The following is a 122,438-nucleotide window of genomic DNA, read 5'->3' as shown; positions in this document are numbered from 1 at the left end:
ACAAAGCACACTCTCGTCCTCCGTCCTCCGGTGACTGAGCAGTGCTGGGCTGACAGGAGGGAAGATCCGTGGCCGAGCTGTCGCCCCGGTGTGGGCAATCTGTCGGCTCCCAGGACCCTGGCCAGGCGGATGTATTTTACTGCAGGCGCGGAAGACAAACACACGCATTTATACGTCACTTGTTGCCATATAAATGCGAACCTGTACTCCTTTCACAACTTCTAATGGATTGTACACATTGCGGGAGATTTAAAGGGTAAATGCAATGGCTCAAAATGTTACTTTTAACATATTTGTCACTTTGATAACAGCACCAAAAAAAAAAAAAAATCTGGAAGACATTGCCCTCGGAAATGAATTATAAATAGATGCATCTTAAAAGAGGTTTATTTTGGTCATTAATGGTTGATGGGCCCCCAGCGCAGGATTTAAAGTTAAATTATGCAAAATCCAAAACCAACCTTATAATATGTAATCAAACATGCATAAAACTGTCAGGCCCAAATAAATTCTCTCAATTAACTTGCTTCAGACCGTGATTGCATCCGCTAATCTAATCAGCCCAAAGTGATCTGAAGGTGGGGAGATGGATGACAGGTGGATAGATGGCCATGAGGGCGAACCCCATGGGGAGCAGGCGCCGCACACCCCACCCCACCCCACCCCAGCGAGTGTGGGGCAGGACCTTGGAGGGTGGAGGTTGGGCCATGTTTACTGGGTGGGCATGGAGGCAGCGTCTATCAGCCAGGCACCAGCTCCAAGCCACGTAGGTCAGCTATCCTGGGCACACCCGGCCTCGCCTGCGACACCTGGATGAGCCAGGCCTGGAGTCACCTGGTCTGCTGGGCTCCGGAAGCCCCGGTGCTCACGTCAGCTGTGAGCTCTGGCTCCCTCTGTCTTTTCCAGAACAATGAGAACAAAATGTGCTGGGATAGTCCATTCTCACCCAATCTCCCCACAGAGCCCCCCAGTTCCTGACTTAGAGTCTTTTACAAAAAATAGATAGGTAGGTAGATAGATAAATTTCAGAGAGGAAGGGAGAAGGAAAGAGAGATAGAAACATCAATGATGAGAGAGAATCATGGATCGGCTGCCTCCTGCACATCCCCTCCCATCCATCCCCCCATCCCCTCTGGAGATCAAGCCTGAAACCCAGGCATGTGCCCTGACCAGGAATCCAACCGTGACCTCCTGGTTCATAGGTCAACGCTCAACCACTGAGCCACGCCGGCCTGGCCCTGCCTTAGATTCTTGATTAAATGAGGGTCTTGACATAAGCTGCATTTTGTCCTTTTTGGGGTGGGGTGGGGTAGGGTGGTGACAGGCAGACAGACAGGTCAGGGATGCACCCATGCCCGGCACCTGGGCTGTGGGGAGAAGAGGTCCCTGTGGTGGGGACCCAGGCATTGTGCTTCCTGGCTGACTCGACTGCACACCAGCTGAAGACCCAAACAGACCGCTGAGACCCAAACAAGGCTTCATGCTTTAAAGGCCCCTCTTTACCTGCTCCCTCATTTGGCTGTTGTGCACACACTCTGCCTCCTCTGCATCCACTCCGTCCTCTGTGCTCAGCGGGATGGCCCGGAGGACAGGCTGGCTCAGCCCTGGGACCCTGGACGGCAAGGCGGCTCAGGTGAAGGGCTGTGCTTAGGTAATTGTCAGAACAGGCCCCGTGCTGCACACCAGGTTCCCGTGGACTTGGAATGAGCCTTTCCCCGACAGGGAACACTTCGTGGACCTGCCAGTTAAGGGCCGCGTGCACCCGGTGTCTGATGTTCTGTCACTTCGTCCTCCCTCTCCGACAGGACACGAGCATTGGTGCCAGTTCCTGTTCTTGTAAATCACACCGTTCGCAATCACGGTTTGTGTCCCTCCGGTTGGACGGTTGACGTGGGCTAACTTTCTCATTCTCCCGACACTGGCCGAGGCAAGCCCCCCGCTGTCCCTGTGCAGCAGGCGATCCAGGGGTGAGGTGCCAGCCTGGGTGCTTCCAGCCTAAGGTCTGCCACCTCCGTCCTCACCTGCTTTCTCCGGGGAGCACACCGTCTCCTGGGAGCCAGCTAGCGAGTCGGGCCTCCTGTCATTTCCAGAACAAGCCACAGAGCACCCAGGTCTCGGAGAGAGAGCCCCCCCCCCCCCCCGTCATCACTCCACAGGTAACCACCCAGGCCTATGGGGTGTCACGCTCATTCTGGGGCTCACGGGTGTGTCTGGAAGGAAGTCCTGTCACATATAAATGGTCTCCCTCTGCAGAGGGGGATGGTCTGTGGTGGCCAAAGGGGCAACTCCCCGCCCAGGGCAGCATGACCCAGCCAGCAGTGCACCGAGGCCCACCCCGTGAAGGAGCAGCTGCTCCTGGGGGATTAGCCCAGCGGAGCCAGGTTATTGAAAACAAAATAAAAGGTGCCTCAGGAGACGAGCCAGACAGAATTCCTGTAGGTTCCCACTCACTTGAGGTCCCTGGAGGGGAGTCACAAGGACAGGTGGATGGTGTTTGGGGGAGGGAGGGAGTGTGGAGTGGGGGTTGAATGTCTGGGACGATGGAGAGTCCTGGAGAGGACGGTGGTGGCTGCACTACAGTGTGAGTGTCCCCAGTGCTAACGAGCTGTGCCCTTAGGAACTCTCCCGGAAGCGGCGGAAGTGACCCTAAACATGGCTCCCTAGTCTCTTGACCCAGAACCCCCCCCCCCCATATCATGCAAATCAACAAGATCGAACCTTACTGTCCACCGTAAGCGCACTCATGGGACGGCCCAGGCCACAGGGCACGCCTCTCCCCACAGCCAACGAGTGTCTGGATGACGTCACTTGACAGAAGCAAAGTCGTCTCAGCAGTGGAGTCGGCAGGCGTGCCCGGTCGGAGGCTGAGTTTTCTGCAAACGGCTAACAATGCAGAGTCTGGCTGAACTTACGGGGGTAGGTGTAGGCCGTCCCGGTGAACCCACGCTCAGATGTGCTGGGATGACATCGGGGCTCGAGGCGGCCCGCCCTCCATCCCTCCTGCCGCTGCCGGCCCTTGGGAGCGCCAGGACCTGCAGGTGCGGGACTCAGGGGCCATGGAGCCTGCCCAGCGGCGCCTGCACACCGCCCTGTGCGTGTTGTGCTGTGCGGCTCCCTCTCCCGGGGTTGGGTCTGGAGGGAGGCCTCCGCCCCGCACAGGCCGCGTCCGGGCAGGTTCTCTATCACACACGACGCTCTCTCGGGCTGCCCCTCCGTAGACCAAAGGCCACGTGGACGGACCACAGGCCCAGCATCAATGTAGATGCCAAACGAGTGCCTCACGCCGCTCCCTCCCCCGGAGCTGTCAGCACCCACAGGTGTGCGTCTCCCAGGAGCAGGTGCACAGTGTTCGCGCCTGCGCAGTGTGGCGCAGCGCTCACCTCGTCAACCGAACGCCAGGGCTGTGGGGGCGGCGCCGCGACACGGGGGCACCCCGCTGAGGGCCGAGGGGGGGCCACCAGGGTCCCGCCCAGCACCCCCCCCCCCGCTCCGCCTGCTGTGCGCGCAGCAGCCGGCAGGGGCGCCCCCGGCCAGAGCGCTCGCTCCAGCCGCGGTCACCGAGGCGTCCCGCAGCTCCCAGGGGTGCGTGGCGGCAGGCGGCCAGCACCCCGGGCACCGACTCCCCTTCCCCGCCCTGGGGTTCCCGCGCGGTCGCTCCCTTTCTCTGTGTCTGTTTCCTCCTGGAACCGGCGAAGCTGTGATGGGCCCTGGCTCAGGGGCGTCAGCAAAACGGGGTGCGTGGGCAGCACCAGGGGGCTGGGCTCCCCGCCACTCCCGGGCCGCAGGAGCTGGCGTGCAGGCCTGTCCCTGGAGCAGTGTCTGCCTCCCCCGTGGGCTCGGCAACCCCAGCGTGTGTGCGCGCGCGCGTGGAGGGGGGCGCGCGCACATGGGGCCTCGAGCAGCTCCGCCCACGGGCGCTAGGGGGCGACCAAGCCCTTTCCCGCGGGTTCCTCGGACCCGTGGAGGTGTGGGACAGGCCTTCCTCTGCAGCCCCTGCTCCCAGCGCTGAGACACCCCCCCCCCCCGCCCCCCGCTACCTCCCCAGGGAAACAGGGGTGCCATCAGGCGGCCAGGAGGACCAGGACGCACCTGTGTGGACCAGGAGATGCAGGCTTGGGGTGAAGGACCCGCACCCTCGCCCAGGCAGGCAGCCAGGCTCCATGCAGGGGACACACCTGGGACCCACACACACCTGGGCAGTGGGGCTGAGCCACGTCCTGCAGGTGGCCCTCGGCTCCCGGGGATTGCTCAGATGCTCAGGTGAAGGCCAGGGCAGCGGAAGCCGGGCCCTGAGGGCAGCGTCCAGGGGAGTCCGTCAGTGCTGAGCGGGCAGCTCTGAGGTCAGAGATCACTGGCAGGGCCCCCTGCTCCTGGGTCTGGAGGCTCCCCTGGGACCCCTGCCAGCGCCCCGCTTGCTGCTGTACCCCACACTCTGGGTGGCCCGTGGACATCTGTGGATGAATGAATGGTTGCATGAAGGAAGCAGTTTCTCCTCCCACGACCCGCTTCTGCCCTGGAAGGCAGGACCAGAGGCCCCCCCTCCGGCTGTCAGAGCTGAAGGGAGACCCCGTGGCTCCCTGGTGTCCAGCGCCCCCCACCCCAGGGCCATTTATCTGCAGACCCTGTCCCCAGAGGGATTGAGCTCTGCAAGGGCCCCTTGGACCAGCACAGAGTGCTCACCCACCTGGCACCATCTCGGGGTCACAGTTGGGGGTCTGCCACCTCTGGGGGGCTGGTTCTGGCCAGGACAGGGTGTGGGGTACCCCCTGCATTAGCATTGAGCAGGGTCCCTGGGCTGTTGATATCAGCACTTCAGGATTATTTATGAATTCATCTATTTGCTGGGACAAGCCTTTCTGCATTCCGTTGCCATGGTTTCCTTAAAGCCAGTATCTTATTAATTCTGCATGTTCTGAAATAAATATACATCAGACAATCACAGTGAAGGTTTGGGTTCCCAGCACCAGGTAGGACACTTCCACACACAGTGTCACGTGGACACACACTCATCAGATTCAGGGCCGGTGGGGGGTGCAGGGGCTGCTCAGGAGCCTGAGGACAGGGAGGGGGCAGTGAGGCGTTGCCAGGGGCAGGGGCAGCGACAGGGGCAGCGGCAGGACCCCAGGGTCTCAGCAGTTCCCGATGGAGGGACACCCACAGCTGGAGGGACGTGCCCACGGGAGGAGCTGGTTCCTCTGGCGCTCCAGCCGGGGTTGTGAGCTCAGTGGGTTGGAATTGGCCGACCTGCCGGGCGGCCCTGCCCAGCCGAGGGTGCGGAGTGAGCGGCCGGTGCTGCCCGGGGCCGCCTGAGGCCACCGGTCCTGCTGAGTCTGCCCGAGCAGCGGTGACATTCATGGGAAACAGCACAAGTGCCCCGATGTCCAGGGTGTCAGCCCGGCTCTGGAGCCGGGGCAGGAGGACCTGTGAGAAGCCCGTGCGCTGGGATGGCTTTTGGTCAAGCTGCCTGCGTGGACTCAAGCTCTGTTCCTTCCGCCGCTGGGCACCTGCGAAGGGCCTCACGTGCCCGGGACGGCCCTGGGCCCTGTCTCCTCCTCCGACTCACAGAAGCTCCCCATGTGAAGTCAGGACTTGGATGTGGTCCATCCACTCCCCATGCAAGGCACCTGCTGGTGCCTCCCTCACGCACCCCTGAGCTCTCAGCCCCCCAAAAGCCACCCCTGGGCTGTGCCTGGCCAGTAGGTCACCCTCACCCCTTCCCCCCTCCCAGCAGCCCGCTGAGCACCTAGGGCTGGGCAGCAGATGGTGGGAGGCCCAGCCCAGCGCAGGTGGCATCTATGGAAACACCCGCTTGGACCAGGCCAGGCCTTTGCATCCACCAGCCACTGGGTCCCAGGGGTCAGAGCCGGGGGAGCTTGAAGAGCCCAGGGGAGGGCCTGCAGCAGCACCAGGGCCCCACATAGAGCTCCGGGCAGAGGTCGGGCTGGATGCCAAGCCCAGGCTGAGCTCCGAGGCTGCCACTGTGCCAATGACACCCCTAGAGAGAGGGCACCGGCTGCCCCAGGCGAAGGACGGGAGGCCCGGCAGCAGCCGGCTGTGTGGCTTGTCAGACCCAGGCTGCCTGCAGGGTTGTCCAGCTGGGCTGGAGTTGCTGACCCGCTGCGGGGCCTGGGGCTTTGGGACAGGAACGTGGGTGCGGTGCCCGCTGCCCAGTGACACCCGCCACACCTGCTGCCGCCTCCGGGTGTGGGACCCCTCGGCCCCCTCCCGCCAGGGCAGACGTGGTCTCCTCTGAGGCTCCCACCCCCGCAGGACCTGATCAGGGCATTGACAGAGCCTCGCTCGCCATGTAATTAAGCCCAATTTAATTAAAACCTGGGGTTCTTCATTACACTCGGTAATTGATTTAATTTTCTGTGGAATTCAAGTGCCAAACACCTCTATCGAGTGAACTCCCAAATTCTGGGGGTGGGGCGGTGGGCTCCCTCAGCTCTGGTGACCTGGGTCCCCCCAGCTGCCCCCTCAGCACTGCCCCCACCCCCTCCGCCCACCCCTCCACACACTTTAGGATTTGTCAGTTTCAGGTCCCCGTGAGCTGCGGGCTCCCCTCAACCAGGCGGCTCCCCTGGGGAAAGCGGGCCTGGCAGGAGGTGTCCCGGCTGCAGCAGGGTTTCTGGAAACCTCACAGTACAAGTTGCTGCAGCAGCTCAGGCCTCTGTGGGTGCCCCCAGCTGGGGGGCAGGGGTCTCCTCAAGTGTCCCCAGAAGACAGTGGCACATGTTCCGACTGGATGGCCTCTGGGTGGGGTGGTCGCAGGGGGGGCCATGAGGAACCCTCTTTCTTCTTGCCCAGCTGTTCTGAGCTGGGAGGCATCCTGGTCGGTCCCATAAAGTGCTGAACGCCCTGCCGGGACCCCCTTGTGGGCGGCGTGCCTGGCAGTGGCTGCCTGGGGCTTGATGGCCGCAGGAAGCAGGGGCACCAGGAAAGTGGCCAGTGTTTGCATGAAGAGAATGGCTTTCTGAGGCAGCAGCTGCGTGGTCACAGCTGGTCTCTGAAGCCTCATCCTGGCCAAGTGCTCATGCAGCCCAGGGGTACCCGCCTCCCCGGGGCCACAGCCCAGGGGCGCCATCCCCTCACAGCAGGGGGGGCAGGTGACCAGTGGGTGAAAGTCTGGGCATGGCTGGCGCCCAGAGGAGGCTGGAGGGACCAGCATGGAGCAGGCCTCCTGCCACGTCCATGCGGGCGCTCCGTCTGCAGGCAGAGGCAGACCGGGGCTGTGTGGTCGGCACTGTCTGCCAAGCTGGCTGTCATCGGCGGAGCTGAGAGGCACCTGTGGCCCCTCCCCCAGCTCACCACACCTGCGGTTGAGATTGAAGAGGCCCCGGTGCGGGAGGCCTGAGGGCACCGGCTCTGGGGCTCACCCCACCCACCAGTCCCCAGGTTCCCCCTGAGGCTGGAGGACACCCCCCCCCACAGATGTGCACTGTCCACCGTGTGCCCAGCCCTCCCCCAGGCCGCAATCTGTTCTGTCTGCTTTACATCGTAACAGACTGGCTGTGCTATGTCCTATGGGCATTGATTTTGCTGTATTTTACTGGTTTTAACCTAATGACTAGAAACCCCAACAAATAAAATTTCCTTTAAAAACTCCGGGAGATCAATGACTGAGGCCAGAGTCACTATTCTCAAAGCCAAAGGGTCCGTCCCCTGGGCTGCCCGGCACCGTCGGTCATGGAGAGGCTCCGGGGTTGGGAGAGCGTCCTGGGGTGGGGGCGGCATGCGTGTCTGGACCCCCACCTCCCTCATAAAGCGAGACCCCCACCCTCACCTCTGCTGAGGCCGTTTAAAAGCTGCCTCCAGGTTGTAAAGCCGGGAATCCTCAAACGTGATTCATGTCCCCACTCGTCCCAGGCGGCCTCTGCCCTCAGTGACCTCGGGGCTGACCAGGGCGCCCAGGATGCTGATGTCCAGGGAGGAGGGGTTTGGCCATAGACAAGGGGACGGGGCTGTTGCACCCAGAAGGGCCTGGGATGTTGCCCTCGGGGACATGCGCAGGCCGCCCTGTGGCAGGAACTGTGGGTACCTCTGCTGGACCCTGGCACCCAGCTCCCCAGGCCCCCTGTGTGGCGTGGACGCCCTGGGCCCAGGTTGCTATGAGGGTCCTGCCTTCCTCACCGATGGGCTGGGGCCCTCCCACTGCCCCTCCCCTCAGAGGGTCAGGAAAGACGCCAGCCCAGCTCTGCCAGCTGCAGCTCCAGCTGAGGTGCAGGCCCAGATGAACGGGAGGACAAGGAAGGAGGTCCTCAGAGTCAGGGCGGAGGTGGCAGGGCCCTCACGGAGGGAATGTGCACGTGTGTGTGCTATGTGCATGGGCGTGTGTCATGGGGGTGCCTGTGCGAGTACGCACGTGTGTGGGCATGTGCACGCAGACCCGTGTGATGCGTGTGACCTGCGCGTCTGCACGAGGGTGTGTGCCTGTGTGAGTTGTGGGAGCCAGCCCAGCAGCCGGAGCTGAGAACACCTGCCCCGGCGCCCTCACCTCCACCGGCACCACCCCCCCCCCCCCCCCCCCCTCCGCTGCAGTCCGTTTCACCCGAGGCTGCGGGCGGGCGCGAGTGCTCCACCTGCCAGGTGTTCTCTGGGTCGATTGTTAAAGCCCGTCATCAATTATTTAAGGGTCTGGTCCCCCTTTCCTTCAAAAAGCAGCAGAGTCGCGGGCTCAGGTTACCGGCCTGCAGGTGCCCACAGAGGGTCCGGGTCAGAGCAGCCACCCACGCGAGGCAGCCTGGGAGACTCCCGGGCCCTTGGTGAGCCCTCCCCACCCTGATCCCACGGAGCCCGGACTTCCAGGGACGCACCGGCCCCGGGACACAGGCCGCAGCAGGAGGTCCCGGGGAGATCGCGGCCGTGGGTGGTTGTGGATCTGGGTGCTGAGACCTGGGCCTGGGGCGTTGTCTGGGAGCCACATGTACGAGGCAGGGCCGCCTCTCCAGTCTCCCAGGGTGGAGGCCATGGCGTGAGGAGGGCAGGTGGTGCCACGGGCCAGCCAGGCTCCAGGACTCCAGCCTCGAACTGACCGCCGTCCTCACACCTCCCAGCCCTGAGCAGGGGCTGCCCTGGGTTCTTTTCACAGACGAGGAAACTGAGGCCCAAGGGCTGAGCGTGCGGTCAGGGGCCGGGGTCCTCGCCGCTGCCACGCACCCTCTGAGCCACCTGATCACAGGCTGTGTCCCGGCCCCGAGCCCCGTTCCCCGGGGAGGAGCCCACCCACGCTGCTCCCTGCCCGGCCGTCCCGTGGCCAGGACAGGGCAACAGGACACGTGTCCTGTTCGTCGCGTGTCCAATGTCACGACACCCGATCAGGCCAGTCAGGCCTCGTCAATACCGCTTGCTGGGGCCTCTCCAGGCACTTGAATTATGCAGGAGGCCCCGCCCGCAGTGGCAGATGGCAGCGCCCACAGTAACCGGAGCCCGGGGTGGGCGGGCGGTCAGGGGGGCCCCACCGCCCCCAGATCCCGCCGAGAGGAATGTGACTGCAGAGCTGGGCCTGGGGCCGCCCTCCTCCATCTCTGGCTGTGCTTCTAGTCACCGCTGAGAGGGTTGTGGTGGCGGCCTGGCCCCCACGGCTCAGATGGGGACATGGGCACCCGGAAGGGCAGGCTCCTGGCCCCACCCGGGAAGGGTGGGGGAGGGGGGCAGGGCATGCTAGCTGGAGCCCTGGGTGCCCTGGGGCCGGGCTAGCAGTGAACTTGGGGCCTGGATGAGGCTGGGACAGGGGGCTGGCATCCAGCTGTCCCTGGAGCTGGTGCTGTCTGCCCCCAGGTGCCCCCAGGTGCCCCCTCGCCCCCTGCCACCAGGAGAGCCGGCAGCACCTGCCTCTCGTGGAAACGCCAAGGTCTCCAAGTCCCTCTGGCATCACTGGGTCGAGGGCCTGTCCCAGCGAGCGAGCGGCCGCAACACCAGGTTCTCGTGGGTCAGGACCTGAGCCTGTAGAGGGGGTGGCTTTGCCTTTCAGGCCTTGAGGGCAGCAGTGACCCCCCCCCCAGGTCCAGGCCAGAGTCCTCAGTGGGGGTGCCAGGCACAATGCGAGGAGACTCCTGCCACCAGCACCCCCAGGTACCCCTAAATCACTGGCCTCTCCACACCCGGAAGGACATACTCCTGGGAAGGGCCGACCACTCCCGCCGGGCGGGGGGCACGATGCCAGTGCCTCCCCGGGGAGGGCTGGGCCAGCGTGTGTCTCCCCAAACAATGATTCATTCCAGAATTAAGTGTATTACATCGAGAACATGCCAGTTCCTCCCGCCAATCTGCGCGGGAAGTCTGGCTAATTGTTACGCAGCGTAGCCTTGGTTGTTGGGAATGAGTCAGTTCAATTACGGGCGAGACTCACGCATCATAATTAACGGTTATGGCTCTAACGCCCACCCTGGCCCGGGGACACAGGGGTCCCGTGAGACGTCGGACGCAGGCCGGCGAGAACAGGTCTCTGGACACCACCCACTCCTGGTCGGCCGGTTCCCTGCTGGAGGGACCCCTCTGCTTCCTGGGGGCAGTGAGCAAAGCTTGGGTTCAGTTCTGTCCGTAAAACAGGGTAATGACCGAACCGAGCCCGAGGGGGGCCGCTGGGAGGATCGGATGGGCGCACGCAGGGGCCAGGGTCCGCCAGGGGCGGCGCCAAGAGCCAGTCCTGCTCACCATGAGGGCGCGGCTAAGTCGACAGCCTGGAAAGCAAGGGTGTCGGGAAGAGGGCACAGGCCACTGCTGGGCGGCCCCCAGGGTGGTGACCTGTGAGTGAGTGACCCCTGAGTTCTGAGTGGCTAAGGAGCTGCCACTCGAGGGCCAGGGAGGGAGTGGGGGGCGCAGAGCCCCGGAGCGGGATGGAGGGTGCATGGGGGGTGGGGGAAGCGGCCATCCACCTGGGCTCTGCTGTCACCTGCCTCCCTCCCAGTGGGGACCCCTCACCTCGTCTGCTTGCTCTGCCCCTCATCACCATGCCAGTGCCCGCGCCCCCCCCCCCCCCCAGCGCCTCTGCTGGATGCGGGGAGTCCGTCCACACCCCATCGCCCAGCCCAGCGGGTGGGTCTGGCCTGACCTGTGTGGCTACTGGGGTACCCAAGTGAAGATACAGCCCCAAGTGGCTCCAAAAGGTGCCTGTGTCTTTGCAGCCCCCTCCCCCCCCCCACACACACACACACAGGCGCTGCCTCCAGGCTTGGTGGCCACCTAGGGGGAGGTGGGGCCATGGCCCCAAAAGACAAATGGCCAGGGGTTTGGACTTTCCTCTGCCAGAGGCCTGAGGCCAGGAGACTCCCCTGACAAGTGCCCGCCCCTGCCCCCAGCCTGGAATCCCACCCACAGAGCCACCCGGGGAGGGGGCGGCTCTTGGGAAGCAGCTGTCTGGTCAGCTCTGTGGGGGGATGTCTTTCCTGTGTCTTCAGGGTCTGGCGCCAGGCCCAGGGCAGGGCAGCATGCTGGCTGCCTGTGGAATGAGTGAGTGGGCACATGGGTGGGCAGTGCCACAAGGAACAGTGGTGCTGTGTTGACCCCGGGAGAGGGAAGGGGGTGCCCCCAGCAGTCCACACCCCATTCCCAGGCTTCATGGGTCCCGCCCGGGGCTTGAACTCTTCTTCTGCTCACAGGCCAGTCTGGTCAGGGGGTCACGGCCATGCCAGGGGAGCAGATCAGGGGGCCCCTCACTTTAGGGACCCGCCTCCCCAGCCAGGAACCACGGTGCTGCTCCAGGGACCTGACCCATAGGGTCCTGCAGCAGGCACCCCCACATCCTGCACCCTAAGTTCTCAAGGTCAGGGCCGTGGCTGACAGGCTCAGGCCCTGGGGGGTGCGGGGGGAGGGAGGGGAGGTCTGGGGGGCCAGGCGGGCAGGGAGAGCCGTGTGGGAAAAACCAAAGCAGCTGAAGGGCAAACCGAGAGGGGCAGCCAGGGCTCCATTCCCATTTCATTCCCTGATGAAACAGCAGAATCAATCGCCTGCCACCAGCAAGGTGTCCCCATTTGCATACTTAAGAGATGCTGGTGGGAGGGGCGGCTGGGGACCAGGGCCCACTTCCTGCTGATTGAAGCCGGGCCTCTGTGGCTAAAGGGAATGTAATTTCCAAGTCGCACTGGGAATAGACTGGGGCCACCCTCAGGATGCCCGCCTGCCGGCCCCGGAGGAGCTCAGCTCGGAACAAGTGTCGCTGGGGAGCCGATGAGCCGGCTCTGTGCACTTCCCTTCAGCGTCTCTGTCCCCACCGGCCCCAGCCGGGTTATCATCGATCTTTAGATGCTAAAGGTTTCCCAGCCTCTAGAGAAAGCGCTTTCGTCCCCATGAGGGGGCAGGTGGACTGTCCATGGCTTCCCTGTGTCCCCAAGACCCCAGTGCAGGGCCCCCATCCTACATCCAGCCCGAGCCTCACAGCACATGGCCCCACACCAGGGCCAGGGAGGGCCTGTCCCTGAGAAGGAGCAGGCCTGCCCCCAGGACTGCCCTTGGCCACCGCCCACCCTCCATGTAGCAGAGCCAAGGAGACCCCTGCTTTGGGCTCAGAAACTGGGTGAGAAGAGGTGGGGCTAGTGGGGGGTTGGGGGGCTGGGCATGGGGGCGTGGTCACACACAGAAGCGGGAGGGGGGCGGGGGGGGCCATCCAGGAGACACCCTGGACACTGATCACCTGGGTCACCCTCCAAACCCTGCAGACACGGGCCTGCTGTCCTTCAACCCTGAGGGCCTGCTCAGCCCTCTGCTCAGCACAGGAGCCAGCAGCACGTGGCCTTTCCGACTGCGAAGACACGTAAGGTTCCCCAGGCCTTGATGTTCATTGCAGCAGCAGCAGCAGCAGCAGCAGCGCTATTATTTTGTTAATCCTCATCCAAGGACATGGTTCTACTGGTTTTTAGAGAGAGTGGAAGAGAGGGAGAGACAGAGAGAAAAAAACTGATGTGAGAGAGACACACTGATTGGTTACCTCCTGCAGACCCGGGTTGGGAGAGAGCCTGCAACTGAGGTACATGCCCTTGACTGGAATCAAACCTGGGACCCTTCAGTTCTCGGCCGATGCTCTATCCACTGGGCCACACCAGCCAGGGCCATTGCAGCATTATGCACAGTGGTCAAGACATGGAGACAACCTACGTGTCCATCAACGCACGAGTGACACAGAGTGTGTGGTACCTGAGTGCAATGGGCTATTTCTCAGCTGTTAAAGGAAGGGAGCCCACCATGGTGACAACACGCCTCTCAGTTCATTTCTTTTCAGCGGCAAATGCTATTCCCCCGTCTGGATGGACCCCAGCTCACTGATCTGCACGTGCTGACGGGCGTCTGTTGCTTCCACAGGCTGCTGTGCACACCCGTGAGCAGGTCTCCTGTGGATGTGCCTCTGGGTACGTGCTGGGTCGCAGGGACAGTGTGTGTCGTCCTGAAGGAAGCCCCGAACGGTCCCAGGGCCTCCTTGTGGGGATGGAAATGTTCTGGGGCCGACGGGGCCTTGCAGGGCCTGGGAGTCCGTGCAGTGTGCACCCCCCATGGCGCAGTCCCTGGCAGGTGAATTCCATCTCAATGAAGCTGTTTTCTTTCAAAACAGCCGCAGCCCTGGTGGACGGGGAGTCGGCAGCAGGGGATGGAGCCCTCTCCTGGTCCTCACCCTCGTCCTCGGGGAAGGGCACCCGTCAGCGGGCAGATGGCGAGGCCGGCCAGGCCCTGTCCCCCGGGGCCAGAGTGGTCCGGCCGTAATCAGTGCTGGTGACAGGCTGAGATGCCAGATTAAAAGCGCGGAAGGGACCTCCTCGGGTCGAGGTCAATAAATCTTGCCGGCCGCCAGGCCCCCCTCCCGTTCTGCCCGGCAATCTGTCCGGCCGCCTCCTACGGGCCCAGTTGCTCCCCATTACCTCGGGGGAAGAGCCACAAATCACTGTGACAGACCAATCAACAGGCCGGGAAATTTTTATACACGCTGCCTCTTGAAGGATGACCCTCCCTCCGCAGCACATCAGAATAAATCTCTTCAAAACTTTCCCCCCCCCAGCTGCCTCCCCGCCCCCCGTGGCTGGTGGCCTCGTCCGCCTGTCCCCCCAGCGCCCCCTCCTGCCTGGCTGGGGCCTGTGTCCACCTGCGTTTCTGCTCGATGCCAGCCACCTGGACCAGGGCTGACCAAGAACAGGGGCCCCTCTGACCCGGAAGTCTGTCCGCACCCCATCGCCCAGCCCGGCTGGCGGCACCTCCGGCCCTCGGCCCGCAGCCTAATGACGCCCCCGGCAGGGCCGGGACACCCCCTTTCAGCAGGAAGGAAGAAAGCTTTATAAAATAATTCATAGGAAACTTAAAACACTCAGACACAGAGAAATTGCAAATGGGGAAATATGATGGATTGTGGGTTGAAAGAAGGCGACTTCTACAGGCAAAATTGATCCCTTGGAAAATGCTTTTGTCTGCTATGAAAAATGGGCACCATCTTGCCAGGGCTCTGGAGCTATAATCCCGAAAATAATTTGCTTTTGGTTTCCTTTCCGTCTCGGCCGTGCCCCCCTCCCCAGCGGTGGAGCCCGGGGCCAGGTGGGCCAGGGGAGGCCCCGTCATGGCTGTGGGGCACCACCCGGGCTCTGTGCCTGGCGACCACTCAGAGAGGGTCAGCGCCCAGCCGGCCACCTGCTGTGGCCCCTCCAGCCCTTCCCATCGCATTTCTCTATCAGCTTGTCCTGTGCTGGGGGCTTTAAAAACAAAGCAACACCATGTCCAAGCCAGTCTTTCTCTCCAGGGGGAGCTTGTCCAGCTTCGCCTCGAGGGTGCACTCAGCGTGCTAGAGCCAGATGGGCCGCCCCAACCCTGCCCTGCAGAAGGGGAAACCGAGGCCGAGGGGAGGGTTGTCAGCGGTCAGACACGGAGCTGCCCCTGGGGGGCCTGGCTTTGGGAAGGAAGGGTGGACGCCATGGCGCCCGGGCTCCAGCCAGGTGGGGTCGGCCTATAGCTGGTGGAGCCAGCAGCACACGGGCCTGCTTTCCAGACAACCCGCGAGTCCCCAGCGACTTCTGGGCAGCACATCCGCTGCTGCCGTGACCTCCCCTCCTCCCCCCAACGCTCCTCACCTGGGTGGGAGCAGGGAGCCTCCCTGAGACCGATTCTCAGTTCAGAGGGCGTGGAAGTCGGGTCACCACTGGGCAGTAGGAAGCTGGGGCCCCGGGGATTCCAGCTGGCGCCCAGGTGACTGACCCCTGTCACCCAGACCTTTCCAAGGGACGCCCAGAACCGTGAGCGCCGTTCCTCCATCCTCCGTCCTCCGTCCTCCCGACTCGGGAGGAGGCAGTACCCGGGAAGCGGCAGCAGGTTTGGGATCCTGGTCCCTCGCGAGGACTCTGAGTTTTGCATGGCCTGGACACAAGCCGGTGGCCCAGGAGCCAGATCTGCTGTCCCCGCCCCCAGGACAGGGCCCCCCCACCCGCTTGGGGGGCGGGGCGACCTTCCCAGGGTGGTCAGTCTCCAGGGAAAGGTCTGGTGGGCCTACTGTGCTCAGTGGGCTGAGACCCTGCCCAGCTTGTGGGTCCTTTATTTCTTTTTCTTTTTTAAATATATTTTTATTGATCTCAGAGAGATGGAAGCATCAATGATGAGAGAGAATCATCGATTGGCTGCCTCCTGCACGCCCCCTACTGGGGATGGAGCCCACAGCCCGGGCCTCTGCCATGACCCGGAATCGAATGATGACCTCCTGGTTCATAGGTCGACGCTCAACCACTGAGCCACACTGGCTGGGCTGGGTCCTTCATTTAAAAGGGAACGGCTTCCAGGAGCCAGGCATGAGCTGTGGGTCCGCCCAATGGGCTCGTGTGTGGGACTCCCAGACCAGGTCACGGAGCCCTGGGCTAAGGGGCCAGTGACTCGGAGCCGGGGCGGGGGTGGGGGGTGTCACTCCCTGGGTGGGCTGTGATGGGGGGGCAGGCTGGGAAATGCTGCTGGCGTTCACCGCACATGCCTCAGTCCGAGCCAGCTGGCGTGCGAGCGTGGGGGAGCAGCACGCAGTGTGGCCACAGGCCAGGCTGGCTGGGAGCTGCAGAGGCCAGAGGGCCAGGTGGGAGCCAGGAGGGCTGGGGTCAGCCGGGAGCTGGGAGACCGCGGCCCCACTGACGTCCACAGAGGGACGCACTGCTGCCCTGGGGGGGCAGGCTGGGGGCCGGCAGACTTCCTGGCCGACTTCCTGGCCTCCCTCCCGCTGTCACCTGGACAGAGGGGCGGCGGGCGGGGCGGGCAGGGGCTGGCCTCTCACTGATTGTATTAGACAGACCATCATCGATCTGGCTCCCGTTTATCCCTGGTGCCTCATTTCAATAAACAGCAGTTGGAAGGAATTAGCGAGGGACGTCGCTCTCCCTCCCCCACCCCCTTTCTTCCCCGGGTTTGTCAGGAGCGGAAGATTTATGAGGATTCCAGGAACATTCTCATTTGTTCTGGGGACGCAGCCTGGTGCACAGAGGGCACGCCAGAGCCCTGTCCACATGCCCTCATGCTGGCCGTGGCAGGGCTGTGTGCACGGGGAGGTGTCAACACACCGAGGTTGGGGTCACCTTGGGAGGAACTGTGGGGGCAGCTGGGACAGGAGGGAGGAACCCAGCGGCCACTTCAAGGTGGGCCATCTGTGGGCCTGCACCGGCCACAGCCCTCATTCTCAGTTCCTCCTCGAAAAGGACAGGGAGATGCCAGATGTGCAGTGTGTTGGGTGTGTGTCTGTTTGCATCGGTGTGTGCATCTGTGTGTGTGTGTGTGTATTTATGTGCACAGCTGTTCATCTCTTATGTGTATGTGTGCGCATCTGTGTACATGTTTGTGCATATGTGCATGCATCTCTGTATATCTGTGTGCATCTGAGTGTGTGCACATGCACAGCCTGTGCTGTGTTATGATTTAATCATGGCCAGTTTTATTTCCTGCTTTTGCCCATTGCAACAGACAATTTCCCAAGTTATTCAATATTATTTTTGAAAAGCATTTTTTAACTAGAGGCCTGATGCACGAAATTCGTGCAAGGGCCTTGGACCCAGCCCCCGCCTGCTGTGGCTTTGTCTGGAAGGAAGGCCGTCCGGCCTAATTAGCACACTATGCTTTTATTATAGATGACGGCAAAATCCTCAATGATGGGTGGCAGCATAAAACCCTTCCTGGTTTCCCTGAGGTGGAGACATTGGGAGGACGCTGTTTCTTTGCTGTTGTCAGTGATGTGGCCAACACTGGCCGCGAGGGGTGGGCCCAGCGGCTTTCTTAGCCTGAAGCCCTCTCCCCAGCGCCTGTAGGCCCCGGCCCAGCCCCTCCTGGAAGCCCTGCCCCACTCCCACCCCCTCTTCCCGTTACTGTCCTAGCGACTCCTCACGTGGGCGCGGGCCTGGTGGGTTTGTGCTGGTCCCTCTCCAGTGTCCAGGCGGTGCCTGGCAGACAGGCTGCCGGATGGGTTTTAACTGATTCTACCAGCAGAGCCTCTTTCTTTTAAACAGTGTTTTTGAGGCATAGTTCACACGTCATGCAATTACCCACTGAAATCGTACAATTCAATGGGTCTTGTCATATTACATTATTAATTTTTAAAATTGTGGTAAAATACATACAACATAAAATTTGCCATTTTAACCATCTTAAGTGCACAGCTCAGTGGCATAAATTACATTCCTCATGTCGGGCCGGGCAGTGAGCACAGGTGGGGCCTCCGGCTCTTGGGGATCACTGTCCTGTGCTCCCCCTCCCAGGGGTGGACGGCGTTCCCCATCTTTTATAGACTTTGCTGTTGTTTTGAGCAGGAGGGAAAGGCCAGCCTGCCATTCCATCCTGGTGGGAAGCAGATGCCGTCTGATGGCGCAGTCGGTCCTTCCAGGTGAGTAGGTGAGCACATGAGAGAGTGATGGTCCCCAGGCTCATGGCCTCAGCCCCACCTGGTGCGCGGTGGGTGGGCAGGGGTGGCTGGCTAGGGATCGACCCCCCAGAAGTACAACTCGGAAGTCAGCAGAGGTCAACATCTGTAAGGCCCTGGACCATGTGGCCCGATGTGTCCCAGGTCCTCATGGCCTGTCCCCCATCTGCAGGCAGAACCCTGTGCCGGGCAGGGAAGCGAGGGTGGGAGACCTGGGAGGGTCTTGCCAGTTTCCACCTCGAAGCCCAGGATAAGGGTGGGGGCTCTCTCCACCACCGGCTCAAGTGTCCAGCGGGGACACCTCGATGCCCGAGGCCCCTCCCCCACAGGCACCACTGGCTTGCAGGGCAGAGTGTACAGCCTCCCATGCTGAGCGGCTGTGGCCACAGTCCCCTGTTCAGCCTGGACGCCTCGGCTCCCGGTGGGGGCGGTGCGGGCTGTTTGCAGGTGATGGAGATGGTGCGTTTCCTCCTGATGTGGGAATGACAGCCTGAGGCTGTACTAGAAAGAAAGTCCGTCCGACCCTGGCCAGTGTCCCCAGTGGTTAGAGCGTTGGTCCTCAGACTGAAGGGTCCTGAGTTCGAGCCCGGTCAAGGGCATGTGCCTCCGTTGCAGGCTCATGCGTGTGTGGGAGGCAACCAATCCATGGGTCTCTCTCACATCAGATGCTTCTCTCTCTGTCTCTCCCCCTCCCTTCTACTCTCTCTGAAGATCAATGGAAAAATATCCTCAGGTGAGGATTTAAAAAAAAAATTCCAAAGAGCCAGGTGTTCTGGGGCCTGCAGGTCTCCCAGAAGAGTGGGGGGGGGGGGGGGGCGGCGTGGAGGAGTCGCGTGATCTCTGGTGAACCCCAGCCTGCTGCTTGGGGCTGACCCCACGATGGGGCCCTCACGGGACTTTGTCCCTGCAGCTGGGGGGAGGGGTGGCTGGAGCTCAGCTGGTGCATTTAGGTGCTGCCCAGGCCACAGCCCCGTGCTGAGGGCGGGCGATGGTCGGGAGCACAGAAGCCAGGGTGCCCTTGGAGAAAGGTCAGGGGAGGCTGAGGGTAGGTGGGAGCAGGGAAGGGTGAGAGGGTGGGGCCAGGCTGTGGGTGCTGAGGGGGGAGGTGAGCCTCCTGGGCTGGGCAGAGGGCCCTGTGCCACCCCCTCCGCCCTCCCGGGCAGCTCGACCCCATGGCACGTGGCCGTTGGGATGATGGATCGCCGAGGCCGCCCGGTACAGCAGCCGGGGCCGCACTTGGCCTCAATCGCTCCCTGGGGCCCGATCGATGGCGGCCCCGGCGGCCCAGCAGCCTGTGATGAACGACTCGGCATTGATTTTCACTTAATTGACAATTTGGTGAACCTGTTTGCAAAACCCCAGGTTGGGCCAGAAGGAGCCTCGAAGTGACATGTGGTGTGGGTCGCTGCCCCTGGCCAGGGTGGCAGCCAGGGGGCGGCAGAGGCCAGCCAGCCTTGGAAAGGGGGAGGGGGGGCCAAGGTGGAGCCCCTCTGCGCCCCAGTGAACTGCTGCCCTGGGAGAGGGATATAGAGGCTGGGAGCACAGCTGTGATGGAGACACGCTCAGGTCAGCGACCCTGGGAGAGTGGGGGGCGGGGCCGCAGTGGTCAGGAAAGCAGGTTGAAATCCCCGGCTGGGATTCGATCCGGGTCAGCCTGTCAGCTCCATCACAGGGCACTGTCTCTGGGCCTCCCTGACCCTCAGTCTCCTCTTCTGTAAAATGGAGCAGGGAGGCCTGCCATCCCCTGCAGAGCCCATCTCATTGCCGCCATCTCTTACCGCACCACCCCCCGGTCCCCCCCCCCTCCCAGCTCCCTGCTCCCTCATGTTCTCCATCCGGGAACTTCCCTGCTGCTCCTGGGCACCCCCGGCCCTCCCCCCAGGTCCTTCCCCCGGCCCTCCCCCCCCCCCCCCCCGGCCCTTCCCCCAGGACCTTTGCCCTTGCTGTTCTGCAGCCGGGATGCCCCTCCCCTGACCACATGCAGGTGGCTCCACCGGGTCATGAACTGGTTAGTGTGAAGCACGTATCTCGACTTCCTGGTGTGTGTGTGTGGGGGTCTCCTGGTCTGTCCCTCCTCCCGCTGGACGCCAGCCCCACAGGCACAGGGCACTGCCCCTCTGAGCTCACGCCTGAGGGCTCACCCTCCTCCCTGCTCAGGGCACAGGGAGGCCTCACGGAGCCTGGGAGCCAGGCAGGTTGTTGCCAGGGCGATGCGAGCACAGGCCTCCCCCTCACCTCACCACCCGCCCCTGAACTCATTAGGGGGTGAGACGGGAAGTGTAACAGTGCCCCTGGGTAATCCCCTCCAGGGCCACCCAGACAAAAGCCAAATTAAGTTGACAGGATTGCAGTACCCAGGCCCAGGCTGGAATTCACCCCCCAGAGCAAACAATGCCTGTGCCCTTCTCAGATGCAAGTTTCGGGCGTAGGGTTACCGTCCTGTGCAACTCAATGCCACCAGGAACCAGAGGGTGTCCCCCCCCCTGGCTGGCCAGGGGCTGGCAGGAGAGGTCCCTGGCAGAGCCGCCGCAGCTGGGACATGGCCCTTCTGCCCCGACTCTGCACCGCACCTGCCCCCCTCTCCCCTTCTCTCCCTCGCCCCCTGTGCTAACTGGGCAGGCGCAGGGCAGGGTGCCTGGGGGGGCACTGAGGGGGATCTCTGGCTGTGGAGGGTGCCAGGGTGCTCGGGGGAATCTGGAATCTGGTCCCCAGGCTGAGCCCTGGAGCCTGACCCCCACCCCAGCTCAGAGCCTGTTCTGGGGAGGCTGGTGGGGGACTCTGGGAGGTGCTGGCTACCCTGGGGGCTCCCTCTGCTCGAACCTCATCAGGTAGGTAGGGGAGATAGCGTGGACCTGGCTGCCCCAGGCCCGGAAGCTATTTGTGAACTTGAGCAAGCGGCCTCTCTGCTGGGAGGCTCAGTTTACTCATCTGTAAATGGGGCTGATGCTCCCCACTGCACAGACCCGCCAAGATGTCCAGGCTTCTGAACTTGCCAAGTCTGTGAGTGTGGGCCGTGCCCAGGGCCTGGGGTCCTGGGTCCGAGGATGGACCCTCCCTTGCTGGGCAGCTCTGGGCAGGTGGGACTCTAAGGCTCTCCTGACCCTTGGCCAGGCCACTCCTCCCTGAGCTCAGCACAGACAGGGACAAAGGAAGCTTTTGTTTAGATCGGCGAGAATTGTGGGCTTTCCAATCAGCCTCGGTTCTGCACGGCCAAGGCCTCCCCTCACCAGCTGGGTGACCAGGGATGGCTCCCCACCTCCTCTCAACGAAAAACTGAATAAAGTAAATAGATGGGACTTCCGTGGGCAGGGGCGCGGGAGCCGGGAGCTCTCCAAAAGCAATCAGCCAAAAGGCCTGAGTGCGTCCCAGCCCTCGGATTCATCAGCATAATGGCTCGGCCGCCCACCGGGTGCTTTTGTCTTGAGTGCCAGCGCCTAAGCCCCGAGGGCAGGAATGTGGCCCCACCCAGCCTCCCAGCCTGACCGACACCGGACACCGGACACCAGCCTGGAGCTGGGCCTGTGCTGCCTTTGGCGCCAGCCCCCTGGGTCCTGCGGGCTTTCCAGTGCTGAGCAACTTCTGCAGCCCTTTCCCAGGGACCCACTCCTCACCGCGGCCATAACTCCTTTCCTTCCGAAACCCGGACCTCCTTCCTTCGGTTTGAGACACAGATTCACAGTTTAAAGACTGGCTTTAAAGACTGAGGTGACTTGGTGAGTCCCTTTTGTGGCAACGTCACCCACTCGCTCGACGGCACCACGGCTGAGGCACCTGCACGGACCCGCCTGGGCTCAGAGGCTGTCTCTGCCCTCCTGGCGGAAGAGGGCAAGGCCGCCCCTGCCCAGGGCCAGGCTGTCCTGGTGCTGCCTTCCACGCTGGCCCGGGCGGGTAGGACAGCCTTCCTCCTGTCTCTGCAGCCTCTGCGCACGCAGTCCAATCTTTTCTGTTCTGAAAAAGTTCGGCAGTTTAAGTCCCAGCCAAATTGCAGGTTCACTGCTGAGCGCTCACCTCAGCGCGGCCCGTGCCTGCCTGTTGGACGGCTGTGTCTTCCTTCCAGATTAGGACCCGGGGCTTGGAGAGCAGCCGGGAGGCTGAGGGAGGGATGCAGAAGGTCCCGTTCCACCACCACAACCCCAAGGACACGCCACAGTCAGGGCCTGGGCAGCACCCTCGCGGCTCCCGCCCTGCCATCGGGGAAGGGCCAGCTCCGCTTCCTTCTTTATTGCTGCAGAGATTTCTAGAAATTTTAGACCAAGAGCCAAAATGCCCACTGATGGTGGTGGAGGCAGGGGGACCGCCCTATGTCTGGGGCCAGGACATTCCAAAATGTAGACCTCGCTCCTGTGGTTTCTGACACAGACGTGCAGTTAATTCAACGGACAGGCCTGACGCTGGGTTTACAGCCCTAGAAGCTGGAGCCAAAGTCAACACGGGGCCAGGCCCCTCCACGCAGCCCCTGGTCCCCGGCCCCCGGCCCCCGGCCTGGGCCGCACTCCTCTCCGCTCCGACTGTGGGAGCCACGGGGCCAGGCCCCTCCACGCAGCCCCTGGTCCCCGGCCCCCGGCCCCCGGCCCCCGGCCTGGGCCGCACTCCTCTCCGCTCCGACTGTGGGAGCCACGGGGCCAGGCCCTCTCCTCCTTCGCAGCCACTTGCTTTGGACAAACACAGGGACCTAAGAGCGTCAGGAGCACCAGCCTTTTCATCAGGAGAGATTTCATTTATCGGCAGTGCAGAGCCACAAATCACGGCCTGCAGATTTATCGCCTCCCAGCGCGGAAGGGACCGTGGGGGGAGGCAGCGTTCCCACGCTCAACTCCCTCCTTAATAAAGTTGAAAACGTAGCATATGCCCCTCCCGCTCGGCTGTGGGAAGTAACAGGACTGCCGGTCATCGGCTCCGGGCACCTCCGGGCCGGGTCGGCCTTGATGATTGAGTGGTAACGCTCGAGAGCCCTGGCGGGGAAGGTGGCAGGCCTGACTGGGGGCTGGGGCCAGGCCAGGTTCCCCAGCCTCATCCACGCGGGCTGCTCCCCCCCCACATTCACCCCTGGAAATAATATCTCCAGCTCAGTGAGGAGCCCAGACCTGGCGGGTCCGCCCAGGCCTCCGTCTGGGGAAGACGATACCCTCAGGAGAAGAGCTAATCCTGCCCGTCCGGCCTTAATCCCCTCAGGAAAGGCCAGCCCCCCAGCCAGGCCTCCGGGGAGCCTGTGCCTCAGCCGCTCCCAGGGCCAGGCACGGCCTCGGCGGTGTGTCCTGTAGGGACTGTGGGACCGACTGGGGTCTGACCCTTCTGGATACAGAGGCGTCTCAGACTGTCAGCACAGAAACTCCCCAGTGATGCTGGGGAAACTGAGGCCTGTGGGGAAGGGATTCACTTGAGAGACAAGGTGACCCCGTCTCCTACAGGCACATAGACCCTGGGAGGTGACCTGCAGGCCGGATGGGCCCAGCGCCCCCAGAGACCCGGGGTGGCTCCACCTGGCCTCCTGGCCCCCCCACCCCATGCACGCGGGGCCTGCTTGTGGCCTCTGCCGCCCAGGCAGCGAGTCCTTGTTGCCATGGAGTCAGGCCTCAAGGTGAAGCGCAGCCCTTGGCCTGAGCCCTCCTCCCGCCCCCGACACCCAGCAGAGTTTATCTAAATAACAACCTTCAGGGTATCCCTTTGGCCTCCATGCAGCCTGGACACATGTGACTTCAAGGGCCTCTGAGGATGGGATGCTGGGGGGGGGGGGCGGGGGCAAGAACTTTCTCCAGCAGAGGAATCGGAGAAGTGGCTTTATGTATAGATATATGATTGGTTCCAGAGAGGGAGAGATAGAGAAACATCAACGATGAGAGAATCACTGATCAGCTGCCTCCTGCACGCCCCCTACTGGGGATGGAGCCCACAACCCAGGTGTGTGCCCTGACGGGAAATCAAACTGTGGCCTCCTGGTTCATAGGTCGATGCTCAACCACTGAGCCACACTGGTTGGGCCAGAGAAGTGTCTTTTAAAGCAGGTCCAGGAAAGGCTGGGGCGGGGGGCGGGGGGGGGGAGAGGCGTGTGTGCATGCGCATTCATGTGAATGTGTGTGTACGTGTGTGCGTATGTGTGCATGTGGTCACCTGCCCGGCCTCACGGGGCCAAGGGAGGGGCCTGGATACCTGCTGGAGGCTCCCCGCCTGGGGACGTCCCTTCATTCCGGGGGGATTTCAGAGTTCTGAGACCCTGGGACGGGGAACCCTTGGTAGCCCCTACCCAGGCTCGCCAGCTGGGCCCCGGCCGGCTACTCCTCTCCTGCCCGCTGCCTCCCCCAGAGGCCCAGCTACTTGGGCCCTGCAGGGCGGCCCCCTGGCCCCGGGCCCTCCTCCCCATGCTCCCGCCCTCAGCAGGGGCTTCTCCCCCTCCTGCCCGGGGACCACCCCTGTCTGGCCCTGCCTCGCCACCCAGCACTTTGCTTAATGTCTTTCTCATAAGGACTTTTAAATTATAAGCCTCCACGAGGCCTATAAATTTGACTTCATAAAACCCCTCGCACATCATTTCCAGCTGAAAAGGCTCTCTGAGAAATATTTCCCGAGACCCCCGCGTCCCCCCTGCCATATAACATCTATTCTGATATTAAAATGGCAGGTGTTCTATAAATCGTGCGTCATTAGCGGGCTTCATCGATTCTCCGCAGCCTCGGCCTGGGAGGCACCTTGTGTGATATCAGTCTATTCGATTGAGATTCATACCCTATTTGGGGGTCAAAGAGCGGGACCCCGCGAGCTTGGGCTCCTATCAGTCTAACGCTGATCAATACTTGGGGCTACGTTGGGGCTGGCTGCACACAGATTAAGTGGCCGTACGTGCTGGTGAGGGAGGCAGGAGACGGCCACGTGCCTCGCCCACCGGGTCTGAGCTGCTCCGGGGGCCCAGTGACAGGGCAGTCACCCAGGTGCTGGGCCTGGTGCAGGGAGAGTTGGGTGCGGGGCCAAGATGCAGCCAGTGAAGTGTCACCTGGCTCACCTTGACCCCTTGGGAAGTGGGGGGTGGGGCTGGGGAGCCTAGAAACAGCCGAGATCCTGGTCCTGCCCAGAGAGGCCACCTATGAGCCAGAGGGGCCCAGTGAGCCTGACAGGCGGGGGGGGGGGGGGGGGGGGGGGGGGGGGGGGGCGGGGGGGGGCCTGTCTCTTTAATCCCAACCAGAGCTCAGCGCCTGGTTGAAGGGCCTCCGAGGCTGTCCTGGTGGGGCTGGTGCTTCCTCCCCTGCGCTGCCTGGAGTGGGGCCACCTCCCCACGCTCGCCCTTCAAGGCCCGTGAGCCACTAGGGCCCCCAGTCCTGCCTGAAATTTCAGCTCCTTCTGGCTGGACCCTGGTGCCCTCGAGTAGCCCGGGGCCTCGCTTCCCCCATTACTGTCATGGCCCCGGGCTGGGGACCTGGTGCACCCACGTTTCCAAGTGCCCACTGTGTCCCAGGCCATGGAACAGTGTGCAGAGGGGACAGCACCCGGGATGTGCCCGTCCCCGGCCTGCGTCGTGTGGACAGCGCTTGGGGTCACCTCACGGAGCCCTCCCCCTGGACGGGGGTCCCCAGCTCCATGAACAGTCCCAAGGAGAGTGTCCTTGCTGTGTCCTTGTGGCGGGGTCACTGCTGCAAAGATCCCACGCCTCCCACCCGCCCCTCATACCTCACCGCCCGCCCAGCACCAGGCCTCCCACCCGCCCCTCATACCTCACCGCCCGCCCAGCACCAGGCCTCCCACCCGCCCCCTCATACATCACCGCCCGCCCAGCACCAGGCCCCGCACGTAATGCATGCGGTCTGCTAAGTTATTAGGGAGATAAATAATTTGAACTCCGGCCTTTTACCTTTTCCCCTGTGGGCGAGCCGCCCCCCTCCTGCCGCTCCCAGAGGAACAATTTCATTAGGGCGCCCGCAGCAGGCAGGGCCACTATGAGGCTTGCAGATAGGGTTTTCCTATGGAGATGAGAAGTAGGAATATGAACATTTAAGCTGGAGTGGATGTAATTTAACTTTGCATTATTTATCGGGGGTACGAATCCTTTCTAATATTGGTGGATTTGGGAGATGGGGCAGGGTTGCCAGGACCTTTGGGGATGGAGGGGGCTGGCTGGTAGCTTGGTCCCACCCCTCAGCTGCTGGCAGAACCAGGGGCAGGCTGGGCAGGGGGTCGAAGCTGCAGCTGTTACCCAGGACAGCCCTGTGGGAAGGGCAGGCCCGGCTGGTGTGGGCAGAGGTGGGCATCGCAGCCAGAGCGGGGCATGGACACGCCAGGTGGCGCCGGAACCCTTGCCCTTGACTGTAGAAGCACCGGCCCAGCTCTGCCTCCACCATCACGTGGTGTCTCCCTGGTCTCCGAGTCCGAATCTCCTTCTCAGGAGGACGCCAGCCACAGGGTCAGGGTCCACCCTGACCGAGTGCGCCCTCATCTTCACGTCTGCAAAGACCCTCATTCCAATAAGGTCCCGTTCACGGGTACGGGTGTCAGGACTTACACAGCTTTTCTTTCTTATTAAAGATCTTTTAATTTATTGATGAGAGAGAGAGAGAGAGAGAGAGAGAGAGAGGCTGATTTGTTGTTCCACTTATTTATTTCATTGGTTGCTTCTTACGTGTGGCCTGACCGGGAATCAAACCCACAACCCTGGTGCATTGGACAACACTCTAACCAATGAGCTACCTGGCCAGGGCCTTGAACATCTTTGGGGGACACAATTCACCCCTCAACAGCAGAGGAGGGGTGAGGCCAGGAGGGGGCCTGTCATCCCACACCCAGAGGACACAGAGCCGGAGTATAAAATTGGGCAACAAAAATTTAATTTGATGAATATGAATATTCAGGACTCTTGACATGTAGTTTGCAGAGAAAAGATTGTTCAGCATAATTATTTTGGTTTCTCAAATAATTAACTCAAAACTAACTTGTTTGCTAAGCTTTAAGTTTAGTTTGTAAATGTGATTCTATTATGGAGCTCACAAAATTCTGAAAACAATGTTAGGGAACTTTTACCGCTTAATAAAATTTCCTTAAACGTTTAAACTTCACTCATCACCTTAATATTTTGTTTCCTTATCGATCATGTCAGCTGTCAGGCCTAACGAAGGAGAATTCCCAGGAGAGCAGCCATTGTTCATCTTAAAGGTCCAGCAAATGCCGCCTGCGACACCAGGTCCTCTCCTTACAAAGCTCACCAGAGATTCCCCCAAAGTTCCCGTTGGTTTTTAAATGAATTGTTGTCGTTGGAATCACAAGCCGGCCGGCTCCTGACTGGCCAAGTTCTTTTCACCAAAGCAAACCCGGAGGCAGCATCTGGAAGCTCCAAGCCCAGCATGAGGCTTCAGTCCCCACTCCAGGGCCAGGACGAAGGCCAGGAGCCGTGAGCAGCGCCTGGAGGGAGGGGGGTGGGGGGCCGACTTTTCCACAGGGTCACCGGCAGGGGCTCTCTCTGCCCTGTGGGCAGCGAGTCTCCTTGCTCAGCCCCTGCCCACTGTCACCATCTCCCCTGTCCCATCTGCAGGTCCCCTGACCACTGTCACCGTCTCCCCTGTCCCATCTGCAGGTCCCCTGACCACTGTCACCGCCGTCTCCCCCGTCCCATCTGCAGGTCCCCTGGCCACTGTCACCGCCGTCTCCCCCGTCCCATCTGCAGGTCCCCTGACCACGGGTGGACCTTAGAGGTGCCCCCACTCCAGGCACAGGCACGTGAGGGACTGGGACAGTCAGAGTTTTACCGTGCAGCAGGGTGCGGGGGACCTGCTGAGGGTGGGAGCAGGAAGAAAGGGACAGAGGGCCCCTCTGGCAGTGCAGTTCCCGCCCCCTTTCCCCCTACAGCCACCCCTCAGCCGGGCCTAGGACCCCTCTGGTGCCTGGTGACTAGGGGAGTCAGAAGGAGCAGGTTCCGTTGACACATTCCTCAGAGGTTTTGTTAAAGGAGGGTGACAGGAGGCGGGTCTGTCCAGGCCTCTTGGGGGAGGTGCTGGACCCTGTTGGAGGGCCTGCCCCGCCCCCTTCGGCCCACGCACAAAGGGCCAGATGGACGAGCCAGCAGCCAGATGCAGGGGTGGGGACGCGGCCCGGCTGTGTGCCTGCCTTAGCCTTCGGGAATCCTGGCCTCGGACCTGTCTCGTGAGGTGCCAGCTGTGACCTTTCTCTCCAGCTCTCCGAGCCCTAGTCACAGGCCACCTCGAAAACACACCTTCAAGGACCTGTGCGAGCACCAGGGGCCTCTGAGGACAGCAGCCCGAGGCCAAAGTTTGAGAACCGCCCATTACCAAGCCCCAGGGACCCCGGGGGCAGAGGAGAGAGCGACAGGTGGAGTGGGAGCCCACGATCACCTGGTCCCCACTTCCAGGGCCAGGACAAAGGCCAGGAGCCGTGAGCAGCGCCTGGAGGGAGGGGGGTGGGGGAGCCGACTTTTCCACAGGGGTCACCGGCAGGGGTTCTCTCTGCCCTGTGGGCAGCGAGTCTCCCTGCCCACTGCTCACACCAGAGCCTCACAGAGACCGAGGGGATGATGGACCGGATGGAAGTGGCCTTGGCGTGGAACATTCTAGAAAGGCAGAGGCAGGGGCACGGCCGTTCCCTTTGGTCAGGAGATGCCCCTGGAGAGGGAGGATGCTGGCCCTCTCTTTGGGTCCTGGGCCCACATCTCTGACTGCAGGGCAGGGAGGGAGGGGCAGGCAGGGCCTGGGGCCTGGGCAGCCTGGCCATTGGCCCTTCCCTGAAGGTTGGGCCCAGAGCCCACACCCCCAGGGGCCCACACCCCCAGGGGCCCACACCCTCAGGGGCCCACACCCCCAGGGGCCCACACCCTCAGGGGCCCACACCCCCAGGGGCCCACACTCTCAGGGGCCCACACCCCCAGGAGCCATGGTGCCCGAGCTCAGAAAGGCAGCGGAGGATGCGTTCGTGAGGGACGTTTGTGACCAGGGGCCAGTTACAGTGGGACACTGAGGCGGAGAAGGAGGAGCTACAGAGCAGGGGGTGTCAAATGGACATGTCCCGTGGCTGGAGGGTCCGTGTCGGACGCCCCAACAGCTTCCATCCAGGGGTTGAGTGCATGGGGAGGTGGGGGTGGGGGCGCTATGTTCTCCACATTTTCCACAATGAGCTTATACTACTTTTGTAACGTAAACAAGCCAAGCACATGAATTTGGAGATGGGGCGGGAGGGGAGGGCCCAGGGCTGGACTCAGCCCTGCACAGGGAGGTGCACACTGGCCACCTGTCGGGGTATCCTCTCGGCTGTGGTGTGTCCCACGCCTGCCTGCGTGTTTCAGCCCTGTCAGCCTCACCACCAGCGGCGGCTCCTCCTCCTCCTCCTCCTCCTCCTCCTCCTCCTCCTCCTCCTCCGATGCCCCTGTCACCTGAAGGACTGGGAGCAAGCTCCGCCTGCCTAAGTTATGGCCCAACCTGCCAGCCAAGGCCGTCATAAACCTTCCCGCCTCCCTCTCGCCTCTGCCCCAGCCAACATCCAGCCCGCCAGCGCCAGCCGGCTCCATTTTAACTAATGGGACACTTAGTTTAATGAGCAGAGTTTGCATAACAGGAACTTGCTAATTAAATTTTAAACCTTGTCATTCTAAAGATTAGCCAGGCTCTGAACAAAGCATTTGTCAGGGGCTGGGGAGCTTGGAGGTCTCCAGTGTGAACTACAGAGAGGCCTCCAGCAGATACAGCCGAAAAGGAACCTTCTGGAAGGGGCTCAGAGGCTCTCAGCCCAGGTCCCCAAGGCTATGGCCCTGGAGCCCGTCAGGGGTGCTCCCAGCACAGCCACCCACCACAGCCACCCACCGTGCAGGCCAGGACCTGGGGCTGGTGGGCTGGTCCTCCTCAGGGGCCGGACCACACTGGCTTCCTGGTTCAGGAAGAGTAAGTGCCACGTGAGCTGCGTGGGACCATCTCCCTCTGCCTTCCCTTCTGCCATCACCCGGGCCAGCCCTGCAGCTCGGAACCTGGTGGCTGGCCTGCGCCCGGTCCTCCAGGGTGGACACGCTCCTCAGGAGTGCGGGCCCTGTGGCTGTCCCAGCGGGTCATTGTTCCCCAAGCAAAGAAAGAAAAGGGGGGGGGTGGAGTGGGGAGCAAGGGGCGTGTGAAGAGGGTGTGTCACCAGTGAGCCTGGAACATCACAGGCCTTGACCTCTGACCTTCCCGGAGGTCCGACAAGGCCGGTGGTAAGGCTTGTCTGGGGACACTGGCCCGGGGCTTCTTGTAGGGCTTGTGACTGGGGGATAGGACAGAGGTCACTTTATCTGTGACCAGCTGGTCCTGGGGACTGTGGGCTCCACACGGGGGGAGGCGAGCGGAGGCCGGCAGAGCAGCTCCTGGGGAGCCCCACGAAGCTGCTGTGTGTCACATGACTTCCTGTTCGACCTGCGTGGGCATCTCCCTTTTAAAATTCAGGTGAAACTCACATAACATGAAACGAACCGTCTTCAAGTGCACGAGGTACCGCGGCCTCTGTCTGCTGCTGGCGGAGCAAGGCTGATGGGCAGGCACCGAAGGTCACGGGGGCGGGGGGGCGGGGGGGAGCCCCAGGTGCCTAGCCAAGGACAGCCCATTGAAGGTGGGGCCTCGCCCCAGGGTGACCTCTCCCCCCTGGCATCTCCCAGTCATGCAGTTTGGACCCCTGGCTTTTCCTCCCTGGAGATAACATCCAGGCCTCAGTTGTTTCAGCTCCAGCCCCAGAGAAGCAGCAAAACCAGCCACAGCTGATGCCAGAACCAGCTGCTTAGAATAATGACCCCTGCCCTGTGCCGGCCGATCAGTGGAGACCAGACCCCGAAAGGACACACCTGGAAGCTACTGAATTCCATGGGGATCTTTCCCTGGCACCCCCTCCCCAAGTCTCTGCCCTAAACCCTGAGGATGGGGGACCCAGTTCTCCTCCCGGGAGCACGCCTGTGCCCCCGCCCCTTCCTCTGCAGGTCACCATTACCTTCCTCACTCCCAGCTCCAAGGGCCCTTCCCTTCCCTCCACAACTCCTTCCCTCAGCCCCTTCCTTCTAGGAGCTGCTTCTGCCTCTGTGATTACCCAGGACATGTTCTCTGACAGGTGAGTCTTGCTCTAAATTCCTCCCTATGGAGAACTCATTACTGAGGTTACTGAACCCAGGTTTGGTGGGACCCCACCTGGTGCTCTTCCCGCCACTGCCTACAACACATCCCGTCCTAAAATACTCCCATCACCTCAGAAAGAAGCCCTGGACCCACAGCAGCCCGCCCACCCCCTCCCCACCCCGCTCTGTCTGTGCATTGACCTCCTCTGGACCATTTATTTACATAAAGGGAATCATTCTTCACGGCTTCTGCGGCTGGCTTCTCTCCCCTAGCGCGTGCTCTCCAGGCTCCTCCCTGCTGCTGGGTGTGCCCGTGGGTCCGTGAGTCACTCCGTTTTATGGCTGAGTGACCACCTGGGACGTGGACGGCCACGTTTTTAATTCAGTTATTTATTGTGGGCATTTGGGCCGTTCCCGCCTTTGGCTCTCGTCCGCGGTGCTTCTGTGAACGTGGCGTGAGTCTCGCTTGACCTCCTCTGGGTGCACGTCTGGGAGTGGAATTGCCACGTGGTACCTCCGTCGGCATCCACCGCAGTGCACAGCGGTCCGGCGTCCCACACCTCCAGCCCCTGTTCCTGCCTGTGGCTTTTGTTATTATTGTAGCCACGGGGTGTGTGTGGGGGGGGTGGGGGGCTGTGGGGGGTGAGTGGGCCTTTGCTGTGGCTCTGACTCAGTTTCCCTGATGACTAGAGTGCGTGGGGCCCCCCGGGCTTGTTGACCAGGATGAGGAAACCAGAGATGCTGCGTGACGCCGGCCCCACAGCCGGGGCCTCGGTGTGGGGACAGGATAATGTGCCCTCCTGGCCCTCAGGACAGGCCCCCTGCAGGCCTGCACTTGGCCCCACCTCCTGCTGCTGGTCCCTGCCTGGCCTCTGCTGACCCACCCACCGCGGGGCAGGCACTGGGCAGAGCAGGGCAGAGGGACAGGAGCAGCTTGGACTCGGGCTGGGCTCCCCACCAGGCGCCCGGGTTAGAGGAGACGGCAGAAGCAGCAGCCCCGGGACCTCAGCACCGTGTGAGCATGTCCGTATGTGCACACGTGCCCGCACAGAGCACTGGGCTCCGAGTCTTGAGGACATGCAGGTCCGAGGAAGGTGGTTCAGACGTGGCCCCGGGTTCGACAAGCCCCCCCACCCCCCGCCCACCTGTGCCTGCTCCCCTTTCCCTCCTCGAGCCTCACGGGACCCTGGAAGGAAGGCGTGCTCCCCTTTGGAGCGGGGGCGGGGGGGGGGGGCGGGGGGGGGGGGAGCGACTGGCCCGGGCCCAGGCTGCAGGGAGCCAAGCACAGCCCTCAGCTCAGCCAGGTCCTCAGGGAGAGGTGGCCAGACTCAGCAGGGAGCCCAGGGTGCCACCCAGCCCTTGTCCCAGGCTCCGGGCCCAGCAGCCCAGCCGGGACCATCCGATTCGTCACACTCAGCAACCGGATGAACCCGCTTACCTGGACGGTCTCTCAGGGGCACATGGGATACGGGGGTGAAGGCTGTGTGTGTGCACGGGGCTGTCACCTGCAGGGTGACCTCCAGGCCTGCTGTACACACTCACACAGCCTGGCGCCCACACCCACTCCCACCGCGTCCCTGACTCTGCCAGGCTTGGCCTTGGGCTCCATCCTTGCGGGGAGGGGGGCGGGCTGATGGCTGCTTCTCACCTCATGTCTGGCCTTGAACACCGGGAGGGGCTCGCTGGTCAGGAGGGAATATTTTTATGGTAAAAAATGAACCTCGCTCCGCGAGGAATGGGTGCCGTCCCCGCTGTTGCCAGGCAGAGTGATGACAATTCTGCGTATGAAGTCGCTGCTTCCCCATTAATTAGGGAGGAGGGGGCGCTCCCACTCTGAGCACCTCACCTCGGCCAAAAGCTTGTCAACATCTCCCACGAAGAATGAAAATGTAAATCAGTTTCAGATTCTTCAATGTCACCAGGTATGGAAAGGCCGGGATGCGATGCCATTTATCTCGGGGGGGGGGGGGGGGGGGTTGAGGGGATTTAAAGAGCCCTTTTTCTATTAAATTTCTTAAAATTAATGCTTTATGTTGCTCAGAGTAATTCGCACAATTATGGGCTTAAAGAATTGATCGTTACAGCCCCTGGGGTTTAGTCTCCAGGCCGATTCCTCTGGAAACCCAAGGACTTAGGTCCTGCTGCTCCACCCGGCAAGTCCCGGGCCAGACCCACCTCCTGTCCTGTATGGGAGGGCAGGCTCCAGACAAGCCCTGCAGGTCTGTCAGATGGTGAGGAGGGAGGTGAGGCTGAGGGGAGGAGTGACCCCTGGTCTCAGGAGAGAGGGGGTGTCCCTGCCACCAGGGAGAGAGGGGGTGTCCCTGCCACCAGGGAGAGAGGGGGTGTCCCTGCCATCAGGGAGAGAGGGGGTGTCCCTGCCATCAGGGAGAGAGGGAGTGTCCCTGCCACCAGGGAGAGGGGGGTCCCTGCCATCAGGGAGAGAGGGGGTGTCCCTGCCACCAGGGAGAGAGGGGGTGTCCCTGCCATCAGGGAGAGAGGGAGTGTCCCTGCCACCAGGGAGAGGGGGGTCCCTGCCATCAGGGAGAGGGGGTGTCCCTGCCATCAGGGAGAGAGGGGGTGTCCCTGCCACCAGGGAGAGAGGGGGTGTCCCTGCCATCAGGGAGAGAGGGGGTGTCCCTGCCACCAGGGAGAGAGGGGGTGTCCCTGCCACCAGGGAGAGAGGGGGTGTCCCTGCCACCAGGGAGAGGGGGTGTCTCTGGTTGGGGAGGGTCCTTTGAGCCTTCACTCGAGTGCAGATTTTATTTAAAAGAAAAGAGGTCTTTGTCGAGTTAAAAGGAAGTGGAAGTCGTTGTATTATCCAGGCATTGATGCTGATAATGTGATACAGTCTCCAGGGTCAAAAGTTAACAAGCCCTAACATCCTGGCCACAGGCCAGAGGTTAACAAGCAGGGGGTCCTGGTCTGTCAGGTGCCCCCCACAGTGCCCCTCTGCTCCCCCTCCCGCCTGAACAGTGGGAACAAAAGGCACCCTCATGCCTCGCGCCCCCTGGCCCAGCCGTCCATGCCCCGGCCTTTGAGCTGGGTGCTCCCCTCCGCCTGGTTCCTTTGGAAGACAGGGTCCCGGGAACCTCGTGTTCTCTGGGACACCACACGTGCCTAGACGCTCCGCCAGCTCACGGGGGGGTGGGGGGGGGGGTGTGTTTTCCAGGTGACCCCTCTAGGAAGGGCCGGGAACGCTGGGCCTTGACCTTCAGGAACCACAGCGCCTGGTCCGAGGTCCTCTCTGCCGGGGGTCTCAGCCTGTCAGATCCAGGTCGCTGGGCTGTGTGGGACCCGGGGCTGAGCCTGCGTGTCTGCCCAGGGAGCCACAGCGTCCTGAGACGGGGAAACTAAGGCGGGCAGTTTGCAGTGGGGGTGATCATGTGGTGGGGTGTGGCCCGAGAGCCCCATCTGCAGGCCCTGCGCGCTGGGAGTGCGGGGACTGGATGCAGACGCCCAGACGGGTCAGTCACTTTATTAACCTGCCAGCGCCCGCAGGTCCCTGTGGCTGGGGGGGTGGGACACCCTGAGTTATAATCCCCCTGGGGCTGCCCCCTGCTGCCTGAACCCCCTACACCCCGAGTCCTACCCAGGCGCCTCCAATTTCCCCTCAGAGAACAAGGTCACCCCCTCAGGACCTGCCCCGCCCGCTGCTCCCCTGGGTCCCTGAACCTGAGCCCATGCCCAGGCCAGCCCTGGACACTTCGCCTCACAATGGGCACCTTTGTCCTCAACGTCCATGCTGTGCCCCAGAATGGCCACCAGCACCCTGTCTTCCACCCCCACACCTCCCCCCAACCCCCTCAGGCACCCCATCCCAAGGCTGCCCAGAACACCCCAGTCCCAGATTCCAAGGTTCCTCCTGGACTCGGGGGATCTGGACTCGGGGGATCCCCCTAGGCACTGTGTTCCAGGCCCTGGGGGCAGCTGGCCTGGGGGTGGGTGGGGGCTGGGGGCCACTTGACTGGATGTCCCCCGGGGCTGTCTGGCCCAGGGGACGTCCAGGGAGCACCTGCTCCTCCCAGTATGGGGGCCCAGCTAGCCCGTCCTCTGCTCTGACTTGGCACCTGCTCCCCTCCCTGGACCAGGGGCCTGTTCTCCCCACAACCTCAGTGCCCAGCTCTCTAGGGGGTCTCTGGGGAGCACTCACTGCAGGGTGAGGTGGAGCCCAGGTCACCGGCTCTCCTCTCGTGTCCCCCACTTCCCGGGGCTGTCACCACTGTCTCCACGGGAGGAAAGGGACTCAGAGGGGCCAGGCCACTTGCCCAGGGTCACACAGCAAGTGTGCAAGCAGATGGCGGGGACCGGAATCCAAGCTGGGGAGACCCCCATGAGCATGTGCCCACATCTCCTGACCAGCTGACCCCTCAATGGTGCCAGCTCCAAGCCATGAGCTGTGCTGTCATATTCTTATGGCCCAGCCCCTGCCTCTCCCAGGGACCCAGGCCAAGGCTCCAGCCCCGTCCCATGGATGGCACAGTCCGTTCCATGCCTAACAGTGCTCGGAAAGTTAGCCAAGACCCAGGGACCCAGGGGCCAAGGGTCCCAAGTTATCAGGTGCCATCCCTGCAAGGAGCCAGCAGCACTCCAACGTGCCCCCCCCCCCCCCCCCCCCCCCCCCGCTTTCAAAGGACCCCTCCACCCTTGCCCCAGCCTCACTAAGGATGCTGACGTTCCAACGACGGCAACTGAAAAATTTAATGATGTTTGGAAAAAGCCGATGATCGGAGAATAAATAAAAGACCAGACTTTCACAGAACCAAGGGTAGCAGGACGCAGGTTCACAGGAATGACTGGGACTCCTTGAGGCAGCCCTTGTGTCTGAAGGTGGCAGGAGAAGTTCTGAGGGAGGAGGCGGCCGGGGCAGAGCCGCCCCGCCCTCAGCTTCTCCAGCTGATGTCCAGCCGGGGCAGTTAGAGGCAGCTGGGGGAAGGGGGGTCAGGGCTGTTTGGCAACGGAAATGGGTGGGCTGGGGCGTGGCCGGACGCTGAGGCTGGTTGGCTGGGCGGGGGAGGGGAGGAAAACCTAACCCGGGCGGGGGAGGGAGCTCGGGGACAGAAGGCTGGGCCGACCAGGGCCCCCCAGGGAGTAGTTAACCCCAGAGGGGAGTGGAGTCCAGTGAGAACGGAGGGACCCCGAGCCCTGTGCCCTAGGGCAGGGGTGATGGGCTCCTGGGGAAAGGGGTTTGGTGGCAGGGAGGTCCCCAGAGGGAGCCGAAGGGACACAGAGGTGCCCTCCCCCCCTCCGCTGCCACCTTCAGCCTGGAAAGGTGAGGCCAGTCTCTGTCCTAACGTGGGCTCAGAGAGACGGGCCTGGGAATGAAAGCAGGATCAGCAGAATTTTTCAGTTTCGGGAATGAACGCATCTCCCAGCCGGGCTGGGCCAGGGAGAGGCCCGGAGGGCCTGGTGGGGAGCCATTTCACGTCTAGAATCAGCCCACGCCCTCGGTTAGCCGGTCCATAAAGGAAGAAGTCTGCGTACAGAACAGGCTTCTGGGCGCCCACAGTGGGCCAGCCCTGGTCGGAGGAGGAGAGGCAGACAGTCCTGCTTGAGAGTGGGGGGGTGCGGGCAGGGTGCTCCCTCCGCTAGCTCCTCATCTTCATCCTGTCCCCAGTGGCACCCGTGGCGGCACCCCACGACTTTGAGGTCCAGGCCTCCGGGAAAGGAGGGCTCAGCGCCAGCCCCCTCCCCCTCTCCGCCTTCAAGTCCAGTGCTCAGTGGAGCTGGGGGCCTCGGTCAGAACTGGGCGTGGTCCACCTCATCCAGCCAGGAGGCGGGGCTGGCGGGGAAGTCGGGGTAGCCCCCACTGCTCCCCGTGGACAGGTCAGAGCTGGGTCCGTTCCCAGCCAGCACTCGCATGGGCGGGGGTCCCCCTGGGGCCCCCGTGGGTACGAGGCCCAGGCCAGCATCGGGGTACACCAGGCTGGAGAGGAGGGGCTGGGGGCCCGGGAGGCTCTGCAGGGCCGCAGGGGAAGGGGGGACACCATAGGGGCTACCGGGGCGCAGCTCCCGGAACTGCTCTGGGCCTGGGCCAGCCAGGCCTCTGTGCTCCAGTGGGAAGCTGCCGGGGGCTCCTGAGGTCCGGCCCAAGGCTGGGGTGGGCTCCCCCAGGCTGTTGTAGAGGCCGTTGGCGGGGCCCATCTCGGCCATGGCTGGCTCTTCTGCAATGGAAGCAGAGGCGGTGGTGGGTGCCCGTCTCCTGTACCTCAGGCCCTCCCAGCCCCTCTACCGGGTGACCGGCTGTCTCTTCTGCTCTTATGCCCCCCCTGCACCCCTCCACTCGTCCACCCTGCTTTTGTTCTGTCAGTCCCGCCTGGTGTCTAAGGAATGGGGGTTCCCTGGTGGGACGGTGCTGGAAACAGTCCAGTCGGACCCAGGTTCCAGGACGACCCCCACGCTGCCCTGGGACGGGGGGGGGGGGGGGGGGGGGCGGGGGGGGCGGGGGCACAGAGTACACCACCCCCACTTTGCAGACAAGTTACTTGAGGCCCAGAGAGGCTGGGTGCATGGCCTAAGCTCACGATCAGCCAAGAAGAAAGCGCCTGGACGGACATTGAGGGAGAATGAGCTCCTGGGTCCCAGGAGGGAGGTGGACACTCCCCACGGAGCAGCAGGGTTTTTAATCACTGACTCCCCACTGTGCTGCCCACTTTCCTAAAAGTCACGGCCAGGGCGCAGCCCAGAGCGCTGGGCCCTCCCCGCTAGGGCCGCCTGCTAGGGACGGGGTCAGGGGTGCTCCCCCCAGGGGAGGGCAGTGGTCCTGAGCGGCCAACCCACAGGGCTTGGGGGTGGGGGGCGAAGGTCCACAGATAAATGTTTGAAGTTGGGCTAAGAGGCCACTGGCTTGGAAACTCAGGTTTCTAGTCTCCCTGTAACCATCAGCCCCTGGTTCTTCCGACCCGGGCTGCGCTCTCCGGGCTGCGGGGGTGGCCGGGGCGGGGGGTGGCCCCGGCGCGTACCCGTGAAGGAGACCTCAGCGTCGCTGTCCGGCCCCTCCTCCTGGACGCTGTCCTTGTCCGACTTGGGGGCGCCGCGGGCGCGCTTCATGCTTCGGAAATACTGGCCCCATCGCTGTCGGCCCGCGTCTTTCTTGAGCCTCTTTTCCTTGGCCCTGCGGTTCTGGAACCACACCTGCGGGAGGGCGCGTGAGCGGCCCGGGAGGGGGAGGGCGCGGTGAGTGGCCTTGGGCGGCGGGGAGGGCGCGGTGAGCGGCCCGGGCGGGCGGGGATGGGGCGCGGTGAGTGCCTCGGGCCGGCGGGGTGGGGGCGCGGTGAGCGGCACGGGCGGGCGGGGAGGGCGCGGTGAGCGGCCCCGGGCCGGCGGAGAGGGCGCGGTGAGCGGCCCCGGGCCGGCGGGGAGGGCGCGTGAGCGGCCCGGGAGGGGAGGGCGCGGTGAGCGGCCCTGGGCCGGCGGGGGAGGGCGCGGTGAGCGGCCCGGGCGGGCGGGGAGGGCGCGGTGAGTGCCTCGGGCCGGCGGGGTGGGCGCGGTGAGCGGCACGGGCGGGCGGGGAGGGCGCGGTGAGCGGCCCCGGGCCGGCGGAGGAGGGCGCGGTGAGCGGCCCCGGGCCGGCGGAGAGGGGCGCGGTGAGTGCCCCGGGCCGGCGGAGAGGGCGCGGTGAGCGGCCCCCGGGCTGGCGGAGAGGGGCGCGGTGAGTGCCCGGGCCGGCGGAGAGGGGTGTGGTGAGTGCTCCGGGCCGGCGGGGAGTGCGCCGTGAGCGGCCCGGGCGGGCGGGGAGGGTGCAGTGAGCGGCCTCGGGCGTGGGAGTCGGGGCTCTGACCTGCACGACGCGCATGTCCAGGCCCGTCTCCGACGACAGCTGCTCCCGCACGTGGCGCGCCGGCCTTGGGCGACGTGTTGTAGGCGCTCTTGAGCGTCTCCAGCTGCTTGGCCGTGATGGTCGTTCGCGGCCGCTTGGCCGTGGGCCTCGGCCTCTGCACCGTGGGGAGCTGTGAGGCCCGGGCCTGCTTCTCCCACCGCCCAACGCTCCCACCCCCTCCGCGCGTGAGAACGTCGGGGCCCCTCATGCGCACCCCGAGTGGCTGCGGGGTCCGGGGAGTTTCGGGGGAGAAGGGGGAAATGGGGTGGGGCGTCGCCAGGGCGGAGGGGCGGCCCCGGCCTCTAGGAGGGACCCGCAGCCGCCCACGGGCAACATCCGTTCCCCACTCCTCTTTGTTCTAAGCACGCGGGGAGGGCCTGTTTCCAGGTGGAGGATTTAGGAAGATAGATCAGAGGAGGGGTGATCATTCGCAGGTCAGATCAGCCCCGCTGCGCTCCGAGTGAGGCGGCTGCAGGGAGTCCAGACCCGCTTCCCCAGAGGGTCTGCGACCTGCCCCGTCCAGCCCCGGTGGGGTGCCCTCGCTACCCAGCCGAAGGGAAGGCGCTCGGATTCGCGCCGGAGAGAGCGTGCTGCGGCGGGTGCGGAGGCGGGGGTCCCTGCGCGCCCCACTGACTGGCCTTCACCCCGTTTGCAGATGAGTAAGGGGCGCTGGGACACAGCCCCGGCAGTCCCAACTGACCTCGCTGCTTGGCTGCCTCGTAGTCCGCCTTGCACACGAGCCGGCTGTCCTCCATGAGGTAGAATTCGTCGCCCGTGGCCAGCTGCCGCTTGCACACCACGCAGGCGAAGCAGTGCAGGTGGTACACGGAAGTCCTGGGCGCGGCGCACCACCTGCGTGGGCGGATGCCCAGCTGGCACGCGGCGCACTTGGTCCCGAAGCGCCTGGGGGATGCACGGGGCGGGCGCGGCTCAGCGCTACGCGGGCGGCGCCTTCGCCCAGAGCGGGAGCGAGAGCCACAGCGCTCCGCGCAGAGCGGTTTCAGTTCCCCGAGGGCTGCCGGCCGGTGGGCCCTCCCGCAGCCCCAGCAGAGCCGCAGGGAGCATCGAGAGGCGACCCCGGGGTCCTGGGAAGCACGGTGCCCCAGGATGGTGTTGGGAAGGTGTGTCCCTTGGAGGCCTTGCCCGGAAAGCAACCCTCACCCTCAGTGTTAAGAACAAAAACAAGACCAAAACTAAGGGAGGAAGCCCAACAGAGTCCTGCAAACGTGGGATTACCTTTTTAACGACTGCTTCCACGTTTACAAAATTATGTAAAAACAAAATGTGTTGAAGTGCTAGCCCTGCCCAGCCGCCCTCGGAGAGGCCTAGCGGTGCTCAGCCTGGGCGACAGGGCTCAGGGTTTCCCGGGGCGGTTGTTGCTGGGAGTCTAGTCCCTGGTCCTGGCAAGCCAGCCCCCAGCCCCGTCCCCTTCCCCAGCAGCAGCGGGCAGCGGGCAGCGGGCAGCGGGCTCACTTGAAGAAGTCGTCCTTGCAGTACACGCTCTCTCCGCGGCTGAAGCAGCGCTCAGCCAGTGGTGTGTGGCAGTCGCTGCACTTGAGACACTTGCTGTGCCAGTGGCGGTCCAGGGCCTTGAGGATGAAGCGGTCCAGGATATGCTGGTCACAGCCAGCACACAGCGGGATCTCTGCAAGGCAGGGGGCGGGTCAGGGGTCAGGAGCGCCCCCAGAATGGGAGGGAGTTGGGGTCACGCTTCCATCCTGGCCCTAGGACCCAAGACCCCCTTCCCTGTACGCTCTCTTACCAGCCGCCCCCGAGGGCAGGGAGCCCGCAGCCCAGCCTGCAGCTACAACTTAATGAAACCGAAATAGGTTTAGACATGTGCCCATGAGCAAGCAGGTGCACAGGCCAGTCTCTCAGGCCAGAAACTGTTCGTTACAAAATGGTCCCCGAGCGAAGGGAGGTGCACACTGAGCTCGAAGGGAAACCTGCCCCAGGAGCACTCAGAGGCAGGGCTGGAAAAGAGTCCCCTCACCTGGGGGCCAGGCATGTGTAAGTCGCGGGCACCTACCACCCAGTCGCCCTCACTATTCTACACAATTAAGCAACCTGGCAGAGAGAAAGAGACTCCTGTGCCGTCAGCCCCAAGGCCCTGCCTGCAGCCACCAAGGTGAAAGCCGATGCCCTCCCATCTCTGGGCAGCTGCGGGTACTTGTGAGTGGAATGGACAAATGGATCTGCTATCCCCATGCTCAAGCTAGGAAGCCTGAGCACACAGTAGGCGGTTTGCCCTCCCGCACAGCCATAGCCACTTCAACAGTAGGTTCCCTGGGACTGCAGGCCCCCAGAAATCAGGCAGGGGAACCCTGGGTCACAAGGGACTTTTCAGGGTGCTCATGGGTGAGGGTTCCCTGCTCCTTCAGGAAAGATCTCCGGGAGAAGAGAGAGCCGCGCACAGCAGCTGAACCCACACAAACACTGCATCCCCTCACCATGTTCACCTGGTTGCCCTGACCCCTCCGGCTCCAGGCTGGGGGCAGAGAGGGGGGACAGAACCTCACTGGGCGCCAGAGCCAAATCAACCTCCCTCCCGCAGCCGCGGAAACCTGCGAAGGACGCGGTCCCGCGTCGGGCAAAACCGCGCCCCAGTTGTGGAGCCCGGGGACCCGCTGGGCCCGGGCCTCGCTGTGGGCGACGCAGGCAGAGCGAGGACGCGGCGCAGTCCTGGCGGCTGGGCAGACCCTCCGCGCGCGTTTCAGCACCCGCGGGCCGGACAGCGCCGGCCGGACCTTCCCGGCGATCCGCGTCCGAGTCGGGTAAGAGCCTCTCCCGCCGCCCCTCGCGCCCCGCGGACTCTCGACCCGGGCCTTACGCTGCATGGCGGCTCCGGTCGGCGGGTCTCCTGCCCTCGGCTCCTGCGGGCCCGGCACCACCTCACGCCCGCCGCCGCCGCTCCCCGCCAGCTCTCCGAGCGGCTCCTGCGCGCCCGCCTCCCCCCTCCCTCTCCCTCCGCACTCCCGCCCCTTCCTCACAGCCCTGCGGCCAACCCCTCCCAAGATCCGCCGGGAAATAAATAAATAAGTAGCGAGGGATGAGACCCCACAGCCTGGATGTCACCCCCTTTCCCACCGCCCAGACCGCCTCCGCCTCCATTCGGGTCCTGCCCGCAGAAGCCGGGGAGAAAGGTCCCAACTCCCCGGAGCCAAGCGCTGGGGGCGAGGCTGTGCCCCCAGGAAGTTGGGGGCTCTGCTGCAAGAGGATCCAGAGGACCCGCCAGAGCGACCAACGGAGCAGGTGCCTGTGGGTGCAGAAGTCAGACTCCAACTGGGAGCGATCGGCGGCTGGGGTCCCTTTCGCCCTGGCCTGCATCTCTCTGCCCAGGAGAGCGTGGGGGGTCTGGGGGGGGGGGGGGCTGTCCTCTCAGGAACCCTCCTGCCCCTGGTTACCGGGACCCCAGGTGGCTCTCCGCACTCTCCCCGCCCAGAACCACACGCCCAACAGTCCAGCGCCCAGGCCCGGTGCAAACTTGCTGCTGGGCGCTCAGTGGGTGCTGGGGCCCTCGAACCCACTCCCACCCGGTCCCGTGGGTCCCGTGGCCTGGTCGGAAAGGCGCGAGGACCTCTGGGTCTCCCGGGGGAGGGTCTGCTCTATCCGGCGCGGGCGCTGGACCCCCGAGCACCCACCTCGGCGCAGGTCCTCCCTCCGTGCCAGCAGCGCCAGGAGCAGGTCGCCACCCGCCGACTCCCGGCTGGGGCCCAGCTCCCCGCGCGCCTCCATGGGTCCCGCCGGCCGGCGCCGCCGCAATCCGGCCCCAAACTTCCTCGGGGCCCAGCCAGGCCACGGCCTCAGTGGCCCCGGGCCGGCGTCCGAGCTGCTTCCCGAGCGGCTGGGCGCTGCGCCCGCGGGCCGCCCGGGGGCCCCAGCCTCGGCCCCGGGGAGGGCGGGGCGCTTGGGGGCGGGGCCGCGGGGCGGGGCGGGGCCGGGAGTCACTGCGACTCCCCGCTCTGCATCCCTTTACGCAGGGACCCGCGCTTCCCAGACACCACCCCGAGTGCCGGCCGGAGGGCGGGCAGGGACGGGCCGAGAGGAGCCGGGTTAGGGCCGCCAGCTTCCCGCCGCTCCCTCACCCAGGGAGGGACTGGGTCCTGCGGCCGCTGATGCTCCGACTCAGAGCCGGACCTGGAAGGCCTGGCGAGGCCGTCCGGTCGGTACGAACGCCACCCAGACTCAGAGGTTGAGCGTCGCCCAAGGGCCGGAGAACTACGGGGAGCTGGTGCGACCGCAGACCTCCTGGCTCTGCCTCCACCGTTGGAGCTTCTGCTCCCAGTGGGTGCAGGAAGGAGGGTGATTCTCTAGAAGAGAACCCGACGTCGGCCTGGACAGGCAGCCAAGACTCCAGGCCAGGAGGGACGGAGCTGGGGAGCAGGTGTTCACCTTCACTGCTCTCCACCTCAGCGCCCGGCCTGCACAGGACCCGGCCCATGCACCCGATTTTCCAACATCGTGCCCCAGTCCAACAGGTGAGCCTGCAGGGACCCACTCGTCCTGCACGTGGACCCGATCTACCCAGGGCAGCCGCTCCTGCCCAGGGGCACAGCCCCCTGCAGGCACCACAATCAGGACTCAGCAGGGTGAGCCCCTTGCAGGGTGGGACAGGGAGTGGCCGGGCCCGGAAGTGCTAGGGGACTGGCAGGTTGGTGCCTCCTCCAGGCCCTGCACTGGGTCCCCACAGAAGGCCCGCATCACCTGCCTGTAGTCACCAGGTCTGTGAAGTCTTGGTTTTGGTCAGAGGCCCCTGCAGCCAGCACACAGCCCTTCATCTCACTCTGCACGTGTCACTCAGAGCTCAGGGCAGGGGTGTCAAGCCCTGGATCCCAGCGGGTACTGAGTGCCGAGTATCGGCTGCTGCAGAGGCTGCTGGAGAGGGGCTGTGACTGGGGAAGGGCAGGTGGGCAGCACGTGGAGGAGGCGGCAGCCCCACTCACTAGGCATCTGGCTGGCCCACCGACAATGCCTCCATTATTCCCAGTGTCCGTGGTGATGGGATGGCCCTTGGGGAGCGCGGTTTGGGGGGGGGAGACCCATCAGGGGTCCGGTGCTGGGCTCTTGGGCTGGTTAGGGAGGGGCAGCTGGGCACTGTGGGAGCTTGGGGGTGGGTCTCTAGAGGAACTTGGCACCTCCGGCCTGCACCACCCCTTGGGCCAGCAGTGCCTTCAGGAAGGCCCTTCTGCTCTGGGGTGCCTGGACCAAGCCCCCCAAACCACCCATGAACGATGGCAGAGCTCCAGGCCCTTGACCCTCACCTCATCTCCCCTGTGCTCCCATCTCTACGGTCGACTGAGGTCTGGTTTCTCGGACTCTCTTTTCCTCTGCCCTCCCCGCCCGCCTGCCGCCCAGGTGGCCTCCGCCGGCCTCCGCCGGCCTCCACGCCCCTTGCCCTCCATTCCTCCCTCGAGGCCTTAAGCTCGGGCTTCTCTTACCCCGGGTCCCACGGAAGGTGCAGGCGGCAGCCCCGGTGGCCCCGGGCCTCCCAGGTTTTGGTGCCTTCAATAACCAGGCACACGAGCCTCAGGTTTTGGTCGCGCTCAAGCTCGGTCTCCAGGAGCATCGCTGCCACCAGTGGGGCAGGCGGGGCTCAGGGCTCGGCTCGAGGGGCTGTGGCGGCGCTCCGCCCTCTTCCTCCGCGACCAGGGAGCCTCCGGGCCCAGCGCTGTCCGCGGTGCTGAAGGAGGCGCGTGTCGCCAACCTCCTGCCCCGGGTGTGCCCTGTCCCTCGGCATGCCACCCCTCCCCCCCCCCCCGCCCCTCTCTGTTCCCTGCCCGCCTCCGTGCCCCTCCCCGCCTACGGGCTTGGGCATTGGTGGCAAGTGGGTGCCCCACCGGCTGCTCCTGCATCAGCCTCCTGGAAGGCGCCTCTGGCCTGTTGGCCCTGCTTAGGCCCCCACAGGCCGGCTCTGCAGGCTCTGCATCGACAACCTCCCCAGATCTCCGGCCACAGGCCCACCCCCACTGCACCCGGAGGAGGGGCATCTGGGGTGTCCCCAACAGAAACTGCTCAGGAATCAAGGGCCTGACCAGGGGTCACTGATGGTGAACCTGCACCCACACCAGAACCACGGCCCAGGCTGCCATACCCGCTAGTCGCCCCTTGCTCTGCCCCAGCTGCACCCCAGGGGCTGCCTGTGTCCTGAGGGAGGGGCAACCACACAGCCCAGCGGGGGAAACGAAGCTACAGACACTGCAGCCGGCAGGTCTCCCTCCAGCCACACACGTGGTGACTGGAGACCTCTTCCCACCAAGCAGAGGAGGGGGCAGGAAAACCTAAAGAGTTCAGAACCCGAGGCAGCAAACTGGTGTCAGGGCAGAGGCCAGGCATGTGGCTCCGTGGCAGAGGGTGGCCTAGGAAGGCCACACCCAGAGCTATGTGGTGGTGGGCAGGGCCTGGGAGGTTCCCGGCACATGCAGTCGGCTGCCCGTCACCCCCACTTCTCCCGGCTCTGTGGAAGGACGGCTGCCATCTCGTCTCAGGAACTATCTGTAATTTAATTATCCCTCTTTCCCTTTCCACCTGACCCTGGGGCTGTCTTCCAAACCCTCTGGTTCCTAGAAATTCTGGGGCTAAGGTGTGTGGTCCATACACTCTACAGGCTCTGCACCCTCCCAGTTGCTGCGCATTTCAGAAGAATACAATTTTTCAAACATCAGATTTATTTCAAAATGTGCACATTACAGTTTTTAAATACAAAATGTTCACTTTCTTTGCACGAAAGAAATTTCAGACACTTTCATGTCAATTAGTTTAACCAAATTCTCCCATTAAAAATAAATACGTTTAAATGACTGACCCACTATATTCATTGTCTCAATAGTTACAACTTTAGAAAACAGACCTGAAGGTAGCATCCAGTTCTGAGCAGGCCACCACGTGAGGTGTGCAAGGCGGCTCACACTTGCAGGTGAGACCCTTCCCGTGGCCGCATAGCACTGGCGGTCTGCTGGAACCTTGCCCCTCTGATGTCACAGACGTGACCTCAAACCGCAATATTACTATGAACCTTAGAAGCCAACATTGCCTGTCAAATGGGTTGATGTAGGACAGTGCCCACTGCTCACAGAAACTTACTTTGGGGGAGAAAACGACATTTGACACGAACCTAAGGCAGTTTAATGAAAGAGGCCCAGTGTTTCCCGTGGCCTCTGTAAATTGGCCCATTTTCAAGTTGAAAGGAAACAATATGGTGCCTTCAATAACCAGGCACACGAGCCTCAGGTTTAAACCAGAGGCTTCTAGGGGTTAAACGTGTCACCAACTGGAAACCTCTGGCAGGGGTGGCGCAGAGGCTCAGCTCAGGGCAGGGCTCCCTGTTCCCGGCCACGCCTGCCCCCAGGTGGGCACGGGGCTGGTGGCAGCGTTGCAGGCACCATCCTCGGGCTCCCCTGAGCTGGGCTGGGGCAGGACCTGGTGCGAGTAGTCCACACGTGCTTAGCCGCTGCAATGAGGGAGCATGCGGACACCACAGGCACAGTGGGAAGAACTACTTACCACCATCACGCACACAAGGGGGCGCGCACACACACACACACACACACGGGGGCGCACACTGCTGGGCATCTGCATAAGGGTCTCAAAGGAAATGCCCCCAGTTCATTTGTTTACGCATTTACTTTACCTCTGAATGTTCTGGGTTTTATAAATAATGTGTTAAAATCATTAAATGGTAAATAATTAACCACCAAAGCCCGGGGATAGGCCCTGTGCCAGGACCTGTGTAAAACACCTTCAGGCAAATGAAGTTTGGCCTTAGAGATGCCAGCGAGACCCCATGCACCACCCACTCCAGCTCTGGGCAGTGGCTCAGGAGGGCTGCGGGTGCTGGACGGCAACAGGCCAAGGCACTGTCCCTGAAGAGTAAGACGAGCACCACCCTCCCGCCCCACACCAAGTCTGCTCCCCATGGCGGGGATGTGGGGGGTGGGGGTATCCCCGGCTGCATTCAGTCACCCCTTACCCTCCATGGGGAAGGGCTGGGTTTTTCTCCAGATCCCCAAAGGAGGCTGTGCACAATGGATGTAGAGCCCAGTAAACTTGATGAAAGTGGGTGCAAAACATTCTTTTTGGCCTGGACACCCCACTCCCGTTTTCAGACCTAGAAGAGTAAAAAGATAGAAGTCGCTTTGCTATGGATTTGTCAGAGGTGTCCACAGACTGTGAAGGCCGGGAACGCACACAGGCCCCAGCTCTGGGAATACAGCTGCCATCAGCGGGGAGCAGGCCCCCTGCCTGTCATCCCTGATCAGAACTGTTAAAGCCGCAGGCGCGGGCGGCTCAGCTCTACACGGACGGATGGCGGTGCCGGACTTTCCGCCGCCGGGACCGCACCCGGAAGAAGAAGAACATCACCATCAGGAACACGGAGGAGGCCACGTAGAGCAGGACGCAGAGGCTCATGTCCAGGCTGGAGAAGCCCATCCCCAGGAAGGGTGCAGCTGCCTCCACCTCCCTGCGGCCCTCGGGCCTGGCTGGTCCCAGGTGCGACCCCTCTGAGGGGTGAGGTGTGGGAGGCAGTGCCCCGGGCTGGTGCAGGCTCTCGGCCCCGTGGTCTCCAGGCCTCTCTGGGTTGGCTCGGCCTCCCTCTGGCTCCTCGGCCTCGCCCGTGCCACCCAGGGCCGCGGCGTATGTGTGCACGAGGTTGTCGCTGCCGTAGTGCCGCTTCAGGAACAGGAGAACCTGGTCTTCGTCCCAGCTGTCCAGGCCCCTCAGCTCCTCGTGGCAGGCGGGGCAGAGGTCCGGAGTGGGCCACGCAACCTTGGGAAACCTGGGGTCCTCGCTCGGGTGGCCTGGGCGTGGGAGGGAGGCAACTGTGGGGAGGCCTTCCCTCAACTCGCCCACCACCCAGGGCTGCCACGCCACAGGCCTCCCGCCCATGGTCAGGTGCCTGCCTCCCCCACCCTCTTGGTCCACCAACACCCACTGAGACCTCCCCGTGGGGACTAGATGACACCTGTGCCGCTCACCCCACCTTTCCTGCACAGCTGCCCCCGCTTCCCTAAAGCATCCTCGGGCGGCCCCCATGGCCAGACTACACTGCTACTCACCTGCCCTGCTCCTGTCTGTCCCACTGCTTTGCTAAAGGTGGGCTGGGGACTACGGGACTAGGAGACATCCCACAGGTTGCAGAAAGCCCTTTCGGCGGCAGGGTAATGACGGGGGAGGGGGCACGGGCTCTTGGAGCTCAGTGCTGCCAGGGCAACCTGGGACTCACTGGGAGCACAGGTGGCAGGCAGAGGCACGGGGAGGCCTGACACCTGCAGCAGGGCCTCCACGGAGGGGCCTTCACCTGCACCGACAGGAGGGCAAAGCCGGCAAACAGAAGGGGCCTAGGGCCACGCCACGTGACCAGAACCAGCAGGCAGCTCTGGTGCAAAGAGCAACCAATTTTCTTTAGTGCTTGAGTTGTAATATGTTTTTGTAATACAGTGGATTAAATAAAAACCAACAGTTTAGTGGGTTTTCTATTCATCTTTATCAAGATTTACTTCTGAGTGGAATTATTTTTAAGCCTAATTTTAATCTGCCACTGATTTAGGAGCAGTTTGAATTACTTAACTCTGAGAAAATGTATGCGCCCTACTTAGGCTTTAAACAAAGCCATTTTGAGGAGTTTGATTTATCGTCTGAGAGCAGATTTTAATGACACTAAAATTCCTTCCTGAAAATTAATTATGACCCAAGCCTCCCGCTGCATCTCACTGGGCCTCGTGGGCTCCTCAGGGGGTGCATGCTGTCTGTCAGCTTCCACGCGGCTCCAGGGAGAGAACAATCTGGAAAGCAGGCACCCTGGAGCCTGAGAACAGCCCCTGGTGGCGGAGCAGGGCTGGCTCCCGCTGTGAGCCCAGAGCAGGCAGAGCGGCACCGAAGCCATGTCATCCCCACGAGCAGTGCTGCCGCCCGCCCCCCACCCCCCCACCTCCCCACCCCTCACAGGACATGCTGACAGGCACGGGCAGGCCACCATGGCTTCTGCTTACCTGCCAGGCGGCTGTTCACGAGGTTATGCTTCTTCCAAAGCCAGAGGATTGCTTGGTCTGGGGTTTTCACAGAATCCATGGACTCTTTAGCCATTTCCTCAAAATGCTCCCCACACTCTTTACAGCCGAAGAAGGTGAGCAGGTACCTTCGGATGGTCTGCAGCACCGCCTGGGGGTCATCTTCGAAACCTGCAGGGAGCAAGCACTGTGGCACTGCAGAAACGAGGCACAGAACGTGTCTGATGGTTCCCACTGGAACCCAGGGCTGGGGTGGTGTCGGGAGCCAGGAACGGGCTAAGGCCTGACACTGGATGGCAAGGAGCAGCACCTTCCCAAACACCGACGGCAAGCATGTCAAACTCACGGCCCACAACCAATATTGGTGTGGCCCAGGCAATGTAACGGTATGTAGGAAACATTTTAATAAAAATTTCGTAACTTAATTTTTACACTATCCTGTTATACATAATTATTAATAATGAACTACAATGTTCGCTAATGACTGATGACTATCATCGTGTTGCATTCATTTCCCTCACACGACTTAACGCGCAGGCGCACCATTTCTCCCCACTAATACCAGCAGCGAATATTTTAGCAGCCGATGGCCACGTCATTCGTCTTGGACTGACTTGTTTGGTGTGTGCAACAGGAAGTATTTCACTTTCGGAGAACAAGAAAACTAGGTTTATTTGCATTAACACTTATTAATTTGTGCAGTTATTCAGTGTCTGGTAAATAAATGTTCAATAAAAAATATTAATTTTTGTTAAAATGTTCTATTTTTTTATGTTAACGATGACCCATTTATTTCAGCCCTTTGTATTCAGCATGTTTCTATCGAAATAAACGTATGTTTCTATGAAAATGGAAGCTGTTGTTTTTTTTGTGGCCACATAAACTTAAACCTTGTTTATTTGGCCCGTGTTAGCCTTTGAGTTTGACATGCTTGACCCACGGCAACAGGGCTGCTGGCCCCACGGCCTCCGCCGAGCATGTGCGTGTGCAGCCCCCAGAACAAGCACCAGGGGAAGGACCTCCAGGGGGCGAGCCGCGCTTCTGACCAGGTTCCGGCCTCCCCACCAGAGCAGGGCTCTGCCTCGGGTCGGGTGGGGCCCTGTGCACATCCTCCCACCTCACAAGCAGCCCCGAGGGCTGGTGCCGGGGCCACAGCGCACTCCTCTAAGTGCTTGTTCTGCTCCGAAGTCCTTGCATAGCACGAGCCCAGGTGTGCACGTGGTCTTAGCTTGTGCCTCTGGGGTGCCACCAGCTTCACACTGACCTTCCCAAGGATAGCCTGGGACAAATGGGCAGTGGCCAGGGCTGTCTGGGGAACGGCAGGCACCAGGACCTGCCCTCCTAGGAGAGGCTGCACCTCTGGTGGGAGCGCTCCAGCATCCACCCCCAGTGACAGCCCCGCATGGGGCCCGAGAAAACACACCCTGACATTTCGGGAGAGCAGCCACAGGCAGGGGGGCAGAGACAACGTGGCCCTAACAGCAGCCTGGGCGGGGCCTAGCGGGCCTCTTCAGACAGCTAGGATGGGGGTGAAGCATACAAAGGAGACCTTGTCAGCATTAAAAGACAGGCAGCAAGATAACTGGGTAAACAAAAGACACACTTTTGAGACTGAATCTGTCAGAACCAACAGCAGGCCCTCGTGGTCTCTGGCTAAAGCCATCGTGGCTCCGCCTCACGGCCACGCCCACTAGCCCTGAAGCCCCAGCGGCCTACCTATTTCCACGTCCTTTAGTCACTAACTGTGGCGGCCATTCCACTCCGAGTTGTGAGCTGAGCCAACTGCTCCCAGGCTGTGTCCAAGGCAGTGAGGCAGTGCCCACAGTGAGATCGCCACATGCACGCGCTCGGCTGGGCTCTGCCCGTGGCCCCTCGCCGGCAGCCAGCAGTCCTGGGCCGACATCTGCTCCGCTTCACCGTAATCCTCCTTTTCTCTCCCCAGCCAAGCGCCGCTCACTGCAACCTCCCTAATCTTTAAAGTGCACAAGAACCACAAAGCTCTACCTGAGGGGATTAGGGGACACGCAGGCTTTTAGTCGATGGGCTTAAGCGTCCAATAAGGAGAGGAAAAACCTTCCAAGACATAATCCGACATCTCCGTCTGACCCAGTTCTGCAGTATGAGACGGGCTCCTGGTAGAGCTGCAATGTGCGTGGCTACTGCTGCCGGGCGAGACCCCGCGGGATCTGTGTACTCCGCCGTGTGCCGCCCTCTGACACAAGGCAGTGCTACACCGCTCCGCAGTCTCCTGGGGACGCAGCCCTGGCGGCTACCAGGCTGCCCTCAGCGTGTGCTGCTGCCAGGGCAGGACCCGGAAACGCGAGGCTCCAGCTGTGCGCACGGCTGAGGTGGTCTGATGTCACTTTTGTCCGGGAGCTCCGCGTTTCCCCTGAAAGTCATGCTGCTCTTGTCCTGTGTGATTCTTAAGAGAATCTCAAGTCTCAAAGCCCACCTCTGTCCCATGAGACCCTAGAACTCAGCGCTGACTGGAGGAGAGCTTCGTGGTAAAAATGCCCGAGGGCGGCCCTGCCCTCTGCACCCGGCAGGTGAGCCCTATCTGACCGACAGGGTGTGGGGAAGCGATGCCTGTGCCCGCCGAGGCCCTGAGAGCAGCTTCCTGGGTGTGGTGAAAGCAGGCCGGGTGCAGGGCTCGGACCTTCTGAGTCCAGACCAACCGGCCATGCCTCTGGACAAGCACCCACCGGTCCCACACAAGAGCCACCACATCTGGGTTAGTTTGTTAGGCAGCAAAAGGTAACTATGAGAGAATTTTACACTTTTACTGGAAAGAACATTGGACTATGTGAGTCAGATGTAACATAAGCATCAGTGGACCTCAACAACTAAGAAAATGATGACCAAGCCCGGCTGGCGCGGCTCAGTGGTCGAGCATCGACCTATGAACCTGGAGTCACAGTGTGCTTCCCGGTCAGGGCACATGCCTGGTTGCAGGCTCGCTCCCCATTAGGGGGCGTGCAGGAGGCAGTCGATTGATGTTCTCTCTCATTGATGTTTTGATCTCTCTCTCTCCCTCCCTCTCCCTTCCACTCTGAAATAAAAAACATATTTTTTAAAAGGGAAATGACAACTAAGAGACAGCGGCCTGCTGGGGCCAGGCAGTGTCCGCACAACCAAGTCCAAAGGGTAAAATATCCAGCACATTTCGTAGTGTCCACGGAGCATGCAGAACATGACGACTTTGCGTTAGCTACTTCCCGGTGACTGAAGTTAGTAAACCCACTCAAACTTTGGTAGTTTTTCCTCTTATGGCAGGTGGCCCCTGAGATGGCCCCGGGACACCAGCTCCCGTGAGCAGGCGAGGCCATGGCTGACTTCTAACAACCAGAACACGCACAGCGAGGGACTCACTCTGGCGGAGCCAGTGCTGTGGGAGCTGCTGTGGAGAGGACGAGGGGAGGAACAGCCAGCAGGTGACACCCAGGCCCTCAGGCAGACACGCTGCCCTGGCAGAGGACCTGGCTTGGCCACATCAGATTCCTGACCCACAGACACTGTGAGAGACAAGAGTACACTGTTTCAAGCTGCTGGGTTTTAGGGTAACTTGTCAGGCAACGAGAGATAAAACACGCCCTTTCCTACTGAGTCTCACACCTGTAAAGCACAAGCAGAGGTTCCCACAGCAGGTCCTCCCCGGGGCTGGGACTGGGCGGCTGCAGGGCATCTGCACGTGCTGGGCCCAGGGAGGGAAGAACTCGGCTCTGCATTGGGCGCGTGGGGTCTGCGACCTGGGAAGACGCTCCCTCCGCCTGCTGAGCAGGGGCCCCCAGGGCCCCCGATGACACACTGCCTTACAGCCAACCCCCGCTGCTGAGCTTCCGACGGCCCCGGCCGGCGCATCCCGTGTGCGTCAGGGGGCAGACAGCACCCTGGCTGTGCAGGGACGTTACCTGTGTCATCCAACGCGTCTGGGTGGGTCCCGGCCCGAACAGTCAGCATGTGGAACAACTTCCAGAGAGAACACGTGTAACCCCTCAACTCCGGGCGGCTTCCTTGACATCCAACCCACTTTATCTGATTAGTGAGGAATATTCCAGAAATCTGAGCAAAGAAAGAATAACAGATATAGAAATAGCTGGTGAGTGAGCGGACAGCACCAGGGACAGAGGAGGAGATGTGCAGTCGTCATGGGGACAGGGACAGAAACCCCGCAGAGGGGCCTGAGGAGGGGCCGCGGGGATGCCCATGCGTGGGCAGGAGCCGGGAGGTGCGCACCCGCATCTTGTTGTTGACCAGGTCCAGGATGGCGTTGTAGGGCACCCGGTCCAGGGGGAGGCTGGCCAGCCACTCCTGCAGCATCTCCAGCAGCTTCCTGACAGGCGGGCGGCCGGGGAACAGCTGAGGGGGAAGCACCACACTCAGACCCCTGGGAAGGCAGGCAGCCCCTCAGGTTTCCAGGCGCAAGTGTGACCAGCTGGTCAGCGTGTGGCACTCGCCCGGCGACCCCTGCGCCCAAGCACCGCGAGACGTGCAGAGTGGCACTGCCGAGGATAGTGGCCGCGCTGTACTCTCCGTGAGGGTGCTGTCCGCCCTCACACCTGACCTAACTTATGAGACGACTTCGATGCTGAAGAACAGCAGCGACAGCACACTGTCAGCCCCGGAAACTCTTTTCCGAGAGGTCGCCCAGGACCACCACCAATTACGCGCATGAATTTTAAGTCTGAGTCAGCTGCAGAAAGATGGCTAAGATATGCACGGCCACCCTGGCCTTGGAGCTGGGCCCGCTGCTCGCTGAGCCGGTGCCGACAGCGGAGGCTGAGCAGCCAACTGCTGAGCAGCCGACGGCCCATGAGCAGGAGGACATTCTGGAGATTCCAGAATTCTGAACCCACAACAGGATCAAAGCCTGTCCAAGCAGCTTTCCTTTATTCGTGGAAAACGCACTAGGCGCCTCCTAGTTATTCCTTTAAACGTAAATCGCGTCGCAGTGCTGTGACTGGGGCCCTAGGACCCTGGCTAGGCTACCCCAGGAGTCAGAGAGCAGAGGGGCCACAGCCAGGCCCAGACAGGGCTGCAGGGGCAAGAGAACCAGGGCTCAGACCTGCCCCACGAACCTGAGGGGGGTGCCTCCCGCCTCCCTCCTCCCAGAATTTTCTGGGCCAGAAAACAACAGTTGGCTAAGGCAGGAACTAAACTTTCATGAACACTGCGCTACCTCCTACTAAAGGTGGAGGGTGGGGCCCACAGCACTGGTCCCGGCCCCCCCAGCAGACTCCAGAGGACGAGGATAGTGGCCGCGCTGTACCCTCCGTGAGGGTGCTGTCCGCCTGCTCCTGTTGTCCCCATCCCCCAGGTCATGGGGCTGCTGGCGTCAGCCACACACCGAGTCAGCCCCACAGTCCCCACCACACTCACCACCCACCTGGGTAAGTGCCCCTGGAGATTGCCCTCCTGCCCATGCCCCTCCCCCCCCAACCCAGGCCCCCTGCTCAGTGCCCCCTACAGGCCTGGCGTCTGCATGAGCCACGCCCCCAGTGCCAAAAGCGGGCGGGGCACCGCTGGCCAGCAGAGTGCGCGTCCAGCTCAGGTCAACTTCGTTCCGCAGGGTCATGAACCGAGCCCCCAGCCCAGAGCAGACCCCACACACCTTGGCAACGATAGTAACAAAGTCCTTGAGTGTTTTCAGCTCGGCCCCGGCCAGTGTCCTGTGGGTGGCCAGCTCCACCCTCAGGAGGTAGTGCAGCCCTGACTCCAGGTCCGCCGTGTACAGTTTTGACCTGAGATTAGATATCACAGAGCCAGGAATGAATGCCTTCTCTCCAGTGAGCTGCCCCCCCCCCCCCCCCGCCCCCGTCCCCTGGGAGGCCTGAGCCTCCAGCGAGCTGAGCCCGCAGCTTCCTGTCCACCTGGGCCTCCCAGTGCTCACCTCCCACACCTCCTGTCCAAAGAGCACTTGCCTGTCAAACTCTCTCCACACCACAACTTCAGAATTTTCTTCTTTGCTTGGCTTTTCAGGCAATGCAAGCGATTTTTTCCTCACATCTGGCAACGACTTCAAATAAGAGGAAAAAAATGACCGAAGAGGCTTCATGCTGCGAGAAAGGGGTGGGTGGGTGTGGGCTGAGCCGGAGCCCGAACCTGGCCCTGAGCTGCCCAGGCCCCTTCCTGAGGGAGGGAAGCTGTACTCCCCTCTCCCGCCCTTCACTACAGGTGCCGTGGGTATGGCCTTGGAGCTGGCCCACCCCCCTCTCCCCAGGACATGAGACAAACCCACACTACCCTGAGCCTCAGCTGCTCAGGGACACCCGTGGGCTGTGGAGCTGGCTGAGCACCCGCAGCATCAGCTCTATGACGTGTGGAGGTCTCGGCCTCGGTCCTCCCCCGAGCCTGCTGCTCAATGGGCCCCTCGAGCTTCAGGGCGTGTGAAGGCCGACTGAGACCTTCCAGTAGCTCAAGGTCACGCAAAGTGCGCCTCTATGTGACATCGTACAGACGACACTTCCACATAAACGACCCTTGGTCTCTGAGGCGAACGGCAGTGCTCAGGGAGCTGGGGGAGGGCAGTAGCTGAGCCTGGCCTGGACTCCGCTGCAGGCCCGGTGTTCAGTCCTCGCGAGCTCAGCCGCAGGGGGTACAGACGCCCAGCTCCACCAAAGCCCGAGGTCCCCAGGCCAGCGGGCGGCGTGAGAACCACTCAGCAGGGCGGAGAGGTGGGGACCCGGCAGGCAGCACAGGTTTTGGACGTGACCTAACCCTTCCGCCCACAACCTTTTCCAATTCGGGATTCTCTCAGGGGCCCCAGTGCAGAGGACAGCTGTGCTCTCAGGAAGGAGGGTGGACTGAGGGGATGGAGTCCAGAGCCCACCCGTGCCCACCGCTCACTGGGGAAAGGGGTGCCCCCCCCGCCCCCGACACAGACGCGGACCAGACCATATTTGGCTCGGTGTGAGCTCCCACCCAGATGGTTCCGGGACGCCGCCATCAAACAGTCCTTCAGCCAAACTACGCTTACATGTTAATTAACCCGTGGGACCCGTTTGGATAAACCAGGTAACAGGAAGGAACAGAAGAGATGCCAAGCTTCTCCAGAAAGGCCGGGTCGCTGTCCAGTGCTCTCTTCACCGCGATGTTCTCGTACGGACTCAGGTCCAGGATCACCTGCATCAGGAGGGAAGGTCACCCTCGGCCCAGGCGGGTCCACAGGGAGCGGCGCACAGAGGTCCTGCTCACGGAACCAGAGCAGCGTCCCCGGGAACACTCCGCACCCGTCTTCTCCACACCCAGACGGTCACATTTAAGGCGACTGAGCCACAGACACCCCGGCAGAACCAGACGGTCTGAGGGGATCTGACAGTGGCCCTGGGCGGTACTGTCCCAGCCAGCACACCCTCCACGAAACTGACCATCAAGTGCCCCCCGCCCCCGGGGCCACAGCCCCAGCATCCTCAGACAGCAACAGGGCCCTGGCCTCTGCCTTGTGCCCAGGCGGGGGCAGGGGGAAGAGGATTCGGCTCTGAGCAGAGCTGAGGAGCTGCTGCCTCCACCCTGGCAGCCATCTGGCTAAAAAGTTGGGAGCCCAGAATACAGCAAACAAACTGGACTCCAGAGCATAGGAGCAAAGCAGCACCACCAGGCCCAGGTCCCCGCCCCCTGAGCCCTATGCCCACATGGGGACAAGGCCAGCCTGTGCGCTACTCTTCTCCTGTCCTCAGAGACGCTCCCCCACTGTCTTCTCCACAAACCAGACGATTCACCGAGTAACACGACTACCTGAGTTCTCACCCCCGGAATCTAGGCCCAGGCCCCGTGCTGAACCCATCACGCCGGGACCCGACAGGATATAGACATGGTACCTCACGTCCAACATACGAGCTGTTGCTCTCAAACAGAACAGCCACGTAGCGGCCCTCATGGTTGTCAAGGAGAGAAAGGACGTCGCTGGGCCTTTTAAAAGGAAAAAAAGGCTTTCAGTGTCTCTGGGAACAGTGAGCTGGCCACCAGGCACAGGGCCCATCCCACTCAGTGCACATCTGAGTTTGCAGAATTAATTTGACGCCTAACATGCCATTTTCTCTTACAGAACCACGCACCGAATAGGGTCCAAAGCCGGGCAGGCGGGAGGCCTGTTTGCGTCCGTGTGGTTCTGTAGGAAGTCAATCATGGCTTGTCTCACCGTCTGCAGCTCTCGGTCAGGCCCTGGGGAAGCAACCACCATCACCTCGGTGACCTTACCACATGCCCCCCTGCCCCCCGCCCCCCGCCCCCCGGTCCCCAGCGGGGTGCCTCGCCACCGAGAGCTTGGTACAGACAGTGGTGAGTCCAGCAGGAGGCTGCACGGTGAAGTGACAGGGACGTATCGCACAAGGCGTGCAGACACAGGCCAGGCACGCTGACTCCACCCACACCTGGTTCATACCAGGCGGGATGGCCTCTGATTAGAATGCAGTCACCGTGGGCTGACTGGTCACCGTCTGGGGCCTGATCTGGGTGCCAGCTACCTGGGGGGCCCATTCATAAAAATTCACCAGGTGTGCACTTCTCCAATATTTTTTTCAATTACAAAGTTTACTTTTTAAAAAAATAAAAACTTTATCACGCCCTAGCAGGTTTGGCTCAGTGGATAGAGCAGTGGCCTGAGGACTGAGGGCCTGGGTTTGATTCTGGTCAAAGGGCACATGCCTGGGTTGCGGGCTGGATCCCCAGTGTGGGGCATATAAGAGACAGCCAATCCATGATTCTCTTTCATCACTGATGTTTCTATCTCTCTCTCCCTCTCCCTTCCTCTCTGAAATCAATAATATATATATATGTATATATTAAACAAACAAACAAAAAACTTTGTCACCACTGTGTTTGCCAAAAGAAGGCAGAGCACAAAATAAAAACTTCCTGCTGAAACCTGGCTGGTGTTGGTCAGTGGTCAGAGTGTCAGTCTATGGATCGAAGGGTCTCAGGCTTGATTCCTAGTCAAGGGCATGTGCCTTGGTTGCAGGTTTGATCCATGGCCCTGGTCGGGGTGTTTGCAGGAGGCAACCAATCGATGTGGCTCTCTCACAGCCCTGTCTCTCTCTCTCTCGCTCTCTCTCTCAGCCTCCCTCTCTTCCACTCTCTCTGAAAATCTCCTGGGTGAGGAGTAACAAAAGCCAAACAAACAAAACCTCCTGCTGAGACTCGCCTGCCTGAGTGCTTAAAGGAGGTGGGCAGGAGGCTGGTGGCAGCGTGTGAGCTGGGGCTGGGACAGGCTCCTGAACCATTTGTCTGTGATGGGTACCTGAGGCAAACCTACAGTAAAGGCACATTGCTTATGTCCTTACCTTTAAAGTTTTCGCCAGTTGTAAAGTCCTTTGTAAATGCTCTAAAATACTAAGAGGAAAAACATAAGACAAATGAGAAACAGCCTTGCCTGGGGTCTTGTCGATGTATGATCTTTAGCCAACCAATGAGCATTCAGGTACCCCAAAGTCACCTCCCCCCAGAAAGTCTGCTCGAAGCCCTGAGGCCCCAGAGGAGGAGCCAGGGGTTGTATCTGTGGATCTGAGGCCTCCTGCCAGGTGTACGGGGTGATTCGCACCCATCAGCATTGTTACTTACACGCTCCGACCCAACAGGGCAGAGCCACAGACAGTGCCTTCCCCGACCCTAAGGGTCTCACTCTAACGTCACAAAGGCTTCCGGGGGGGGGATGACAGGCACAAATGAGTATCTCTGAGCAGAAGAAAGCACAAGCTTAGAGCTAAGGGGAGGGCACAAGCTTTAGGGCTAAGGGGAGGGGGCACGGAGCTCCCTCAGAGTGTGCCCTCCATTGTGATGCGCTCTCGCTCGTGTGCAGGCGTGTGACTGTGCATGTGTGCACACGCACCCCATGTACATGGTTCTCTGCCTTCCAGTTGTTAACCCTCTGCCCCTAGTGGGAGATGGGAACACATCTGTCTGGGGCCCACGTGGTGTGCTCAGGGTGGCCAGGCTGGTCGCCGTAGCAGGGGGTCCTGCAGGCACCCAGGGAAATGAGCATAGTGCATGAGGCGTCAGCTCCCGTGGGCCACACGTGGGTGGGGAAGTGCGGAGGCCCCACACCAGACTCTAGCAGCAGTCCCGACCACCCCACCCTCACCACACAGACCCCAAAGCAATGTGCCCAACCCCAAGGGGGGACCAAAAAGGGACCCTCTGCAAGCAGGTACTCCACCACATCTACAGAAGCGCCCCATATGCTGGAGACGGAGGGGCTGCCTTTGGTGAACCCAGCTCAGACAGAAGGTCCAGCAGAGCCGCGAGGCAGGAGGGTGCTCACCCGGAAGCTGGGGTAGAAGTGGATGTCATAGGTCTGGCACACCTCGTGGTTACTCTTATCCGCACAGTCTAGGGCAGCGACGCGGATGGCGGCGGCCCAGTCTGAAAAGCAGAGGCGAGACCTTCAGTGTGAGAGAGAAACATGGACTGACTGCCTCCCGTATGTGCCCGGCTGGGACTGACTGGCCACCTGTTGTTGTACAGGACGATGCTCCAAAGAACTGTGCCACCCGGCCAGGCTGAAATTTTTATTAAGGAAAACTCCCAACATCTGAATGAAAGAGAGAGAACAATGCAGCCACGTGTGCCCTCTGTCAGTGCCAACGATGATCAGCTGCTGGAACCTTGTCCATCCAAAGGCCCCCCACTTCCAGAACTGTACCCGCCAGCTGCACTTCTAAAGGACAGGGCTCTGCACCCCCATCTGCCACTGCGTCATCACGGCGAGTCGTCACACGCTCCCCCAGCAGCAAGCACCCAGCGATGCACAGCTCCTAACCGTCTCGTCTTTGCTTAAACTGTTTGTTTGAATTGGGTCCAAATGAGGATGTTGGTTGGGACTGCGGACGTGTGCTGTCTCCTGTCCCCACTTGTCCTGCTTGTGGGAGGACGTGGGTCCTCTGCTTGCAGCCTCCCGCCAACTGGCCCCCTACCTCCGACTGTGTCCGACTGCGTCCAAGCTCCCACCAGCACACAATGACCCTGGCTCCCTCCTTAGAACTGACCACCTGCATGCATGAATTCCCAAGGCTGCAGCCAGATGGGCAGCTCAGTCCTGGCGCCTCAGTCCTCCTGCCTCCCTTGCAGGCGGAAGCTTCCATGCAGTGGACACTATGCTCCCAGCGCCCTGAGGCCGGTTTCAAAGGAACGGTCCCCACATCCAAAGGCTACTCGTGAGGTGTTCCCTGTATGAGGTCTTTCCCTGCTTCTCGGATGTTAAGATTGATTGCACCACCCATGACCCTTCCTGAACCTCCCTGGCTCCCTGCCTGCGGACGCCCGAGGAAGCAGGGCCAGAGCCAGGGCGGCCTCTGCAGAGACAAGCGCAGGGCACGCAGTGGGGGCCGGGTGAGTCCTGCCGCCTTCTCCCGCAGCTGTGACTTCTGTGCAGGTCTCACAACTGCCTGTGTGCACCGTCTCACAGGAATGTGGTTAAAAGCAGGTGAGTTCCCTGAGCTCTGATAGGACCTAAAACTGCAGCGGTTACATGAGAAACACGCCTAAGGAGAGAAAACACTGACCATCCCTAGATCCTACACAAACATGAAAGCCTGCATATAACACCAATGAGTGACTGCTATTTTCACCCAATTTACCCCTTTTGCTTAAACAGGCATACTTTTTTCTTCTGTAATTATAAAAAGTTAACCACCATTAATAAAACGCAACGGGTCAAGTAACAAGAACATCTAAGCTGTGTTTTCCACAACCAATGACTGAACATTCGAGCCTCAGAAACCAATTCCTGTCTCGAGGCCACGTGATCTGGGTGGGAGAGAAGTGCCAGGCCCTCCCGAACCGCAGGCCACCCCTCCAGGGGCTCGGGTCACAGGCCAGAGGAGGAGGTGATGCTCACGCAGACAGCAGAGATGGCTGTGCTGAGCAAGGCCGCGCCTCCTCTCCTCTCGGATGCTGCCTGCCCAGCCTGCCCTCCCACTCGTGTCACAAAGCATCCACGAGGCCCCAGCTCACAACACAGGGCCTCACTGTTGGTTGGGAATTTCCATGACACACTCACCGCTGCCCAGAGAGCGTTACGGAAAGGAAAGCGGCCAACACTGCACACACAACACAGTCACAGGAAATGTCAGGCAGCCCAGCTGCAGAGAGATGGCGGACACTCGGTGCTCGCGGGTGCTCACGCTCCGCGCCCGCACAGTGGGACTGGCCCTGCCTTGTGATTCTCAGGTACTTCTTGGTGTGTTACTTAAGAAAGGAATGTGAAACCTGCTCCCGCAGGGTGCGTGTGGGGACCACACCCCAGGCCTGTGTACATTTGCCCACTACGTTCTCCTTTCTAACCTCACAGCATCCCCAGGGCAGAGACTCCACGTGCGCAAGTGTCCCAAGGCTGGGGGAACACTGCCCGACGAACTCTGAACACGGCTGGCCAGGTGGTGACGGTGCTGCAGGAACGCTCCTGAGTCTGACAGCATGTGCCGGGTAGGACGGGCCGTCAGCCCTGCGTTCAACAACTTCGTCCCCTGAATGCAGAAGCCGGGGTGCAGAAGAGCCGGGTTCAGAATGGGAGGCTCCAGCACAGGCCTAGGCAGCGCCCCCCCTCCCCGCTCCCCCTCCCCCCCTGGCTCTGGGCACAGAACATCCTACGCGTGCACCCACACTTGTTCCCTAACGTGAACACTGCACCCACCTCTGGCCTTGGAGATCCTGGAGCACCTGGGCAGGATCATCACAGAGCAGAGACCTCCCTCATCAAGTCCCAAGTCCCAGGAGTCAGGGCGCTGGAGGGTGCCTGACCCTTGCATAGGAACTCCTGCCCTCTCCCCTACGCCCCACCTACTTGCCATCTCCATCGTTGTCCCAGGCATCCCTCCCAAAATGCAACCCAGAGACTCCTGATCCTCTGCCTCTGCACCCTGTGCCCATCCTGCCCCCAGAAGTGGGGACCCAGCTCCCCTCCCAGGGGCACCAGCCCAGAGGGCCCAGCTGCCTTCTCCTGGTGGGGTGAGCAGGCTCTGGGGGGCAGGAGGCCCCTCTGCAGGGAAGGTGGGAGCCACGCAGACCACAAGCACCAGCCTGGTTTCCAGCCTCCAGCTCCTCAGCCTCCCAGCGTGCAGGAGGCAGACCCCCCTCTGAAGCAGGCCCTGGGCCGGAGGCTTAAAAATGAAAACCTCGTTTTCCACAGGAATGTAACAGGTGCTCATTCCCGCCTCCACAGCTCTCCCTCAGGAAGCAGCGGGAAACCTCCACTCGCACACCTGACACGTGCAATCCTGGGTTCCACACAGAGCCCGCCCCACACCCACTTCAGGGCATGGTGTCTGGAAGCAAAGACCTGAGTGCAGGGAGCACGCGGACACGGTCGTGAATGCCCGCAGAGCAGACATCGATCTCACTGGAGCTCGCAGGAGCACACCAGCAGGGACAGGACGGCGGGGGGCTGTGGCCCACCTGGCTTCTAGGACCCCTGAGAATCCACAAGTCTGTCTGCAACCGCCATTCCACATACACACGTCCCCTGGAGCCGGCTGCCGTCCGGTGGAGGGGCACGCCGACCCTCACAGGCCTTTGTCTGTCTTTGAAAGAAGGCCGTCTGTGGGAGGCCACCAAACACAGACAGGGACGGTTTCAGTTACTGTCCCTGCAAGTCTCCGGGCAGATGGGCAGCATTCAGGAAACACAAAAGAGACACTCTCTGTTCCCAAATAAAATGCAAGCCATTTCAAAGGTTTGCTTCAGTGTATCTGCCCCATTCAACTGGGCTCCTCCCCTCCTCCTGCCCACCTGCCTGTCTGGGTCCCACACACCACGGAGACACCACTGTGACCCAAAAGCACCGCGCCTGGTGTCAGCTTCCCCAGCAACATGCGTGCCGGCGGAGGCTCCGAGGCTGCCACCAGGGGCACCACCAGCAGTAGCCACAGCCTTTTTTTAGGACCATCGGCTTAAAAAAATGCGTGTGAGATACAGTAGACTAAAATTTATTTCACCTTTACGTGTCAAATAACCATATGGCTTAACCCAGTGGTCGGCAAACTCATTAGTCAACCAAGCCAAATATCAACAGGACAATGATTGAAATTTCTTTTGAGAGCCAAATTTTTTAAACTTAAACTACATAGGTAGGTACATTGTTATTAACTTAATTAGGGTGTTCTTAAGGCTTAGGAAGAGCCACACTCAAGGGGCCAAAGAGCCGCATGTGGCTCGCGAGCCGCAGTTTGCCGACCACGGGCTTAACCTACCAGGATTAAACCTTTTACTATTACTTGTCAAATTCTAATGAAAAGGTCTGCGGAAGTCTATTCCAGTCGAGCATTAGTTGGTCTGGATCAGTGGTTGGCAAACTGTGGCCCTTTGAGTGTGGCTCTTCCACAAAATACCACGTGCAGGCGCGCACATACAGTGCGATTGAAACTTCGTGGCCACACTCAAGGGGCCAAAGAGCCGCGTGTGGCTCGCGAGCCGGTTTGCCGACCACGGTCTGGACGATGACAGGACAGCGTGGGAGCCTCCCGGGTTTAAGGGATTGCACAGGACTGTTTCCAACGCACAGCGCCCAGCCTGGCTTCTCCACCCTCGTGCCGTCAGGGTGGTGTGTGGGTTCCCAACCCCACGGTCCATCCACAGGAAGGCAATTCTCCCACCTGGTGCAGAGCCCTTCCTGGCTGAGCAAAGGTCTTTTCGGATAAACTCCAAGTTCAAACCACACGCGGACAGGTGGGAATTCAGCCCCCACACCAAGGGGCAGAGCAGCCCAGGTTATCCAGAAGCTGTGTGTGCAGAGTCCAGGCATGTCTCTGAGTCTCACCTGAGCCGAGGGCCCAGTGAGGTTAAGCTCAGGCTGTATGGGGTTCCAGCCAGCGGGCACTCCGGGGCTGAAGCATCACAACGTGTGAGGCAGGAAAAGCTTTCGAGAACAATCCCGCACGTCTTCAGAGCCGAGGTGGGACCAGCAGCACGTACGACCTGGCTTCCTCCAGGTGCAGTTGGAATGAAGCTGTGTCTCACAGGCGCACCTGGGCCCACAACGGGAGGAGGCCCCCACTGCCTGCCTCTAGCCTCCCTTGCAGCCTCCGAGACCATCCACGTCCAGGGGAGCTCCCACAGCCCTCCTGGGCTCTCCACCCACCACTCCTGCAGGTGATTACCGCTGCCACCAGCACCCCATCCTCCCAGGCCCCATTCCTTCTTCCAGTGAACAGACACTGGTGCCCCAGCTCATCACCAAGAAGGCTGCAGCCTCGCCACACAGAAGCCAAGTCCAGACCAGGTGATGGAGAGCTCAGAGAGGGGCAAGGCTCAGGGCCCTCCTCTGGCCTCCGTCCACTGCAGACCCGGGGAGTGAGCCATTTGGCTCTGGAGTGGCGTAGCCTGTCACCCAGCTATGCAACCACTAGTGGGCGACTCAGTCTCACGATGGGACAGGGAAGACAAGGTGTGTGTAGTGGGTCCAGCCCCCTCCTGTCTCTCCTCCACAATTCCAGGGCCAGTTACGGGAAACCTACCCCGGCTTCCCTGAGGCGAGAACAGATACCAAGGACGCAGTGCCCAGTCTCCACAGAGACATTTCAGAGGCACCTGGGTGTGGGCTGCCCCAGGCACAGGTGTCTCACTCTCTGGAGAAGCAGACAAGCGGGGCTAAACCACAGCTCCAGGCTAAAGGGTTTTCAGGAACAGCGGCACTTTGTTTAGCGAGTCCTTAGAAGTGACAGCCTGAGCCAGATCTACACAACTGCCTAGTGACACTAGCTACTCCCAACAGTAGACCTTTTGCTTGTCAAGTCACCTTTCTTTCTGAGAACATTAACTGAAGCAGGGGACAGTGAAAGAAGGAAGTGCTTAGGAGAGAAACTGGGAAGTCAGAGAAAAGGGGCCTTGGGGACAGGGTCAGGGGGTCAGCGGGAATGCGCTGCCACTGCCCACTGCTCCTCTGGCTACAAGTCCTATGGGGTCCCTTAGACCTCAGGAGGGAAAGGTGTGGGCGTGCTCCCGGGAGGAAGAGCTCAAGCCACCTTCTCAGAGGGAAAAACATTTATTTTCAAAATCTTGAGAACGTCAATGAAGAGCTCAAGTTCAATGCAAATCTAGGAAAATGAAGGTCCAATGCTGGGCCCAGAGGCCCTGCCCCGCTGGGAGGAGCCTCTGGTGGGAGGATAGCAGGGGAGCAGACACTCATCTAGCTCAGTGCCCACCTGCCACCCCAGGGCACTCAACCAGGGAGCAGAGCCTATACCACAACCACCCACTTTCTAGGAGCCACGCAGGTGCAGAGACTAGGAGGAGGGCGTCGGGTGGGGAAAGCTGCTGGACACTTGAGTCCAAGGTGTGGGTGCCCTGGGAGGCTGGCCGGACAGCTCGATCCAGTGACTGATCGGGACCAGCGTGATGACAACTGCGTGACTCCACTTAGACTCGCTAAATAGAAAACCACAGACATACGTAATACTTTCAACAGTAAAGATTTTAAAAGGAGAGAGAGAAAACCACAGGCCCCAGGCGGCTCACTTGTGCTGGAAGCCCATGGCACCAAACGCTTACATCCAACAGCACAATGCAGCCCTCGTAGGGTGCAGCTTTAATGGTCTGCCCCTCCTGATCCACACCCGGGGGTCATCGGCCTGATAGGCCCCTGCCTTCCCCTAGGGAAGGTGTCCTTGCCTAAAATGATCCACTATTAACTTCTGCCTATGAAACCTTCATTCTATATACCCCTCGGAGAGAGACCTTCTAGTTTCCAGATGGGGTGCTCCCGGTCCATGAGGCACTTAATAAAGCCAATCAGATCTTCACATTTACTGTGTGGAATGGTGTATGTTCACAGACTGGACGAGGGGCGCTGGGGAGCACAGCACAGAGCAGAGGGTGAGGGCCCTTCTTCCCAACGCATCCCCAACGCTGAAATAAGGCACAAAGGGGCCTGCGGTTGGTCAGTCGCACAGGGACACAGGGTTAGAGTTAACGGACTCCTTGCTGAGGAACTGGAGGGTGGGGTCATCCACAAAGGGGAGCCACTGCCACGTTCCCGGTCTCCTTGGCCACAGGCCCTTTCTGGCCGCACATCCCTGGAAACAGTGACCCTCCGACTTGGGCTGGTGCTGACAGATGCTGGGCCTTACGCTGAGCTTCTGACCCATGGGCCTGGGCTGGGCTGACAACCTGCATCCCTATCAAGTGCCCAGGGGACACTCCGTCAGAGCTGGCAGCTTGGCTCTTGGGACCCTCTGCCTAGGTCCCCACAGACCCCCCTTCTCGCCCTGCCCATACCTCCTGTGGCCTGCGGGTCACAGCTGTCTTTAACTTTTAGCCGTATCTGCCTCCCATCTCAGGCCTCGTTTTTCTGGCCTGGACTTGGACGGTGTCCAACCCCTTTAAGATAACCTTATTTGGCTAATAGATAAGTTAATCACGCCACTAGGTACGGATGTGATGGTTCACTTTCAGAAGTAACCCTTCTTACCTGCTGGTTCAACGAAGGAACAGTTTGCAATATTTTAATCATAGTTTACGATTTTTGTATTCCAGAAACTAAACTGAACAAAAATAAAAATATGCAAAAAATAGGTGATCAATGTCTTACCAGAGCTACCTGCATTTTAATGGACATATCTGTTTCTGTAACCAAATAGCAAGTGAGAACTTAAAAACTCTCTATATTATTGAAATGCCCGTTTGTTCTCCAAGAAAAGACTTAAACAAACAAACAAACAAACAAACCCTGTTCAGGAGTTCTCTGCCTCAGCTGTGACCAGTGCAGAACACGAGGGACTTAAAACATCAGATCAGAGAACGAACCCTTTAGAATTAAAAGGTCCCGACGCCCTGAGTTGAGATGAGAATGCACCTGAAAGATAATCATTCACAATTATGCGCAAAAACCCTATTGAGGCGTCTTTCAAGTTTCTTTGTGAATCGGTTTAGATCTGAGAACACAACAGGGTCGGGTATGAGACGCAACAGCAAGGGAGGAGGGAAGCCCAGCAGTTTGCCCCCGTCTTGCCCCCGGAACAGACGCACAGGTGAGCTCGCACCTGCTGGGCCGGCCCCACCTCAGAGCACCTTCCCCTCCTTTCAGAGCGGGGCCGGCTCGGCAGCGCCTCGGGACGGAGGCTGCACCCCCGCCGGCCACCACCACGCGCATCCGGGCCGACGAGGAACCCAGACGAGGAACTCGGGGCATCGCGATCACAGAGCGGAACCTTCAACCACAAGCCCGGGGCCGGGGCCCGGGTTCCTGGGCGGCAGGTGCCCGGCTGCGTGTCTGCGAACAAGGAACCTCCCGGGAAAGGCCGGGCAGGTCCTTCCTGCGTCCACGGAGGCACCTCCAGGGTCTGGGCGCCCGCGTTGGGGGCTCACTGAGTACCCACGTGGGCAGCCCCCAAACCAGGAGGATCCTCGGCCGAGAGGCGGCGCCTCAGGGGTCTGAGTCGGGAAACACTCGGGCCAAGGCCCGGGGGGCGAGGAAGCTCTGGGACCCCCAGCCGGTGCGCGGAGCCGGGGGCACCGGAGGCTGCCGTCCCCACCTGCGGGGCGAGGGCGGGGAGGAGGTCCCGTCTTCCTCGCAGGGAAGGTCCTACGGGCGCCCTGGGGGACCAGCGCGCAGGCCCCGGGGGCCACGGAAGCGGTGCCTCTGCCGGGCGGGGAGGGCCGGCGAGGACCCCGGACGCAGGGCCAGGCCGGCCGGCGCCGGGCCGCCGGACGCGCCTCACCTCGCACGTCCCCGGCCAGGGCCCGCCAGGTGGGCGCGTAGCCGATGCAGTGGCCGCACCACGACGAGTAGAACTGCACCAGCCACGCGGCCGAGCTGTTGGCCGTGGCGGCGCGCACGCTGCCGCTGTCCAGCACCCACACGGCGTCCTCGCCCGCGCGGTACAGCGCCGCGCCGCCCGTGCCCGGCCTCGCCGCCGCCGCCGCCAGCAGGACGAGCAGCGGGGGCAGCCGCGCGGGCCGCCCCGAAGGCGGGCGCCGGGCTCGGGCCGCCGTCCCCGCCGGGGCTCCCGGGCTGCGCGCCGCGGCCGCCGCCCCGGACGCCGCCATGTTGGAAGTGCCCCGGCGCCTGACCTTTCACCCTGGCAACCGCCGTCACGTGAGCAAGGCCCGCCTCCGAACACCAGGCCACGCCTTAAGCCCCGCCCCAGCCGCCCGCCCCGCCTCCGGGCCACGCCCCCCACCACCCTGGCCTCCTCCGCAGGGGTAGAGTCGCCAGATTTAGCAAATGAAAATTCAGCTCGCCCAGTTTTGTGAATTTTTTAAAAATATATTTATTTTTAAAAATATTTTTTATTTTTTAAATATATTTTTATTGATTTCAGACAGGGAGATAGAAACATCAATGATGAGAATCATTGATCTGCTGCCTCCTGCATGCCCCCTACTGGGAATTGAGCCCACAACCCTGGCATGTGCCTTGATGGAGAATAGAACTGTGACCTCCTGGTTCATAGTGTTAACATAAAAACGTTCAAACCTGTAAAGAGTTTTTGTGAGTTTATTTGAGCCAAACTGTTGACAATTGCGGGGCAGCAGAATCTCAATGTATTGGGATAATGCTCCAGAGAATGGCAGTTTTTCACCCTGTTTTATACATTACAATCAAAGGAGGCACCGTAAGTGGGTTACATGAAATCCATTGGTGATAGATTAGGGAGGCGGGAGAAAGCAAAGTCGGGGGGAAAACTCTGGGATTGGATAAAAGTAAAATGATAGGCCCCGGTGGGTACAGGATAGTTTACAGTCAACAATGAACATGATAATAACATTGAGGGGATTTGTGGTCTCTGTCCTGGAGCCCAGGCACATTTGGTTTTGCCCTGAGGGGTCCGGAAAAAGGGAAGTTAAAGTTGCCCTGACATTTCACAGTCATGTTATCTTAGGTACAAAAAACAATAGGCTCAGTTATGATCAAGATTGACCTTTGTCAGGGAAGATAGCAGCCTAGGAGGTGACCACACACTATAAACTGCTTCTAGTTAAAGTTTTAATTTCAGACCATCCTTGTGGTTACTTTAGGTGTTTGAGTTTGCAAACCTGCCATGCAGGCCTTCCCTGAGCTAGTCAGGTTAGCATGTGGCCTTTTTTTCATCCACAATAGGTTTGACACTCAACCACTGAGCCACACTAGCCAGGTCAGTTATTTGGATTTTAGATAAACAGCGCATCGCTTCAAGTCACAGGTAACGGGGCGTCCTGTGTTTTATCTGGTGGCCCTACCTGGGCTTTAGAGGGTCTGCCACCTTGACCTTGACATTTAAATAGAGAATCTAACTCTTAGAATGCCTTTCTTCACTCATATTTCCTGGGCTTCTGCTCCCTGCTGAGCCCTGGAGACAAAGTAGAGCCACTCGGTGGGTGTGCATTCCAGGTGCGATGGAGATAAGTGCTATAGAAAGCAGTAAAGCAGGCCAGCGGGTGGGGAGGCCTCTCAGAGGAGGTAGGAAAAGAGGCCAGCAGCCCAGGCAGAGGAACTGTATGTGCAAAGGCCCGGAGGTAGGGACATTAGAAGAGTAGCAAGGAGGCCAGTGTGGCTGGAGCAGAGGGAGCCAGGGGGAGGAGAGAGAATTGGGGAAGCAGGACCACCCCGAAGCTCCCTAGCCAGATGTTGGACTAGGGCCTTGACTCTGAATGTGATGGTGCCCATGGGAGGGTTTTGAGCTGGAATGTAGTTCTGGCTGCAGGGTGAGAAGCAGGAGGGGCATCAGAAGACCTGTGAGGGCCATCACAGCCCTCCAAGAGGTGGTGGGTGCGGTGCTGGCGAGGAGGGTCAGACTTTGGGGATGTTTGGAAGGTAGTACATGTGGTGAATCAAGTCAGGATTGTGAGACAAAGGGTCACATCTGCCTGCAGGACTTTTGGCCGGTTGGTCTTGGCTGAGATGAAAGATGGTGGGGGAGGGGAGGGTGGGAGAGCAAATTTGGGGGTCAGAGTGGAAATCAAGAGTTTGTTTTGGATCGCTAAATTTGTGAGACCTTTTTAACATCTGAGGCAGGTGCCAGGCCACAGGTTGGCTGTGAGTCTGGAGATCAGAGGGTACCAGTAAGTTGGGCTGGTTGAGGTCCCCACACACAGGGAGCCTGGGGCAGGGCCAGGTTGCCAGGGGTGTGTGTGTGTGCGTGTGTGTGTATGTGTGTGTGTGTGTGTGTGTGTGTGTGTGAGAGGAGAGAGAGAGAGAGAGAGAGAGAGAGGATCTTGTCCTGTCCCCAAGCCTGCGGTCAAGTTTTGTAAACACCACTGGCCTTTTCCCAGCTGTGCTCATGGGGCATTAGGAAGGGGCCTTTGCTTGGGGCAAAGCACTTATGCCAGGAGCTTGGTGCTTGGTGGTGCAGTGTGGGCAGGTAGGACCGAGGGCCACGTGGACAGATGTGGGGCTCGTGGGCATTGTTCTGGGACCTCGGAGCTGCCTGGGAGCCAGTGTGGACCAGGACAGACTAGTTGGGCCTGGTTTTGTTTGGGCACCTGCCAGACAGCCTGTCCCCTGCTGCTGCGGGACCTGCCCCACAGGGAGCTGGGTCCCTCTGGGAGGCCAGCACGCTCAGGGAGCCAGACCCCTGGACACAGGAAGTCACCAGTTAAATGGATGCCAAGTGTGTGTGGCACACCCCTCTGAAAGCGGCCCGTGGCCTTCACTGGGGTTTATGCGAGAGGCTGTGATGGCCGTGCAGAGTGAGAAATGAAAGCACCTCATAAGCTGGTCAGATGACCTGGGACTTCGAGCCCTGAAGGTATTTCATGGAGGAGGGACCATTACGGAGAGAAGCTGAAAGAGACAGATGACGGGAAAATTAAATGTAGGGTTTAATGGAGAAATAATCATTTTCTATGAAAGATAATGACTTCTCTGGAGGCAGGTATCAAGATTTATTGGCCCAAGAGGTTCCTGGGGAGCATAGCCAGGCGAGCACGCTGAGGCCGAGACGGGAGTGATCCTGAGAGTGAAGGGTCAATACATCTGGACGCTGCGCCTTCTGCCCATGTGTCACAGGGGCCGGGATTAAACCGTCTCCCACTTCAGGGAACACAGTCCTCCAGCCAGTCATGGTACAGCCGCCTCCCCGGACCCCACTGTCCTTGGAGGGGGGCCAGGGTTCTCACGAGTCCCCTCGAGCAGCCTCCCTTCAAGGGCACGGACCACAGGCCGAGAAAGGACTGCAGGGCTGCCGGCCTCGCAGGGAGGTCACTGCAGGAGGTCCTGGTTCCAGCGGTGAGCACAGCCATGGCCATGACAGCGCCCACCCCACGGCCACCAGACGGGAGATTGTGGGACTGGAGGCAGACCTGCAGGCTTCCATGTGGGAGATTTATTGCTGTGCCAAATGCGTGTGTGTAAATACATAATTCCTCTCACACGGCCTCATAAATCCAAAAGCGTCAGCCATACGTAGAAAAAAATAAAAAATTACAAACTAATTTGTTCAGAAAACTAGAAGGGAATCAATACAAAAACTGTAGCTCAAAATTTGGTTTGAAATTGTGTGAGTAGAGAATGAACCCATTTCCCCCTGGATCCAAACGTCTCCTTTGTGGTGGCTCCAAGGTGGGCCTGGGACAGCCGGTGCCATGTCAACATGAATTGTCTTAGCTGGTGCTTTCGTTTGTGGGATGGCACAGGACCAAGGTCAGCCTGGGCCTGAGCGGCCACCCCAGGGGCCTGGGGAAGGGCCCTGCAGTGTTCTCAGGGGTCTCGGGGCCCCTCACCAGACCTGCAGGTGGGGGCACAGGCAGCACCTCAGGTTTTGCCAGGACAGCTATGGATGGATGGATGGATGATGGATGGGTGATAGATAACACATAGATGACTGATAGGTGGATAAACACCAGATAGATAATAGATGATAAATGATGATGGTACAGATGAATTTGGTGAATTCCCTGGAGCACTAGCTTAAAGGGCATACTGGCCAGCGTTCTGGCTGTACTGGGGAAGATGGGGCTCAGGCCCCCTGTGGCCCAGATGCAAGGTTCTGGGACCGGCAGACAGGACATAAGTGTCTGTTGTCATCCGAATTGGCGCGAGGGTCCAGTGGCTTCCTCAGGACAGGGGCTGTGGCAAGAGCACTGCTCTGGGTGAGGGGCGGGTGGCAGGGAGTCTTGTGTGGTGGCTCCTATGGGGAGGGGTCGCTGCTGCGGTGGCCTATTCTGCAGGTCTGTGAAGGCAGCGGCTCTGGGGCTGTTCCTGTGTCCACTGCTGAGACCTGTCCCCGAGGCCTCCGCCTGGCAGGTCTCGATCCTCCTCCCAGTGCATCTCCTCTGACTTCCTTCCCCACGGGACCCTCTGTGTGGTAGTCAGCACGGGTTTCCTACACAGAACCGCCGACACCTTTGACAAGGGTCCAGGTCCACACGGGGCCATGGAGAGCACACTTGGTAATGGACACCACCAGGAAATGGGCTCTCGTTCCTTCTAGGAGGAGTCTGGGAACACATAAGGAAGCCTTGACCCCTGCTCCCCCCAGGGGTTGCCGGGTCACAGTGAAGGGATCTTCGACCCTCGAGTGGCCAGGTCCTCTAATCTGCAACGCACACAGGAGATGCGCATGCCAGTCATCCAGCCACAAGTGACTGGCTGGACAAGGTGCAGGCCCTGGCAGGAGCCGGGCCCCTGCAGGTGTCAGGCAGTCCTGCCCCCGCTGTCAGCAGCGTCGGCAGCCCCACAGCCACAGGAGCCCTTGGCCTCAGAAGTCTCACTGGCACAAACTCTCCACTGATTTCCTGACAAAGCTGGAGGCCTCAGCCCCTTGCTTCCCCCGAAGCCGCTCTTCTTCTCTTGACCTTCGCTGATGGCGCAGTCCTGGCCCGTGGCCATCTCAGCCGGGCGATGGTTTGTGCCCAGCACCTGCTCCCCTCCCAGCTCCTGAGGATGGTTCTCCCCCGAGTCCAGGACTTTTCTCAGCCGGCCTGACACCCCACAGCCTTCTAACTCCTGTCTCTCCATCTCTGTGGTCTGGGCCGTCTTTGAGAACCAATGGAAGCGCTGGGCCTGGCGCCCAAAACGCACACAGAGCCACGTTACAGCTGGTGTCAGCGGCCAACGTCTAGTCTTAGGCCCACGTCCGATGACCATCCACACGCCAGCCTGTGCTGGGGACGTCCAGGCTTCCTGAGGCCTCCAGCACACCCACACGCACATGCAAGCACAGACACACAGGATCACACACAATCACACAATGATTCACGGATGTCTCTGTAGGCCGCCTACTCTTTCCTGAGGCCTGTCCTTCCAGGACTGCCCGGTGGCTGCCCCGCGAGGCCTGGGACCCGGCCGGCACCTGCCAGTCCTCCCGTCCCCAGGCTGCTCAGTGGGGCCGGCTCCAAGAGCACAGCCAGCGTGTCGCACAGGATCCTTCTGCTGAGCTGGGTGGAAACCAGATTCACCGCCTCTGCCCTGTCCCCACCGGGGCCCACGCAGGGGCCCCTGTCCAAAGCGGGAACTGGGCCCCCCTGCCAGGGGCCAGCCAGCCCTGTGTGGCCAGCCGTCAACAGTGCTGGCAGGCCCTCTCCAGTCACACAGGCCTCTCCAGACAGTGTTGGGGGCTGCACGGACTGCCCTGGGGGCCCGGCCGGGGCATTGCCCACCCCCCCCACACCAGGGGGACCTGAGCCAGTTGACAGGTTCAGACCACTGGCCCCCCAAAACCTTGTTCCTCCCAATAGAATGTGATTCACCCAATTGGTCCCCAAGGCTCCTGCCCTGTGCACCTGCCGCCAGGCAGAGGCTGGCCTCCTGGGGCCCCAGGGACAGTGCCTCGGACAGGGAGGGCAGCTCCCAGGTGTTGGTGGAGGCGTCTTCGGGCGGGGAAGGGAAGTCCTCGGAGGGGGGGCTGGGGGTGGCCCTGCTGCCTGCTGGGAGGGCGGGAGGCGGAGGAGCATCCCTGTGTGTGGAGGACGGGAGGTCGGCACTGCCGTAGGACAGCACCTCGTCCACCGGGGACAGGAGCTCAGGCAGGACACTGCCATCCAGAGAGAGGCTGGCTTCCTCTGGGGCAGCAGGGGCTCCACTGCCCACATGCCCAGGTGCCCGGCTCTCAGCCCTCAGGGCTGCCAGCACCCTGGGTGTTGCAGGAGGTGCCCGTGGGGGATTCCTGTCAGCCTCCTGGGGCCCCTCTGGGCAGTCGGTGGAGGTCTGCAGAGACTCCATCTCTCCTCCTCCGCTGAAACTGGCCCCTTTGGACACCGAGGACCCCGAGGGAAAGGGAAGGGACAGGGCCGAGTCGCTGCAGGAATGGGCACAGGGGAGGAATGCAGTGCAGGCAGCCTCAGGGCATGGCCAGCTGGCCTTTCCTGCATCTAATTCACTGGTCAGACTCCCACCAGTTCCAGAAGCTTCCTGGCCCCCACCAGGGCCTGGGGAGAGAAGTGCCATGCTGGGTGCCCCTCCATCTTCCAGGTCAGAGGAGCCTCTAGCAGGGGAGGGCCACCCTGCAGCTGGCTGGGCACCCATGCCAGGCTGCAGTGGGCTCTCCTCATCCCAGACCTCGCTGGATGCCTCTGACAGCTCTGATCCTGACCCGGGCGAGGGGACATCGGGGAGAGGCCGTGGCTGGCCCTCCTGCAGGAGGCCTGGCCCTGACGCAGTGGGGGAGCCCCGCAGGGGACGGGTTCCGCAGGCTGCCTGCCCTCCACCCCCGTGCAGCCCCCTGGAGGCTCCAACAGAGGACTCTGTGGACGAGCCCAGGTCTGCATCTGGGGTGTCTCCGGCCTCCCAGTCTGACAGGGAGGCAGAACTATCCGAGAGCTGGACCAGAAAGGCGGACACTTTCTGGAACTCCTGGAGGGAGGGACAGGACAGGCCACTCATGGAGGAGGGGGTGTGGGATCCCACTGATGACCCCGAGCAGGTCCCAGGGACAGACGCTGGTGGGGAGTCCAGGGCCGAGGGGGCGGGGAGCTGGGGCGGGGGGCTGCCCTGGAGCTGGGTGGGGGGCCTTGCCTCCTCAGCAGGAGCTACGGAGAGAAGAGAGGGTGGGGATGTCACCCACAGTCTCCCCTCTGCCTCCCCTGCCACGCCCCTAGCACCAGGAGCAGCAGCAGCACACACCCCACTGGGTGGGAGTCAGTGCAAGAGACCTTAGGGGACGTCCGAGCCAGTGGGTCAGAACCGGAAAGCCCCGATAGAGGCAGAAGAAATGTCCGGAGGTGCCTGTGGGTGGGCCCTATGATCCCAGTGGTTAGCTCAGCTTCACCCACCCCATAGGAAGTGAGTCACCGCTGTGTGGACTTTCCTCAGGGGCTCAGAACCGCAGCTGTCGTTAGAGACAGACTGGCTGCCTCTGCCTTGTCTTGCTGTTTGAGAGTGGATGTTCCAACAGGGAGTCCACCTACTGTCTTTTACCTGCCGATTGGGACTGCGATAGGAGGGGGAGGGGGTGGCCCCCAAGCCCAGCGGCGGGAGAGGCTGGCTGTGACTTAGAAGTAGCCTTGGGTGACCCTAAGTGGGAACTCGGTGGTCCTGGTGCAAAGGCGGGGGACCCGGAGGGGGGGCGGGCATCACCTGGACAGGTGGTCAGCTGGGTGGCTTCCTCCCAGGACTGGGGGTCGTGGGGGTCCTCCTGCCAACAGGTCTCTGTTCTGCAAACACATGGTAGACAAGTCTCCCAGCACCCTCCCAGTCTCCTCGGGACGCAGGGTCTCTGCAGGGGGCCTTCAACTACCCCAACGGGAGGCGGGGAGGTTGCCCCCAGAGCACAAGGCTCCCTGTCTTTAGGTGGTTCTGGCCTCAGTCCCCACTGCATCACGGAGCTGGGGGGGACGTGGCTCAGAGGCACGTGCTCCCTGGAGGGGCCCCTCCTGCTGCCCCCACCACTGGCTCTGGGGCTGATTCACTGGGTGGTATCCTTGTTGCAGACTCGGGAGGGCATGGGGTGGGCTGGGGGTGCCCAGCAGCCAGACCAGTGAGCGGGGCACCAGGGGTGAGTGAGGGTCCCCCAGCGAGAGCCCGGGGAGCAATGGCTTAAGCACCTCCACGCCTCGGGTCCCACCCCTGCCCGAGGGTCCCCTGGGCCCAGGTAGCCCCCGCAGGCCCCACACCTCTGCTCCTCTGACCACTGGCCTTCCATTTCAGGGGCCTCCCTGCCAGGGCTGCTGGCAAAGTCCAGCTCCAGCTCTGCCCCCACTCGGCTTGCGCTGCCTTCAACCACCTGCTGGAAACCCGTTGGAGAAACGCCACATTCAGGGTGCGGCACCTCCACCCGCACTGGTCCCGTCCCTCAGCTGTGGGGAGAGCACCTGTGCTCTGGTGGCCACGGGAAGGAACAAGGGCCACCCGCCCACCCAGGGCCCTAGAGACCCCACACACCAGGCACCCCCCTCCCAGTGGGCTCCAATGGCCCCCAACAGACGGGCCACCCAGGCAACATCTGTCCTGTCGACTCCTTCACCAGATGAACGAGGTTACCCCCCCAAAAGTCACATGGCAGGGTCGACAAAGCCAGGCCGGGCCCCCACTCACACTGGCTTCCCGGGGGCTGCAGGGCACCCCTTGGGCCCAGGAGCTACGTGCATGGCTTTCTGTCAGAGCCCAGGTCTCCGCTGTGGACGAGGGGCTGGGATTGGGCTGGGGGTCTCCTGTGAGGCAAAGAGACCATCAGTGCTGACTGCAGGAACACAGGACAGAAGACACGGTGTCCAGGGACTCTGTGGCCACATGAAAAACATCTTAAAATGCAAAATAGCTGCAGCACTTGCTTATTTGGGCTCCATGAGGACAGCACACATGGCTGCCTGCTCCTGAAAGTGTTGCTGTGGGAGAGCTGCTGATATGAGTCCCAGAAAAGGTTTGAGAAGAAGGCGGGGCAGGGGCAGGCCTTGGCCATGCCCAGGTCAGCAGAGCGGGGACAGTGGGGACACGGGGGCCCACAGGAGGGACTCACGTCTGTCCATCACCACCTTCCTAACCTTCCTTCCACCTTGGCCTGGCAAGTGTGGGTCACCAAGGCACGGAGGTCCTAGGCCACCAGCCTTAGGGACGGGAGCTATTTGGCTAAAGCCCAGGTCTTGGAACCTCTGCCAACTCGATTATTGCCCTGTGGTCACGGCCCCTGGTGAAGGCCGAGGCATTGTGGGTCACACAGAAGAACCCAGGGCCACCGTGACTCTGACGGGCGACACCCGGGCACAGTGTCTTGAGCAGAGACCAGCCGGCACTGGCCAGAGCGACTGTCTGTCCTCTGACTACTGCTATCCCTCCCCCCGCCCCCCTCCCCCGCCCCGCAGTTACCTTGGCCCATTTGGCTGCCGCTCTCCACCAGCCCTTCCTGGGCGTCCACCCAGCCATCAGCCATGGACGTCTCCTCTCCCCAGGCTGGCCTTAGAGGCCGCAGGTGGACGTCCGAAGCTGAAGTTTCTCTGGGGGGTGTCCTATCCTGCTTAGGGACAGGGCTGCAAAGCAGTGCAGAGGGTGTGACCGCCTGCCCAGGCCCCGCCCTCCGCGGTGCCCAGCCTGGCCACAACTCTCCACACGCGGAACTCGCAGCACATCCAGGGGCAGCTGTGATCGGTGGCCAAGTGGCCAGTGCACAGGCAAGGAAAGACAGGCCCTGGCCCCTCCCCACCCAGCAGCCCCATGCACAGAGCATGGCCCCCAATGGGGCCACTGCTGGGGGGTGACAGGGCACAGGGCACAGTGCTGGGCGTGGTGGGGGGAGATGTCCATCTGTCCCTTGGCCCAGAGCCCGTGCTCTATCAAGACCCCTGTGTGGAGACTGACTGCTGGCACGAGCTGGGCCCACTGAGCTCTGGGAGGCACTGTGGGTTGGAGGCCTGGACGCCACATAGGCTGCCATGCCCTTGGCACACTGATGCCAGCACAAAGTGGCCCCATTGCAGCTGCAAGGAGGTGGCTGTTGTCCTGACTCCTGGTTTAAGGGCAATGCCTGCAGGCAGGCCAGCTCCAGACATTCTGCCATTCTCTGCGGGCAGCCTGGGGTTACTTACGCTCCCTGTCTTCCAGGCACCTGCCACAGCTGCTCCTCCTTCAGGTCCCCCTGAGCATCTCCCAGGATCACACTCACATCGGGGTGTGGACAGGGCTGGGGTCCGTGGGCCATCCTCTGCCCACCCAGCCCTACAAGCAAGCCCATGGCCCATGAGGGTAGTCAGCCCAGGGATTTCCAGGACCCAGGACTGGAGCGTGATGGTGACGTGAATTTAGGTCAGTCCTAGTGAGGTTTATTTGGAAAGAGCTCCCGGAGGGGGGAGAGGGCGAGCACTGGGCCAGGGCTGCCCATGACGACTCACGGGGGGACTCCCGGGCTCTCAGGGTTCCTCCAGGGGCCGTGGCTGGAGGGGCTGCAGGGCCCGAGTGGTGTTGGGGAGCATGATGAGCCCTGCGCAGGCCCCACTGGCTGCTGGCCTGTCTCAGAGCCCCACTCCCAGGTGGCCTTGGCTTCAGGGCTGGAACCCTGGGAAAAACAGCAGAAGGTGAGCTGGCGAGGACACCCCTGGTCCATCTCCTCTTCAGAAAGTGTGGACGGAGTGCTCACCTGAGTAGGCACCTGGCTGAAACAGTGCGCCCACCCTCACAGGAGCCTGAGCCCCAGTGCTAATGGTGCAGACACCAGGCCAGAGCACGACTAGCTGGGCCCACACCCTCGTCTGTGTCAGCCGTCCTGGGTGCCCCTCCTACAGACTGGCCGGGGGCAGGCAGCACACCTGCCTGGTGACCATCCCACCGTACACCTGCTAACCCACACCAGATGCATCATGGAGCCCAGCTCATTCCACCCTCCTGCAGCATTCCCAGCTTACAGAGAACAGCCAGCCAGCCACCCACCCACGTCCGCAGCCTCCTGCATGAGACAGCAGCCAGGGACAGGCTGCTGGGCCAGGGGTGCCCAGTTGCTCAGGGTCCCCCACGGGCCTGGCCTCTCCAAGGAGCTCCAGGCCACGTGCTTCTTCTGGCCTCAGGTCCTCTCCCGCGACCACAGGGGTTTGTCTCCTCCTCCAGGGCCTGGCCAGGGCCACCTTGCCCAGGAGACCTCCTTGGGGCCCCAGTAAGCAGCCGCCCACCTGCCCTCCATCTGTCCCCCCAGAGTTCCTGACCTCCCCGGATGTTTTTACAAGGGACTTGCACATCCCACGAAGCCCCTGGTGACAAGCATCTCCTGCCCACAACTAAGCCTCCAGCCCAGGTGTGAGCGCCCACCTGCAGCAGCTGGGCCGTGGCCAGGAGCTCCTGCTGCAGACGGGCCACGGCCCTCTGCACGGAGAGGATGTGCCGGTGATGCCGCAGGAGCAGTGTCCTCTCCTGGCACGAGAGCAGGCGACTGTTGTCCGGGAATCGGGTTTCCCTCTGAACAGGCAGAGGAGGAGGAGTCAGCCGTACCCGACCCGGCACAAAGGCGCTCATGGAAAAGGGACCGCCGATGAACCGACTCGGGCTCTGGTGGGGGGCTCCCTTCGCCTCTCCTGACGCCCTGCCTTCTCCTCCCCGTGCACTGGCTCCCCTTGGCTTTGCCAATAGTAGGCTCCAGCAGGAAGCAGGAGGGAAGGGGGGGTGCTCGTCCCCGTGTCACCCAAGGCTGGCTGCACCCCTGTCCTCCCCGTGCAGCTCTTCCTCGAGGTCTGGGCATGGCACCCACCTCTAAATTCGTCCTTTGGTTACATGGTCCCCACTGACCTCGGACCCCGCTGTCTCTGAGAGCACACACCTCAGTAGAGCGGCCTTGCCCAGGCTCGGACCCTGCACCCCCACCCTGGGAGGTGGCATCCCAGGCCCCAGGCGTCATGACCCCTGCCTCCACACGCCCCTCCCCCCTGTCTCCACCTGCAGCACAGGACTCCTGGTGTGGGGGCGGCCCCGAGCCCTCCAGCCAGGCTTCCTCTCAGGTGGGAGACTGCAGCCAGCCCTTGGCAAGGCCTGTTCCATGGGCCCCCTCATTGCCATGTGATACCTGGACCCGTCTAAGCCCTCTTTACGGTTCCCAGGTCGAGCCGTGCCTCCAGATAGTGTGTCTTGCATTTTTCTGCCTGGGTCTCTTCCTGTCCCCCCTCCCCCATACCTGCCCTCCACCTCCCCAGTCCAGACAGGCCATCGAGGGCAGAGATGAGAAGGTGGGCAGCCTGGGGTGTGGTGAGGGCTCGGGAATTCAGGAATTCTCCAGCTGTGGTCACATGACCACTTTGTGTTCACCACCTGCCCACGCCCAGGTCAGGCGGCCTTACCTGCCCCTGCTCAAGGCTGCTAAGGCCCTGCGGCTGCTTCTCGGCCAAGACCAGCGCGGCCTCACTGCCCTGGCTGCCTGGACACCTGGGTGGTGGCAAGAGGGACAGCCTCAAGCTTGGCACAAGAATGTGAAAACCAGGCACGGCCAGCCCTGGCCAGCCCTGGCCGGCCAGGTGCACCTGCCGCCCACCCCCCCCCCCCCCCCCGCCCCGCCCCGCCTGCCTCCCCCCATCCTCCCCACAGCAGGGCACAAGCAGGAGGAGCCATTGGTGGGCTGCTGGGGAGCCCGGGGGTGGCCCCAGCCAAACTCACTGTTCCCACACCCCCTCACAACCCCTTTTGTGCCTGAGATGAAGCACCTGGAGCCCAGCCGAGCCCAGGGCCTGTGGGGAAGGGGTGGGTGTGGCCTAGGACGCCCACAGCCTGGACCCTCGTACTCAGAAGTGAGGACCAATGTGGCAACATGGAGAAGCTGAAAAAGTGCGTTCCCACTGCTAGGATTCGCTTTAAGGAAGTTATGTCCTGGTGAGCACTTCCCGTCGGAAGGCCCTGCTGTGGGGCTGGTGAAGGAACTGGTTAGTTCTCTGCGCTGGGCGCCCTGGAGGTGGAGCAGTTACGAAGGGACGTGGACAAGTGTCCTGACTTTTAAGTGAACACTCAGGCCACAGTCTGTGCTGCTGGTGGCTGATGCTGCTTGAGTGGCCACGTGCTCGTCTCCCTCAGCAGCAGCTGGGAGGACAGACTGGAAAGTAGGCAGAGGTCACCTCAGAGAGTGAACTGGGGGTGGTTTTGACGCTGGAGCCGGGTGGCTAAGCGCATGCTCACCTCTGACACTCTAGCCAGGCTGGCTCCCAGCGCATCTTCCCCTGCACGGCCTCCTCACGCAGGCGCAGCAGCTCTTCCTCCCGCGGACTCTGCCCGGGCACCTGGAGCAGGAAGCAGCGAGAGCTCTGGGCCTGGCTCCCCTGGGGCGGGGCAAACTGAGCCGGAGGCCTCCTCGCTGCCTTCTAGCTTCCTGGCTGCTCCCAGACTGGCCTCTCCCAATGGGAATGGAGCCCAGACCAGAGGAGCAGGCCAACAGCTCCAGGAAGCCCTCCTGGACTGTCCCCCCAACTGTGAACTCTGAGGGCAGCTGGGGTCTTATCACCTTGGCCTCTGCCCAGTCCTGACCCAGTCCAGGCCCCTGTTTGTGCTCCAGAGGGTCTGAGAGCCCTGCCACCGACTCTGCAATGTGCAGCCTGGGCAGCGGGGCCAGCCCTGCCCAAGGTGCCTGTATAAATGCCTGCTCTCACCCCCACCCCGGGTGGGAGGAAGGGGCCTGGGTGATGTCAGCTGGAAGGGTGGGGGATGCCATGGCAGGGAGAGCCTCCTCCAAGCCAGGGCCCCCGTGGAGAACCTTGTGTGCAGGCTCCAGAGAGGCAGCTGAGGGAGGATTGGAGTCTACCCTTGGCCAGTGCCTCCCCTGCACCCCACTCCTATGCTCTTCCCCTGGGGTGTCTCCCTGTACCTGGTGAACAGGGTGGTCCCAAGGGTAGAGCCTGGCCAGGGGCAACGGGGATGGGGCGTGTCCTGGCTCCGGTTCCTGCAGGGACGCTGAGGGCAGAGAGAAAGCGGCAGGGCTGGGCCACGGGGCTCCGGGGCTGCTTCTGCAGGACGGCCCGAGAGGTGGGATGTCGGCAGCCACGTGATGCCTCCATACACACAGCTGCACACCAACCAGAGGCCAGGCCAAAAGGAATCACTGTCACTGCCTGACACGAAGTTCTGGTGTGTGAACCCGCTGACCCTGCAGAAACCCAGACCCAGGTTCGGGGTGCCTGGGCCCAGCTGCCCACTTCCACAGACGGGGAGACGGAGGCCCAGAGAGAAAGAATGGCCCTTTTGAGATACAGCAACAGCAGGTGGGGTAACAGCAGAGCCCACACTCCCGGCTGAGGCAGGTCTGGCCACTGACGCCGCTGGCCGCCTTCGGTGCTGGGTGTGATGGAAAACGGACCCTGTGCTTCTAAGAAGGTCATACGAGGACCCGGCCTCTGCCAGGAGAGGCCCAAGGGGATTGGAGGGTGGATTTAATGTCCCACTGAGAAAAAACTTAAGTAAACAAAAAAGTATGCATGCGGATGCATACAGACAGACACACGTTCCCAGACACGGTTACATGTTCACACACACACACACATGAAAGAACGTATCAGGCAACACTGCACGCTCATCCCTGAGAGACAAAAAGCCAGGCAGGTGAGACCTCTGGTTGTCACAGCCGCCTGCCCAAGAGGCTCTTGCTGCAGCATGGGGAGGGGAAACTGAGGCAGAGCCCCAGACACCTGGGAGAGGAGTGGAGCTGTGAGTCTGGAGAGACCAATGCAGCCAGACCCGGTGGGCTGAGGGTCTGGGAGGAGAGAGGCCTGGAGGCTGTTGCCTGTCCCCTCGTCTCAAGGCCATTGCTGGTGCCCGCGGGAAACCCTGGTGCCCGGGAATGAAGCACCAGAGGACCAGACGCTGAGGAGCATGTCCGTCCCCACCTGCCAGGCTCAGAACCTCACGATTCTGGGTCAGAGCACACAGAGGCTAAAAGACATGGTCACCAGCGAACAGCGCCCCCGAAATGTTAAAGGTGGTCCTTCAAGCAGCAGGAACATGATGCCAGAGAGGAAGTCAGCTCTATAGCGAGGGACAGAGAGACATGGATAACGGTGCCCACCGAGCCCGCCTGCTGGCTTCTCCCAGTCACACCAAGCCCCATGGGTGTCGAGCTTGCGCCCACGAGCAGGAGCAGTGGCGCCTGGGCCCAATCGTGGTTCTGGCATCAGATGAACTAAGGTTCAAATCCCGGCTCCATCCTTCCTGTGTGGCCTCAGGCAAGTCACTCCATCTCTCTGGGCCTCTCCAGTGTGTGCCTGACTCCGTTTCCCCTCGGGTCCACGCAGGGAGCATGGGCAAGCACGTGGAGAGTGGCTGGTTTTGAGGACTCTCACCCGCATAGGCTGACTGGCTGGCCGGCCTCTCCTGTCCTTCCTCGGGGCCCCAGGAGGGCGCAGCAGCGTCTCTGCCCAGGGACAGCTGGGACCTGCCAGGTGAGGAGGCGCTGGGGACTCCTCCAGCAGCACCAGTACCTCGCCTGTCCAAGACCCCCCACCTCACCGTCCACATTGGGTGGCGACACCATCCCGGCCTTGGACGCACCTGGATCTGGCCGTCACAGCGCTCCAGGAGGTCTTTGGATCCGGGCCCGCCCACAGCCGCAGCCCCTCCAGCTCTGGTGCTGCTCCTGGCCTGGCCTGGGTCTCGCGCTTCTCCATCCGCCTCTGTGAGAACAGGTGTGTGTGTGGAGGGTTAAGGGCAACCTCACAGCCAATAGGCCTGGCCAGGTGCCTGGAAGGGGGCTGGATGGGGGAAGGGTGGCAGGTTTCCAGCAGACACAGTCAGGTGGGGGATGGGCCTCCCACAGTGTGGCGGGTGGACAGCCAGGGTGGCTTTGGAAGCTCCCGGGGAACGGCAGCCACCCAGCAGGTGCGATGCCAGAAGCAGGAAGAGGGGGAGAGAGAAAGGGAAATGGGCCAGGTGTGTCTGTGCTTGTAGGTCTGAGGGCATGTGCGTGAGTGCGTGCGCGTGCACACACGTACACACACGTACACACAGACACGTGCGCACAGACACACCTGGCTGCTCTCTTGGGAATGCCTCCCTGAATGTCTGCATAAGAGCATCCACCAACAGTCCCCAGACACGGAGAAGAGTCACTTCCGAGAGGGCTCGTCCCGTCCAACCGGATCATGACATCACCCTCCTGGTCCTCGCCCTGGTCCTCACCGTGCTGGCCTTGGGGGTGCTCTCTGCCCCACCGTGACCACCAGCGCTGCCTGTCTGCTGTGGCTGAACATGCAGGCTCAGAGGGGCAGGCATAGGGCAGAGCCAGGCTCACCGCCAGCCGCTGTTTGGAGAGCAGCTCGTCCAGGGCCTTCTGGGTCTCCCAGACCTCCAGTTCTGCCCGCTGCCGCAGAAGGGCCAGGGCCTGCTCTTGCTTCTGCTGGTCCAGCTGCAGGGAGGGCCCAGCCTTCAGGTCCCTGGCCCCAGCCTGCGGCCCCCCTGCCCCGCCCCCTGCTCTTTGGCGAGAGGGCAGGGGGTGCCACCTCTGAGAACAGGGGCCCCCAAAGGACCCCAGGCTTGGCAGGGATCCTTCCCCCAGGTCCCTGGGCCCTGGGTGTCCTGGGCCAGTCTGACTGTCGGCCTCTCCTTCCTCCCTCCCCGCCTTCCCCCCCCATCCCCTCACCCCCGCCCCGAAGGCTGCAGCTGTGAGTCCTGCAGTCCCCGCTCCAGGGCCTCTTCTGCTCAGCTTTTGGGGGGCAAAGGCTGTGCCCCGCTCACTTCAAACAGAAAAGGCCTAAAGGGACACAGCGGGGGTGGGACACACCTTCAGTGCCTGGAGAAAGCTCAGGGACTTCTGCTGGAGGTCTGAGAAGTGCCCCGCACGTGGTCCGCCAGGCTCCTGCTGATCTGCAAGCACAGGGGGAACAGCTGAGCACCTGGGCCTCCTCGTCCAGCTCAGCATCCTGCTCAGCCTGTCGCTCCGACTTGCAGGGAAGAGAGTCCAGTCCCTTCCCCTCACGTCCAGGGAGGGTGGGAGAGGCCGCAGCCAGAGGGGACAGACGCTGCTGCCTCCCCTCGATGCCCAGGGGCTCGTTGGCCTGACCCAGCCATGCTCCCCCACCCCCACCCCCAGCCATGACCCTGCAGAGGGGACAGGCACGGTGCCACCAGGCAGGCCTCACTTGTCATGCGTTTGTGGGTGACCTGGACCAAACCACCAGCCCCTCAGAGCCTCCATGGGGGGCGGAGTTCCCTGCTGCCGGTGAGGGAGGGGTAATGCAGGCTCAGCTTGGTGGCTGCGGTCACAGTGCAGGGTGGCCATGGCCGGGCGCTGTGAACGCACCGGTCCCCAGGTCGGGTCGCTGGGCTTCCTCTGGAGCATGAGCATGGAAACTGCCACCTCCCCCGGGTGAGGGAGTCCCCGAGGCAGTGGAGGCTGCTCTCTCCTCGGTGGCTTCCGGGTCCAGCCCCGGCCCTGCCTGCCCCTACTCCCCCCAGCCCTGCAGCCCCGGCCCCTGGGGGCAGCCTGTGTGCTGCTTCCTCCCCCAGCTCCCGTCTCCTGTCCTGGGTCCTGGCAGGGGCTACGGAGCACTCGGCTTTCCGTGGGGCTTGGGCCCTGATCTGAGGACGGCAGAGCCTTCCTGGGACTCTCCATCGAGCTCCTCAGTCATCGCTGGCGCCTGTGCCGAGAGGAGAGCATCCTTGCCCACCCTCTCCTTCCCGGATGGAGCGGCTCTGCTCTCCTCGGTTAGAGCAAGTGGTCGGAGAGCTGTGAACGAGAGCTGATCCAGTTCCGGGTGTTTCCTCGGCAGCTGAGAAACTGAGGCACCAGCCTGGACTGGAAGCCGGGGCTCTGGCCACCTGGCGTGCGTGGAGCACTTGGGGCGATTGGTTCCGACTCCGTGTGAACCAATCTCCTTGGGAACGAAGACACTTTTAGGAACTGGCTTGAAGTGTGTTCTGAGCCAAAGTCCCTCGAGAGGAAAATCCCTGCTCTGCTGTGTGTCCCTGAGCGGCTGAGTGAGAGAAGGCGCCGGTCTCTCACCCTGGCCGCTGCCCAGGCTCCTGCGGACTCTCCTCCAGGCCCTGGCCCTGCAGCCCTTGGAGGGGAGTTCCTGGTCACGTCTGGTCACACCACATCCCTGAGCGGTCCCCAGGGAGCTCGGGGCTGTGACCTGGGAGAAAGCAAGCTACCCCTGGCCTGGCCTGGGGTGGCCAAGCAGATGGCAGCCCCCGAGACTTTCAGAGTCACCCCACTGAGCAGAGGATGACCCTGCCTCGCCCCCAAGTCCTCCGGAGACGATTGGTGAGGAGCCACCCTAAAGCACCTGGAAGCTGAGGATCCAGTGGGAGGTGTAGTAAGTGCCATTAGGGTCGCTGGTGTTAGGGTGGTGATGGTGGTGGTGATGGTGACGAGGCCGACACGTGCTCTCAGTTACGAAGTCGGGGAGTCGGCCCCCAACAAGTGCAGCTGACACCATTCCTGTCTGTCTGGGAGAGCCCTGTGTCTGAAGCCAGGGCTGTGCTGTCCCTCATGGCGGCCGTAGCTGCAGCCACTGCGCTGCTCCGTGTGCAAAATTCTTTAATGGCTAGAGAGCCACAGGTGGCTGGTGGCTGCCCTATTGGAGAGCCCACCATTTAGACCATTTCCCTCATTCCAGAAGGTTCTGTTGGATGATGTCATGTGAGGCGTTAGAAAGTAAGTTCTGTTGGGCAGCGCTGGCCAAGGCCTGTGAGTCCAGAAGGTTCTGTTGGATGGCGCTGCTTCCATTGGTAAAAACGGGAGCTGGCCGACTTGAAGCCGGGTCTGAACCCCGCTCTGGCACGGGTTGGTGGGAGATGAGCCATGCAGACAGGCGCACAAGCAGGAGTTTGATGCCCACAGAACAGGCGACGGCCGGTGAGTGACCCACCAAGTGTTATCTGAGAGGCTCCCTGGAGGAGGTGTCTGACGGGAGCCCAGTGCAGGCCTCTGGGTTGTGTTCACTGCTGGTTTTGGCTACCTGAGCCCTGCCCTCAGCCACTCAGGCAGGAGCCACCCAGATTTCAAATGACTCCTGGGCTGCCTGTGGCCCCAGGATAGAGACTCTGCCGGAGAATTCCAGGAGAAACGGGTAAGACCACGGCCCAACCTGCTCCCACCTCTGGAGAGGCAGGGCAGGGAGCGGTGCTGGTTGTTCTGGAAGCCCTGGCACCTGGCTGCCTAGGGTCAGCCTGTGGACGCTGCCAGGCCCCAGCGACAGCTCAGCCCCCGACAGACCTCAGAGGCCTAGGAGGTCATTTTCAGGTAGGTGGGCAGCTCTGCCTTCTCCATCAGCCCTCGGGGCCCGAGGCCCCACCCACACCTGCTGGGCCTCCCCGTGGGCTGGGGAGGGGCAGCCTTCACCCAGGTCCCTCCTTCCTCGGGAGGTTTGCGACCCACCCTCTGTGGGCACCTGAGGAGGGGCAGCTCTGCAGAAAGGGCTGGCCACACCCGCTCTGCCTGTCCTTGCCCTGGCACTCACGCCACTCACGGAATATTCCTTCAGGGAATGAGTCAGTGCGAAGGCTCGCACCTTCCAGACCCGATTTGCGGTTCACAGTTCAGGTGTTTTGTCCTTTCAGTGACCGACGGCCCTCCCTGTGGGGTGTTGGGAGGCCCCTCTCTGCTCCTGGCTCTGGTCTCACACCCTCACCAGGCGGCACTGCCCACCCAGACACCACCCCACGCCCCGCCCCCACCACGTGTGGCTGATACAAGTACAGGGAGGCGGGGGCTGGGGTGCACGTCGGCTGCCTGTCCCTCGAAGCCAGGATCAGTCACAACAGAGCACAGAGACCGCTGCGTCCCAAAAGCCTCCAAACACTTTAATACTGAAACATGGACGCTTTCCACTTAGAAAAGGGCCTCTACACACGCAGGACCTCGCCGGAGCGGCAGGCCGTGGAGGGGGTCCCCGAAGGACCTCCCCGGCCACCCAACCAGCCAGCCCAGGGCCTGTCCGGAGGCTCGCCCTTACCGCAGCTCTGCAGGGCCCAGGGCGTGACCAAGCCTGCCCCTCTGGCCGACGGCATCTCCTCCAGCCACAGGGAGCCACGGGTGGGGTCCGGCGGGGGTGGCACCTCGAGTGAGCTGGGGACACGCAAACACGCATGTGAGCAGGTGGGAGAGGTAGGAGGCAGCTGGCAGGGCTTGGCGGGTTGGGGGGTGTCCGGGTTCCCGATGCCAGCAGAGCTCTCAGGCTCATGCCGTGTCCAGGACAGGCCTGTGACCACAGGACCAGGAGGGCGGAGTGAGCGGGCGGGCCTGTAGGTGCTGACACCCCCTGCTTGGTGGGGTCTCCTCTGAGAAGCAGTAACTAGGGCTCTGCTCTCAGCCCCAGGGGCCCAGCACCCCGCAGGAGTGCAGGCCTCTACGTCACCGTGGGCACTGGGCTGGCATCCAAGTGCCCTTGGCTGCAGGCTGGGTCCTGAGCCCGTGCCTCCATGAGGGACCTGGACTTCCTGGCACATGTGCACCAGGAAGTGGCTGAGGACGCCGGCTACACCCACCTGTGGCCATGGGGACAGGTGGGGCTTGGCCCTCTCCATCCGCCCTCGGGGCCCAAGGCACAGGTGTTCGTATGCACCTGCTGTGTGGCAGCTGCTGTCAGTGTGACCTGTGCCCCGTCCCACCCATGGATGTGCAGGGGAGGTGACATGGAAGAGTGTTCCAGAAAGAGCGAGCAGCCCTGGGGCTGGGCCCAGATGCTGAGGAGGCAACGGATGGGCCCAGTGGCTGATTCCCTGGTGACCTGGGGCTGCTGGAGGGGGCACTCTGGGGGCGCAGGGCCATGAACGGGGGGGGGGGGGGGGAGGGTGGGATAGAGCATTGCAGGGTCCTCTCCGGGCTCCCTCTCGCTCCCTCCTCCCCATTCTAAACTTAGGGTGCTGGCCCCCTGAGAGGATCCCCCCTGACGGTGGCAGGAAGGAGCCAGCCCCGCAGAGGCTCAACTCCAGGGAGGCCCCGATGGCCAGCAGCTATGCAGCCAGGGCCTCCCTCACGCTCCAGGGCAGGGCAGCAGGCACTTCCCGGAGAGGAGTGAACGGCAGTTCGGCAGTTCGCTCTGCGGGGCACACAGGCTCCATCTCTGTGGGGAGGACTCAGCCCTGCCCTTGGAGCACGAAAGCAGCCCTCTGATTGCCATGTGCCAATAAAACTTTATTTACAAGCACAGGAGTGGGCCGGGGGGCTGTGGCTTGCTGACCCCTGGGATAGACCCCTGGGATGGACACGGCATGAGTCTGAGAGCTCTGCTGGTATTGGGAACCTGGACAGTGGTCCTCAAATTCAGTGTGCACCAGAGTCCCCGGAGGACTTGCAAGAGCACCACCCACTGCCTACCGCCAGTGGGTCAGATTCGGGAGGCCCGGTGGGCTAGAGAATGGGCTCCTGAAGCCAAGCCCTGGTCTGAATCTTGGCTTGCCCTCCCATGAGCCATGTGACCTGGGCAAATCCCTCTCTCTGAGCCTCAGTTTTCCCATCTGTACAATGGGGGTGAAAACACCTCTCCCGGAGGTGCTAGATGGTGTGCAAGAAGTACAGGGGCCTGAGGGGCCTGGGCAGCCCCTTCCTTCCAGAGATGCCAGATGGACAGGCATCCCAAGGCCCAACCCAGTGTTCTCGCCTCCGGCTGCCAGTGGCCGGCTGGTTGCCCCCACTGGCACCGTGGTCCCAGCTGGGAACGGAAGGGTGGAAGAGGTTGTCTCCTGTGGCCCAGGGGCCCCAAGGGTCCAGAAACTGGCCTCAGAGGGAAGTGGTGACCTTCAGCCCTGGATGTGGGCAGCAGGAGAGGTGACTGGGGGCCTGGCCATGGAAGCTGCAGCCTGGAGGCTGGCTTAGAGGGGACAGCCGGCACCAGTCCTGAATGCCCTCGGGGCTGGCAAGCCCTGGGCTGTGATCCCAGCTGCATGGGAGGTGGGGCAGGCATGGGCCACTGGGCAGACTAGTGAATGACTTTCACTTGTGCCTGTGGGACCTGGTCAGGGTGGCGGGGGCCACGTGCTCAGGTGGGAAGGCTCGGAGACCTGGGACAAGCCCACGGCCTTGCTGGCCATCTGCCTCAAGACGTGCAGATGCAGGTGGCCTCCTTGGAGCCAGGCTCCCACACTAACCTCTCGGGATCCCCCGCCCCCACCCCCTTCTGAAGGACTAGAGGGGAGCAGGTGTGTGCTGGGAAGACAGACGTCCAGCCCAATGCTGCCCCCTTCTGGTAGGAATTCCAATTCCACTGACCAGGCTGAGGCTGGGCTTGGGAAGGTAGGGAAGGGGGCAAGATAAGACTCACCCCAAAGGACCAAACAGCCCCCCACTGGCGAAGCTAAGGGGGGCTTTAGGAAGGCAGGGTTGGTGGGGATTCCTGGGGGTGACAGGCAGGGAGTTGCACTAGCAGGGAAATATCCCCAGAGGGGAGGGGAGGGGAGGGGAGGGGAGGGGAGGGGAGGGGAGGGGAGGAGTTGAGATGTTGGGGGAATTGCACCCCCCATTTGAGGTGGATACATCCCCCCCATTGCCAGGCTCTGAGACTGGCAGGGGGCATGCGACTCTGCTCAAGGTCAATGACTTGAAGTACAGATCGGGGGTTTGCACTGGCCCCACCTGGGGTGCCCTGGGTCTCAGGACCCCGTCTCTCCAGAGACCTAACTGCCCATCTGTATTCCCCACTCCACGCTGCCCCAACCGCGGTCCTACCAGCTTCTTAGCTCTGTGTTAATAAGCTGTACACCCTTCGAGGCCCCTAAAGGCAGACCCTGTGAGGGGTGGGGGCTGCTGGCGTCTGTCCCATGGGCTCCTGGGGGGCTCTGGCTGATGCTGGGAAGAGGCAAGGCCAGCCCCCTGGAGGCCGCCCGCTGGCCTGTCCTCTCTGGAGCGCCCCTTGCCCTCGGCTCTGACCTGTTACGCGTGGGGCCCCAGAGGGCATGTGGTTGCACACGGAGGGCACGTGTTGCACATGGGGAAGGGGAGGCTGGAGACCACTGCCCAGGGCACTTCAGTCTCAGGACAGAGGGTGAGGGGGCGGGAGATGCCCAAGAACCTCCAGGCCATGCAGTGTGCCAGGAAGGAGGACTGGGCAGGGCTGGGCATCAGGAGGGCACTGTTGGCCCCTGAGAAGGATGTAGGGGGCCCGCACCCACTTTGGCGTCAGGAAATGCTGGGTAGGTTGGGAGGGGGGGGGGGGCGATGGGCTAAAGGAATAGCTCTTGGAGCTGCACAGGGAGTCCTTGAGGGGGCTGAGCATGTGCCTGAACCCCAGACAATGAGAGGCCACAGTGCCTGGGAAGGTTACATCGGCAAGGAAGCAGCTGCCCCAAAGATGCTTGGGCAGAGGCGGGGTGGCGGGAAGGACACCCCTCCTGGTTTGGGGGAGTTGGGGCTGAGCGGGCTGGGGGCACACAGAGCAGGGACAGGGCTACTGGGGGAGGATGGCCCAGGTTCGGGGGGGTAGTCTTGGGGTGAGGGTGGGGACTGCAGGAGGTCCCCAAAACTAGGCCCAGGCTGGACTGGCTGGATGGGAGGTGGGGCAGGCAGGGGCCCTCAGTACCCCAGCCTAGGCCAGTCTCTTCTGCTACTGGACCCAGGGTCCCCTGTAAGGGACCTGCATGGAGTGGCCGCCAGAGAAGGCTGAGCCACTGCTGGGAGTGGAAGATACGAGAGGTGCAGGCACTGTGGCCGGCTGGTCGTGAGGACTCAGACATGCATGTAGAACCTGGATGCAGGTGCCTGTGCCTCAGTGTCCCCTGGACAATCAGCCTGCCAACCATACCAGGGACACAGGAGAGTGTGGCCAACAGTGTCCCCTGGGCCGGGAACCATGCGGGGAGCATGGGGAGGGGTGCATCGGGGCTGCTCCTCACTGCAGGCCCTGGGTCAGGCCATAGAGGTGGCAGGACCACTGCCCGGCCAGCCTCAGAGCTGCAGGTGTGTCAGGGGCTGAGTGGCTGCCCTGCCAGGCCTGGATGCACCTGGACTCCCGGCCTTGGCCAGTGGGGGCCCTGTCCCAGGGGCGTGAGAGGCAGAGGCAGCCCATGGCTCACAGCACGGCCGGCCGGACTCGAGGCTGCTCATGGGCTTACCTCCCTGCCAAGGGGCCGAGGGCCTGGACAGAAGCCGTGTCTCTCGCCAGCCTCCGGTCCAGCTTCAAACATCCATCCTCCATGGATCCTTTGGAGACATGGGCGTCAGGATGTCACTTTCCAGGTGTGGGCACCAGGGGAGGAGGGGAGCGAGGTCGGTGGGGAGTGAGGGAGGCGGGAATGAGGAAGGAGGGGGAGAGGGGAGGGCGCCCGCCCACGGCAGGAGGCAGCAGCCTGTCTCCAGTGCCCCCTTCTCTTTCTGGCCTGGCTTTGGCTTAGGGAACAGGGCAGGGAGGTGACAGACACACAAGCCTCAGGACCAGGCCTCACCCTTCCTCCAGCCAGAGCCACTGCAACAGTGCAGCTGACGGGAAACTCTGTGACAATCCCATTGCCAGGACGTCACCTACGCCACCTTCTCGGTGACAACAGCTGTGCTATTGTCAACATATCCCCACTTAGGAAGAAGAAACTGAGGGGCAGGGAAAGAGCAGGGCTCCCTCGGCCGCCAACAGGGCTGTGGTCAGCATGGCCTGCGTGCAGGTCTTAGCTGGGGGCACGTGGGGCTTACCTGGCGGCGAGTAGGCCAGGTGGCCCCTGGGGCTCACGCTCCTCCGCTGCTCCCAGCCAGGACTCCACAGCAGTGTCTCTCCGTCAGGCAAGCAGGAGGGAGAGAGAAGCCGCCTGGCCCGCACGTCTGCCCAGCCCCAGGGAGACCCTCTGCCTGCGTCGGGCACCAAGGCTTGGGGACAGGCTGGCACCACGGGCTTGGGGGTGCCAAAGCTCGGGGGCAGGCTGGCACTGTGGGTGCTGGGGCGCGAGGATGGTGGGTTCGAGGGCAGGTCCTCCAGAGTGTCCGCTGCATCGGCCCCACGCAGATTGGCAGTCAGGAGGTCGATGCGCTGCTTCAGGACGTTGGCCATGGTCTCCAGGGCCTGCAACCGGGCATGCTTGTACCGGAAGTGCAGCGGGCCCCGCGTGCCCAGGCGCTCGGCCTCCTCGGGGCCCAGGTAGATGCACAGCCCCGGGCGTGGGGGGTGGGCAGTTAGGTCCTGGAGTTTCCGGGGACCCGCGGGGGAGCCAGCGGACATCGGCAGGGGAGCATCCGCCCAGCCTTCCTGGGGGCCTCCTGTCTCCAGAGGCTCTTGGTTCAAGGCTCTGTCCAGACACAGGCAGAAGCTGTGGGGACAGAGGGTGCGAGGGTCAGGGAGGCCCAGCACGGCCTTCCTCTGCTGCCTGTACACGTCCAGTGGTGAGTGTGAAACACGTGTGTGCAGGCGCCGAATGTGGCGGTGCTTCTGGCGCAGACCCAGGGGGTGCTCACGGGGTCCATGTTTGCTGGGGGCTGGTATGGAGCAGCCACATGCCTGCCCGCCACTGTTAGAGCGAGGACAGCCAGCGGCGGTTTCTTAGATGTGCCGCCAAAAACACAGACAAGAGACACAGATAAATTGGCTGCTTCGAAGTGAAAAGCCTCCGCGCATCAAAGGACACAACCAACAGAGACTGAAGGCAGCTGAGGGCACGAGCGGGAACTTAGAGGCCATGTCGCCACAGGGTTAGGACCAGACTGCAGCTCAACAAGAAACCCAAACAGCTCCACCAAAACGCAGGCCAAGGACAGAGCGGTCCCTCCTCTGAAGACAGAAGCGACCGACGAGCACATGAGAAGATGCTCAGTGCCCAGGTCACCGGGAAATGCACAGGAAACCACGTGAGGTCCCACCTCACCCCCAGGGCGGCTGCTGTGAACAAACCAGGAAAAGAAGCCGCGAGGACGTGGAGACGGGGACCCTGGGTGCTGCTGGCAGACCGGACCGGGCGGAACAGATGGGGCGCGGCCGCTGTGGAGAACAGTGGCAGTTCCTCTGAAAGCCAGCGTGGGGCGACCCGGTGACCCAGCAGCCCCACTCTGGGTCCACACCACAGGCCTGAGAGCAGGTCCGAGACGCACACCATGTTCCCAGTCCAGTTTCCACAGCAGCCAGAGGTGGACACACCCCAGTGTCCACTGATGGGAAACCAAACCTGGTCCACCTCCCAGTGGAACACGATGAAGCCTTGAAAAGGCAGGCAGTCCTGACCACGACATGGCAGGGACAGACCTAGGAAATGTGCCCTTCGAGAGAAGCCTGAGCAAAGGCTCACGTCCAGAACATATGAACATGCAGGGGGGAGAGATGGGGTGCAGGGGATGGTGGGCTGATGGGGTGGGGTTTCTCCTGGGTGATGGAAGGGTTTGGAAGTAACAGGTTCTGGTTGCACAGTGAAAGCACTAAATGCACTGGTGTGGTATGAGCTCACCTCAGTGAGACGGCCAGGCTGTGTGGCCCAGGGCCCAGGAAGTGCAGCCCCCCACCTGATACCCACCTGCCCGGGGCCTCCTGGTCCCCCAGCACCATGCCGGAGGTCACCTTGCTCCACCGCAGCGCGGGTGACCCCACGCTCCCAGGCACGTCCTGGCCCTGGAACAGAGACAGATGCAGTCAGAGTCTCACACAGACCCTGACACCCTGGCTCTGGGCTCAGAGCTGGCCCTGGCCCCCAGGGGTCTCAGGCTGGACCCCTCCGCCTATCCTCTTTAGGGGCTGGTACAAAGTCAACGGGATCCCTCCAGAGCCTGGTCACACCGAGGGGGCAGACAGGCCCCGGGGCCCTGGGGGTGGAGGCTGTGGCTGAGCTGGTCCACACCCCCTCCGCACCCCGGTGCCTACCCTGGACGGTGCTGAGTGTGGGACGAAGGTCACGATGCTGGGGGTCGTCTGGGAGACCAGGGGGAAGGCCTTGGTGGGGCCGGCCCTGCCCCGCACGGCCTCCCTCTGCTGCCTGTACACACCCTGCAGCCGCTGGCTCGGCAGCTCCCGTGCCTGCACGGCCGAGGCCTTCTCCTCCAGGACCTGCTGCTGGTGAGCCAGGGCCTTCTGGCGCATGAACTCCCGCAAGGATGCGGGGCTGTATGGGTGGCCCAGGAACCCCCGGGGCTTTGGGCAGGGTGGCGGCAGCCGAGCCTCATTCTCCTGCCCAGGTGCCAGCTGAGAGGTGCTCTGGGCGGGCTTGGGCCAGGGGTGGGCTCTGCACTGGACTGGGGCGCCAGCCTTTTTCACGAAGGAGGCACTCCAGGGCCGCTGGGTGGTAGGGCTTGGCCTTTCCAGAAGGCTCCAGCGTCCTCGGGGAGAGGCCTCCCAGTCTTTGCAGGGGGCCCCAGCCCTCTGCCTGGCTGAGGCACTCCAGGGCCTCTCAGGAGGGCTCCCAGGCCTCTGGGAGGTGGGGTTCCGTACTTGGGGGGACCAGGTCCTCTGCGGATAGGACTCCCACCCGGCCGAGGCACCCCAGCACTGCCCAGTGGAGAGGCTCCCGGCCCACTCTGAGGAGGAGCGGTGCACCCCCTTGGCCGGGCCCTGAGAACTCTTGCTGATGGAGACCCTCACGTCCGGGGCACTCCAGTGGCCCTTGGGCCTCCTCCCTGCCAGCTGCTGGCACTCCTGCCCTCCCCTGCGGTGATGGTCCTGGGCCAGCTCCAGCCCCGCCTGGATTTGCTGGTGGAGGTCCTGCAGGATGGCCATGGCGGACTGGATGCTCCCGGCCTGGTCACAGGACGCCAGGTTGGGCATGTGGGTAGGCACCCGTGGGTCATTGCGGACCGTGGCTGGACGGGGTGTCCGGAGGACAACAGGGGAGCTCTCAGCAGCTCTGTCCTCCATGTCTCCTGCAAAGACAGGCAGTCACTAGGGGCGGACCTACAGAGCTCAGAGGCACCGCCCCACCCCCGCCCCGGGGAGTCCCCCGGTCTCTGTGCTCATCCCTAACTCACAGTAGACCCGAGGGGCAGGTGCCACCTCAGGTGCTGTGAGGCTGTGCCTGGCACCTGGTGAACATGAGCACACGTTGGGGGACGGGTGTCTGGGAGGAGCCCATCGGCACTCGCCCTGCTCCCCTAAGTTGGGAAAGCCGAGACAGCCATGCCCAGCCTTCTGGGGCCCAAGGGGTGCCCTTCAGGGACAGAAACCCTGACCTCTGGCTTCTAAATAGAACGGTTTCCCAAAGTCCCCTTCTGGTGGCGAGTTCGCAGGGCATTGACACGTCACTGGGAGGACGCTGCTCAGGCACCGACGCCACCTCCTTCCCGGCGGCATGGGGCCCATGCCCACCCATCTTCGGCAGTAGAGCAGGGGGAGCCCGCGTGCGCACACATGCAGGCGGAGGCACAAGGTACCTAATTCCGCGGTGGGGGCCGGCGCTCCTGAGGGGGCCTTGCTCTGGAGCCTGGGGAGGGCGGGAGGGGGCCCGAGCAGCCCCCTCACCAGGGCTTGTCCTTTCCTCCAGGCGTAAACACCAACCAACTCAGAATCTTAAACAGAGAAAACACACACAGAGGCTCCGAATGCTGGTCCCAGTGGGAAGGGCGGCGGTGCAGCCTGGGAGACCAGTTCACGTGACAGCAGGGGCGGGGACAGCAGTGGGGAGGGGAAGTCCTGCCTCCAGGAAGGGGTTGTTTCAACACTGCTGCCTGGATTGGGGAAGGGGAGGGCCACTGGGCAGGACTTCACTAGGGCACTGGTCCTGGGAGGAGCAAAACGGAGCAAGTGTGTCTGTGTGCGTGTGCAGGGGAGGTGGGAACAGGACCCCGGGGTCCTGGTTCAGTCCCACCTTCCTCTGCTGGCTCTCTCCCCCCACCCGCCCTGACACAGGCCCACTGCCACCTGGAGCCACACACTCCAGCCCTCCCTCTGGGGGCCTTGATGGTACTCAAGTGCCCCTCTCAGGACCTTGCTTGGCCACCTTGCTTGACACCTGATCTCCCCACCACAGAGGAGGGGCCAGGTGAGGACAGAGGATGGGCTAGGTAAGGAAGGAGGAGGGGTCCTGTGAGGATGGAGGAGGGACCACATGGACACGGGAGTGTGGACCTGGGGTGTGGTCATGTACCCATGGGTGTGATCGTATGATCATGGGTTGTAGTTGTGGACGAAAAAAGGCCACATGCTAACCTCACAAGCTCAGGGAAAGCTGGTATGGTGGTTTTGCAAACTCTAAGACCTAAAGTAACCACAAAGGATGGTCTGAAATTTAACTTTTTAAAATTAAAAGCAGCCTTAGCCAGTTTGACTGGGTGGATAGAGCATCAGCCTGCGGACTGAAGGGTCCCAGGTTCGATTCTGGTCAAGGGCACAAGCCTGGGTTGCGGGCTTGATCCCCACTGAGGGGCTTACAGGAGGCAGCCAATCAATGATTCTCTCTCTTCATTGATGTTTCTCTCTCCCTCTCCCTTCCTTTCTGAAATCAATAAAAAAACATAAAAAAATAAAATAAAAAGCAGTCTATGGTGGGTAGTTCTTAACTGAACCTATTGTCTTTCTGCATCTGAGATAACACACCTGTGAAATGTCAGGTAACTTGTAACTTCCCCTTCTCTGGATCACTCAGGGCACAACCAATGGGCCAGGGCCCAGGGCCAAGACCTTAAATTCCCTCATTGTTCTTGTTATCATGTTCATTGTTGGCTGTTAACTATCCTGCACCCACCTAAGTAAATGAAGCATGTGTCTATCATTTTACTCTTTATCCAATCCCAGAGGTTTCCCCTCTTTGCTTTCTCCCACCTCCCCAATCTATCAGCAATGGATTTCACGTGACCCACTTACGTCTCCTCCTTTGATGGTAATTTATAAAACAAGGTGAAAAACTACCATTCTCTGTAGCATTATCCCAATACTAGGGGCCCGATGCACAAAATTCGTGCAAGGGTAGGCCTTCGCAGCCCCGGCTGCCGGTGCCCTTGAGGCCCCAGCTACCTTGTAACCCCACCCCCCACCCACACCCGCCTTGGCTTGGCGCTGCCCGTGCCTGCTGCCACACACCCCTAGTTCCCCGGTTCCGCAGAGGGTGGCCTGGGCCTCCCTCTTGGGGGCAATCGCAGAGCCCCCCTGATTGATTGCCCCCTGGCCCGTGGCCTGGGCCTCACTCTGAGGGGCAATCGTGGAGCCCCCCCCAATCGATCGCCCCCCTGGCCGGTAGCCTAGGCCTTTCTGCGGGGCAATTGCAGAGCCCCCTGATTGATCACCCCACTGGGTGGTGGCCTGGGCCTCCCTCTGCAGGGCGATGGTGGGGCGATGGCAGGCCCCTGACCAATTGCATCGCACCCACCTTGGCTGGCCTGGCGCCAATGCGTGTCATAGCATGGTCGTCAGGATGGTCGTTCTGCTATTTGGCCATTCAGTCAATTTGCATATTATGCTTTTATTATTATAGATATTGAGATCCTGCTTCCCGGCAATTGTTGAGAGTTTGGCTCAAATAAATTCACAAAAATTCGTTACAGGTTAGAATGTTTTGTTTTTGTTTTTTTTAAAATATATTTTATTGATTTTTTACAGAGAGGAAGGGAGAGAGATAGAGAGCTAGAAACATCGATGAGAGAGAAACATCGATCAGCTGCCTCTTGCACACCCCCCACTGGGGATGTGCCCGCAACCCAGGTACATGCCCTTGACCGGAATCAAACCTGGGACCTTTCAGTCCGCAGGCCTATCCACTGAGCCAAACCGGTTTCGGCTAGAATGTTTTTTATGTTAACATGGTCACGTGAACATGAGGTGTGGCTGTGCCAGCAGGAGGGAGTGGTCATGTGAATGGGGGGCATGGCCACCTGAATAAGGGGAGAGGTCATGTGAACAGAGGGGGTCTCGTGATCACATGGGGTGGGGCCACGTGATCACATGGGGCGGGGCCACATGAACACGTGACAGTAGGTGTGTGCACAGGGGTGGGGTCTCGTGATCAGCCGGAAGTGGGCATGTGAATGAGGGGGCGGGTCCACGTGAAGATTGAAAGGATGCGGGCAGGAGCCCCCAGAAGCTGAAGAGGCAGGAAGGGCCCTCCCCTGGAGCCCTCGGAGGGAGCACAGCCCTGACACCCTGATTTCAGATTCTGGCCCCAGAACGGGGAGAGACGTGTTCTTCCTACGGCTCTGCCTGTAAAACCTCCACACAGGCCCAGAAGTGCACGCGGCACAGTAAGTGCGACCGATAATCCTAACAACGGTGATGCTAACAAGCCACCAGCCCACACAGGGCAGGCGGGAGGGTAATGTCACAGCTGGTCACTGGCACTGAGCTGAAGGCAATTAATCTCTTTTTAAGCTGGTGACACTCAGAGACAACAGGGGTTGGGGGACCCCTGAAGATACCCAGGATGGCTGGATGAGGGGACCAAGAGAGTGTGTCCCAAACGCAGGCATGCTTGTCACATAATAAACATCATTTATCAAGGTTTTACTTCATAATCCAGGTTACACACACCAAATGCCAATATCATCCCCACCGTCATTACAAACCCATCCACCAGGGCCCTGGCGGAGGCAGGAGCAGCAGCCTGCCTTTAACTTGCACACACATGCACACACACATATGCATGTGCACAGAACAGACACATTCACACAGACACATACTCATGCACACACAGAGACACCCTTGCATGTACACATGCACACACAGAGATGCGCACAGACACACATGCACACAGAGAGATGCACATAGACACACACATGCACACACAGAGACACCCTTGTATGTACACAGAGATGCACACACACACACATAGATGCATGCACAAACATGCACACACAGATGCACACAGACACACACAGACACCAAAGGCACTCACTGCCCCTCCCCTGGCAGCAAATGAAGGGGAAACAAGACCACCCAGCTAAAAGTTGTCCTGTCCCCCATGAAGGGGCTTCCTGCCAACCAGGGAGCCTCACAGCAGAGACCGTCCAGAGAGCAGCCTGCCCAGGGGCAGGTGGCCAGGCAGGGTCAGGCCTTGCCAGCACACATGCCCCAGTTGGGGCACCTCCCAGTGCCCAGGCCAGAGACATCAGCGCAGGCCTGAAGCTGGGCTTCAAGGAGAGGAAGGCCACACAGAACCTTGCTCTCCAGAGGCCATGCCCCCTGGAAGTCCCCTAAGGCCACATCCAGGCCAGACCTCTCTGGAACAAGTCCCTGCCCTCCAAGTCACACCTTTTGTAAGGCCATGTCCCTCTAGACACATGTCCCCTGGGGGCCGGGTCCTGCATAAGCTACGCCCCAATAGGACAGGATCGGAGACCACTCCCCTCCAGGACACACTGCCACCACTGCCCCACCCCCAGCCCACTGTGCCCTCCAGCCCCAGGCCCTGGGGACACCGGAGGTTAAGAGCTTGGTTTCAGGAGTCCTAGATCTGGGTTTATATTCCAGCTCTGCCCATCACTAGCTATGGGCCTTGAGCCATTGACTTAACTTCTCCCTGCCTCAGTTTCCCCCTCTGTAAGCACCTTCCCACAGAGCCGCAAGGATGGAAAAGCAGCCACAACCTCTACAGGAGCTGAGCCCAGATGGTCAGGATTCAGCTGGCTCAGGGCCGAAGCCAAAGGCTGGAACTGCCCCCCGCCCCCCCGCTCTGGATTCCGGGGGGGCTCAGGAGTGGGGCTTCCCAGAGAGACTACTCTGTCAGGTGGGCAGGGGCTGTTTCTGGCCCGGTGGCCTGGCCCTCCGCCCACAGGTCCCTCCTTTGTGGGCGCTCAGTGTCCCCATCAGCCCCCCGAGGGTCCTGGTCAATAAATGGGTCCTGACGGGCACATTTTTTCTTCTGCTGAGCAGTTTAATGGCAATTAATTTTTTTACGAGCGGGTTTTTAATCTGCAGAAATGGATGAAGTCCCCAGTGCCCTGTCAGAGCCCAGGGCCGACCTCATCTATGATAAAAAATGCAAAGTGAGGTGATATCACCTGAAATTAAATATGGGGCTTCATTTTCCTCCGGGCGGATGGATGAATATTTTATAACTATTGTGATTTAATTTTTTGTTAACGACAGCAAATTTCTAAATCATCCGATTCCCAAGTCCCGTGACTCCGACCTCTGACCCCATCCCCATCCCTCCTTAGCCCAGCTGTGCCTTCCCCGTTGACAGGAACTGATGGTCAGTGCGTCCGGGAGACACGCGTGACGATGATGGATGCAGCCCGAGGTGCGCCCTCTGACCCAGTGTCGGGCAGAAAGCCGGTCATTTTTCAATGAGCCATGAAAACAAAACAAACCAAAAAGCCGAGAGCAGGGAGAGGACGGTGCAGAGAACGTTTATGTTTTGTGTATTTTCAGTGTGGCTTCTGGAACCTTCTCCAGGTCTCCCAGCACCCCTCACTCTCAGCAGGAGTGGGGTTCTGCCTCTGCCCCCCAGCATTGGGGCCCAGCCTCAGTGTCCCCACCTCACTCAGGACCACCCCCACCCAGGACTTTCATGCCATGGGGGAAACTGAGGCACGGGGATGCGCAGGGGCAGCTCAGAGCTGTGTATCTTAGACGAAGAGTCCTGCTGAGCTGGCCTCAGCCTGGGGGCCCCACCTGGTCAAGGAGCTGCAGGTGGGGATGCTCCCACCACCAAGACCACTTAGCAGACCTCTCAGCTGTCACACAAATGCATCACCCAACGTCCCCCCTGGTGACGGCTCTATGTCCCCAAAGGGAGGGCAAGACGGTGGACGCTGCCCCGGCCACTCCCCCCACCCGTGCCCAGGTGAGCTCGCTCCCTGGAATTCCAAATCCCACACCAGTTCCATTGGGAGCCTGTTCCCTCCGCCAGTCTTCCCAGTGCCAAAGGCGGTGGAACCTAAACTCGTCACATGGCACTGCAACAGGAAAGCAGCCACACTGTCAACCACATGTCATCGGCCTGCCATGCACCACGCTGTCCATGCGTGTCAGTGTGCTTGAGGAGCAGACTGGGAATGCGTGTGGCCGAGGGCCTTTGGGACTGCACAGAGGGTTTGTGGACTTTCACTCGCATGTCACAAGGGACAGCCCCTGCACCAGTGGGCCCCACTGCTGCTGGGGGATGGTCAGGCTCTGCAGACACCAGCGCTGCCTCCTCCATTTACAGCAGACCCACCCCCCAATCAAGCCTGGCCCGTCGACCCCAGATGCCCGCCCCACAACACCTGCACACAGCGCTCGGGTGGCCGCTGGGACCAGCCACCCCTCATGGCCCCTCCAGCCTTACCCTGGTCTTTGGCAGCTCTTCTGGTGGATGACCTGGGGGCCTTCTCTCTTTTGCAAGAACTACTCTTCATGCTTTTGTGTTTCTCCCGTAGAACTTCAGTGTGAGGAGAGCGGGGGGGGGGGGGAGGGGGGGGGAGAGAAGATGAGCAGTAACACATACACAGGGGTTCCGACCAGGTTCTAGGGGACAATGTGGGGGCCACCCTGCTCCCTGGTCCTGCATGCTAGTGCGGGAAGCCGGGCACAGGGCTCAAGGGGCACACGTGGCTGCCCACCCCCTCTCTGCGTTCTGTGTGGAGCACCCCTGGGGAGCCCTCCTGCAGGCAGGCTCCCCACTCCTCCCTGACTGTGCACAGATTCCCACTCTGTCTCCTGCACCCAGCTTGGAGCTGGCCATGGCATTCGTGTTTGTTGAATGAATAAATAACTGACTGGCCCATGGGTGAACCCAGGGCATGGCAGCTGGCCACACTGGGAGACCAGGAGTGAGAGCTGGAGTCAGAGGAGCCTCCCCACGGCCCAGTCCACCCCTGGCTGGACAGTCAGGGGGATGTGGAGACCCCCGAGGGGGTAGAGACTGAATCCCACAGGGGCAGACCGGAGGGGAAGCCAACAGGCCAGTTAGCTCAAGGGAATAGGCCAAACCTACATGGCTGGGCCCACGGGGAGAGACTGGCCTCTGGTGTGGCCAGTCCTGCGTTGGTCCTCAGTGCCCGATGCTGCTGCCAGGAGGGGCCTCAAGACCCAGGCCCTGCCCACACCCTGCTTCTGGAGCTCTAAAACGGCAGCTGGAATGTGACTGCCAAGAGCTGGCGACCAGTGACAGTGGCACTGAGGTCCCCAAGTCCAGAATTTCACTGTTGCCCCAGGGCCTGGTGGGGGTGGATGAGCTGAGGCCATTGGGGCCCACAAGCTGGAGGAGGAGGACGGCCGTTCTGTGTGGAGTGGCTGGTGCCCTTGGTTAGGCCGGAGCTGGGTTAGGGACAGGTTCTGCCCCTCGGTGCATGGGGGCTGGGCCCGCACCTGGCTCCCCTTCTGTCTGGGGTGAGACACCCCCAAAAACATGCCTGTGGCTGCCACTCACAGGGGTCTGGACGTGAGTGTTGACCAACCTTTGCCCGACCCTGGCCACCAGGGCACCACTGTGACAGGCTATGACTGCCCCCCTGGGGTCCTGACTCAGCTTCTCCTGCCCACAGCGCCCCCAAAACCCTCAGTGCTCCCCTGGGCCAGGACAGCCCAACCTCTGCTCCCAGCTCTTCCCCCCTCCCTACCTTGGTCACCAACATCTTGCAGCCTCTCTGGACTGTGGAGACAGCCCCCCCCCCCCACCTCCGTGGAGCCTGCCAAAGCCCACGCCAGCCCTGGCTCCTACCCTCGGCCCCCAGGAGCGGCTCCCATCTGCCTTCCATCCTTACTCCTTGATCTGTTGGGTGAATGAGTGAGCCAAACCCTCATGGTTCCCTTTGGCACCCTGTCTGGAAATCTGCCGACCCACAGTCAATACCTGGGCACCTGCCGAGCAAGGCTGGGCCGTGGCCTGGCTGGGCCACCTGTGGGTGAGCAGGGAGCCCAGGAGCTGGCAGGACCTGGAGGACCCCTGTGGCTGGCACGTGGCCATGCAGGAAAGGCCTCACTTACTCTGTGCAGGAGTCTCGGCCAGGAGACATGCCCCACCAGCTCCCTGCCCTGAGCCCAACCTGCCCTGGGCCGAGGTGCCAGGATGGTCAGCCGAAGAGCCACTCACCGGAGGCCTGGCGCTGGGAGACCCTGGAGGGCGCACGCTCCTGGCCAGGGATGGCCTTGTCTTGAACGGCACGCCCAGCTGCACTCGGGTTGCCAAAGCCTGGAGCAGAGTGTAAAGGAGAGGTTGTCATGAGACCTCGAGGAAGAGTCCCCATTTGGCACCCGCTCGACAGCCTCTCAGCACTGCGCCCTGGACTCAGACCCCAGGCCCAGGTGCGTCCATGGGGCCGATCTCGCTCGTGGTGCTGAGCTCGAGGCCACATGACTGTCCAGCCAGAGCAGCACCACGGTGGCCGGCCTGGAGCGACAGGGCCCTGTGTGCCTCATCTGGGGCCTCGTGCGGCTGGCACCAGGCAGCATGGGAAAGGACCGCCCCTGTGTGCACACAAAGTCCCCTTTTGCAAAGTGAAGAGTGACTTCGAGGGACGCGCCCCAAAGCATTAACCAGGGCAGCGGCGGGGAGGGAGACACGGGGGTGTCGGCCGTTCTCGTTTCCCTGTCTGCGCTTTGCAGCTGATGGAGAGCCCTGGAGAGAACAGCACACACACAACAGTGTGACTGTCCCTGATGCCACCGAGCCGTGCGCTTAGACGTGGCGCAGACGGTCAGTGCTGTGTGTATTTTATACTGTTTTTAAACAAAGTGTCATCTTAGAAGAAAGCATCCTCCCTGCCTCCTGGAAAGAGCTAAGCACCGGCTCAGTGGGCAGAGCCGCAGGGCTGCGTGCGTGGCAGCCGTCTCTCCGACGGGGAAGCTGCGTGTGGGTGTCTCTAGATCCCCAGCCTCGCCCTTGCCCCCCCCCACCCCATCCCCCACGCCGCCGGGCAGGGGCACACCGTGCCTCTGGGCACCTTCAAACCCCCCTGCAAGCTTTTCAAGGTGATCCTGACCGGATTCCCCAAAGACCTGACCCTGACTCTGCCTCCCGCACCCCAGCGCCCCTTCCACAAGCCTCCGGCCGGGGCCAGTCCCTCCCACACACCCGCTGCGCTCCGCTGCCAGCAGCCTGGCCTTCCCTGTGCTAAAGCCCAGCTCGAGGCCCCTCCGAGAGGCTGTCCTCCCACTCAGCTCCCAGGCTGAGCCCCTCTCGGGGCCTCAGGCAGTGGCACCCAGTGGGTGAACCCAGGCTCCCAGTGTGGCCCTCCCACCCTCACCAGGAAGCTCCTCCTGACCTGGGGAGGCCGGGGCTGGAGGGGCCTTCTTCAGCTTTCTGACCTTCCTCCGGGGGGCTGGCGGGGAGGCTCTGAGGAGGTGCGAGGTGCTGGAGGGCATCGAGGTGCCCAGGGAGGCGCAGCTGGCCTGCCAGCACGCCTGGGCCCGGATCTTCTCCCTCAGCTGCTCCAGCCGGGGGTTGCTTTCCCCGTGCTGCTGTGGGGACCCCAGCACCAGGGGGGGCCTCTCCTTCCAGGGCCTGTGGGCAGGTGCACACGACTTGTGGCCCCCCGAGGAGCCAGACAGGCGGCCCGATGACACTGAGCTGTCCCCATCCTGGGTCTCCTCGCCGGCTGTCCAAGCAGGGCGGCTGCAGACCTGCCCCGGGGGGCCCGGCCTCTCCATGTGGTCAGTCCAGGCCACGCAGGGTGCCTCCCAAGGAGCGCCTGGCCGTGGGGAGGGCCTGGGCCACCTCAGGGCAGCCAGGAGGTCCTCCTCGGCCGCGGCTGGATGCCGCCTGCCTGCCCTTGGGAGGAAGAAGCAGACGCAGCTGTTCAGGTGTGGACCCAGTGGAGCCTGCACAGTGCACCCCCTGCCCAGGCTCCTGCTTCTCGCGATCCTCGGAGCACCCACAGCCAAGGAAGGTGCGGGCAGGGACGTGCCCCCCACGGCAGCCCCCAGACATTTTCTCCTGGATCCCGACTGTATTCCTTGTTAAGCACTGTGATCAGCCCAGCCCAACCTGCAGGTGGGGAACTGAGGCTTGGGGAGAAGGCACACAGCAGGGCACTCTGGCCCCAAGTCCCTCAGGGAAGGCATCCCAGGTGCGCAGACACCTGCCTCAGTCACACAAACCCTACCTGGGCCTGGCGCGGGCCTTCCGGGCAGCTGGTCTCCCTGGAGCCTTGGGGCTGAAGGGGCAGTGCCCCTGGCTATCTCTGGGGTGCGTCTGGGCCATCTCCCCCAGGCAGGTTGCCGGGACTGCAGGACCAGCAGCAAGGGCAGAGCCGGGAGCCCTGTCATCACCTGCCCCGGGCACTTTCAGAGGGCAGCCTCAGGGTCTGCCGCCCGGCCCCCATTCCTGCTCCAGGCCGGCTGGCCACGCCCGCTCAGTCTCCGTCACGTCCCCTGCCCAGGATGGAAGCCCTCAGGATGGTCATGGAACCGGGTGGGCACGGTGGGCTTCCCGGCCCTGGGCTGGCAACGGCCTGGAGCTTCCTGATGCTGCCTCTTGGAGGCACGAGGGGGGGCGGGGTGCAGCGGAGAATTCCAGGTGGCGGTGACAGCACAATAACTCGCGTCACTCAGCAACCGTGCTGAGGCCTTCAGCCCCTGCTGGGCTCCAGGCAGCACCCGCCGCCACCCCCCCTCCCGTCCTCCTGGGCACCTGTGCACGGTGAGCGAGCTGCCAGGGCCGGGGTCAGGCGAAGCCCAAGTCAGAGTGGGGACTCAGTGAGGTGCTGGGGGTGAGGGTGGGCTCCCACGGCCAGAGGTGGCAGCAGAGCTGGGCTCAACCCCAGGCTGATGTTGGGCTCAAGGTTCAGTTCCGAGGGGCTCAGCCTGGGAACCCGGGTGCAGAAAAGAGGAGCCAGCCTGAGGCGTGTCCCCAGCAGCTGGATGAGGGGCTGAGTGCTCAGACCCTGACACTAGCAAAGACTTCAGCCACTGCCTCAGGCTGCTCGAAACAGGTGTGTGGCGGGGAGGGGGGGGGGGGGTGTGTGTGGCTTCTCAGCCCCTCTGCCCGGCAGGTGCTCATGGAGATAACAGCTCGAGCTGCCCAGCCCCAGGAGCCCAGGCCTGCCCGGTGCACCTCAGGGGCCTCCTGTCACCTGTGTGGTGACCCTGCAGGGCCGTGGTGGCAGGACCTGGGCCTGTGGTCAGTTGGCCCTGAGCTCAGAACCGCCCCAGGAGGACTCCAACACGTCCCAGGGCGCAGTGTGACCTTGGGTGACGGGAGGCCCCGCCCAGCCTCTGGGGAGGGTGAGCCCAGGGGAGTGCGCTGGCAGCCGGACGGAGCAGTCAGGCAGGGGCCAAAGGGGGAGCACTCATTAGTTTTAGGAGCTGCACTCCTTCCCGGGCGCTGCGCCTCCCGAAGGCCTCAGACCCCTCTTCTGCCAGGACCCTGTGCCCACGTCCAGCCCACAGCTGCTCCCAAGGTCGCCCCGCCCCACCCCTGCGCTCGCACCTGCTGGGGTGGCAGTGGCCTCTGAGCCGGGCTGCAGCCCTTGCCCGAGTCGTGCATGGACTGGCTCTGAGACCACCACTGAGTGGAGGCCACAGCCTGAGGTGCAGAAACAGCCCCCAAGAAAGCCTGGCCTGCGCTCACTCCACTTGGCCAGCATCTCAACTGAGCCTGAGGCCTGAGCCCGGCTGCTGCCGGCAGGTGTCCCCCTTCAGACCCCACAGCTCCCTCCGTGTTCGGGGAGGCTCATGCAGCTCCCCTCCCGACCCGTCCTGACTCTCATCCTGATGCCACTCTTGCTGAAGAAGAGTGTGTGAGTGGGCCTGGCCCTCCTCCCTGCTTCCTCCCTGACAGGCCCAGGGGCTGCTGGGGGCAGGTGTGGCCTGGCCTGTGAATGCTCGTGGCCGGGCACGGGGGGGGGGGGGGGGGGGGAGGGGGCTCATGAGGACAACCCTGGGGAGGAGTCCAGTCACTGCCTCCAGTCCTGTGTCCTGGCAGGGTCAGAAGGCAGGGCTTTGCTGAGCCAGAGCAGACGGAGTAGCCCCTCCTGCCCCTCCCAGTGCTGGGTGGACACAGTGGAGGGAGCCCCGACTGCCAGACACACCAGGTACCCGTAGGTTCTGTGTAAGGTCAGAGACACAGAACACCCAGTGTGACCCTGAGGCCAGGCACAGACCAAGAAAGCCGCACCCCTGTCCTCACCAGCCCCCCCAGCCTAGCCTGCCCACTCTGGCCGCCACCCAGCTCCTCGAGGCACCTGTGTGGAGCCCACAGAAGTGGAGACTCTCTAGGCAGCAGGTTCTGCCTCGAAGCCCCCAGGGGCTGCTCGTGCCCCATGCAGCCTGCTGCCCCGTGAGAAGCCTGGGGCCCGGGCTGGATGGCGGGCGGTGGGTGGGGACAGGCTTCCTTCTGGGAGTGTCAGCACTCGGCTCTGATCAGCCACACTGTTTACTTGTCACCACCTGGTCCCTAGAGAAGCCGCCCTGAGCAGGCCCAGCAGGCTAGGGACAGCCAGTGGACCGTGAAGGAGAAAGGCCCGCAGCTGCCACGCCCACCTCCTGGGGCCCCAGGCTGGAGACCACAGAGACCTGGGCAGCAACAACAGGTCTGGGCGTTGGCATGGCACCCAACGGCCATGCACTCAGACCCGGCTCTGGGGGAGCAGCGGTCCCCAAACTGGCCCTGCGACAGACCTGGCCCGGAAGCTACCAGGCAGCAGGGGCCGGAGAGGGTCAGGGGCCCAAGGGTCCACACAGAGCTCTTGGAGGTTGAGCCAGGCTCAGGTCACATCTGGGGAAGTGACAGGCTGATGACCGAGCACCTGGGCACCTTAGACCTGCTGCTCAAAAGCACACACCACCTCTCTGACACCCAGGAGCTCACACGCACACACGCATGCACACACGTGCATGCACCCGCAGACATGCACACACACTCACACCAGGGTCTCCAGAGAGAGGCAAGCAGGGCGGGCTAGGGGGGCTGCCAGAAGGCTTGGTGTGGGGGTCTCATCAGGGGGTGTCCCCCAGCCTCAGTGCCTCCACCAGCCCCTCCCAGGGAGGCTGGCTGGCTCCTCCCTGCTGGTTGGGCCCCAAGAGGACTCAGGGCCACACCGAGGTGGCAGGTGCCAGGGTAGGAGGAGACGACACACAGCCAGCGTTTGGGGAAGCTGTGGAGGCTGGGGAAGCATCAGTGGGGAAGAGTGAGCACCGAGGACAAGCGGGGACCACAGAGCAGGGCTCCACATCAGAGGCAGCGACACGTAGGGCCCGAGAGCACAGCTGGCCACACCCCCTTGGCTAAGAAGTCAGGACTGAGACGCAGTTGCCCAGGGAAACCTGAGCCCACAGCTTGCCAGGAGTGCAAAGCAACTGTCCACTCAGGACAGACTCATGGACATGTCCACAGAGAGGCCAGCAGGAAGCCACCTCCCAGGCCTGCTCCCAGCACGTTCCCCAGGCGACTGGTGGCCTGGGCTACTCTCCTCAGTCCAAGAGGAAGTGCTGCCACCTGGCTCAGCCACAGGACCCAGAGCAGAGCCCTGCCCCGGGCATCGCCCCCGAGCCAGGCATGCCCAGGCAGTGACACAGCCTTGGATCCCAGCACCTGGGGAAGGGGCCTATGGCAGACACCTCTGCCCTGGGGACCAACTCCATCATGGGCCCAGAACAATGCCGAGGGTCATTGCTTTGGGGGCATGGCTGAGGGTCTCCTTCCACCTGCTGCCTCAGCCTCTAACTCTCAATTGACAGAAATCTTCTGGAAAGACGGGATGCCTGGAGGTCCATGCCCTTTGCTGGAGGAGTTACCTAGAGGGGTCGGTGCTGAGCCCATTGTTGGAAGTGGACCTGCCAGGTGAAACCAGAAACTGAACCCTCAGGCCAATTTGGGGTCTGGGACAGTATTTATCCCCATTTTACAGATGGGGAAAACTGAGGCAGAGTTTATTAGATGACAATCTAGGTCCACCCGCAGTGGGACCTGAGCCCAAAGGCAGGGCAGGGCAGTGGGGAAGGCTGGCAGGCAACCCCCTCTCAGGGTCAGACTGGCTTTGCCCCCGAGGAGTCCCCAAGCCCTCAGAGGGAGCCCCATGTAATTCCCCTCCCCAGGGGACCATGACAAAGCAAGGGCAGTTAGTCTGCATCCAGCCACATATGTGGAAGTGGGAAGGCCAAGCCACCCTCCTGGCCTGCCTGTGCCCCACTCTGTCCACCGCCTGCTGGCGTTGCCTCCCACCCCCACCACCAGATACTCACCAGGTGGGAGACTCCAGGACAGCCGTAAACAGAGCCCAGAAACCAGATGGCAACCCTTCAGGTACTCCAGAGGTAGGCCAGGAGCTGGGCCAGAGGCTGGGAGGGAGGCCCGCCCTGACGTTGCCAGAGAAACCCAGGCGTCTCTCCACTGGGGCTCCTCCTCCAGGCCTGAAACCAGTGCCTGGGCCTCACCTGGGCAGAGGGGGAGGTGCACCTGGGGCATCCCTCCCCACCTAGGCCCAGGGCAGGGTTGGGCAGCACAAGGGAGGGCCACTGGGCTCTGGCCACACTGCTCTCCGAGAGGCCGGGACTGCCTGGCCAGGCTTGCATCTGTGGGGCCAGGCTGGGCTCCATGGTAGTAGGATCAGTTCTTTGGGACTGGCTGCGGCTCTTCAGGGCTCGGCCCAGCCCTCCGAGGACCTGAGGTTTGATGCTGAGGCTCCGAGGCGAGGCTGGACTGGAGGCTGACCTCAGTGTTTAGTGATGTCGTGCTGAACACCGACCGCTCTGTTCCTGTGTCGGCCGTGGTCACTTACAATGAGTCTAAAGGGTCTGAGCACTAGACTCGCCTGCAGGAACCCACACTCATTCCAACTCAAACCCCTCCCCTCTTCCTTCTGGCTTCCATCAGGGGCCTGTCCAGGGAGCAGCAGCTGCTGGGGACTGGTTTCATGTCTGTGTCCACCAACTTTTCACAGCATCATCAAAACACAGTTGCAGACCTTCGGTAGTGCCCCTGTGATCAGCAGCAGAGGCCCTTCATCAGACGGCATTATTCTGGGCTGTGAAAACTTCAGCAGGTTCAGATTCCTTGAGAGAGTCCAGAGTCCATTCAACTCCAATGGGCCCGGGCCACGGGGAAGCCCCGGTCTCCCCAAGATGGCCTTACAGGACAGGCCCTTCAGTGAGCTCCCTGCTGGAAGGACAGGTGTCGCTCATGGGCACCGGCGGGTGGTTCTGCAAAATCAGTCCAGGTTCTCAATTCAATGGCAAAGGGTGGGCTTTCTCAGAGGAGGAGCGAGATGTGGGAGACAAATACAGAATAAAACGCTAACTGGTCACACGGTGGAAGCTGGAGAGGGAACCGGGAAGGGCTGCCAACCGAGACGCGGGTGGACAGCACCTAACGGCCACCAGCAAGGGGAGGCAGAGGGTTCTGTGGGTGTGGCTGCCCCCGAAGATGCCATCCTGTCCTGCGTGTTCAGAAAGCAGGGCTCCTGGCGGGGGGGGGGGGGGGGGGGGGTGCCCACAGCCTTGAGCACTGGTGTGGACGTGGCAGTTGGAACCCCAGAGGCAGGAAAGTGGTCCTTCTCTTGGGGCCACAGTGCCACGGGGCAGCCTAGTTTATTTTGCTTCTGTATCTGTGTCCAGACCCTGCAATCAGATGGTCCCTCTGTACAGTGTGGTGTCCTGGGGGGGAGGGGGCTCAGCGGGGAGAGGAAGACACTGGGCGGGGCCAGATCGTAGGGGACCTGCAAATAGCAGCAAACAGCTCTGTCCCTCTCCCCCCCCACCCCCCCAAAAGGAAGCCCCACCCAGAACAACGAGAGGAGAACCACGGGGGGGGGGGGGGGGCAAGGTGCCTGGGTGGGTCATTTATCCTTGTATTTTTCCTATTTTAGGGTCCATTTTATGAATGTATATTTTTACTAGGAAACCACCCATTTCCTCTAGGTTCCAGTTTGACACAATAGGCTTCTCTCATTTGACTCTTAATTTCTCCTCTCTATTTTTTTTTTACAGAATTGTCACAATTAACGAAGAAATATTGATACATTGTTACTATTGTATTTTGTTAGTCCTTACTCAAGGATATTTTTGCCAATTATTTTTAGAGAGAATCAAAAGGAGGGGGGAGGAGGAGAGAGAAGCATCGATGAGAGAGACACATTGATTGGTTGCTTCCGCATGTGCCCCACCTGGGGCTGGGGGTCAAACCTGCAACTCAGGTTGTCTTCAAATAGAACGAGCAGGACTCAACCCAAAGCTGCAAGGACTATGAGATTCCTCTGTCCAGGATACTGTGTGTGCTAGCTCTTCTGGCCCATCTTGGCCCATGGAGGCCTCAGTTTCTGGACTTTGAATTGTGTTAGAATCAGTCTTCAGTTTAGATACCTGTAAAATGGAGTTAACAGAGGTCCGTGCCTTATCTACCAAATTCGAGCAATAGGTAAGATGAGGCCCGTGAGAGGCTTAATAGGAATTTATCAAAATGAGCTCATACCAGGGATCTGGATGCTCATTTTAATGCAGAAGAGGCAGGGGAATGCTCTCTGCTGCCATCTCGTGGGCATCTTTGGAATAACACCTGAGTGAAGGTCACCAGGAGAACAGTCAAGTAGATTTTTACCTGGATTTTTTCTCCCAAGGAAAGACATTATATGTATACATCTGGAAAAAGTAAGTTGCAAAAAATGGATACATGACATCATTGATAGAGTTCATGAGTGTAAAAATTAAGGGAAGAAGATGATTCCATAGTCAGGCTTACTGAGATTTTTTAAAATTCCAAATCTAGAAAAATTAATCCATCTTTTTGAATATTCACACTTGTACCCTTTGATTCAGCCCTGTCTCTGCTTAATTGTGTTGTGGACAAAAGGGGCCACATGCTAACCTGACAAGCTCAGGGAAGGCCTGCAAACTCAGAGACCTAAAGTAACCATAAAGGATGGTCTGAAATTTAACTGAAAGCAGTTGTGGTGGGTAGCTACGTCCTAGGCCAGTGGTTCTCAACCTCGGCTGCACATTAGAATCACATGGGAATCTTTTTAAAATCCTAATTTCTGGGCGTCATCCTCCAGAAATTCTGTTTCTTTGTTATGGGGTGGGGCCAGCTGGCGGGGTGTCGGGAGGAGCTGGCATCAGAGCTGGGCTTCAAAGGATGCCACAGAGGAGGGGGGCGGGGGGTGCCACAGAGAAGAGGGAGGAGGAGGGTGCCATGGCTCTTTGTCGTTCCCAACAACAGGAATGCAACTGAGACTAACACTCCATTTCTCCCCCCACAGATGGGCACACCGTCCGCAGGCCAGAGGCACTGGGCTGGCCTGGGAGCAGGTGCTGCACCGGAGGTGGGTGTGGAAGCGGCAGCATTGGGGAGGGATCTGTCTTGTCCCCACAGGTAGGGAGACACAGGGACCTGGCCCGCAGCCCCAGCTCGGCAACTCCGTCACACCGGCCACCTGCACAGCGACCTACATATTCCATGGCTCCCGGGGCAGAGCCCGCAGGGCAGAGGGTGGGAGGGCCTGGGTTATGGCGCCCGGGCTGCTGGGACACCAGGCAGCTCTGAGCGAGAGCGAGGGTGAGAGCGAGGGCAAGGGCGAGGGCGAGCTGCGTGCTGTGTGCTGCTGTGAAGGTCGTCAGAGCATGAGGCCAAGTGAGAAGCAAAATACAGACCTGCAGGGGTGGGGGGAGGAATGTGTCAGCATGTGCTTTTATTTACACAAATGAACAAAAAATGATACAGCTGATGAGGGAACTGGGTGTGGCAGACATCTCTAAGATCATGCTGCGCTTTGAACTTCAAGCTATCACCCGGCCGGCTGGTGTGGCTCAGTGGATTGAGCATCGATCTGTGAACCAAGAGGTCCCGGGTTTGATTCCCAGTCAGAGCACATGCCTGGGTTGTGGGCTTGATCCCCAGTAGGGGGCGTGCAGGAGGCAGCCGATCCATAACTCTTTCTCATCACTGCTCTTTCTATCTCTCCCTCTCCCTTCCTCTCTGAAATCAATAAAATTATATATATATATATATAAAATCATCCGGCTCATCAAAAAGTTAAACCCTTGAGATTCAGGTCAGTGTTTCGCTCATCTCTGTCTCCCCTCCCCCTGCTCCATGGCGTCCTCCCTCCAAACGCCCTTCACCCTCCCCTTCCCCTGCTCCATGGCACCCTCCTCCTCCCTCTTCTCTGTGGCACCCCCCGCCCCCCTCCTCTGTGGCATCCTTTGAAGCCCAGCTCTGATGCCAGCTCCTCCCGACACCCCGCCAGCTGGCCCCACCCCATAACAAAGGAACAGAATTTCTGGAGGATGACGCCCAGAAATTAGGACTGTGTGTTCTTGGAAGAACGAGCCGGACCTCTTGTCCACCATCCACCCGAACACCCAGCACCGGCTTTGGGAGGCGCCTGGTGAGACCGCTCCGCGCACCGCCCTCCCCTCCGCCTCGGTGGCTCCCTCTGGGGGAGGAGGAAGCGCACAGCACGGGGCGACCCTAGGGCGCCGTCTCAGCACCGGGCCCTCCCCGCCCAGGCCGGCGTCCCTCTCCCCTGAGCGGGGGTCCGTGGGCGGCCTGCCCGGCCGTGAAGACCCTGGAGCCTTCGTGTGGCCCCAACCTCGGCCCCTGTGCTCACCACCACCTTTGTCGTCTCAGAGGTGACCTCGCGCAGGGCGCAGGCTGCCTCCGCTGGCGGAAGCCGGTGGCTGAGGGTCGGACACACACAGACATTTTTAATGGAAGCAAAATGGGGCAACGGCGTCACGGCCATCGGGATTGAGCTCAGGCGAGGCAGGGCGGGCGCTGTGCCCCTGTCATGGCAGCCACAGCAGCCTGGAGGCGGGGGGCGGCCTGGCCGTGGGGGGCCTGCGAGGAGCCCAGGCTGCCGGCTTCCTCCCTGGGCAGGAGCACAGGCTCTGGCCCAGCGGGTTCTGCGAACACCCCGAGGGCGGGCACCTGGCGGCTCCCAGAGCCTCCTCAGCTTATTACTTAATCACACACCGCGAGACTCAATCACCTGCCAGTGTTTAACCAAGCCCGGCCCGGGGAGCGGGGGAGCTGGGTGAGCGGCCGGGGAGCGGGGGAGCTGGGTGAGCGGCCCGGGGAGCCGGGGAGCTGGGTGAGCGGCCGGGGGAGCCGGGGAGCTGGGTGAGCGGCCGGGGGAGCGGGGGAGCTGGGTGAGCGGCCGGGGAGGGAGCCGGGGAGCTGGGTGAGCGGCCGGGGAGCGGGGGAGCTGGGTGAGCGGCCCGGGGAGCCGGGGAGCTGGGTGAGCGGCCGGGGGAGCCGGGGAGCTGGGTGAGCGGCCGGGGAGGGAGGCGGGGAGCTGGGTGAGCGGCCCGGGGAGCGGGGGAGCTGGGTGAGCGGCCGGGGGAGCCGGGGAGCTGGGTGAGCGGCCGGGGAGCGGGGGAGCTGGGTGAGCGGCCCGGGGAGCGGGGGAGCTGGGTGAGCGGCCGGGGGAGCCGGGGAGCTGGGTGAGCGGCCGGGGAGCGGGGGAGCTGGGTGAGCGGCCCGGGGAGCGGGGGAGCTGGGTGAGCGGCCGGGGGAGCCGGGGAGCTGGGTGAGCGGCCGGGGAGGGAGGCGGACGGCGTGGGGCGGGCGGTCTGTACAGCGAGGTGTGAAGTATCGCGAGACTCAGAGACCTTGCGAGAGTCCGCCATTACTGAGGCGTTCGGTACCCTGGAGGCCGCCATGACTGAGTCCGTCCGTACGGCGGTGCCTCCGCGAACGAGGCAGCCCATATGGGGCCGGTGGCGTTTACTGAGGCAGCCAGTGCTCTCTAGGCCGCCGTCCGTGTCACCTGGAGTCGGCTATGAGTGCGGCGTTCCGTACCCTGGAGGCCGCCATTGTGAGGCCGGAAGTCCGTACAGCGCGGGTGTAAAGTCTCTGGAGACCAGGGACCTCGGGAGAGTCCGCCGTTGCGGAGGCGTTCAGTGCCCTGGAGGCCGCCATTGTGAGGCCGGAAGTCCGTACAGCGCGGGTGTAAAGTCTCTGGAGACCAGGGACCTCGGGAGAGTCTGCCGTTGGGGAGGCGTTCAGTGCCCTGGAGGCCGCCCGTAGTGCCTGGCCTCCGCGAATGAGGCATCCAGGACGGGACAGGTCGCCGGTACTGAGGTCACTGGTTGCTAGCTACCAGGTTACTGGTTACTAGTTACCGGGCTACTGGTAACCAGTCCACCAGGTTAAGGATGACCACGTACTAGTTTCTAGGTCACTAATGACCAGGTACTGGTTGTCAGGTCACTAGGTTACAAAGGTTCCTAGTTGCCAGCTACTAGGTTACTAGTTACTGTGTTCCTAGTTAGTAGCTACTAGGTTGCTTGATAGTATTTAGGCTAATGGTTTCTGGTTCCTATGTTCCTGGTTACTAGTTTCCAGGTGACCGGTTACCAGTTGTTTCGGTTAAGTATTACATCTATGTATGTATATACTTATGACACAAACCTTAAAGGAAGCTGTCAGCCAATTCCTTTGGAAAAAGTATCCTCTGCTCCCCTCTTGTGGCCCTTTAAAGAATGACACCTCCATCTTCTGTCCGTGGTGCTGAAATTGTAGCTAATGTCCTGTGAATTTGATGAGGAATTGTACCCCAAAAACACAACCAGCCCTGACCGGTTTGACTCAGTGGATAGAGCGTCAGGCTGCAGACTGAGGGTCCCAGGTTCGATTCCGGTCAAGGGCATGTACGTTGGTTGAGGGCCCATCCCCAGTAGGGCGTGTGCAGGAGGCAGCTGATTGATGTTTCTCTCTGATCGATGTTTCTCACTCTCTATCCCTCTCCCTTCCTCTCTGTGAAAAAAATCAATAAAATATATCTTTTAAAAAATACAAACAAACCAAGAAACAAAGACCATAGAAACCCTAGAAAATCATCGAGGCTGTCCAGGGTGCAATTATTCCCCCCCCCCCCCCATGGACTGAAGTCACGGGTCTGGATTTTGCACCCCTTCTGGTCTCAGCTCTGCAAAGGGAGGCTTTGGCTGCTGCAGTGACATGGGTAAGCTGTGCGTTCACTATTCAGTCGGTAACCTAGAGGCTGCCATTATTGAAGCAGTCATTCTGGGGAGGCCGCCGTTCACAAGGCAGCCAGTACCGGAAAGGCCCCCTTTCCTGAGGCAGCCAGTCAGCCGGAGGCCGTTGTGATTGCGGCAGCCAGTCCCTTGGATGACCCCATTATGGAGGCAGCCATTGTGTGCAGCGAGGTGCAGGGGTATCGGGAGAAGGCGGCCTCTGGAGAGGCCTTGTTTACTGAGGCAGCCAGTACCCTGGAGTCTGCAATTATTGATGCAATGAGTAGCCTAGCGGTGGGTATTACTAGGGCAGTCCTTCCCCTGTAGGTTGCTATTATTATTATTATTATTTTTTTTTGCTTTGAGTCTTTTTTTAATTTTTTAATTTTTTTTAATTCTTTTAAAAAATATTATAATAAGTATTACAAAGGGTATTACATATGTGTCCTTCCCCCACCCCCCACCCTTGACAATCCCCTGGCCTCCCTTACCCCCCAGTGTCTTATGTCCATTAGTTATGCTTATATGCATGCATACAAGTCCTTCGGTTGATCTCTTACTCCCCTCCCTTCTGCCCCCCAACCCTCTCTGGCCTTCCCACTGCAGTTTGACAATCAGTTTGAGGCAGCTCTGCCTCTGTATCTATTATTGTTCAAAAGTTTGTAATGGTCTTTATTATCCATGAATGAGTGAGATCATGTGGTATTTTTCCTTCATTGACTGGCTTATTTCACTTAGCATAATGCTCTCCAGTTCCATCCATGCTGTTGCAAATGGTAAGAGTTCCTTCTTTTTTACAGCAGCATAGTATTCCATCATGTAGATGTACCACAGTTTTCTAATCCATTCATCTACTGATGGGCACTTAGGCTGTTTCCAGATCTTAGCTATGGTGAATTGTGCTGCTATGAACATATGGGTGCACATATCCTTCCTGATTGGTGTTTCTGGTTTCTTGGGATATATTCCTAGAAGTGGGATCACAGGGTCAAATGGGAGTTCCATTTCCAGCTTTTTGAGGAAACTCCATACTGTCTTCCATAGTGGCTGCACCAGTCTGCATTCCCACCAGCAGTGCAGGAGTGTTCCTTTTTCTCCACATCCTCTCCAGCACTTGTCGTTTGTTGATTTGTTGATGATGGCCATTCTGACAGGTGTGAGATGGTACCTCATTGTTGTTTTGATTTGCATCTCTCGGATAATTAGTGACTTTGAGCATGTTTTCATATGTCTCTTGGCTTTCTGAATGTCCTCTTTTGAAAGGTGTCTATTTAGATCCTTTGCCCATTTTTTGATTGGATTGTTTATCTTCTTTTTGTTAAGTTGTATGAGTTCCCTATAAATTTTGGAGATTAAGCCCTTATCAGATATGACACTGGCAAATACGTTTTCCCATGCAGTGGGTTTTCTTGTTGTTTTGTTGATGGTTTCTCTTGCTGTGCAGAAGCTTTTTATTTTGATGTAGTCCCATTTGTTCATTTTCTCTTTAGTTTCAAGTGTCCTAGGAGCTGTATCAGTGAAGAAATTGCTTTGGCATATGTCTGAGATTTTGTTGCCTTTGGATTCTTCTAGAATTTTTATGGTTTCCTGTCATACATTTAAGTCCTTTATCCATTTTGAGTTTATTCTTGTGTATGGTGTAAGTTGGTGGTCTAGTTTCATTTTCTTGCATATATCTGTCCAATTTTCCCAACACCATTTATTGAAGAGACTATCTTGGCTCCATTGTATGTTCTTGCCTCCTTTGTCAAATATTAATTGAGCATATTGGTTCGGGCTAATTTCTGGACTCTCTATTCTATTCCACTGATCTATATGTCTGTTCTTGTGCCAGTACCAGGCAGTTTTGAGAACAGTGGCTTTGTAATACAGCTTGATATCTGGCATTGAGATCCCACCTACTTTGTTCTTTCTCAGGATCTAGGCTGCTATTATTGATTCCATCAGTACCAGGGAGGCTGTGATTGTTGATGGTACCTCCAGATGCAGGGTTCTCATGGGAATGTGTTAGTACCACGAGAAAAAAATTCAATGTAAAGTTTTTTGTTGAAACACAGTGAGTTTTTTAAAACTATTTTTTTAAAATTGATTTTAGAGACGAAGGGAGAGGGAAGGAGGGAGGGAGGGAGGGAGATGAAAACATGAATTATGAGAGAGAATCATGGATCAGCTGCCTCCTGTCCCTGCCCCCCCCCCCCCCCACACACACACACACACTGGGGATCGAGCCCACAGGCAGGGCGTGTGCCCTGATTGGGAATCGAACCAGGGACCTTTCATTTCTTAGGCTATCGCTCTACCCACTGAGCGACAGCGGTCAGGGCTACAGTGTGTTTTTTAGAAATATATATTTGTCCTATTTAAGAAAGGAAGAGAGAAACATGAATGATGAGTGATCATCATAGATTGATTGCCTTCCTTGTGCAAGAAGAAAGAGTGACATGTGTTGTCATCTGCTAAGCAGAAGGAATAGGCCCTGGCCAGTGTTGCTCGCTGGTTAGAAGTTCAGATGCCCATGGAAGGGTCTCTGGTGGTATTCCTGGTCCAGAGCACATACCTGGGATGCATGTTTCATCGCCTGCCCCGGTCTGGGCTCCTGTGGGAGCCAAAGATCCATGTGTCTCTTGCATACTCATGTTTGCTTGTTTTCTCTCTCTCCTCCCCCTTTCTCCCTTCCACGCTCTCTAAAAAAATGAATGGGAAAAAGATATCCTGTGTAAAGAATTAATGAAAACATACACACACAAAAAGTACAAAGAAGGAAAAGATTTGGAGGGTGTGAGAAAGCAGCATACCACTAAAGAAAGGCACCATGATGAGCAGAGCATTTAGGTACGCTGTTTTTCCATGTGATGTGTCTATAAGATAAAAATAAAATGTTCGAGTGTCCCTCAGCTACCAAGTTCCTGACACAACAGGATGAGGTCACTCTAGCATGGTCTGTGCAGGGTCTCCCAAGCCACCACGTCAGGGGCGAGGCTCTCGGGGGTGAGGCTGGGAGGAGCAGGGGAAAGCGAGGTGTGAAGGAGGCGGGAAATGGACAGAGGAGGGTCCTGCAGGTGCTCCCATCTACTGTCTTGTGTCACTGCTCCCAGAGTCGTCCCGTTCCCCCCCCCCCCCCCCCCCCCCCCCCCACTGAGAAGATGCGAGCAGACTCAGCTGGTGTCAGTGACCGAGGGACACACAGACCTAAGGACACACAGAGCGAGGGCCAGACACACCATCGATGCCGCAGTGACCTGGAGAGGTGACTTCCGGGAACCTATGGCCAGTGTGCTGGTTCCTTGTATCCTCCCGGAGGTACCTTGTCAGTGTTTTTTGACTCCAGAACCGTGTATTTCATTTCCACACACAGCACCTACTTCATGGTGACTCTGTCCAAGACACAAGACCTGTTTGGACATCCATGCACACAACAGTTGTTTGGAAAGTGATGTCAAAGTTGTTCTATCTAGTTATTACCTGAAAAATAAATGCGAGCCAAGCAGTTATCTGTTTGATGTATTATACATTTGCATTGTACATCCATTGTATTTTAGAAAAAGACATTTCTCGTACAAAGTTGCCTTTGTAAGTGTAACTAAATGAGCATGTTAAAAACTTTGTAAGTGTGAATGTTTTACTTGGCAAATGTTTAGAAACTAGGTAAGTATGAGTGTGTTTCACTGCCCAATGAACTGTTGGGGGTCATGTGCTATGACCAAAGCCGAATCTTTGGTAAATGACTGTCCCCGTTGTCGAGACAGCCTGCATGGTTTTCCCTTCATTCTATGTTATGAAGCAATAGGCAGAAGCTAGAAGTAGAGTTGTGCCGGGGTCCAGGGGTCCCCAAAGGTGTGGACGGCATGGGTGAAGAATGAAGGCCACGGAGACAGCGTTGAGATGATCAGCATCATCAGGTTCTCTCTTTGTTGCCCTGTTACAAGTGTGTTTATACTATTTGATTCTATAAGCATGCGTCTATAGTTACATCATGGTATGTTTTGTCTCCTCCTTTGACCTTTTATAGTTTCTTGTTTTATGTTGACAGTTTCTTATGTGACCTTTGGTAAAAATCTCATTTCTATGTTGCTCTGCTGATTTTAATCTTATGTATTATCTATGTTTCTACATTCTATTCTAGAGGTTAGTCTCTGTGTTCCATGATAAGAGCTAGTTTGTTATTTCTATGGTTTGGTTCCTATTGTATTGGTCCACTGTGAAGATATAAGGAAAAACGGAAGGAGGTTTTCCTATTCTCTGGCCTAAGTCAAGGTTGTGTAGCTTAAGCATGATTGTTGTTCGCTATGGTGATGAACGACCTGCCTGGCAGTTCGTTGAAGTGTTTGTGGTTGAATAGCTCGCCTAAGATTCTTAGATAAGGAGGCTGCCTGCATTGTTTGCAGCAGTACTTCTTTAAGTGATAGTTTTCCTTTTAGCCTTTGTGTTGGTCTTCCCTGGACTGCCGTGCGTGGGTGGGTTTTTAGGGGTGTAGGCTTTGGTCCTTTCTCTGGTGGGTAGACCCCTGAGGATGTGGGCCTAGCAAGCCCTAAATGTATTGCTAACCATTTTAGTGTGAGTTCCTCATAAGGGGTCCACTGTATCTGTCACATTAGGCGGTTTTACTGATTCATTCCCTTTCGTAGTCCCGTTCATCCCTAACTGTAGGGAAACATTCCCAGCTGGGAAAACAACCTTTCCCAGGGAGGTGGCCCTGGTCAGAACACATAGCACTAAGAAGGGGAGCAAACATATCCAAAACAGTATGCCCTAGACGCTGTTATGCCCAGATCTCAAGATCCCCAAAAGACCACACCAGGGAGCCAGCCATGTCCGATGCAAAAGCAGAGGGTCCTTTATTTTGAGCTAGCTCGACTCCCCCTCCTGGCCGAAGCAGCGACAGGAAGCAGAGTGAGGCGGCGGCGGCAAAACAGGGTTTTAATAGGGGGGTGGAGTGAGGAGAGGGGAGCTGACTGTGGGCCCTGCCGATTGGCCAGGCGCAAGTCGGGTCTTGTTACACAGGATGTGGTCATCTCTATGGTGTGCACGTCCCTGGATTGTCATTGGTTAGTTTAAAGAAATCCCAGGCGTGGCCAGCAGAGGCCTGGGCTTCCGGGAAGAAGGTACTTTCCTGAGCACATGTCTGCCACAAAATGGAGGACACAGGGTAAGATGGAGGGCGTAGTCCTCGCCCTTTCAGACGCCAGGTCCCTTGGAAGATATGCTGTGCAGATGTTTCTTGCCTGCAGCGACTGTGTGAAGCAGCAAGGATGGCACGGCTTGCGGCAGACTTGTAGTCATGCAACCCCTGCCAGTTGCTGTGCTGATGGAAACAGGCCAGGCTTGATGCTCAAAGCAACCTTGGAACACAGCAATGTAAAGCTTGTCATCACCGTAGCATGTCATGTCCCCAGTCATTGCCCATGAGGCTGCGATTGTGGAGCCTCCAGTCTGTCCTTGGAGTGTTTGGGGTATGGCGAGAACATGGTATTCCCACGATGGTCATCGAGAGGCGACCATTGTTGATGCTTCTGTGACCTGGAGGCCGGTCTGATTGAGGCAGCCATTTCCTCGTGGATGGCCATGAGTGAAGAAGCAGGCAGCTATTGACCTGGAGGCCCCATTGTTTCCGCAGTTGGCCATTTAGTAGCGGGGAGGCAAGGCTGCCCATGTTGAGTCCGTCCATCCCGTGGAGACCACCACTTTGGGTGCAGTCAGTCCTGGGGAGGCTGTCATTGTTTCGGGTGGAGGTAGATGCAGTCATTTTCTGTAATGGGAACGTGTTAGTATCCCGAGAAAAAGATTGTGGTGAATGGCTTGTTGCAGAAAGAATGTTCTTACATTGGTAGGAAGTTATTTTTATTATTTTAGAAAGGAAGAGAGAGAGAGAGAGAGAGAGAGAGAGAGCGCGGGAGGGAGAGAGAGAGAACTATCCGTGCTGAGAGAGAATCCTTGATGAGAGGGAATTCCCTGAAGTCACTGTTTTTGCTGTGGGTTGTGCAGCCCTTGCAGCCCTTTGCAGGGGCGTCCTGGAGACGGGTGCCCTGAGGTTCCCTGTCAGGTGACGCTCTGTGAAGTGGTGCAGCGAGCAGCATGGGCTCGTGCTCCTATTTCCTGTGAAAGATGTAAATCTGAAACCATTTCCACCGACCCTCAGTGGAAATAAACATGTATTCCTGCACCTGTTCTGAGCATGTGGCATTCCTGTGGAAGTGCCCATGCAATGAAGTAGGATTGTTGTGTTTTTTTCCGTATCGTAAATGTGAATGTGATCAGCATCCAGCAGTGCATCCTCGTTTCTGAATGTTGTGAATCCCTTGAAGTTCAAATGCCCAAATCACTGAGTGTAAAATCAGCTGAGGAAAGTGAAGCGATCTT

The 122,438-nt window shown here is 60.9% G+C and overlaps 3 protein-coding genes across 3 annotated transcripts; all 3 read right to left on the bottom strand.

The window, feature by feature from the left end:
* Positions 1 to 36,629: 36,629 nt before the first annotated feature.
* On the bottom strand, positions 36,630 to 42,444 carry LHX3 (LIM homeobox 3). Its single transcript, XM_070429966.1, is given in 9 exon segments — positions 36,630 to 37,054; positions 37,853 to 38,024; positions 38,671 to 38,733; positions 38,735 to 38,816; positions 39,406 to 39,536; positions 39,538 to 39,575; positions 39,578 to 39,612; positions 40,183 to 40,354; positions 42,351 to 42,444. Coding segments are annotated over 9 exon segments (1,212 nt in total).
* Positions 42,445 to 45,377: 2,933 nt separating this feature from the next.
* Positions 45,378 to 67,682, bottom strand: QSOX2 (quiescin sulfhydryl oxidase 2). The gene is made up of 12 exons (XM_070430190.1): positions 67,355 to 67,682; positions 58,966 to 59,066; positions 57,989 to 58,037; positions 56,765 to 56,870; positions 56,528 to 56,618; positions 55,687 to 55,832; positions 54,632 to 54,766; positions 54,322 to 54,451; positions 52,947 to 53,069; positions 52,622 to 52,772; positions 48,696 to 48,884; positions 45,378 to 47,504 (listed from the first exon to the last, which is right to left on the bottom strand). Exons 1-12 carry the CDS (start codon positions 67,680 to 67,682, stop codon positions 46,999 to 47,001), a joined length of 2,055 nt encoding a protein of 684 aa, XP_070286291.1. The 3' UTR covers positions 45,378 to 46,998.
* Positions 67,683 to 72,249: 4,567 nt separating this feature from the next.
* On the bottom strand, positions 72,250 to 104,849 carry CCDC187 (coiled-coil domain containing 187). Its single transcript, XM_070430995.1, has 24 exons — positions 104,435 to 104,849; positions 103,264 to 103,362; positions 101,518 to 101,610; positions 95,693 to 95,827; positions 94,194 to 95,185; positions 93,850 to 93,944; positions 92,051 to 92,658; positions 91,480 to 91,567; positions 87,387 to 87,499; positions 84,212 to 84,294; positions 83,723 to 83,836; positions 82,984 to 83,105; positions 82,776 to 82,867; positions 81,308 to 81,393; positions 80,626 to 80,726; positions 79,800 to 79,884; positions 78,781 to 78,927; positions 77,874 to 78,037; positions 76,855 to 77,015; positions 76,087 to 76,202; positions 75,666 to 75,775; positions 75,130 to 75,206; positions 73,342 to 74,582; positions 72,250 to 72,618 (listed from the first exon to the last, which is right to left on the bottom strand). Exons 1-24 carry the CDS (start codon positions 104,817 to 104,819, stop codon positions 72,250 to 72,252), a joined length of 5,676 nt encoding a protein of 1,891 aa, XP_070287096.1. The 5' UTR covers positions 104,820 to 104,849.
* Positions 104,850 to 122,438: the final 17,589 nt, after the last annotated feature.

Source organism: Myotis yumanensis, unplaced genomic scaffold (assembly GCF_028538775.1).
Source record: "Myotis yumanensis isolate MYYU_CA2020_CCGP unplaced genomic scaffold, mMyoYum1.0.hap1 SCAF_12, whole genome shotgun sequence".
NCBI classification, from domain to species: Eukaryota; Metazoa; Chordata; class Mammalia; order Chiroptera; family Vespertilionidae; genus Myotis; species Myotis yumanensis.
The sequence above is the reverse complement of the archived record's forward strand: the minus strand, read 5'-3'. Positions and strand labels throughout refer to the sequence as shown.

Coding starts and splice junctions, on each gene's coding strand:
- QSOX2 (XM_070430190.1), bottom strand. CDS start 67,682: ATGGCGGCGTCCGGGGCGGCGGCCGCGGCGCGCAGCCCGGGAGCCCCG. Junction 52,773..52,946: donor TGGTCAACAACAAGATGCGG/GTGCGCACCTCC, acceptor TTCTTTGCTCAG/ATTTCTGGAATATTCCTCAC. Junction 48,885..52,621: donor AGACGCGTTGGATGACACAG/GTAACGTCCCTG, acceptor TGCTCCCTGCAG/GTTTCGAAGATGACCCCCAG.
- CCDC187 (XM_070430995.1), bottom strand. CDS start 104,819: ATGGAGAGGCCGGGCCCCCCGGGGCAGGTCTGCAGCCGCCCTGCTTGG. Junction 93,945..94,193: donor CACACTCAGCACCGTCCAGG/GTAGGCACCGGG, acceptor TCTCTGTTCCAG/GGCCAGGACGTGCCTGGGAG. Junction 87,500..91,479: donor CTCGGCCCCTTGGCAGGGAG/GTAAGCCCATGA, acceptor GCGTGTCCCCAG/CTCACTCGAGGTGCCACCCC.